Source organism: Musa acuminata, chromosome BXJ1-2 (assembly GCF_036884655.1).
Source record: "Musa acuminata AAA Group cultivar baxijiao chromosome BXJ1-2, Cavendish_Baxijiao_AAA, whole genome shotgun sequence".
Classification (NCBI taxonomy): Eukaryota; Viridiplantae; Streptophyta; class Magnoliopsida; order Zingiberales; family Musaceae; genus Musa; species Musa acuminata.
In genome coordinates, this window is record NC_088328.1 from 20,558,277 (window position 1) to 20,680,000 (window position 121,724).

General features: G+C 39.3%; 15 protein-coding genes and 1 non-coding gene across 32 annotated transcripts; 8 read left to right on the forward strand and 8 right to left on the reverse strand.

The window, feature by feature from the left end:
- Positions 1–6,254: 6,254 nt before the first annotated feature.
- Positions 6,255–7,801, forward strand: LOC103971271 (HMG1/2-like protein). Its single transcript, XM_009385265.3, has 8 exons — positions 6,255–6,408; positions 6,509–6,566; positions 6,682–6,792; positions 6,911–6,968; positions 7,121–7,165; positions 7,257–7,337; positions 7,436–7,534; positions 7,629–7,801. Exons 2-8 carry the CDS (start codon positions 6,517–6,519, stop codon positions 7,647–7,649), a joined length of 465 nt encoding a protein of 154 aa, XP_009383540.2. The 5' UTR covers positions 6,255–6,408; positions 6,509–6,516; the 3' UTR covers positions 7,650–7,801.
- A 694-nt stretch (positions 7,802–8,495) lies between these two features.
- On the forward strand, positions 8,496–8,567 carry TRNAT-CGU (transfer RNA threonine (anticodon CGU)). Its single transcript has one exon. It is a non-coding gene; the product is annotated as a tRNA-Thr (tRNA).
- Positions 8,568–9,151: 584 nt separating this feature from the next.
- LOC103971281 (probable E3 ubiquitin-protein ligase ATL45) lies at positions 9,152–9,900 on the reverse strand. Its single transcript, XM_009385279.3, has one exon. It carries the CDS (start codon positions 9,809–9,811, stop codon positions 9,287–9,289), a length of 525 nt encoding a protein of 174 aa, XP_009383554.2. The 5' UTR covers positions 9,812–9,900; the 3' UTR covers positions 9,152–9,286.
- A 3,421-nt stretch (positions 9,901–13,321) lies between these two features.
- Positions 13,322–24,653, reverse strand: LOC103973739 (MLO-like protein 9). Of its 2 annotated transcripts, none has more exons than XM_009388385.3 (15): positions 24,376–24,653; positions 23,684–23,741; positions 23,273–23,511; positions 22,874–22,990; positions 22,717–22,777; positions 21,479–21,567; positions 21,192–21,266; positions 20,987–21,075; positions 20,547–20,596; positions 20,407–20,447; positions 20,153–20,326; positions 14,444–14,479; positions 14,287–14,354; positions 14,029–14,089; positions 13,322–13,832 (listed from the first exon to the last, which is right to left on the reverse strand). In XM_009388385.3, exons 1-15 carry the CDS (start codon positions 24,505–24,507, stop codon positions 13,431–13,433), a joined length of 1,692 nt encoding a protein of 563 aa, XP_009386660.2. In that variant the 5' UTR covers positions 24,508–24,653; the 3' UTR covers positions 13,322–13,430. The 2 variants fall into 2 exon arrangements, with proteins under 2 accessions (XP_009386660.2, XP_018675691.2); XM_018820146.2 differs by having other exon boundaries at positions 23,273–23,464; positions 24,376–24,455.
- A 4,192-nt stretch (positions 24,654–28,845) lies between these two features.
- LOC135611365 (protein PIN-LIKES 7-like) lies at positions 28,846–30,962 on the forward strand. The gene is made up of 10 exons (XM_065107102.1): positions 28,846–28,980; positions 29,073–29,152; positions 29,258–29,382; positions 29,467–29,588; positions 29,682–29,864; positions 29,989–30,093; positions 30,188–30,288; positions 30,379–30,431; positions 30,503–30,688; positions 30,838–30,962. Exons 1-10 carry the CDS (start codon positions 28,846–28,848, stop codon positions 30,960–30,962), a joined length of 1,215 nt encoding a protein of 404 aa, XP_064963174.1.
- A 1,662-nt stretch (positions 30,963–32,624) lies between these two features.
- On the reverse strand, positions 32,625–50,751 carry LOC135597561 (protein ACCUMULATION AND REPLICATION OF CHLOROPLASTS 3, chloroplastic-like). Its single transcript, XM_065090689.1, has 16 exons — positions 50,383–50,751; positions 47,980–48,038; positions 46,735–46,799; positions 45,739–45,873; positions 45,032–45,080; positions 43,664–43,776; positions 43,510–43,581; positions 43,319–43,429; positions 41,183–41,364; positions 39,567–39,821; positions 39,373–39,461; positions 38,867–39,255; positions 36,727–36,831; positions 36,446–36,583; positions 34,446–34,612; positions 32,625–33,178 (listed from the first exon to the last, which is right to left on the reverse strand). The coding sequence occupies exons 1-16, from the start codon at positions 50,664–50,666 to the stop codon at positions 33,109–33,111; spliced, it is 2,283 nt and encodes a 760-aa protein (XP_064946761.1). The 5' UTR covers positions 50,667–50,751; the 3' UTR covers positions 32,625–33,108.
- Positions 50,752–54,085: 3,334 nt separating this feature from the next.
- LOC135612463 (trihelix transcription factor ASR3-like) lies at positions 54,086–58,208 on the reverse strand. The gene is made up of 4 exons (XM_065108799.1): positions 58,113–58,208; positions 57,245–57,317; positions 55,359–57,159; positions 54,086–54,547 (listed from the first exon to the last, which is right to left on the reverse strand). Exons 3-4 carry the CDS (start codon positions 56,047–56,049, stop codon positions 54,222–54,224), a joined length of 1,017 nt encoding a protein of 338 aa, XP_064964871.1. The 5' UTR covers positions 56,050–57,159; positions 57,245–57,317; positions 58,113–58,208; the 3' UTR covers positions 54,086–54,221.
- Positions 58,209–59,174: 966 nt separating this feature from the next.
- On the forward strand, positions 59,175–60,228 carry LOC135597565 (protein OXIDATIVE STRESS 3-like). Its single transcript, XM_065090695.1, has 2 exons — positions 59,175–59,615; positions 59,758–60,228. Exons 1-2 carry the CDS (start codon positions 59,362–59,364, stop codon positions 60,071–60,073), a joined length of 570 nt encoding a protein of 189 aa, XP_064946767.1. The 5' UTR covers positions 59,175–59,361; the 3' UTR covers positions 60,074–60,228.
- Positions 60,229–60,749: 521 nt separating this feature from the next.
- On the reverse strand, positions 60,750–65,094 carry LOC135597571 (uncharacterized). Of its 2 annotated transcripts, XM_065090709.1 has the most exons (6): positions 64,717–65,094; positions 63,496–63,605; positions 63,049–63,144; positions 62,837–62,930; positions 62,192–62,366; positions 60,750–61,238 (listed from the first exon to the last, which is right to left on the reverse strand). In XM_065090709.1, the coding sequence occupies exons 3-6, from the start codon at positions 63,133–63,135 to the stop codon at positions 61,160–61,162; spliced, it is 435 nt and encodes a 144-aa protein (XP_064946781.1). In that variant the 5' UTR covers positions 63,136–63,144; positions 63,496–63,605; positions 64,717–65,094; the 3' UTR covers positions 60,750–61,159. The 2 variants fall into 2 exon arrangements, with proteins under 2 accessions (XP_064946781.1, XP_064946774.1); XM_065090702.1 differs by lacking the exon at positions 63,496–63,605 and having other exon boundaries at positions 64,717–65,086.
- Positions 65,095–81,051: 15,957 nt separating this feature from the next.
- On the forward strand, positions 81,052–81,450 carry LOC135611371 (mediator of RNA polymerase II transcription subunit 32-like). Its single transcript, XM_065107108.1, has one exon. The coding sequence runs from the start codon at positions 81,052–81,054 to the stop codon at positions 81,448–81,450; it is 399 nt and encodes a 132-aa protein (XP_064963180.1).
- Positions 81,451–82,290: 840 nt separating this feature from the next.
- Positions 82,291–90,441, forward strand: LOC135597576 (tricalbin-3-like). Of its 13 annotated transcripts, none has more exons than XR_010481317.1 (10): positions 82,291–83,496; positions 84,377–84,618; positions 84,923–84,941; positions 85,639–85,844; positions 86,124–86,233; positions 86,316–86,414; positions 87,862–88,306; positions 88,390–88,487; positions 89,485–89,594; positions 89,874–90,441. XR_010481317.1 is itself a non-coding variant. In XM_065090729.1 (9 exons), exons 1-8 carry the CDS (start codon positions 82,745–82,747, stop codon positions 88,476–88,478), a joined length of 1,962 nt encoding a protein of 653 aa, XP_064946801.1. In that variant the 5' UTR covers positions 82,291–82,744; the 3' UTR covers positions 88,479–88,487; positions 89,485–90,441. The 13 variants fall into 13 exon arrangements, 7 of the variants coding, with proteins under 7 accessions (XP_064946801.1, XP_064946810.1, XP_064946821.1 ...); XR_010481319.1 differs by having other exon boundaries at positions 89,485–89,589; XR_010481321.1 differs by having other exon boundaries at positions 89,485–89,589; positions 90,109–90,441.
- A 7,271-nt stretch (positions 90,442–97,712) lies between these two features.
- Positions 97,713–100,466, reverse strand: LOC135597599 (probable metal-nicotianamine transporter YSL12). The gene is made up of 6 exons (XM_065090772.1): positions 99,915–100,466; positions 99,689–99,852; positions 99,519–99,616; positions 99,301–99,435; positions 99,053–99,239; positions 97,713–98,985 (listed from the first exon to the last, which is right to left on the reverse strand). Exons 1-6 carry the CDS (start codon positions 100,351–100,353, stop codon positions 97,882–97,884), a joined length of 2,127 nt encoding a protein of 708 aa, XP_064946844.1. The 5' UTR covers positions 100,354–100,466; the 3' UTR covers positions 97,713–97,881.
- Positions 100,467–102,014: 1,548 nt separating this feature from the next.
- LOC103971378 (endoglucanase 13) lies at positions 102,015–104,985 on the reverse strand. 2 transcript variants are annotated; one of them, XM_065090776.1, is made up of 11 exons: positions 104,758–104,985; positions 104,474–104,686; positions 104,196–104,396; positions 104,031–104,120; positions 103,747–103,911; positions 103,550–103,673; positions 103,265–103,428; positions 102,809–103,142; positions 102,693–102,731; positions 102,562–102,603; positions 102,015–102,475 (listed from the first exon to the last, which is right to left on the reverse strand). In XM_065090776.1, the coding sequence occupies exons 1-11, from the start codon at positions 104,962–104,964 to the stop codon at positions 102,192–102,194; spliced, it is 1,863 nt and encodes a 620-aa protein (XP_064946848.1). In that variant the 5' UTR covers positions 104,965–104,985; the 3' UTR covers positions 102,015–102,191. The 2 variants fall into 2 exon arrangements, with proteins under 2 accessions (XP_064946848.1, XP_009383659.2); XM_009385384.3 differs by having other exon boundaries at positions 102,015–102,481.
- Positions 104,986–109,253: 4,268 nt separating this feature from the next.
- LOC135597604 (E3 ubiquitin-protein ligase RING1-like) lies at positions 109,254–113,546 on the reverse strand. Its single transcript, XM_065090785.1, has 2 exons — positions 112,328–113,546; positions 109,254–109,390 (listed from the first exon to the last, which is right to left on the reverse strand). Exon 1 carries the CDS (start codon positions 113,418–113,420, stop codon positions 112,341–112,343), a length of 1,080 nt encoding a protein of 359 aa, XP_064946857.1. The 5' UTR covers positions 113,421–113,546; the 3' UTR covers positions 109,254–109,390; positions 112,328–112,340.
- A 401-nt stretch (positions 113,547–113,947) lies between these two features.
- LOC135597606 (thioredoxin X, chloroplastic-like) lies at positions 113,948–117,320 on the forward strand. The gene is made up of 2 exons (XM_065090791.1): positions 113,948–114,397; positions 116,850–117,320. Exons 1-2 carry the CDS (start codon positions 114,068–114,070, stop codon positions 117,054–117,056), a joined length of 537 nt encoding a protein of 178 aa, XP_064946863.1. The 5' UTR covers positions 113,948–114,067; the 3' UTR covers positions 117,057–117,320.
- Positions 117,321–118,975: 1,655 nt separating this feature from the next.
- On the forward strand, positions 118,976–120,583 carry LOC103971412 (uncharacterized). Of its 2 annotated transcripts, none has more exons than XR_001976717.2 (2): positions 118,976–120,147; positions 120,346–120,583. XR_001976717.2 is itself a non-coding variant. In XM_009385432.3 (2 exons), the coding sequence occupies exon 1, from the start codon at positions 119,170–119,172 to the stop codon at positions 120,004–120,006; it is 837 nt and encodes a 278-aa protein (XP_009383707.1). In that variant the 5' UTR covers positions 118,976–119,169; the 3' UTR covers positions 120,007–120,025; positions 120,346–120,583. The 2 variants fall into 2 exon arrangements, 1 of the variants encoding a protein (XP_009383707.1); XM_009385432.3 differs by having other exon boundaries at positions 118,976–120,025.
- The last annotated feature ends 1,141 nt before the right edge of the window (positions 120,584–121,724 follow it).

Genomic DNA, 121,724 nt, shown 5'->3' on the forward strand with positions numbered 1-121,724 from the left:
GTGGCTGGGCTCAGTCCCGCTTCGACCAACCACTCCTTGGTCATATCTCCCTGATTGCCTGAAAAGAGGACAAGATGCCTCTCAACCGATTCACGTCTGTTGTTTCTCCGATAGAAAGCAATGGGGGGGTGTTGTTGATGGTTCGAGAAGTCCATCCAGTATTAAAACCCTAACCCCGACTGATTACAACTGACGAAAAAAAAGTAGCTCTTCCAACCTTTGTTGTTGGAAGGAGCTCTACTGATCTTAAAATCGCTGCGGGCGGTTAGGTAATACCCGCCTCGTCCCTTACACAGACAGAAGCAGGCCAGGAAGAGGATCCTGGTCGGCTCGATCCTGGCCCCCTGACACTCCCCAATAAAAGCCACCAAATAGCGCCAAGAGTTCGGTGCCATATAGGATGGCAAAATGCCCCACTTACGGAGACACTCCCCGATTACGGGATGCAGCGGGAATCGTAGTCTCGCCTCGAGGGCCCCCACGGTCAGCCCGAACCCGTTAGGAAACTGGTTATACGATCGCTGACCAGGCTAAGGGGCGTGAATGCTATAGCACTTCGGGATGCAATAGCAATCCTGAAGTACCCTCAAAAAGTCCTCAGTCACCATCGAGTTTACATCATGCCACGACTTGAGAGTTTCAAGCGTAGTAAGGCTCTCTACGGCCTCCAACGATGCGCCACCCAAGGACACACTGACGACTTTAGCTCGTAGGCCCCCAGAAGAAGAAGACGAGGAAGAAGACAAGGGAGAAGAAGATGAAGTTGAAGTCGGAGACATCCCGACCTCAAGGTTGGAAGGAAGAAGCTGGGGTGCAGGACGAAGGACTGAGCAAAAGTGATGGCAATGGCTTTGGTAGAAGCTTATAAAGAGCAGGCTACTCCGCCGCGAGACGATGATTGGGCTCCCCGAGGAGAGAGATGGTCATAGCTTTTAAAACCATCATAACTCCTTGGATTCTCCAGATTTGCCTGTCTCGGAGCCCCCGCTAGAGGCGCCTCGTCACCCGAAATCTCCCGCTAGAAGCCATTCGTAACAAGAAGTTTCCCGACAGGCCCTGCGCCGCTCCACTAGGCACGCCACGTTGCGCGGTGGCACCCGGGCAAACCCCAGCGCATCGCCCAACGACGCCCCCCAGTCTTCATCCTAGTCATGCCAGATCGGTTCCCGACTTGCGACCCACTAGTCTTTATCTGAGTCGCACCAGATCGGTCCTCCGACTTATGAACTTGTCAGTCTAGCCTAAGCCCGGGTGCGGACCCTCGGGCCATGAGCCCAGTCTTCATTCTAGTCATGCCAGATCAATTCTCAACTTGCGACTAGCCAGTCCTTATTCGAGTCAGACTCGCCAATCTAGCCTAAGCTCAGGTGCGGACCCTCGGCCCACGGGCCCAATCTTCATCCGAGTCGTGCCAAATCGGTTCTTGTCTTGCGACTAGCCAGTTCTTATCCGAGTCGCGCCAGATCGGTCCTCTGACTTGCGACTTGCTAGTCTAGCATGAGCCCGGGTGCGGACCCTCGGCCCACGGGCCCAGTCTTTATCCTAGTCGCACCAGATCGGTTCCCGACTTGTGACTAGTCAGTCTCTATCCTAGTCGCGCCAAATTGGTCCTCCGACTTACGACTCGCCAGTCCAGCCTAAGCCCGAGTGCAGACCCTCGGCCCACAGGCCCAGTCTTCATCCTAGTCGCGCCAGATCGGTTCCCGACTTGCGACTAGCTAGTCTTTATCCAAGTCATGCCAGATCGGTCCTCCGACTTGCGATCGCTAGTCCAGCCTGAGCCTAGGTGCGGACCCTCGGCCCATGGGCCTAGTCTTCATCCTAGTCGCACCAGATCGGTTCCCGATTTACGACTAGCTATTCTCTATTCGAGTCGCGCCAGATCGATTCTTTGACTTACAACTCGCAAGTCCAGCCTGAGCCCGAGTGCGACTAGCCAGTCTTTATCCGAGTAGGGCCAAATCGGTCCTCCGACTTGTGACTCGCCAGCCACAAACCTAAGCCCGAGATCAATTACTCAGCCAACAAGTCATCTCCTCCCGGCTCACACAGCTCAGTCTCCTGGCCAGCGACTCGCCAACATCATCCTACATGGGCCTAGCCGCCCGATCGACGGTGCAAATCCTTCCCAAAGCATAGGGCACCGCCCCTAAACTGGGTCCCAGCCACGTCATCACCACATCATCAACCACGTCACCACCGACGCCATGCCACGCTACAGCCAAGTCAGCAAGAGGAGAACCCCCATGCGCCGAGCCAGAATCCGTACTAAGGCGTTGCTCGATACGTCCCGTCCCGGAAAGCTCGGGACGGTGCTGCATAGCGCCGTTTCGCGCACTCCAGGACGGTGGCCACACAAAGGTACCATCTCACCTCTCGAGGATTGGTCACCATGCCAAACCCGCATACGACCGACCCTTGTACAGTAGTATAAAAATCCATGGCCGGCATCTGGCCTAAGGAGGAGGCAAAAGAGAGAGAGAGAGAGAGAGAGAGAGAGAGAGAGAGATCAACCCACCACTGACTTGCTTGTCGGAGGGGCCACGGTCGGAAAACACCCGACGGGAGCCTTATGTGTAAGAAAGCGAATCTCCCCAAGGCGAGACTATCCCGATCGAAAGAGGCGCTTTCAACATTCCGACACCAGCACCCCGTCCGGAGGGTATGACCGACCTTGGCAACTAGCCCACCCGACCGAAGACTCCCGATGCTGACTCATCAGCCATGGCCCATCAGTTCATCAACATAATCGATGTCAAATAATTAGAATTTATGATTTTATCACTATCATTACCAACTATTTTCTAATATAGGGCTTGATGTGATTCTGGTATCCATGCTAATTGGGAAAGATTCCTAAATCATCGACGAATGTGATTAGGAAGAAATGAAACTTTGTTGCTCTTCCCTTGGCGATCTCTCGAGAGACCTTTTACCAGAGAAAGCGAGCACAAGCTATCTATTTGAGGATTTATATGATTCGTGACTATCCAACATTCGTTTGCAATTTTTTCATGGTTGTATACAAAATATTATATTTATCGCAAGAGACAAATTAGATTTAGATTAAACCATCAATCATTCACCTTTTAATCATTCATGCTTATCAACAAAAAAAAAGATATGATTATAAATGCTAATGCTGTGTGGGCCAAATAGAAAAATCATAAAAAAAACTTGTCAAAATTCAAGAAAATTACCTTCAAATAAGCTTTAGTTTCTTTTAGCAAACAAAAAAAGAAAAATCATCTCACGAGACTCGTAGATCTAACTTTTAATATGTGCCATTTAACTTATGTATTTTTATCTATGTGATATGATATATTTTGACAGTCTGAACATGTCATAGCTGACACAGACGGTAAGTCAAAGCCCCACGCCACACGTCCTGTCTCGGGAGCTCGTACCAAGAAGAACATACCACACGTCCCGTCCCGAGAACTTGGGGTGGTGCCGTTTGACGTCGCACTGCATGCCCCAGTGCGGCGGCCAGTCAGAAGGGTCGTCCCATCACTCGGGGACCAGCGACAATGCCAAATCAACACGCCCTCAGCCCTCTCGCCAAGGTATAAAACCCCTAGCCAGCCTCCTACTAGAGGGATGAAGAAAAAAGGAAAAAACAATCCCACTCGTTACTAACTTGCTCGTCGGAGGGACCATGGCCTGGTACCACCCGACGGAGACCATTTTTGCAGGAGGGCGACCACTCATCGACAGTGAAGGACTTAGCACGGAAGTACGATCCTCCCGGTACTAAGGAGTCGACGATCAGCTTCGATCCTGACCAATGCCAACCAGCACCCCTTCCCGAGAGCTCGGGTATCTCATCATCAGAATCACCCTGCAGAAAAAGCTCCCGACATCGATCCGTGGATCAGGCTGTGCTGACTCACCAGCCACAATATATTTGTTCACTAACACTATGCACTACAACAAAATATATTTTTATCTATAGTTCTTTCCTATATATTCCTTGAGTTCCAACCGTTGCAAGATCATCTATTTGGAATCATAAAACTATATGTCATCGTGAATAGATATAACTATGAGTTTTGTGCCCGTACATAAAGGTCTACATGTTATGATAATGCAACCACAGTCATATATTTCTTTTTCTTTAATTATTAATTGATGTATCACTATGGTTATTCAACTATAGCAATAAATACTTTTATCCTTATGAATGAAAACCATAATAGTAGTTCACGTACTGCTATCGTTACTCAAATTTAGTAATATTATTTTTACCTTATAATAACTTACTATAATAAAAAGATTAAAATTAAAATTATGTCCTTTAAAATGATCTTTTTGGTTTTCCGGAGAAAGCATTTTAAGAACTAAGTTATAAATTGAGGTATAAGATCCTGGGTTGAATCTTATCTATGTTACTTATCCTTCCAAAAAATGATTTGATATTCTATTATTTCTATGTATAATTTTTTAATATATTCTCAATTTATAGTTTTTCTTGAAAAAATTATCATCACATACCTTTTCCCATATTTTTTGGAGCACCTAAGAAGATAAAGATCAACAAATGTATGCCTTTGCTTTTTTATCTAAATGTGCTAAACAACTTTAAATATAAGTAATTAGATGACAATGAACAACGCCAAAGCCTCTTTTTCTTTTTATTGGAGTTTTAATTAAATATCACCAACTATATGTAGGTAAAATATTTCCTATATATATATATATATATATATATATATATATATATATATATATACATATACATATACATATGTATATTCCTTGCAGCAGCACAGAACTTGCTAATAGTACCAGACTTTTGGCATCGTTGGCAATGTCCTTTCGAATAGAAAAACTATAGCAATTTGACAAACACCACCACTTTATGTGTATTAAAATTAGGTTTCCGAAAAGAATAAGAGGACAAAAGTTATCACAAAAGTAAATAAAGTTTAGCGGAGGAAGAATATTCTCTTACAATTTTGTTTAGGCTACGCGACAAGAACCTAAAAGTTACCTTTTGAAAGAAATATCATGGAATATGAAAGTGCATGAGAGATGCTGTCATTGTTCTCAGTATACATGGTTATGATGATATGATCCTTTTTTTTTATTTGATTATATGATGTAACTGATTGCTCTTTTCCATGAATTATAAGAAAGAGTTGGGTCGATAAGCATCGATTGTACAACGATAATCTTAAGGTCTCAACTATTTGAGACGAATTGAATATTTTATCGTCATCGAGAATCAAATCGTATGACACTTAAATCCAAATTTATTAATTGTTTATCTTAGATAAATTATCGCTAAGAAGACAACCGAAATAATGGATTGAAGAAGAAGAAGAAAATAATCGAAAATAATAATAATAATAATAATAATTTTTATTTTTATTTTTATTAAAAAATATCTCAAATATAATCTATTATTATTATTCTTATTATTATGGTGGCATCCGTAGGCAATGTGATGATCTTAAAGAATCTTTGATTTAATATATATGCGATATGCTGCGTCAACGGAACAACTTCACGCGAGTCTCCACCATCCACCTCTCGGTTGGTGGTCCCCGCCAGCCGACGATGGGTCGCCCTGAACAACGCCAATTAAAGTCGGGGGATGAAGAGCTTTACTTTCTTACGTGTTTCCCTGGAGCTCGTCTCCGTCACCTGCCTTCCGTTCGGGCTTTTTCACTGGGACCCACAACGATATAGCTAGTTATAAAACGGGTAAGGTACTGTGTATTCTATGCATAGTACAAAAGCACCTTTGGTATGCCGATATCTATCTCTTCTGACTCAGCAATTTCCTTGCACGTGATCAATAATCCTGTGGTCGAAGATGCCCATCTCTCTGTACTAACCGCGTTGATGCGAATCCAACGGTAGGTTCTCTCAGGCGCGTCGGCTGGCCCCCACCAACTCATCCTTCTCAACGCTATTGGTGCGGCTAACAACGGGCACGAAAGCACCCACAGAAAACGAAAAAAAGTAGAAAGACAGCAAACAGAAGAACACACGTGAGCTCGACCAATTTTTAGGCTTTAGCAATTTTTGGGGCCCATATTTTCAAATACTGGCCCCGCTGGTTGTTATCTGTGATTGGGTTGAGTTTGCGGTCCGGAATTCTGTGCGATGTACTCGATCCTCAGGAGAGAGCGAGGTAAAGCATCATGGGAGCCAATGGGAAGCGATCACTCGGATTGCTGACGTGTTGAATAACAAAAGCCGCGCTCCCAGCCTCCCTTCTGCCCTCGTTTCGACGACCATCTCGAGCCGTTGGATTCTAATTTCTCTTCTTCCACGGCTCTTCATACCCCCACCACTCTCCGCCCTTCTTATCCCTCCCCCCTCGCCTTCCTCTTCCTCCCATGACCTGACCGCTTCTCCTCCTTTGCGCTGCCCCCAGCGAAGAAGCCCAATTTCAAGGTAAAATTTTCCCCGTTTCGTTCTATTATTCTGCTTTTTGATCGATTTTTTGGGATTTTTTTGGGCGTTTTCCGCCGGATCTGAACTTTTTTTGCTGCAGATCTCGCCATGAAACGGGGAAAATCGAAGGTCGATGCCCCCAAGAAGGCCGACACCAAGTGAGGATCTGCTCTTATTTTTGGTTTGCTTGGTTGATCGATCGGTATTTTGATAGTTAGGGCTTGGGATCTGATGGTGGTTTATTTTCCCTTTTTTTGGGGGTAATTTTTCAAGGCTGTCGGTGAAGAAGGGACCGGAGAGGGCGAGTAAGAAGCCGAGGAAGACAAAGGCGGACAAGGATCCGAACAAGCCCAAGAGGCCTCCCAGCGCCTTCTTCGTCTTCATGTGAGATCTCTGCTCGGTTGCTTGCTCCTTCTTTCGTGTCCTTATGCTGATTCTAGATCTGTATTTTTTCTTTCCTTGATTTCTCGGCTTATGTAACTTCGCCTGTTTGGATTGACAGGGAAGAATTCAGGAAGTCATTCAAGGAAAAGAATCCAAATAACAAATCGGTCTCTGTGGTAAGATTTTTCATCCTCTCTACTGCGGATCCATCTGCTCTCAATTTTGTCTTTTTTTTTTGTAAAGGATAAAAATCGCAGTTTGTTTGATCGCTCAAAGTTGCATCTTTTTTTGTATAACAAAATAATTGCAGCTAGTTTGATCTAATTAGGTGGGTAAAGCCGGTGGAGACAAGTGGAAATCCTTGTCGGAAGCTGTAAGTATTTGCATCAATTTTCCTTTCCCTAATTGGTTCGATGATCCTGTTGAAAGTTTTGAACTAAACAAAGATACATGCTTGATTCCAGGAGAAGGCTCCTTATGTGGCCAAGGCAGCCAAGTTCAAGACAGAGTACACCAAGAAAATAGCTGCATACAATAAGAATCAGGTATTACTCTCGAACTGTTTCTTTGTTTCTCCATTGCTTTAAACATTTCAGATATCAGTTGTGTAAATTCGCTTCTTTTCTGTTGTCTGATCAAATAGTCTGGGGGAGGAAGTCACGCTGCTGCGGATGAAGATGAGTCCGACAAGTCCAAGTCTGAGGTGAACGATGACGACGAGGAAGAAGAGGGAAGCGAGGAGGTTTGTAGTGATCGGAAAATTAGTTTTTAGATTTCTTAGTTGCCATGGGAGAATTTGCTAATCCTTGTGGTTTTGGTACGGTTTTGAACAACAGGAAGAGGAAGACGATGAATGAGGAAAACTGGAAGCAAGTCTTGCTATGTTATCTTTGTCTTCTTTCCCCATCTTTGTTCTACCTTCTATGTGAATGACAAAGCCATGTCCTGACCTGGCTGTTCGTCACTAACGTGTACTTACTTTCGTCTAATTCAAGCTAATTTAGTGCCACTTGATCTTGTTCTTGCCCATGTTGAGGTTGTTCTCTGTGTTCCCTTATGAGATGCTTCATCTGCGATTCCCGAGCGGTGAATTCGATTGCACGAAATTGGTCGGTGATACTTTCTATTCGGTTTGTGTTTGATGAGCACTGCGTATGGGATTATTACCCAATGTGAGCTGTACAAGAATGATGCTATATGATTCCCACTGATAAGGTCGGCATAGAACAAGCAGGCCTTTTTGCTTGCTTGTTAATGTTGCGGCAAACACTTGTATTATTGCCCAAATAACGCCTCTAAGAAAAGCTTTTCCCCATAATTAGGGTTGCAAGCCTTAGAAGGCCTACCATTCAAAATATGCTAGTTTACATCCTTGTCTTAATTGTACTTGCCATCCGTCTTTATTATTGCCTGGCGAAAACTCCAGGCTTTTCCATGGTGAGTCAATCGGGGAGGGCAAATTTTTAGCAGTTTCTATTTTTAGAAGTAGAGAAGAAAGAAAGAGGATGAGCTTCCAAATTTCCTATAGAACCACTTCCATCAATATGAATTTATCTTCGAGTACCCAAATTATTTCAACTCATTATGCTCTCATGATGATGTTGAACCTGTCTTGTCATAATTGATCAACGGATGTGTCTTGCCGTATGTTTGCAATAAAATATAATTATATATTAATTTATTTTATAAATCTAATGTCAACTGCTTCCGTAGCATAGTGGTAGTGCGTTCGCTTCGTAAGCGAAAGGTCGCGAGTTCGATCCTCGCCGGGAGCTTTACTCGTCCGAGTTTGTTGAAAATTATAAGATTTACATTAACAAAAAAATATATTAATGATCTTTTTAAACATATTATTAATTATGAATCAGATTCTTTTATTTGAATTACATTTGTTTTATTATTGAATAATAAAAAAATAATCTCAATAGTTAAAGAATAAGTTGGTCTTAAAAGTGGTCGTATCAATGCTGATTTTGAAGGCGACGGACAAACCCTTCCTATTAGGTAAGTGAAATATAAGTGGAAAGATACGGCATCAATTTTATAAAAAAGAAATTTAGGTCAATATATGTGAATTTTATTACCATACGCATTGTCAAGGTGTATAAAACCAACTGTAATTTCAAATCCATATATATATATATATATATATATATATAGAGGAAAGGAGAAGAAAAATGGAGTGACACGCGCCATTCAAAGATACATGTGAAAGGACCACCAAAGAAGTCCTTGGCAAAGCAAGTTGCCACCTTTTCCCGAGAAAAGCAAAAGCCAGGAACGGTAGTTCATCGCCAAGCTCCAAGCGACTAAGATTCTTCTCCCATTGCAAGCTATCTGATTCCATTTTGATCTCATCTCATGTGCACCATTTTCTTCCTATTTGCAATTTGTAAGAGAAATATATACATACAGAAACATCAACAACGAATCGAATCTTCTTCCAACCTAAATTCTAAGAAACATTACAACAAACAGTGACTAGGGCTGTGTTCTACGCTAAGAACGTGCTTTCGGCGCCACCATAAGGCGCCTTGTGGGTGGCGCCGCAGCTCTGGCACCGAGACGGCGAAGCGGTGACCACCAGGATTCGGCGGCAGGAGGGGCAGGAGGAATGGGACCGGAGCCACGTGTCGATGCACCAGGTGTGGAACCCGTGGCCGCACTGCGGCAGGACGCGGACCACGTCGCCGTCGGCGAACTCGGCGAGGCAGATGGCGCAGTCGACCAGCTTAACGCCGCCGTTGGCAGCGTCGGGGGAGGCGGCGGTGTTGGATGAGGAGGAGTCGAAGGAGAGCGTCGGCAGGGCTTGGACGGCCTTCCTCTTCAGCCCCTTGTTGGGCGGGGCGGTGGCAGAGCGGCGGTGCCAGGCGCAGCGAGCGACGAGGGCGAGGCCGACGACGGAGATGAGGCCGCAGAGGAGGGCGGCGAGGATGACGACGATGTCGGAGTCGATGAGCAGGGAGCTCGGCGGCTCCGCGTGGTCGGAGGACTGGAGGAACCTCGCTGGAGAACGCATTGCCTCGACAGTCACAACTAAGAGAGTCGGATGGAGAGAGAGATGAAGGAAGCAAAGGGAGTAATAGTTTGGGGAGTTGGAAGTTTGGGTGTGGTAGATCTGCTTTTATAGGGGAGAGGCATTGTAGTTTTATTGTGTTGAGAGGCTAATTAGTACTTAATCATTAGGGTAAATTATCTTTAATTTTAATCATTAGCTCTGCTTTTACACCTTTTCTAAAAAAATCTCAAGTTTTCCGAAAACCTTACAAATAACTTATCAAAGCCTAAATAATAATTTTTCAAATAATTAAGATAAATATATTTTTATTTATATTTTTTAATCCAATTTAAGCTGAATTTATCATAATTTTAGAACAAAAACCACTTGAATATTATTATAAAAGGTTTTATGAGGTTTAATGATATAAAAAAAAAAGGACTTTTGAATGGGTTTACCCCATTCAAAAATAGTATGACCCCATTTAAAAACAGTTAAACTCAGGTCTTAAATTTTTTTTTTGTGATCTTAGAACCTCATAAAATCTTCTATAATAATATTTAGGTGAGGTTTTTTTTTCCCAAAGTTATGGTAAATTTACCTTAAGTTGGGTAAAATAAAAATGTATAATTTTACACTTTCACCTTAAATGACTAAATAAATAATATATAATGATTTAATAATAAAGTAATACATTTAAGCCTTTGTAAGTTATCTGCAAGGCTTTCTGTAAATTTGAGAATTTTTGGAAAAGGTGGGATGTGAGTTACATTGTTTCGAATAAAACTTTAAAAATAATATAATTTTATTAAAAATAATGCAACTGAGGTTTATTATTTAAAAAAATATTAATTTTTTTTCATGAACCAGTGAAAATATGTAATGAAACACAAATTGATTAATTTTTCTTTTTTTAGCTATTAAAATATCTGATTTCATTTAATTAAACTATTAGAATTTAAATTTTTTATTTATTATTTTGGTCTATTTAAGCTGAAGTTATAATGTTATGAATGTGTCATTAATTTTGCATTATTTTTTTTTATAATTTTAATACTAATTTAATATATTTATTTTAATTAATATCAATATATATTATATATATATTTTTGAAAATTGCCTTAATCATGATGACAACCAAATACGAAACGATGGCAGTGACATCTCGGTAATCATAGAATTATCGGACATTAACAATGCTGTCGTCGTTTAGGCAAGCAAGAAGTGTGCTGGAGAGGCTTGGATTGAATACCTACGTGCAGTCCAAAAGGTGGCAGGTAATCTAAGATCATAAAGTGGACGGTAAGGCAAATCGCCTAACCTCACGGATTAATGCGGCGCAGATCTCTCAAACAATTACAATTTTTATCGAACAATGGAATAGAAACCCGATGTCGACGCTGTCACGTCAATCATGTCATGTTCGATGACGTAGCGACTCTTCGTGTCAACATTTATTTGTCTTACTCATGATTTAGGTGAAAGATCTTTTCTAAAAGATATTATGAGATACTATTCATGTAAATATATTGCCATTTATGTGGTATCAACGTTTTAAGTTGCTTCTCCTTGTCGTGGACATCTATTAGCTTAATCGCTTTAGCTAAGATGGTGACACTCCAGATATCAATTTGCTTCATGCCAAAATGATAGATAAAACATCATTAATTAAGACACTGGAAATGGTATATATATGTATATTGGCTTAGGTGGCTTATCATACCTATCTATGATTTGGTGAAGTCCATTATCACCCTTGCGAGATATTTTCAATGAGCTTTTGGACGCGTTTCTTTTAAGGTACATGGATTTGAATGCTGTATATTCTGGGAGTGGCGATAGGTGTGGCCGCTATGAAATGGATACTTCGGATGAGGGAATTGGATTGGCGTGATAGGTAAGGTGCATAGATTCCTCCGAGTTTTCCATGTACCTAACTTGAACCAACTTCTGCGGAAATATCTTGTGAGCTGGTGACATGGAAAGTACGCCAGCCAAACACTACAAGCCCACGATATCGACGTTTGGACGGAGGAGGAGGAGTCGATTGGTCTTCACAGAAGTGGAGTAGCTCATGGGATCACCAAGGATGGCCGAGAAGCTGCCTTATCGCAAGCAACAGTTCAAACGAAGCACTGGGATTCATTGACTCTTTTAAGTCGAACGCATGCCCCAAACTTTGGATAAAAGGGGCCGGAAAAGAGATAGAGACAGAGGAGCAGCTCAAAGTCAGTGTTTGCGTTCACTTTGTGAATGAATGGGAACGAGGGAAGCGAAGGTGATAGCGGTAATGGTTTGTAGGCCCATATGGAGATAGCAGCCGCCTCCCCCGCTTTCCGATCTTTCACATGCCTTTTTTTGCTTTTGTTTCCTTGGCCACAATCGTCTGCAGATATTTTTGATACACGACTGTGGGCTCTATCGACGAAAGGTTTTCAAACATTGTTGCATAAAGGGAATCGTATTCTTCGTTGATTTTTGAGTTGGACTTGAAAAGGTCTAAAATTCCGATTCCATTACCGTCCAAATCTAATCGAACATTCAAATCATATGAAGAAGCCAAGAGATATGAGACATTCTCTTGATAGGATCTTCGTTACATCTTGCTTTTATCTGAATCGATAGTTTTTAATTTTTGTTAGATCTTTCGTTGTTATCTGAATGGGTAATTTTTTATTTTTATTTATTTTTCAGTTAAATATTTTCTATAATCGAGAACAGGAAAGCATTTGTTTTTACCTATAATTTTTTTTTAAAAAAAATACATGATCGATTTCGAGGTTGTACAAACGTATTGTGCCTAATTGCGTCTCGAAGAGACTGGACACTTGTATATGTAATTGTTAGTGAACCTTTACACCGTGGTTGAGGAGTCAACACGGTTCGGTTCTGTCCCGGATGTGCAAGATCGCTCCCGTGGATACTCGAGCAGTGGAAGTCGTCGTCTGGTTAGATCGAGCTCGAATCTTGCTTCCAGAATGCGGGGGCTCCCCCTTGATTAGTCACCTCCTTTCTTATCGTCTAGCTCCTGCACACAGGTTGAGGTCAGGAGGGGGATTTACGGACTCGACCCCTTCGAAAATTTAGTTAGAACTGAGTGAAAACTAGGAAAATCTCCCCTTGGCGCTGGCCCAACGATGGGTTTTTATACCCTGTGCTTGGGGCCAACCATACCTGACACATTTATGACCGCCGACCCTTTAAGCGACGAACTCACTTCTCGTGCGGACATTAGGCGTCCTTTGTGCCTCGACGTCGAACAGCAGTGTCGCACTTGATCGGGGCTGTCCTGATCCGATGGGATGACGTTGTACTCGATCAACGCCATCCCGATCTTTGCGGGACGACATCATACTCGGTCGGCGTCATCCCGATCTTTGCGAGATCGATATCGTACTTGAGGGACGTGGTGCTGACGTGGTCTATCATGTTGACTTTGATGCTCTTGGTTGGCACGGACGTCACTGTGAGCAGTTGTTAGAGGACATGTTACCAAATTGTGCTCTATCAGCGATGATCTAAAACGAGTCATACAGACATAATATGCCTAATTGCGTTTGAAAGAGATCGTACACTTGTACATTCGATCATCTAAAATGAGTTTCTCAGCAAACATAATACGCCTAATTGCAAAGCGACGTCATGGATTCGTAATCCTTACAAATGAGAAGTCTTCGGTGTCGTCTTCCGCCTCATGCAACCGTTGCTCGGTTGATCCTATCAGCAGGTGAGTGGGAGCTGCGCTGGAAGTGCTGCTGTCGGCTGGCGCTGATGGCGGCACTTCAGCATCGGCCTCGTCGGCATCTATATCTGAGAAATGCCGCCTCCGAGAGAAAGTTAGCGATATGCTCCCAGCAGAATTGAACTGATGAATTGGGTCCAGAGTTGAAGGATTTGAGCCTCCCGTCGGACTGGCAGACAGCGACCTGTATGGAGTACCTGTCGAACTGCTCGTGCTCTTTTTCTTCACGGCCTGCCGCCACTTCTTGATAGCTTTGGATGTCTGCCCATCGAAGACCGACTTCTTCATATGCGACCCCATCTGACACGAAAATTATGAAAACAGAACATAAATCTATAATGTCATTAAGAAAATATCACTGTTGTATGAGTATGTTTTTTCTTGAGATTCATATATCATTTTACAGACGCAAGTAGGAAGCTACACTTTATTGCCATCTCTGCTTCATTCACATATTATCTGAAACAAAGGGAAAAGAATAAGCAGAGTGCCTTACTTGAGACACAAGAGCATACAAAGGAAGTGTAATGTAGCTACACAGAAATAGGACTCCGATTCTGCACAAACAACAAGAGATTTATAAGTTGATATTATCCGCAAAACAACCAAACCATCACAGAATTGTCACACTGTGGATAGGCTTTAGCATTGTTGTCATTTGAATATAGAATATCATGATAATCATCAAGTTATAGCGACATGGTCGTACCAGATTTGTCGCAATCTAAGAAAAGGAAGAAGAGAAATAACATACCCAAGGCATACTCTGGCAATAACGAGCTTTAAATTGTCATGGAAGCAAGAATTCAGGCCAAACTCGTACTGTCCAAGGACACATTGCTAGTCATGTCTGAAGAAATATGCTATATAATAATAAAGACAAAGAACTACAAAGGAGAGAAAAGGCTTACCCATATCCAGAGAAAATACATTATTTGGAAAGCATTCTGTGAAGATAGTAAGCAACACTTCAGACTCTAGTCTAGTAAAAAGGTGACAGAAATAAAATGCATAAAGCTAATAGTACAAGAAGGCCAGCTAGCATGAGAAGCTTTTAACTAGAATTAGTTTCATGAGGATTCGCAAAACAAGAAGAGTAAAATTCAAACTTAACAAGAATGTAGGGTTTTAACATGCATACCATCTTACAAGAACAAGAGGTAAACAACAAAACATGCATGTCTCAGATATGCAGAATGGCCTAGCGTCTTACAGAATCAGATGCACATCAATCTCATATGATCAAGTTCATCACATTGTTCTTTAGTCAGAGTTCAAGCTAAGTATGAGTCTGTGCAGATTCAAGAAAAGGATTGATAAATTCTGTATGGACACCTCCAATAATGAAATCCTACATAATTATGTGAAACTTGCACATATTATCGGTAGCATCCTAAAGAGGCATAAAATTGGAATTTTCCAACAGTGAAGTAAATATTACCATTTTAATCTTCCTCATCAACCTCGTAGATTGACACCATACCTTGTAGATCAACCTTTTCTGTCAACTTTTACTTTCTTGTTGTACATGACCACAACCCAGTCTATAATTCTAAACTCTGATGTTTCAATTAGGCTTTGCTGACAGGTTACAGCACTCGAATATCGAAATAAGCAATCCACCTTATGAGTTGGACTATACATGAGCACAGTTCAGTTCATGATGCTTCTTAATATAATTGGTCTACCTTAAGACCAAAATCTCTGAAATTAATCAAACTGGTCTTTTCAAGTTCTATTAATTTGTGACCAATTTATGACAACCTCAATGTTACTGTAGCAGACGAGAAAAATTAAACCCTGGTTTGCAAACCAATTTGGTTCTATACCAGACAGGCACCGAATGAGATGCCTGATTTATATGGTTTGGTAATTTATAATTAATGAAATGGTCAAATTAGACAATGACCACCATGCTGTCACGGACAAACTTCTAAACAGGATGTTGGATGTAATGCTTATGTATGTCCATGTCTTTTGGTATGTTCATGCTTTGCACAACATGTAGAGAGACGACCGAAGGCTTAATAGTCCCATTTTAGTTAGGTTTGGTGGCCGCTTTAGGCTTATAAATAAAGATTATGTCACGTGGACACTTGTGAGAGATTTTCGGTTTATAGTGGACCATTTTGACCCTTTATTGTGCAACTGTTTAGAGCTTGTAAAGTCTGTTTGTAAATTGCATTGTCTATGAAGTGTTTTCGAAAATGTTTGCTTGTGGATCCCGAGTGAGACGTTTTCTCTAACCCATTTTCTCTTTTATGGGTTCTAAGGGACCATGGGAGGCTTCGGGGAAGTTAACCTTTGCGGACGGACACGCAAGGGTGCCGCACGACTTAGGCAAAACCAGCTAAGTCCGTGACAGATGGTATCAAAGCCGGATAAGCACTCATAGAAACACTTGGCATGCAAATGTGGGGGACCTAGCGGGGCTGCGTTGAGGGCAGTCAGCACACGTATGACCGTTTAAGAGAAAACGAGCATGGAGATGGAGGGAAAATGAGTCACTCGGAGGAGCAGACATCTGAGATTGGCATTCAGAGGAATAGCCAACCCTTCGCGTAAGAGGCACCACGAGAACAAGCAAGCTTGGAAGAATGCGGAGCGCACAAAGATTAGAATGGCTGAGTTTGAGATACAGCTCAACGTTGACAACTATACTTAATGGTGCTCAAGACAAGCGAGGCGCTTGATAAAGGATGAGACCATGCAAGGTGTAATGAGTTGCTCATCGACCGAAAGAGTTATGCAAAGCTCACAGAGGTGAGGGGAATTGCTAACTCGAAGAATTCGATACTCATGCATGGGCTTGTATGCGGACGATGGAATGTTCGCGGCCATCTCAAGGTGACCGAAACTCGGCGCCATAGAGCATTGAAACTCTCTCTTCAGCATGTGAAGGATACGTCCGTAGGAGGCAGAATAATGCGTAGTTTGTTCATCAAATCAGAGGAGTCCAAGGGGATGCTAGTCTCCGAAACGAAGAGAGATGTTGCTCCAACGGGATAGATTCTAGGAGGGATAAGTCCCGGCTCTCTAGAGGGAGAATCATGTGTAACAGACCGCACATGTTGAGGAGGAGTACCTCAACAAATAATAACTCCACGAAGCTCAATGGACCGAGCAAGCGACGAGGAGTCGTCGCATGATCTCGCTTGAGAGAATGTGTTAGTGGATGCATTACGAGATCAAGTGGGGGAGCAACTTAAAACAACACAAATGAAGGCATACTTGGAGTTGATATGGAGATCGGACTCAAGGGAGGGCTGACTCGTGGAATGGTGAGCGCGAGGGCCACCATAAACTCAATGCAAAAATGAGGAGCGGAGCAACTTGGGTATAACTTGGCGAAGTACCCAAGCCACATGAAGGGAGCCAACATAGAAGATGGAACATGGAGCGGAGGCACGGTGCTTTCCATGGACAGAGGTTAAGGATATGAACTCTTGCAGAGGCAAGAGCAGGATCATGTTATTCTATGGGTCCTTCATTATGACGGAGCAGACTCATCTTGCATGGTGCCAAAGACGAAAGGAGCTTTTGGGCACATGCACCTTATCTCGGAGAAGCATTTGATGGAGGAACTAAGGCGACTCAACTTGCGGAGGCGAAGTTGGGTTCAGAAGGCCTTGAGACGGGGCAAGAGGACGCGGAGGCAGGTACTCTTGAAGAATATGCCACAGTGTTGCCATTCAAGTTGCCATGAAGGAAGCGGTGCACAGCGAAGATTGTGCTGGTAGGAGCAGAGGCCCAGGATCCATATAATGATGCACCACTTTCAGCGAAGTCAATGGACTTCGGGAGCTACTAGGCGATGGACTGTCCTAGAGCGGTGCTTCATCTAGGTCTGACCCAAGAGCGGGTGGATGAAGGTCGATTGCCAAAGGAGCGAACAAAATCGAAGGTGAAAGAGACCCTGCGATGTATTGGCAGAGGCCACACATGGAGGGATCATAATTCGAGTCCATCCCACAAGGATCAGAATGCAATAGAGATATCACCAGAAGGCGACATGGTGTAGTGGATCGTGATAGAACAATTTGTGACAATGTGATACACACGACTAGTCCTGTGAGGGACTAGATCATACGAAGGTATGATCGGGAGCTACTATAAGCTCCACTTCGGTGAACAACACGACGACAAGAAGGGCTATGGATTCAAGGAGTGAAGGCCATGGTACCGCAGAGGCGGGTCTTCCGTGCGTGCATCGAATTTTGCATCGGATGAAAGCCTTGATCATCAGCATATGGGGGCTATGTTCCACCAAGGGAAAAGTTCGAATGCAAGTACCAATGAGTCCCATGGGAGGGATTTGATCATGCAGAGGTATTATCGAAGCAACTGGAGAGTTGGACTGCTCCAGAGCCCATAATTGCTTAAGGGAGCCCGACAAGTCAGAGGACAAGGTCGAGTAAGCGGATGTTGCTACCAAGGAAGCTAAGGAGAACAGAATCGGTGCAAACCCTATAATGTGATGGTAGAGGCCATGCATGGGAGTTGAAGCAGGAGGTCGAAAGGGGCAAAGAAGCGACGACGAATCCAGAGGGGCTTAGCTACCCAAAATCAAGCATCAGTTAGAATGAAGGTGGACTTAGAGGAGTGCCACAGAGACATATCTACTGATCGTGAAGAAAATAAATGCAGATGCGAGGTAACGAATAGTAGGGCCATGGGCATAGCAGCGCCATGGTACCGCAGAGGTGAGACTTCCGTGAAAGTCATTGATCCCTTGCTCTCATAGAGGGAGAGCGCTTGGTCGTGAAAGAGGCCGAGGAGGTGGAGCATGCAAAGACAAACTCTAAGTAGCGAGACAAGGCTAAAGGGCAGAGGCCAAGGAACTTCGTAAGACCGGTGTCGACGAGCTTCTCATCAAGATAGCTGAAAGTGAAGGACTTTGGGTCATGCAAGAGTGCACGACCAAGGAACGAAGCAGGCAATACACGATGCTGTACCTTTGCTACTTAGTGGAGTAGGCAGCCAGGTTGATAGAGAAGACGGTACAATCCCAAAGGCGACCAAATCTATTAAAGAGTTACTCCAAGTTGGGGTGAAAACTTCTTGCATTCCAGAAGTTCGATAGCATTGAGAAGGTGAATCACAATAGCTAACTCAACGCAAGGAGTACAAACACTTCAAGTGCTACAGAAGTGTGAGCAAAGAGCAGGCGAAGGCCAGTAACCAGCTCGATGCATAGAGTACAACCTCGAGGAGGCGGGCGAAGTCAAGTAACCTTTGCCTTCTCAACTCTTAAGAGAATGGGTGAAACCGAGTACTCCAATTCTCTTATCTATCCAACAGAGGAGCTCTGCATAGGTTCAAAGACCCTTCGAAGATAATAAAAGACAATAGTTGTCAAATCCTCACCAACGGTGATCAGTGCTACTAAGAGTAGATTGTCCGCTTCATTTCCCAACGAAATACCAATCGAAAGCGGAAGTGATGTGAATCTACTTAGAAGTGACAACTAAGAGAAAGAAGAGTCAATGGGCAAATTTTATAGAGGAAGGACCCAAAACTTCAGAAGTTTGTGAGGCGATGCTCGTTAAAGCTTCAACATGCATCCACCCAGTTCAAGCAGTATGAGGCATTTAAGAGACTAGTGCATAGTAAGAATGGTTTTTTTCTTTATCTGGAGGATCCACAGGAACCAACAGAGATCAACACAACTCAACCAACCCCACACTAGAGTCAAAGTCATTGACGAGTTGAAGTAGCATGGTGGATCAAAAGGTTCGACTATTTAAAAACAACAGCGGAGAGCAGCTGGGAGCTAAGAGGCCTATTGCAGTTGGAGCAGAAGATTGAAGACTCAGCAAAGACGAGGAGTTGCAGTGTCGGTAAAGGCTTCGACGAGGACGTCGAAGGAATAAGTGGGGGAGAATATCATGGACAAACTTCTAAATAAGATGTTGGATGTAATGCTTATGTATATCCGTATCTCTTGATATGTTCATGCTTTGCACAGCATGTAGAGGGACGATCGAAGGCTTAATAGTTCCATTTTAGTTGGGTTTAGTGGCCGTTTTAGGCTTGTAAATAAATTTTGTGTCATGTGAACACTTGTGAGAGATATTCGATCTGTAGTGGACAATTTTGACCCTTTGTTGTGCAACTGTTCAGAGCTTGTAAAGTTTGTTTGTAATTTGCATTGTCTATGAAGTGTTTTCAGAAATGTTTGCTTGTGGATCCCGAGTGAGGCGTTTTCTCTAACCCATTTTCTCTTTTGTGGGTCCTAAGGGACTATGAGAGGCTTCTGGGAGGCTGACCTGCGGACGGACACGCAAGGGTGCCGCACGATTTAGGCAAAACCAGCTAAGCCTGTAACAATACTATAAAGTTATAATAATTGCATCTCACCAAGAACTTCATTTGTTCTTTGCCAACCACTTGGATATTAGAAGACCTCATGGCTTTTGAGTGCTAATTAGACTGTCGCTCATGGCTTTTGAGCTACATTGTGAACATATGTGGCATATGCACAAAATATTAGACTACATCCTTTGCAGTTATTCAGATTATCACAAGTGCACTCTCATTTATATTTTCTAAGATAATCCAATTGGAACAGTAACTTTCTTTTAAGGAATAGTTAACACAGAGGAGAAAAGGAATTTTACCTGAAATAATGTAAAATGAATGAGAAGCAAGACAAACTGAGGACGGCCAAACCAAAAGTGATCATTACGTAGCTGCACCAGAGGAATTCCTTGGATCACGGAATGCTTCTCTTTGATCTCAATAGCCATCTGTGTGATGATTGCTTGCAACTTCGTTCCAACAGCCAAGATCACCTGCAAAAATAATCATCTGATATTTGTATTAACAGAACAAGATGGACATACACTGGTCAGAAGATGTATAAAATGCTTACAATAAGGGGAATGATGGATATCCAGAATAATGTCTGCCACCCTGAAAATAAAGTTGATTATTAAGCCAAATCAATATTATACATAGACATCTGAAAACAATAAACTACCAGTATTCTGTGTAAAATTATGAGTCACCCACCCTTAACATTGAGCAGCAAGAAGAGAACTGCAGAAGCCCATAAAACAGGACTGTCCAGCCATAACAAAGAGCATGTTAAAATTGGCAGGGAAGAACCACCCAGGATTATCAGTGGAATACTGCATGTACAGTTTTAATACAGAACAAGGCATGATGGTAAAAGCTATAAGTTTGAACAAATCTTATGGCTGCTTTCTTTATCTTGTGAAGTACCATTCCCATAATTTCAGGTTTTAATGCAATTTTAAATTCACATGTCTAATTTAGTTGTTAGATAGTTTCTTTCAACATTCGTAGCAGAAAAATAGAAAAGAATTAATATAAGAATGCAAGCATAACTACTCTCCATATTCAAAGCACTAAATCAGGGTGTATTAGTTAAAATGAAACTGATAATAATCACACAGCTTCATGAGAACTACAAATATATTTTCCTGTACCTGATTCCTACAACAACCTTGAAATCATCCTCCAATGACCTTTTAATATATTTTTGGAAGTTAAACTTACTACCAGGAGATAGATGAACCTGTAAAAATGTTAGTTACCAACAAAGTAAGCACTAAATAATATTTTTGTTCTGAAACAAACATAATAAGAACTAATATAAAGGTATTCTGCATATTTCTACTGGAAAAAACTCACAGTAATGAAGCCATGTCGCATGGCCCAGTAATCAGTTCTCCTAACAGATCGAAAAAATTGACTGAAAAAACTAACCTGCATAAATTGGACATCAAGTGACAAACATAACTAGGCGTAAAATTGTGAACAGTATAAATGTAGAGGATGTGGTTTTCAATCAAAAGAAAGTCAAAAGAAATCTTCTGCGTTAATTCATTGCATATTAGTAAGCCAGGTCCATAGATAAGCACAAATAGTTATTATGAACAACAAGAATTTCAATACTATGTAAAGCAAGACATTCTTACGATGTAAAGGGAAATTGGTATTCTGTTCCAAAAACTTGTATGTCGTCTCACAAAAGATGTCTCACGTGAAAATCTGAATCTTGAAGGATCTGCATCAGTTGAATGCAGTAAAAATAACCTGATTAAATTCTCATTAACTGTTCGAGAAAAAGAAGCATCAACAGAGATAGAATATCAAAATCTTAATTCCTCCTACTCACGTAACATGAGTTGTGGGATAGCAATAGCAAGCATGCCTCTGCTCAAGAATGTTTCAAGCAAAGTGCAACAGAAGTGACCTTTGAAAAACATGGTAGTGTTCATTCACAGAGCAAAGAGTGAATACTTTCCCGCATGAGTTGAGTACGAGCTAATGTAGCTTGCTCCTTTAAAATGGAAAGAAAGGGCTTGTGCATTCGAGTGGAGCAATAAAAGAATATCTTGAATGCTGTAAATGGAAAACACAGATTCATCCAGGGAAATGATGGCTGATTTACTTTGCTAGGAAAATGTAGAAGCAATATCAGAAATGTCCTAACAAAGTACATCAACACTGTGAGTGATACTTTGTACCAGTCAAGTGGCTTATGCAATTACCATAGGAGGACTACTAGAAGATAAGGACTTTTGTCATATTTCGGCTGATAGTATGTGGAAAGGAATTCATGGCTGATGGGATAAGAAGGATAAAACCTAAGATAGATATAGATGGGTTTAGAAAAGGGAACCACTTTAAAATTCACCATTCATCAAGGTCATCATCAACAAAGGTAAAGTTCAACCCCTCTCATGGAGGATCTCTCAGTTGTCACTTATCACTGTGTATGGTACATTCACACTAAAAAAGTGGTTACCTCCTACAGATCAAAAGACAAAAAAATATGCTTTACTGGGAGATCCATACAGATCAATCAAATCAACCTTATTTCAATTTCAATTCATTTCAGATCAAAAGACAGGCTGTTGGTCAGACAGGGTTGCTCATTTGGCTAGCATTAACAGAAAAATTCAGATTAGGCCAGTTCTAGCTGAGCTAGTAAGAATTTTTCAGAGTGATGAAAATACTATATCATAAGAAGTCTGGGAACAGAATAAGAAGACAACAAGAAAATAATTCCTCGTTTGTTGTCACACTAGTGACTAGGTACTGCAATTGTACTTAGAGACATAGAGAGGCTTCAGAAGACTTCAGGTGATTAGATGGCAACACAATTTCCATCTCAAAAATGTCAAATAGCACGGACTACGAATGTAATTACCGTAGGAAAATTCATAATGTAGAGATGAGGTTTCCTTTTCCCATTCCTTCCACCTTCGGATCTGCATGAAAGAGATTCATAGTATTTTTCTTCAAGATTTGGGCACCTATTGAAATTTATCCAAGATAAAAAGAGTATGATGTTTCCTTATGCTTACCTTTGCCCTTCCCAGAGCCATTATTAGAGCACTATATGTTACATGGAAGACTGCCAAGAAAAAAATGAACACGTGCAACTGATGCAGACCATTTAGCGAGATAAGTGATACCTTGCCCTGATAAGAAATTATAGGTAGTGGCAAGAGTGTTATGCTAAATAACCATGTTGGACAGACAGCAAAAGCAAGACTCAACTCACAGAAGAATTATAAACATAACAAGTTCAACAAGAGAGAAACTAACAATTCAGGAGGACATGAATGCTTAACTCAACATATTTAGTGCATCTATCTAGGAAAGATACATTGTGCACTGTTTAAGATAAGCCAAGTAATATCCTTAATCTCCAAATATCACAATATGCACAAGTCGAGTTTAGAGAAGAGTTACAGACTTACTTCAGAGCATCCAGATACTGGTGAATCCTCCGTTAAAATCCTATGTTTCAAACTCATTTCTCTGTATGCACCCAATAAAAGCCTTCGGTGATGATCTTCATCCTCTTCTGTTTCCACTTCCTCCTGCTTGAGCCGGCATGGCAACATGGTATCTGCAGCTTTCTCGGGTATGCAGATCTTGATAATGTAGTTCTGTCCAAATGTCAGCAGTAAGGAAATGAAACCAAGAATCATCAACTCTGCACAAATCACGAAAATCATAGAGATGGATAACTTCAACCACAAATATAGAGAGGGAAGTATATAAATGGGAATCAGAGAAAAGAAGGATCAAGTACAAGAGTGATGCTTCTCAAAAACAAATCAATTGGGCATTTAAGTTTCATATAGTCGAAAAAAGATTATTCCTACCAGCTTTCACCTTCTCTAGAGCTTCAAACAGAGCCTTCTTGCGCCTCGCAGTGAACCACTGTCAATCAAGACCATGTCAAAAACAAATAATTTCCCAAACTTCACGGCCTCAGAAGCAGACAACATCATCCTTACTCTCCAGGATCAACGTAAAAAAGGCGGACCTACCGAACACAGGTCAGGCACAAAATGTGGAGAACTACTAACAAGAATTCTCGACGCAGTGAGCAAGCCAAGGTGCTAAAAGAACAGAACAAGGAACAAAAAAGGAGGAAGCTGAAATTAAAGATGCAGCATGATTACTCTACTCCCAAAACAACTACTCGGGAAATGCGTATTCATCCACGCGCTTTGTGAACAAAACCCGAGAAAAGAGAAATAACAGTACACTTCGCGTTAAATGGAAATCAAGTTTACGTTATGAAAAGAAACAAAGATTTGATGAAACCAAACAAGAGGGAGAAGAAAAACCAACAAGAGAACATCAAAAAGGAAGAAAAAAGGAAATTTATCTCTTCAAGAACATCAAAAGGGAGAAAAATCGAACCTTTTCTTATGAAGAAATATACAAATCAAAACATATTTCCTTCACTAACGTATCTAAAAGGCGAAAAAGTAAGGGAAAAAAAAATTCAAAGAAAGCAAGAGGCGTTTTACAGAGAAGAGGGTGAACAGCCACGCTAATGGGTCACCTCGCCTAGGCGATGCAGGCCCTTCTCCAGCACAATGGAGATGACAATGATAACAGCACAGACCGAAGCCACCGCCCACGTCGGCGTCTGGTCGAGCGCTCTCGCATTCCCACCACTACTTGCCGCCATCATCGCCACTAGTTTACCCACAAGAGGTGAATCCAGACCTAATCTTTACCGGAACAGGGAACGGAGCAGAGTCGGGAAGTGGAGGAAGGACCAAATGCGGCAGCGGGGGGTCACGATGAAGACCATTTCGGACCGGAGGGGTTTTTTGTAAGGAAACGTTCTTAATGGCTTAAAATTAATAGACCCCAGTGATGCCATTTCCTACCCGTCCCTAACCTCGCCCTTTCCTATCTGGTTTTTAATTGGGTAAAACCGTGGGACCCGATATAGCCCGACCTGTGAGGGGGCGCCAGTGGTATCTGATGACAAAGAAACGCCGAGACGTCGGTGACATGTCATCGATAGCTTTGACGAGTTCGAGAATGATACCCGAGTTGCTTTATCGGAGCGCGTGACGAGTACGTAATGGACCCCAGTCTTTTTTGGGACCGACCTCCCAAAGACTGTCTCGTGTCCATGAGACCTCCCTGGACCCACCGCCTGCGGGGCTGGTCTGTCAGAACCCACGTGAGAGACTCGGTGGTATGAATAACCGGGTCGGATTCGATTACTCTTTGATCCGATTTGCAATGATTTCAAATAAAAAAAACATTGGAGATAGATTTGGATGTGGATTAAAATTCAGTTACTTAAATACGTAATTGGATTCGGATTCGGATTCGGATTATCCTATTTGTTGATATTTTTATTATTATATAACTTTGGATCAAACCTTTTTTTTATCTTCATATATAACTGATTTATTCAAATGTGATTTAAAAATAAATATTGAAGCCGAGTTTAGATAAAGATAAAATTAGTGGGTTATTGAACTCATTAATTTGTTTTACCATGGTGTGTGAGCCAAGAAGCTTCATATTTGTCGGTGAATAAAACATAATAGAAATTTTATTTAAGTTAGCTTGCTATCTTTTTTTTTTTAATGAAATAAGTTATCCGCGAAAGGTCAGACTCCATATTATTTAGTCCTGCATCTAATGTAGAAGATTAATTATGTTTGTTTTTGTGATTAGAATGTATCCATTACCATTAACTTTGGATTAGATTGAACTAAGCAAATTTCCTAAAAATATCATTTTATCCCTTCTTTTGTTAGATTTATCATCGCTCATAGTCCACGTTGCCTCCATTGATCTCGTCGGTCCAATTTGCTACATGTCTAATGTGCGACCCATGCACAAGATAATAACAATAAAGATGCATACCCTTCTCATCTTTCCTTGTTACTAACAATGAGGGCATTGAGGCCATCTCATCTCTTTTCTCGCTTATGATTGACAATGTAAGGGGGCTTGAGAGCGACAATAAAGCTCTTCTCCCTTCTTGTGGTCAACAACTAGTCAACAGTATGCCCCATTTCATCCAAGATGATGAAAGATAATCTCACCCCCCACTCTTTCTTTTAGCAAACGATGAGAATGCCCCCTCCTTCCTCTCCCATGATTGATAGCGTACCCTCTTCCCCCTTTATAATTGATGACAAGATATTATAAGCAAGGGAAGAGAACGAGTTTACAAGCCTAAGACTATAAGTGATGAGCCCTCACACAAAGGATGAGAGTGACTATTCAAAGTGAAGGGGGCACCAACTAGGCGGAGGTATGGCTAAGCGATGGGTGGACGGAAATCATTGATAGCGGTAAAAGGATCATTTGAAAAATGTTAATTTGAAATTTCTTTAGAGTACAAGTGTTTTGCAAGAAATTTTATAAAACTAAAAGATTTTTTCGAGAATTCCTTTTTCAAACATATTATATTGAACGAACCAAAAATTTAAACCAATCTAAAATAAATAATAAAACAGCTCATAAATTAAATAATATTAATATATGTATATTATTAATAAAAATAAAATAAAAATTTAATCTATATTAATATATATATATATATATATATATTGTCCTAATATATATTTTATAAAAAATAATAAAACAATGATAACTTAATGACATAATTATAACCTTATAATTTAACTTAAATTTATAAAAAATAAAAAATTAAGAGTTGAATTAATCGAAAAATAGGTCTTTAATTTCTTAAAAATAAAATTTATTAATCAATTAGGGCTTCACAAGATATTTTCATTTTTCGTAAGAATTTTCATTTTTTTATAATAATAACCGTGAGTTATAATGTTTTTGTATAGGACCAAAATCAACTTATCTCTTATCTTTTTCAAAAATTCTTAATTTTTTTAAAAAATAAAAAATAACTTACAAATTATTAAATGTTCTTTTTTAATTTTTAAGCTATTAAAATACGTATATTTAATTTATTTCAGACCTTTAAAATTATAAAATAATTAACTTATCATTTTATCCAATTTAAGGTGAATTTACCACAACTTGATTATTATTATAAAAGGTTTTATGAGGTTTTAATGGCACAAAAAAAGTTTTTAAAAACTTGAGTTACACTATTTTTTGGTTCTATACAAAAACAGTGTAACTCATATCTCATATTTTTCAAAAATTCTCAATTTTTCTTAAAATCTTGTAAATAACTTACGAATGCCTAAATGACTATTTTTTATTTTTAATCCATTAAATCAGGTATTTATTTATTAATCATTTCAGCCATTTAAAATTTTGAAGTTTATGTATTTCTTATTTTACTCTATTTAAGGTGAATTTATTATAACTTTGGGACAAAAACTACTTGATTAATATTATAGAAGGTTTTATGAGATTTTAATGATACAGAAAGTTTTTGAAGACTCAATTTATATTGTTTTTGAATGGGGCATATTGGTTTTGGTTCTTATACAAAAAACATTATAACTCAATCTAACATATTCCAAAAATTCTTAAATTTTCAGAAAATCTTAGAAACAACTTTTTATTTTTAATCCATTAAAATATATATTCTAAAATTATTTAAGCCTCTTAAAAATGTGAAATTATTACTTACTATTTTTTTAAAATGAAATAAGTTATCAAGATGTTACGTCACACTCCATACTTAGTCCTTCGTGGAAGATCAATCATGTTAGTTGTGATTAGAGCATATCTATTATCATCAACTAATGGTAGTTTAAATTTATCGAATTAATGCGTTAATTATCACATTGGTTGAAGATCCATTCAAAATCTTCCTACATCGGTTTTTCCTTTCCAGGAATTCTAATAATTTTGTAGGGAGTTAATAGCTAATACCATTATACCAATTATTCCGTGAAAACGCAAAGGTGTCTCATAAATACTTGCCATTAGACTCGCAATTCGATTCAAAGTCTACCACTAGGAGATAGGTCAAACACCTTCTTGTTTTAGCTGACATTGAGATTTAGGTTTCAAGGATCCATCTCAAACACTATCTTGTTCGATGTAGCCCTACAATCAGGCATGCCCTGATTGGATGGGTCAGATGCGTGCATGGCGGCCATATCCAGAGTTCGTCATCCGTGAAGAATACGCTTCTGAGGTGTATTGGATTCTAAATCCCGTCAATCTTTCCCAGAATATATACGAGGTTGCGCTGAAATCTCTCTCGTAAACCAACCGTGTTTCTCTCTCTGGTTTTCGTCCTCCTCCCATGCACCGTACCCATATCTTTCTCTCTCTCTATCCACCATCGTTTTCCTTCTCTTTCGTCTCCTTCGCTTCTGCCCCCGGTTTCTTCCAGGTCCGCCCTCTCTCTCTCTCTCTTCTCATATCTGTAATGTCGTCTTTCTGTGTTATAGATAATAGGGTAGTCTCTTTTATTCAAGTCTTCTTGGTTGCTAGAACATTTTCCCTTTGTTTGATCGTCGTAGCGTTTTAGATTCTGAATCGTTCTTGCATGGGCACCATGCATATGATTTGGTTTTCTCGTCTGCAAACTACTTTTATGATCGTTTGTTTGCTGTCGTATTTTGTTTCTTGTGATATGTCATGCATAGGCCTCAATGACAACTAAAACAAGAACGATGTTTCTTCATTTTTTCCTTGGTTTAGGTAGCTTTCCCGTTTGAAGTGTCAAAGCCTTTTGATTCCTCAAGTCTCTGTTTCTTTCCCTTTTTCCTTGCTTTTCTGTTCTGGAGGATGTATATTGTCTCTTCGTAATTAATTGAGTGGCCATCTATATAACTTGTATGGTTAAAAGAAATCCAACATCAATCTCTGTCGAAAGTAGAATATGACGAGATACCAAATTAAGAATCATGCGACTCCGACAGACCATTCACAAAAACGACACGGCTAATTATCCGTACATCAACAGGAGGCAGAGGTGATTTCTCAAAGAAGGGATCTTAGCAGATTTCTGTACGGTTGAGGAGTACTGAGAGAGTGGTGGAGCTGCAACTAAGCACATTATATACATCACCCTCGCATCCGATTGCAGTGACAGTGGTGGAAGAAGATGGGGTTTTGGTCACTGTTCCTGGTGGCATCCGAGCCAAACCTGCAGTTCCTGCTCATCGGCACGCTGGGGGCTTATCTTGCGTCTAGCTACAGCAATGTACTCCTTGCCGGTGCTCGCCGAGACATGAACAAGGTAAACAAACTGACGCACACACGCATCATTCTAATTCGTTTGCATTCATCTTCGTGACGACCTAACCCATCTGTTCCTGTTTCGATAAATAGGTTGTGTTCGCGGTCTTCACCCCATCTCTAATGTTTGCTAGTCTAGCAAAGACCGTCACGTTTGAGCAAATCATATCTTGGTGGGTTGAAGTTGCTTTCCTTTCTGCAAAACCTATGCTTGCAGTAATTTGACCTCATCATATTTTACCAAGCATTTGAGAACATAATTTGTCTGTCTTCTCAAGGTGGTTTATGCCTGTTAATATCGGGATTACGTTCCTCGTCGGTGGAATCCTGGGATGGATAGTAGTGAAGATCTTAAGGCCACCAAAGCATCTTGAGGGCCTTGTGATAGCTTCGACTTCTGCGGGTAATACTCCATATCAAGGATTTGCATATATTCATGTGCATCCTCCTGAGCTGGTCTGACGCATTGTCTCAACTCAAAATGCAGGTAACCTCGGCAATCTGCTGCTGATAATTATCCCGGCGATCTGCGAAGAGAATGGCAACCCCTTCGGAGACAAAAATATTTGCAGCTCTCGTGGACTCTCCTATGTTTCTTTCTCCATGGCGGTAAACACTACAGCAGACTTGAGTTGTGTGAGGACTTCTAGCGATCTATCTGCTTCATTGGAAACTTAGTGTTGCGAGTGTACCTTCATGCAGCTTGGGGGATTCTACATTTGGACAATAGCCTACGGTCTCATGAAGAACGCTGGTAAAGTATATCATGGGAGCCAATTAGGGAGCAATCTTGTCAAGGAAGATGGTGGTGGAGTCTCTACAGGTCAGGAGAGTATGCTTTCAGTATCAGTGCAACCAGTGGAAGAAGTTGGACAAAACCAAATTGTAAGTTCCAATCATAATGTCTGATAAGAAGAAGAGATATCTCACATAAGAAAGCATCTTAATTTTCTTTCTTTTGTTGAGGAAGAAAAGGATGACACAGTAAAGCTAATTTTCTTGTATGCAGGAAGTTCCACTGCTACATGATAAGGGAGTGAAGTTATGGGAGAAACTGAACGGAATTCTCCACAATATTGTCGAGGAGTTGATGGCTCCACCAACTGTTGCAGCCGTATGATCTCATGAACAACATTTTTTGCAACTCCAGTAAAAAAATTGGACTGAAAGAGCAATTCTCACGCATCGTATCTCTTAATTTGTATCAGATTATAGGATTCGCGGTTGGTGCAATTCCATGGCTGAAGTCGCTATTCATAGGAGCAAGTGCACCTCTCAGGGTTGTTCAAGGCTCCATCAAACTATTAGGGTGACTCCTATTTTGTTGCATCCGCTACTGTTCAAATACAAATCCTCTCTATGAACAGAAGTTACTGATACGATGATCTGACTGTTGCAGTGATGGCACAGTACCCTGCATTACTCTCATTCTTGGTGGAAACTTGACGCAGGGTAAAGTTCTACTTAGCTTTTGTGGTGTCTGTATCTTAATCACTTAGCTAAACATTTTGAAACATGTTCAGGATTTCACAAGTCGCGCATCAAGCGTAAGGTGATCTTAGCAATCGTTTGCGTTCGGTACATGATCCTTCCTGCGTTCGGGATCGGCGTGGTGAAAGCAGCATATGAATTAGGGTTCGTGCCATACGATCCACTTTACCGATACGTGCTAATGATACAATTTACTGTTCCACCTGCCATGAATATAGGTAAGTTTTCTTCTCCTTCTCACCTAACTTGATCAAACACAGAGAATTGGAGCCGGGGAGTTCCCTGCTTCGGATCATTTTGAGTTCCTACTGGTAAACAAAGTGTTGTTCTTGAACAAATTTGATGTCTCATTTGGGTTCCGATGCAGCTACCATGGCTCAGTTGTTTGATGTTGGCCAAGACGAGTGCTCTGTCATCTTCCTGTGGACTTATGTGATCGCCACCGTCGCACTCACCGTTTGGTCAACAATCTTCATGTGGATCTTATCTTAGAAATTATCACCAAATTTATCTCACTCCAAGGCAGCGGAGGCAAATTCTATGCTCTCTGTTCCTCAAGAGAAACGAATTCGGGAAAATTCGAAGGTCCCATTCTTTTGCTGCATAGATAATTATAGGTTTCATGAGTTTTAGCCAGAAGGCTTTAGTTAGCAGAGGATGATGTCTACAAAGTGTTTGTTATCACTTTTTCTGTGTTAAAGCTTCATCCCATCATTATAGATTATTAGAGTTTTAGATCTTTTCACAGAATGATCGTTGAACATACGGGAGGCACCACATGATTACTATATGTTCTTTTATGTTTGCTTGTTAGTTCCTGCAAGCAACGCAGATCTTTAAGGTGAAGTGTTCTGTAATCAACCTGAGTTCAAGATGTATTATTATTATTCATGAATTTGGTTACACGGACCGTAAAGAAGTGTGCTACTGTGACACCAAAATCCATTTTCTAAAATGCGTATAATAAATACTATACAAATATAGGTATTTTAAAAAGAGTATATAAGGATTGGGCAGAATATTTAAAAAGAGTAGCCTTAGAAAAGGATGCTTTCGAATACTATCAGGTATTTTACTTAAAAAATCCTTTAGGAATGCTTTCAAATACAATGGGGTATTTTACTTATAAAATCCTTTAGGATTCAACTTTTATCAAAGTTGCTCTCCTAATTTATTTTTACGCTCCCTTTTTATCAACTTTATATGAAAATGCCTCTCTATGTCACCCTCGATCGTCGTCACCTGCCCCTTGTTCCTATCATGAGCGATGCTCTGCCTTCTCCCTTCCCTTCGCCCTTCTCCTCCTCCATCGCCTTTGTACAGCATCACTCGTGGGTGGCAACCTTGGTCGAGGAGACGATTGTCGCTTCGCTGGCACCCTCGACCACTTCTGCTCTAACTAGCGAGAGCACCAATGACAAAGGCAATGGAAAGATGATTACATCCTCCTCGATGAAGAATGTCACTTGCGAGCAACGCTACACAGAGGTGACCAAAGAGGAGAAGACGACGGGAAGAACATAAAAGGAGAACGAAAGAGGTAGGTCACTGCTCTCTGATGGGTGCAAGGGGCAACGATAACAATCATGGATTGAGACAATCATAATCAAGATCGACAACGACGAAGGAGACGATGGCTAATAGTGACTAGACGACGAAAGGATATTTTCATTAAGTTGAAAAAACAACCAATTAGGGAGATAAAAAGGTAAGAAAACAACTCAAAGATAAAAGAAAGAAGGAGAAAAATACCTTATTCATGATCTACCAAGAGCTTGATGAACCAATTACGATGAAAAGGGCTTTTTTCATTAAGTTGACAAAAACCTTGTTCAATTAAAAACCAATTAGGGGGAACCATTTAGTAAAAGTCCAATACCAAGGGCTTTTTATGTTAAATGCCAATACAATCTACAATCAGTTTTGGGTTTTCTTGGACTGCTCAACAATATAAAGGTATTCTTCTACAAAGACTGAACAAAAAAGGACTCGCAATCTAAGCACTTTAACTGCATCGAAACCACTTTGTGCAAGCACTTCAGATTCATTTCAAGTGGTGAAGAAAACACGAAAGGTCATCGCGACTGTGTCAGACGTGATATGTGAATGATCTTTGTACATCTACAGGTTTCCGTGATTACATAAACCATAATATGGAATAAACAAGATGCATATACCCCACAAATGGAAAAACATCATCAATTTTCCTTAACAGTGGAACACACAAACCTAAATAGGACTTTCAAGTTTCAACTTTCTACTAATCCAAAGACCCAATAATGCAGATAACCAACAGCGGACCATCTCACTATCAAGAATATAACTCGTTCACGTACAAGCACCACCAGATCTACCAAATCCTAAAGACAATCTGCTAAATTGTATTGAATGAATGGATCTTCATGCTACTAGAGAAAATCATTCTTATCAAGTCTCACGATGCATGGATTTTTTACACTTTACAGAGCAAGCATTCAAGAAACTGATTGCTTAATCCACCTTTCCATTAAAATTGGCTTGCAACATCGGTCAACACCTTTCGGGCTAGGCGATATCAATAACTGGAGCAACTAGATGAATCTTCAGATATCAAAGTGCGTGTGCCTCCAAACTGATCCATTAAATATATTTAACTCAATTAGCCAGTGATAGCATTGTCCAGCTGAGTCCTGCTAACAAGGATGCCTTCTTCCCATATCTCAGTCCACCTATAAAGGGCAAACATCATAAAAGGTTAGCCCACTAAAAACCGTGAGACTAGGAAAGTGAAGAAGATGACAAAAACAGGGATTCTCAAAATTTTAAGAGAAGCAAATTTTGTAACACGAATTGCTTCTTATAAAATTTTCTGTAGGTAATGTGTCATTGCAGATTCAAGATCCAAAGAGATTCATATGACGTGAGATATTAGAAAAAATTTCCCCATAAATATAGCTCTTTTTATATCATGAAAAACAATGCATAGTTCACTTTGAATGTCCCATCTCTGATATTTCGCCAGACAAATTTTTAGCTTGTTTGGCGAAACTTTGAATACTCAGACCACTTTTACTCAACAGTATGGTTGTGGGATTCAACATTTTCAATCTCTTCCCAAAAACCAGTTATCATTTAGATGTGTTATAAAGAAATACTATTAAAGTAGGATGATGATTTGAAAGAGAAACCACAAAATGATACCATCACATGAAGTATGCTTCAAGTTTAAATGAGATCACGATATTTTTATCTTAAAAAAAAGATATACCATCCCAAAACTACATCTTACCTCTGAGTATGACAATGCAGATTTGTAGCTTAGACTTGCAACAGGTCTAAAGTCAATTGCATCTAGGAGAAAAGACTGTAATTACACATAATATTTTTATCATGAACCAGATAACCAAGTGAAGGGAACAAGTTATGGGTCCATAAGTTTGCATATGCAGTAACACTGCATAGGTCTTGCGTGATGCAGACATATGAACGTGGTCACATAAACTAATTTTTTAAACCATTATACTTCAATCTGGCATAAAATGCCATTCACTAGGAAGGATTAAATCTCAATGCTAAGGTCAAACAAGGATGCATTCCAACTTCAGTTGTACCAATTATTAAATGCCACAAAGATGGAGGCAAAAGAGTTCCACTCTGCCTGAATTTTCTTAACATTGTTTTTCCTCAATATGTCATATGGATAAACTTCAGTCCATGTCCAACATGTTTAAATGTGATAACCACAAAAATCATACAGTTTATATTAAGGAATTATAGTTTTCTGCGTATTGAAGTGAAGATTTCAATAATAGCTCAAGATATAGTTAGATCTGCAGGTTATGTAACATCTGAAAAAATAGCAGGGAAAAAGATATAAAACAAGCACAATTTTTTGACAGAAAATATAGGAATTACGATCAATTATACACACAGAAAAGCTTTCCCATCAGTTTTTATTGACCAATAAAACATAATAAATAAATAGGAGGTATGTACCTTAATCCATCAATATCAATGCACAGGCCTTGGTCATGGCGCCAACCATTTTTAAAATTGCCAAAATATATACTGCCACTCTTAGAATAAAATCTCCCTTCTCCGTTGGCCTTTCCCTTCCAAAAGTTCGCAAACCAACGGTCCCCACTATGAAAATAGAGCCAACCCTGCACGAGTATATAAAATTTTTCATGGAGGAAAACTATAGAGTCAATAATTTTCTATGTACTGAAAAAAAGAAACATTCCATAAAGGTACTATATTAAGACAGCAAAAAGTATCATATACAATTTGACCTGAAGAAGGTAGTTCTCTGATTGAGGTTTCCAACATTTTCATTGGATGTTTACTTAACATCATTTCGCTGTTTAATTTTACTTTCCGTTAACCCCTTAAAACAAAGCCTGTTTTTTTTTCCTTGTTTGATTTGAAAGCTGTAGCTGTCTTTTCCTTTGGTTTTTAATTTCTCTCTCGCACGCTCACACTCAATCTCAAATCAAGAGAAAGTCCCTATCCCATTCGCCTCCATCCACTGCTCACTACCGCTACCACCTACTCCTCTTCCTCCTCTCCTCATCCTCTTTATCTTCACCTCCTCCCTCTCCTTCATGCTTCTTGATATCAACGTATGCCGGCATACCATGTGCCGGTACCACTAGTACCTTACAAACCCATACCAGTGGACATCTGAAATATTAAACCATGCCTAGACGATCACTCTCATCAACCATGTTAGATGGATTCCAAGAATATTAGTCAATATAGAAGCACCCCTTTTCTTGATGTGCTAACAAAGTTTACAAAACCTTGTAAGCCATCACATTTCCTGACAGCAGTTGTGCTTAACAGTTTTATGCTGCAGACCTTTTGTTGCACACGATGTATCTTGAGTACTAGTGTAATAATCTAACTCTGTTTATGCATGTTTCTTTGATTAAATTTTTTATAACCTCTTAAAGCATAGTTGACTTTAATGTATCACAAAAGATAAAGAGTAAAAAAGTAGGCTACTGCATTTGCATGGTAGCTGCATATACATAATGTAGCATGTGAAGATTTTCATTGACCTAAATTGTCAAAGAAAAATGTTATGCAACCAGAACCAAAAACACTCGCGGACACCACTACAGTAAGTTAGATATGATCCCAACATGAGAGCATGCAAGCTCTTGACTCTGAAACACCAAAATTGTATTAAAAAAAACAAACTATAAGTCACTGGTTTAGGAAGGAGGCCACTTATTTGATAACCAATGGCTTGAAGAGCAACAATATGGTAAAGCAGAGAGGGATGAATTGTAAACTTCAGTTGCATCTGCCCTTGATCCAGTTCTTATAAGTTACAGCTATGAACGATAATGTTGTAAGCTCTGATGTTAAAAGTAACTCAAATACTTGATCAGTTAACATAAATGAAAGATAGGTTAATGTGCATGCAGCCTTTTGTTAGAAGAAACAAATACATTATACAACCATAATACATTTACAAGAATTACATACTTACAGTATTCTTCAGTTTCTTTACCATTGAGTCTAGACAAGACTCTTTCTTAGTATTAAATCAGTTTATAAGTTAAAAGCAAGGAACTAGTGGCTTTTTAGCATATGCAGAATATCTGTTAGCAAACATATAGTTTAAGAAGTGTCACAGAGTGGAAGATTCACATTTAATAAAATGGTAATTTGATTACATGGATGCAATGTTCTTAATATTGCATGTGAAAATTAATTGAGCCTAAAGCAGGAGGTACCTAGAACTGAGAGGATAAGTGTATATACATTTTAGCAAGAAAGTGAACTTCTGCTTAAGTCAGTGAAATTATAGGAATCTTCTAGCAAGAAGTGTGATTATGTTCTCTTCGAGTAAGATAATCAAGGCATATATATGTTAAAACAAAACTCACTACATCTACAAGCACTTAGGATAAACTGAGGATTTGGTGGATATTATCTGCAAGACAAATGGAACAAAAGATGAAACCTGTACCAAAATTTCATACCTTTCCATGCATAAGATCATCCCTCCATGATCCTTGGAACACATCTCCATTACTGTAATACAATGTACCTAGACCACACCTCTTTCCATTACGCCACATGCCATCGTAAAAGCTTCCATCTTTGAATGTTAGACGGCCCTAAATTATAAAGTTGACATGATAAATCAAATAATTCTGATTTAACACCACAAGCACAGAAACTCTACTTCACATAACTTGACAGGGCACACTTTAGCTCCTTAAGTTAAGTTACATTTTTCTATTCTTATCTAGAAGTATACCTTTCCTTCAGGAAGACCTCCCTGGCATCTTCCTCTGTAACTTCCTCCTTTAAATTGAATTTCTATGACAGGGGTCCAACTTTTTTCTGATTCTCTTTCTGCTTCCTGCAAAAGTTGCAAGTATAGATGTATTTAACAATAGTCAACACAGCTAAAAGGATCATGCTTTCAGCAAAAAGTCCACGAGCTCATGACAGAATCTCCATAATGTAATTGCTTATCTCAGACCAGAAATACTTATAAGCAGTTTGGTTCAAAAAAAATTATAAAAGTTATTCAATGATAACTTGCCAAACAACTATATTTTATATAAGATACATACTGATCAAGTGGTTAGACTTATCTGATTGAAGACTGTATCTAACAGAATAACCTCTTCAAATAAAATGGTAAAAAAATGATTAATTCCATTCTCTTGGTTATCACGTTGATGGTTAAAATTGAATTCTTTTATTCAGAAACCAAACAGGTTTCTGTTTTCCACTTAATTATGGGTTAACTGCATTTCTTTCCTAGATGCTTGAATTGAATGGCCCCTCAAAGAACTCCTGAACTTCAGATATTTGCTAAAAATAAGGATCCAAAGGTCCATGAAATGTTTTCATATGTAATGTTGGTCATGATACAAACATTGGTTCAGGATCATTATAGAAATTAGCATAACAAAGATCATTATGGAAAAGTAAAACAACATTTACACTACACCAACCTGCAGGTACAAAGCTAAAAGACCAAATAGTAAAACAAACTATCATAAACTTAAAAAACATACCTTAAAGTGGCTGGAGTGAAATTTAGCCATGCACACAATGCAGCTCGGCAAACGAATTATAATGTCTAGCTACTCTAATGATGGAAAGAATGTGACCAACAACCAGAAACCAAGTGATGTGTTAAGACTGTCAGTTTCCCGACCTGATTGCTTCTTAAGAGTTTCATTCTTTCCAAATTTTTCTTAGCATCAAAAGGACTAATCACTTTGCGAAGCCAGGCAATCACCTAAAGCAAAGTTATAGGAAGATGGTGACCCAAATAAAGAATGTTCAGATGAACTGCCGTGATACTCAATCTTGCTCAGATGCATTGCATCTAAATTAGTTTCTAACACTTGTCCCTTTGTTCTAACAAACCAACGGGTTTAAACCAAATTCTCAAGCAAGAATTGGACCAAAAATAGATATTACAATTTTTTTTTAACTAGATATTACAATAACTCATTGTAGTTGGCACAACTCGTTTTCACCGAGGGTGAGGCCTCATGCCCCTAGACACTCATGTAAGGTGTGTTGCAGTGCCTATACTTCCTGTACCCCCAGGAGATGAAATAATGGTGGGTGCATGCCTTAACGGCTTACGCACTATGCATCATGCATGCCTCACTATATTCGCTTCAATGGGCATATTTCCAAACCAAAAACCAATAGCACGCCACCCATAGTCTATAGCTCTTTCTCAACATCTCAGTTCTGTGTCATCCATCACCCTTACATCATGTTCTAAACAAATAGGTGAGCAAAGGTGACAACTCCCACATTGACTGAGAAGACAGGATCCTGGGAAACTGATGACATCAGCCAACTGAAAGCAAGCAAGTGCTTTTTACCTTCTCTATATGGTCATTGTTAAGGTCAACTAGAAACCACATGGCTTGATGTGGCTGGTGGCATGGCATTAGTGTTATCCCATATCAAGGCCAGAATCTGCAGCTACACAGTGTGGCAACCTTGATTATCCTAAAGAGATAACTTAAGACACTCAACTGCCAAATATTGTCAAACTTGTCTTGACGGTCAGATGTCAACCTTCTTTTAACAAATATACTGATGTTCGAACAGATCCATGTGACAAAAATTTTCATTCAATATCACCAAAGCTTGACAACTCGTATTTTTACCTAATTTTCATTGCAGATGTTGAAGAACTACATGCTCCATATTGCAAACGCTTGATGGTAACCATGGACCTACATCACTTACAACTTTCACTGTAGATCTAGAAAGTCTAAATTGTATATATGAAAAAAAATATCCCAGAAATGGAGGATATCAAGCATAGGAATTACATAGGCAATAACTAATTTGGTCGATAATACTATTTTTTATCAGCTTATTCTATGCTATACAAGAAAATTGCATTTTACCAGCATTGATGCAGCACGGGCAGAAAGCAATCCGCCATTACGACAGTCATTTGAATTTCCACCCTTTATCATTGTCACTGCTGAATTATAGATTCCTAGCACAGCCTCCAAACCTGTATCCATCACTGCACCTCTAGAAGCAACAGTTTGGCTATTCAAGGATTCTTTATTGCCGTCACAGTCATCCAAATTGTCTGGGATCCTTGGGTCATTATAATGATCAGGAAAAATCTCAGTTTGTTTTATACCAACAGGAAGACAAAAAGTTTCCATTTCATTTGCCTTGTTAGTTACATGTAAAGCACACTCTTTAGCCCATAGCTGTGCAATGTCGAATCCAGGACCAATATTCTGAATACTAGGATGGTCATTCTGAATACCTGGCTGTTCTGCATAGCACAATAAATCTAGTTCAATATTGTAAGCTTGTTAAAAGTTTAACAAAAAGATTCAACATTAATTGGAGAATTGTCTGAAGGAAAATATCTTTAATGAATCTGACATACCATTTTTAGTTTCATTACTGTTTTCGTGGACAAGTTCATGACTCCACTCTGAAGATTTAGCTTCACTTTCGACTTCAGAACTTGTTATTCTACAATAAGAAGACAACAAAAAAATATATATCTCCTCATTTTCCAGTACAATAGTATGAAAATGAATGAACAAAGAAATTCGATGAATTTGGAGTGTCACATACCCCGTAGATACATCATTTTGTATTTCTTGAGGGCACTGATTAAGATAATCAATAGCACACTTGGCTGAATCCAAATTTGAGATGGTCCCATTATCTGAGGGGCTCGAGGCATCCACCATGGGTTTAGAAGCACAAACTGCTACATCATTTTGTGGCTGGGAAAAGCCCCTCCCAATGAGCGACGAGAGAAACGGAAAATGCAGAGCCAGACTTGTCAAAAGGCCCTTCTTATGAGAAACAACATTCTGACTACTTCTGAGAAGAAAGGAAAAAGTATATATCTTAGAAAGGCATACGCAATGTCATTTTCAAACATGGATGATTTGCATAGAACTAATTGTGATGCCATCAGTAAATGAAACATGCAACAGATATTAAGTGAATCATGTTGATTGAGTACATCCAGAACCATTAACAAGATTCAAAATTTCAAACAAGCTCTTCTCATTTGCTCCTCTTCTGTTTTCTCAGTTTTGTAATAATCTAACAAATAAACTTCTCCGATGACTTGGTTTGGCTTTGAAAAATATCCATTAAATACTACTGATTACTCTAATGATGGTACCTGCTTCATTTTCTATGATTTTCTATAAATACATAAATAGTTGGAATTGCTGAGTGAAGATGTCTAAAATGGGTTTGCATAAACCACGGAGTATACAACTAAAATTAAGTGAACGGGTTTGACAGGGAAACCCAACCTCTGGACTACACTTACATCTTGGTCATGGCAAACTGATGTCCTGCCAACCATATTGAGAAGTTCAAAACATTTCCTAATTACATCTGGAGCTGTGGGCACCCGAAGAAGAAGCCCATCGAGAAGTTCAAACTATTTTCTAGTTACTTCTGGGGCTGTAAGCATCCAAAGATGATGCCCACCCACATTAGAAGTAAAATGACCTCGATGACTACTTTGTCTAACATTAGTAAATACAGCAAATCCTGACACACATACATGACCTTAGTAAATACAGCAAATCCTGACTGACATAGTTTATCAACATTAGAAAGTCCTAATTGTCAAAGGCCTGCCTTAAACACATTATTGCATAAGGTTACTCGAGGCTAAGATTTAGATCCTTGCCCCAGGAGAAGCAATGATTCACTGAGGCACACCTCAGTTTTCCAATAGGTTGATGCCTAAAAACTTGATTTTTCTCAAGATGTAAATTGGAGATAAGATATTCCAGAAGGCCGTAAGCTTAAAATCTCCTAGGATATAAAAAAGAAAGTAACATATGGCAGATCTTGAATTTCCTAGGATATAAAAAAACAAGCATCTCCTCTTGACAAAAACACTTCTGACATAAATCAAAGATGTCGATGTCTACAAGGACTGATTGAAAAGATGCATAAACTTTCAAAACAACATCTATATGGAAATTTGGGAAACAAACGTCGACATTGTCAATTAACTTGAACAGACATGGATGCAGAATCATGTATATCTATATATAAATATTGGTGAATATCTGTATGTATAACTGTACACATATATGTACATCTTTTGGACTAAATAGTACTCTTTAAGTTGTATCAGACAGTTCCACTTCTAAACCTGAGTAAGTCTTTCAAAACAAGTGAAAGAAGTCACAGTTTCCATGATCACTTACCCAACAATCAAAAGCGTAGTAAGGACTAAATTTGATTCCAGATGAGGTTCTTGAACTGTAGAAATTATGATTTCACTTTTGGATTCTGCAATTTGACGGAAGGTAATAATAGCAGAACGTACATCACTTTCATTTACACCAGATGCACTTGCAAAGGTGAATATAATCGGGCCATTAAAATCCTGTCCATCAGCAAAACCTGAAATGTCAATATTTAAGTTTCACCAGAATAGCATGCAGATATATAAGTATCATTACATGTATGGTGAGACAAACTCATGATGCAAACTCAATAAAATTAGAACTGACAACACTCCATTGTTCCTCTCCTTACAGGCTTACAGTTACTTGACAGTACTACATGGTAAGTTTCAAAGGTAGTTTCTATTGTTTGCAGCCAACACACAGGATAACCTATAAAAAAGTATATTTCATTAACTCCATTTTGACAGAATGGTCAACTAAAAAGTTATTATGTCGTATAACTTCTCACATAATACAATTCTTTGGTTCCATGTATATTAAAATAAGTTGCCACAAATTACTAAATCAGTGATCGTATATGTCACTGTCTTCATCTTCGTCAAAGGGAAAATAGTTGCTAAAACATGATGCAACTCTTGAGAGATATGTCGTTTATAATGGCTTGTGCATAGAGCTAGCTTGAACCTGGATAAATTGAAACTGGTTGAACTGCTGTGTCTCTATAAGCATCAAATTTGCCATGGAGGGGAGGGGAGGAGGAGAAGTGACAACACAAGAGAGGAGGGAATGAAACGATGGAGGACGAGGGAAGGAGGAGAGGATATGATGCAGAAGGAGAGGAGGGAAGGAAGCAGCGACACAGGAGAAAAGGGAAGTAGGCAGCAGAGGAGAATGAGGACAAGAAGAAATCCAATGAGGGCTCTCAACGACAGCCACAAGCTGCGAGTGAGAGGCAGAGGATGCGGATGTAAGGAAGAGTGCATGATAGGATAAGTTAGGCTTTTATTTTTATTTTCAAAAGAAAACAAAAACTAGCTGGACCTAGTCACCCGATATGCATAAAGATCAAGGTGCTTAATCAAATTACCATACACAAAAATCAGAGCCTGAGCTATACCTCATGAGAATATATTTAGCCTCACTAGAAATTGGAAAATCCCAATATGCAAGTACCAAAGATAATGAAAACAAAAGGTGCACAACAAGAATGAAAAAGAGAATGATAGAAGCAACAATAGACTATGGACATAGAAACTAACAGAATAAATCCAAAATAAGTTTGATGACAAGTGCTCCATATAAGCAACGATGATTACAATCACAAATGAAAGCATGGTCATTATCCAAATATGATTTTGCTCATGCCAAAAATTCGAAAACAAATTCAAAATATCATTGGTCTTCACAAATTTCAGTTCAGGTTTGTGAGGAATTCTCATAGGATAAGAATGCTTTTGGGAGGGAACTTTGGGTCATAACATTATCCTTTTGTGAGGCCAATGAAGCTTGACAACTCAACCATTGAACTGCCCTGTTCAAAGATCTTATGAATCTACATAATTAAATGATAACAAGCAGAATGATATTTCTATATGGAGAATTAAGGGTCAACCTAAGCTGGACAAGCCTATAACTTCCAATCCCTGCCTTTCCATTTAAAACTTTTAATTGTTTATACACAATTACTACTGTGTTATATGTTTCAAAAAACAATTAAGAATTTGAAAGGAAACTTGTTCCATCTTTACATTTCAAATGACAACAAGGTATACATGATTGTGTTGAAAACAAATTTGATGAGTTATAAAGCTAATACATTTATTGGACCAAGTTGTACCGAAAGTTCTTGAATAGAAAAACTAGGATAAAGTTTATAACATTAGTTAGCCGATCTGACCCAGAGAAAATCGTAGTACCTTATTTACTTTCATGATTCCACTTATAAACTAGAAATAATCTCCTCTGGGTGCATTCAAATTAACTCTGCACAAAGTAGCAGGAAATAGCTTGGATCTTTGCCATCCGGAAGAGGATGTCAACCCCCAAATGAGGACAAATATAAGTGATAAACAGCAAGTTGTAAGGAAAATTATGATTCAAATAAGAATATACAAATAACGAACAGTCGCAACTCACAAGTAAATCTAGTACCTTAATACTGCCACCAAGAAAAGGACAATGGACAATAGCCTGTTTAATTGATGATTTAATGTCATAGCCAGCTCCAAAACCAACTTTAGCTTCTCCATAGCTTTGTAAAATCTGTTAATAAGTGCTAAATAAAAATCATGGTATAAAAGTCATAAATATGAATAGATATGATAGATCACCAGATATCCTACTTTTTCTATTTCCATTGGTCCAAGTTCTTTCATCTGTCCATCTGGTGAATTCTGAAACTTCAGATGAGTCTCCTGGCAATAAAAAATGATAAGTAGTCTGGCGAAAAGATGCTAGAATTTGAGGATATGATTGCATGGAAGACAAAGAACTTACAGATATCATAATAGAAATTGTGCTTAAAGCCAAGAAGACAGCATTATTTGCAGTTTCCAGAGCTTCAGCAAGTGTTTCTACTTCTCTTTTCAGTAAAGAATCTGCTTCAACCACTGTAGTCGAGAAAAACAGAAGATATTACAAGCAACCACGTAGAGAGTAGCAAGGTGCTAGTGGAAATCACACAATCCCAGAACATTTGGTGCTAAAATAAGACAACACTTATTGCAATGTAGATTACATGTAAACTGAACAAAACATTCAATGGATAATAAATCAAGGTAATTTTTAATAAAGTCTTTTAAGTAGTAACCTAGAGAGCAAAAGAAGTTAAATTTACAACACAATGATCCATGCATACTCCATACTCAAAGACCAAATTCTATATATTTAAAATGTTTTGAATTTGATTCATGAATGATCTAATAATGGCACAATGTGGGAATGTCATATCTCCGACATTGTCAGCTGTCTATTTCTCATGCTATTCCGAACAAAGCTATCTTGAATTACGAGAGCATTCCTAGACATAGCATCTTTTAGTTTATGATAACACTGCAACCTACCATTTATCGCAGCAAGTTAGCTTTCAAAAGAGATGCATTATACAATGCAGATCTTGAACAGTATAAACTATAAAGTATAAACCACGTTACATCACCTTATTTGTTGAATGCAAATTGCAAAATGATTATAGAGTGTCAATTTATTTCCTTGTTTCGCTACACATGAAGAACCCAAGCATCACCTGGAATTGATCAGAATCGACAACAATGGTGAGGTCCCTGCTTATTCTTGAGTCCCAGTATAACCTCGACCCAAAAAATCAGGTCCTTTGGAATTGGCCGTCAATCCTCTACCAGCCAATCTAATCTAGATCAGCAATACTTGAAAAGATAATCAAGCCAACATATATTTATCACTATCAAGTTGGCACTTTGCAACTATCAGATAAAAAAAGATCTGAAAGTTTCATCGTGTATGCCAATAGGCAAAATGCTTTTGAATACCTTCCTCATATATAGTATAGTCAGCAAATATTTTAATGACAAACGATAAGCACAATTGGAACATTTTGACACACAGCATTACCGCATATAACATGGCTTTGAAAGCTTAAAGGCCCAACATATTGGGAGTTTAAACAGAACAAGTTGACACCTGTTGATGACTGCCAAATAGGTCTAAATTTGTCTTTCCACTAATTCTGTATATTGGAACAATTAAAAAATGAACCCACTTATGACACAGCTAGCAAAGATATAGTCTACAATCACAAGTTTTAGCCGAAGGAAACAGTTCCATCATCTAAAACATCCAAGAGATCATTGAAGAAATATCTGAAGCCAAGTAAAACAATAACCTTACCAATATGAAAGTGCGAGCAATCTTTAAGTTGGATTTCCAATTTTTTTACCTGCACATCCATCCAGCATTAGGAATTAACAATGAAATGCAACTAGCTCATCAAAATTGCAAGGCTGAAACTGGTATATTATAATTTCACAAGCAAAAACAATAGAAAACTCGAGAATCTGACTATAAAAGTAGCAGCTCACAAGTTCTAAAAAATTTATTAACAAGACAAAAATTTTGATATGCAATAATGCACAGTTCTACACATCTAGAGATGTTTACCACTCTTAGTTTCACTAACAGTGATTCCAAAAAAGAGGTTGACAATGGACTGAACTAAATATAACCAACAACAACATTTAAAATCACTATTACATGATCTTAAGAGATGGTTGGACAATGTTATTCTTCTTGGATGAAATACGAGAATGCTGTAGTCCAACCTTCAAGTATCAGCATAATGCACTTTGAGCTAGTAATGTTGAAGTTCATATACATGATTGGTAATGGTTCTTATGTATGATTGTCATTTAATGGTTCATCATGCATTTTGCATTAATAGATTCACCTTCCAGAATGTTTCTAACAAATCTAGCTCTGTCTTTTTTGCATGTGTGGCAGAAACTAATGCCTGTAGATATTCATTATTTTTCATATTCTTGTTTCAATGTGACAATTTTTTAGAATGTATGGTGATTTTTTTTTTTATATTTCGATACCTCTTCCTGCCGTCTTTGTCCCTCAAAATTAAAGGGCTTCAATAAAATTGCAACAGCCAACCCGCCAGCTGACTTGACAACATTCAGAAGTTCTATAGCTGTAATATGATCCAAGCCATGTCCTGAACTGGCAACCTGCAACAAGAGCAGAGCATGAAATATTACAGGCAATTACTTGCTAATAAAATTCAAGATTAAATCACATCTACAACATCACTATCTAGGTCTCACATGCACTATAATATAGTTTGATCTGGGCTAGACTGGATATTGACGAGGACGTCAAGCTCTTAAGTTGTGAGATTAAAATACCTTGGTTTAGTCTCATATCGGAATGGGCAAAGTTTTGGATTGACTTATATGAGTTTGATGAGTGTACAACCATTGACATGGACTTGAGCATTTTTGGCCAATAGGCTCAAGAAGTTAACGGTTCAATCATCCTATCAGGCCAAATCGTGACAAAACTAAATGTAATTTGTAGTTTCTTCTATGAGTAAGAAGGATAGTACTTGACTGTATAAACTCTTCAATTTTCATTAACTTTGAATGAAACTCTTGTTAATATATTCCTTTTATTGTCTTAGATAGACCAAGTTATAGAATAACTAAATGTATTTACTATTTAGACAAATGAGGTGGAAACTTCTTTGGAACATGCTCTACAATTAGTTGCCAATACATGTCTCAATAGGGGTAGGCCTCTGCTACTGAGTTGTGCAATCATGACTGTACCACCTCACATGCAGACAAATTCATGCCACCTTGTGCCCCTTCTATGTTGTGTGTACAAGTGTACATTTGCCAGCATAAGCCCTTCAATGAAGCATTCTTTCAATTTGGATGAACCAAAATAATTGAAAAAGTAACCAAATCATAGAAATTTCTCTTCATTTGTCACTAATCAAAGTGTCTCAACATCATGATCATATTCTAGAAGTGCTAAAGGAAGATGGAGGATGACAAAAACGGATATAAGGTGAGAAGTGTACAAACAAGAATGACAGCCGGGGGATGTTGATGCAGTGACAATAGAAACTCTACATTTCCTTGAACCATGCCTGAAATAGAATAAATGAATTACTTCATTTTATACTCAAGATGGTAAGAGTAAGACAATTCAAGAATTATAAACATAATGGTGAAGACTACCTGTATGAATTACAAAAAAATACCACACAGAACCATCAGGATGAACATCAAAAGTCAACAGATAGATAAACAACATTTAATGGTTATAGTTATGGTGCATAAAGTAAGCAACAATGAATTTTAAGCTATAATACAAATGCTAATACCAAAAGATATTTTAATATGTTCTACTTGGGCACCAGTCCACATTGATTTTTGATCTAAGTATATGATGATGATGATGATGATGATGATGATGATAATAATAATAATAATAATTTAGCTTGGGTCACATAGCTTCCGTCAGGCCCTCAATCTTCTCTATTCTTTATATTTCTTTAATCTATTTCTCCCAGGTGTGAATGTCATTTTCTTGCTGATTATAGATTTATTTCCCTGACCTCAAGTATGTAACACATAGAGCTAACATAATATGGCATCAGAGGTTGCAAATCCAATTGGCATATCCATGACCAAACATAATATGGCATACCCTCTAGACCAATATCATGGCAATTTATGTCCAAATCCTAGACACATGTATCCAAATGCTTGAATAAGTGTGAATAGCAAGAAGTCATATGACAATTTCTTTTTGTTGATACTACAAGTACAACGACATATGACATCAAAATAATACTTAGATTGACCATTGGTATCATTCATATTAAGGTAGGCTTCACCTTATGTTTGACTACAAGGTTAAGAAAATCAAGATCTGGATGTGACTGAATGGACCTATATTTGGATCAGTCATTCCAGGTGAATCGCACCAAAGATCGATCACCCTTGGCCAATCTCCAAACAGATCCTGGCGTTGATGACTAGTCTATGCATTTTGACATGTAAATCCAAGCAAAGATGAAGTATGCTAACTTTACATAAAGCCATTTTTCTTAGTACATTTTTGTATGAAACACTTATTATCGCAGCTCTATGTACACATTGTATTTACTTACATATCTATGTAATTTAAGAGCATATTGCATGGGAGTAAACTACTCAACATCCTATTAGAAAGGTCCAACAAAGAAGCAGCATTGGGAACTTTATAATTGACAAATTGCATCTAAGTTTGATGCTAGTTACAAAAGCATGAAACTCTGAAACCTGTTCCATGACACCTTTGAAGTAATTGCACCTTAAAAGAATCTCTCATTTGTATAGTCCTACAACAAAATGGCACAAGACTACGTTAGAGAATGATCAAGATAATCTCTTAAACAATAAAGTTATTGTAGGTAAAAGAAAAAAAAGTGTCATTTATTCATAACTATAATAACAACATTAACAACAAAAAGCTGCAATGTCTCAATTATCTAGGGTCAAATACATATATTCTTTTTGCCATTTATCTCTTTATCATTATTCATAAGTTTTGGGCTAGTAATGCTAACATGATCTTTCATTTTTTTTCATTGCATTAAAAATTAATTAGACTATAATCTACAACAGTGTTTCAAATTTTGCCCAGACTTGTACGTACTGGACAACATCTATTGCTTCGAACTTGAACCAACAAGAGACAGGGTTTTCGTTCAGTCTGATAAGCTGGACAACTATAATGTACAATTATTACAATCAACATTTCAAATTTCACCCAGACCAGTATATACCAAGCGACATTTACCAATCCAAACTTGAACCGATACAAATCAAGACTTTTTGTCCAGTCCAGTAAGCTGATTATTGCCCGGTACCAACAAACCAAGTTTACCCCCCAGGTTTTGCCCCAGCGATAACCAGTAGAAACCAGGCTTGCCACCCAGGTTTTGCCAATGACCGACCCTGGCCCACCCCTAGTTTAGGAACTTAAGAGACACCTGTTAGGGCTGAATGCCTTCTCTCCCTTCTCGTCCCACATTCCCTTATGCCATCTCTCAAACCCTCTCAATTCTCACCCAATCCCTCTCAAATATCACCCAATTTCCCTCCAAAACTCACTGAAATCTTCAAGGAGAAGCTCAATTTCTCAAGGGAGAGATGATTTCAACAAGGAATAGGCTCGGTTTTGAGATCCAAACCAGATTTCTCCAAGATTAGGTAAATCCAACACTCTTTTTTCAATGTAATCATTCTATACTGGTTTGCGATTAGTTTTTAGGATTTACAGCATTTAGACGTATTTTTTGAGGTTCCAAACTCGATTTGCTTGATACTAGTGTTTAGGCCTTGGAGCTTGTACACAAAGATCAAGCGATGAACCATGTCAATTAAGGCCCGATCCACGAGTATCAAGTCAATCTAGATTAGAACCTCAAAAAATCATCTAAAATAATATGATGTAGGTCAGATTTTTATGGATATATCAGAGATCCAAAGAATCCAAATGGGTTTAATTAATTAGATTGAGCCACAATGAGGACCCCGACCCACCTCCATGGTGGACCATAGTTTCAGGTATGTTTCAGTTTCTGGTATGTCATCATATTTTCTATCAAATATATCATGCTTATATACATGTATTTTTTAGATATAGTTTGCAATCCATACCCGAAACAAGTTTTGATTCATTCTTTACTATTTTCTAAACAAAAATATTGTATTCAATGATTTTTTACTGTATGTGACTAAAAGTCCAAAAAATTCCCTGATACATGGTCTTCTTTTTCGCTAGTTTGGTATATACCAGACCCATACTGACCTACCTAAGGATTGTAATGTTCCTTTACCAAAATTTTAAACCACAATTATGATGCCATAACATACTTAAAGAATCAGCAACCAGACCACTACTGGAAAAGGCAAATGACACACGAGAATACCTTTGTGTACAATCCATGCTGGTCCATTACCTCACAACATGATGCTTATTGGCATAGTCTTACGATCTCTTACTTTCCATCAATAAAGGCACGGAATTAAGTAAATTTTAATACCACAAATAGCTAGCTCCAGCAGATGTAGAGTCGATCATCAGACAAAAAGCATGTATCTTGGTCTTTCTCCCAATAACCTCTTATATATTAAATATGAAGCTATGCAAGAAATTCACAACAATTACCATCAATGCACTATTAATGTCAAACTACAATCTCAAGGTAGAAAAGATGGAGCCAATTATAAGACAGAAAGTCAGCACAGAGATCCACCAAGGGAACCATACCAGTCCCTCGAGAATGCGCCAACATATGACACATGTTTTCAACAAGCATTAATAAACAAATAACAATAACAATGATAATAATAACAATTTGTACACTAGTAGTTGTACTTTCCAGGTTTCTTGAAGCAAAGTGTTCTTTTTCTTTTCAGTTTTTCCAGGTTTCTTGAAACAAATCATGCTTTTTAGTTCTTTACTGTCTACATAGTGCAAAATTACAAAGAGAATAGATTAACAGACTTAGACGTCAGCCATCATTCTGCAATAAACAACAAAAATTACAAACTCCCAAGATTGCCTCAACCTTGGGCCACACTTTCTAGCTTTGTAGTCATTCAGCATTCCGAATTTTCAACAACCAGACCAAGTAAAGAGTTAAATGAAGGGAGAAATCTTTCCAGGTCGCTTACCAAAATCTGAGGCGAGAGGCGGAAACGGTGGGAGAATTCAAGCAGAAATCGATGACTGCATCCTTCCTACTTCCGATCCCTATCACCTCCACTGGTTCCGAACCCCGACTAGCATCGATACGTCCAACGTCCGACGACGTCGCCGCCGCACGGAGACGAAGGGCACGTTTCCGGCACCGCACACCTGAGAAATCGCGAAGAGCAGGGATCCCCGCACGAGAACCGCGCCGCCAACAGGATGTGCGAAATACCGCTAAGGAGGTCCCTGGAGCGACAGCTTCCATGGGGAGACTCGAGAGAGGGCTCCAAATCTTTGCTTTCCCTCGAGGGTGGGGAAGTGAGCCAGAGGACTGGCGTGGGGTTTCTCGGTCGAGGGCAGTGATAAGAAGACGAAGGCAATTGAGCCGGACCGGTCCAAAGGGTCACATTTGATGGGCTCTCTCAGTGGGCCTCGTTTTAGCTCCACTTTGTTCCATTTTCAATTTTATGTTTATTTATTTATGTTAATAATGTCATATTGATTTTTATAAAAAGAGCGCTGTAGGTTTCTTTCATCATTTTTAAAAATTAATAAATATAAAATAAATTAAAAAATGGATGTCACGTAAAAAAATAATAATAATAAATTCTTTATTACATGAGATCAAAAAAAATTCTAAACTTAGTAGGAAAATTTTTTATCTTAGTCCAACAATACATTAATCTACTCGGCTTTCTTCTTTTTGTTGGTTTAATTAAATTTATGTCGATGAATAATTATCTTCGTTTCGTCTTCTCTCTTTTCTTCTTCATTTATGTTCATCTCTTTATTCTATCATCACTTAGAACCCTATAACCTTTTCCCATTCCTTTTATGTGCCTTTTGTGGAAGGAGTCGGTAGTTGCAGCTGTGTTGGCTGTCCAAGGCAGAGTCTGTGGGAGCAACTGTGACAAATCCTGATTCCTTTTCTGAGGAGTTTCGAGCATATCCTGTTCCTGGTTCTGATACTGTGGGTGACCGCTGGGCGCTGCGCAGTGCGACCACAACGACATTCTCTTTTTGTTATCCAATGAAATCATATTATACCTATTAATCAGCCTCTCTTTCACATCACAATAACCTTTACATGCAGTAGTAAATCGCTGAAGCAGTACTACAGCAGACACAGTAAAATGGTATCACTACTCCTAATGGTGGATGCTCGTGGAAGTCCGTGAATCATACAGTTCCGATGATGACAGGCACGCTCAGGAGCCTTCGTATCGGAACAGATTCAAACACAAAAGTTTCTCGTCCTCACCTGTCTTCCTTTTCCATTTGTTTGACACACTAGGAAACGCCAATATCTGTTCTGAAACTGTGATTTGTTCTTGTGACTCGAAATAAGAGGCTGGTTCATGGTACAACTAAATCAGGTTTGCATATGCCTTGTCTTAATCAAGGATCAGAAAAGGCTTTTCCTGGCGATGGATAAAACAATGAGAGTCTAAAAGAGGCCTACTACAATCGCAGACATCAAGAAGAGTTGATGGTCAACAGAGAATAGTACTTATTTACTCCACAAAGGTAGAAGAGAGGCTCGGGTCAATCTACTTTAGCTCCTTTGGAGTTATGGGAGACATGGGTTAATCAGTTGAGGAGGTGTTTGAGGTGGAGGAGATGATTGGTGTGAGAGGGGGAGATGATTGGCACGAGAGGAGGGGTGGCTTCTGTCACATGGGAATGGGCAGGGAGTGTCTTCAAGGGGGAAGGAGCAGGGAGGTCATTCGCAGCGGGAGGAGAGATGGTGGTGGCTTTTTGTATTTAATAGTTTAGTGGTGTTTGACTGGCATATTTGACCGAGGACACCCATCATTTGTTGTGGTTGCTGCGTTGTGTGTCAGGCCATTGCTGCTGCTTCTGACTTCTGCTCAGACGTAGCAATGCGCCCTCTCTCTCTCTCTCTCTCTCTCTCTCTCCCACTCATCTGTGCTAATCATCCATTCCCACGCAGTGACCGCATACCCATTTGAGAGGCTCGGTTGCTATCTCTTCCTCACTCTATATGTCCCACAGGTAAGCACTCTGTCGCTCTCCCATAATGACCTCAGAGTTACTGCAAGTAACTCGATCGGTACCAAACGCATGCAAGTCTAAATTGCTATCCATTTCCGACAACTCTACTGCACCAAGTTGCCTTGGCTTCACTGCTGGAACTAGAGCTTGCACATGCAACTCATGCAGGATGATGTTGTTGCAGTCATAAACCTCAGCTATAAAACCCTTTAACGCATTAGAAAATGTTACACCATGCTGTAGATAAAGTGTCCGTGGCAGAAACTTTATGCTGTTGGATCCAAACACAGAAAGGAGACTTTGAGTGCAGAATCAATTTCCACTTACGAACTCTTCTCCCCCCGTATACGAAGACTCGCTCACTCCTCGGATCAAAGGATCGATGAAAAGAAAGAAATACTTTTGCTTCCCACTTCTTGAAGAAGATGGCTCTCTGATCAAGGTGTTGTTACCATTTCTGCTAGTCTATAAGCTCCCTGCACTGGATCAAATTTAATGGAAACAAAGAAAGAAAAACGACAATATAAGAAGAAGAAAGCAACGCATGAGATGTTTCCACACCCATCTGTCGTAGTATCTGTAAACCTCAAATGTGATGGATGGGTAGCAATCTTGGGGTTTAACAAGCAGAAAGTTGAATGTAGAAAGAACACGTTGGATCAAGAATAATTCGTTTAATCATCAAAAACAGCATAGTGCTTCCTGTTTAACATGCTTTTTCAACTTTTACTGTGCAAAGGGAACAAAGCGGTAATGATTTATAACAGTCATCGCACTCTCACACCCCCCTTCCCCCGTACACACAACAATTCACGAGCCTGTTTCCTTCTGACTCGCCTTCAATCATTATCGAGAAAGAAGAAAAAGAAGCATAACCCGCCGTTACCGTTTCAATTCCCCGACTCACCCACCCGCCGTTACCGGGAGCGTCACGGCCGTTACCTGCGCTACGTGTCGATACGAAGAAGGGTGTGGGGGGGATGCGACGAGGAGAGAAACGGTCATTTCAAACCTGACAGGGGCATTTCGGGAAGGAAAGGAATCGTGGGCGGGCGATGGGATCTCAGGGAACCGGTCAAACCCGGCCTTTGACCGCGGCACAGCCAATAGTGGCTCAGTGTGTCAGGTCCTTTTGTCCACCTCACCCCATCGGAGCAGACGCCGTCCTGTACCTGACTTCATAGCGCTGTGGGCCATGTGTCGTGGGACGCGGGTACATTAGAGTTAGGTACGATTAATGTACGCAACAGAACAAGGGAGAGCCGCACAACCCAATCAATGATCGGCTTTTCTTATGACGAAAATGCCCACGAGGGGAGAAGCCGACAAAACTAGCCGTCCCTTTCGCCCGTAGACATCTCCAGGTGTCACTGTAATTGACCGTATGCACTAGGGGCAACGTTGTCCTCCGATCGAAAATAAAAAAGCCTGATCCCTCCGGCCCCACTCTCTTTGACCGCAATAGTCGTTCCTCCTCTTTCCCAAATCTCACATAGCAGCCCAAAAATAAATAAATAAAATAATTTAGAATAAGCAGAAATTGGGAGATTTTCTTGTGCACCACAATGTGTGTACGTCGATGGTGGCCCACCATACGTACAAATCATGTCGCGGGTATCGTGCCACATCCCTAGAAACGAGAGAGAACGGAGGACAGGAAGGGTAATCTGTCGAAACAAATCAATAATCGCACCCAAAAAATTGATACCCGCTTGAAGGCCATTTATTTACAACCGAACCACCGACTCCGTGTTGGGCCAGATTGGGAGAGGAGACGGTCCGGTCCGGTCTGGTCTGGTGCGGTTCACCTGTGGTCGCCGTTGCGGTGGTCGGCGACAAGGGCGTGGATCGCGCCGGAGAGGTTGTTGACGGCGGAGATGAGCCCGGCGAAGCCCTGGCGCCGCATCTCCGTCCGCTCCTCCTCCAGCCGCAGACGCCGCTCCTCCAGCTCCACCAGCTCCCGGTGGCGCTGCTCCCGCTTCTCCTCGCACGCGAGCAGGGTCCGCGCCAGCACCGTCGCGCTCCGCACCACGCTCGACCCTAACCGCCGCAGCCGGCGCCGCTTCGCCTCCGGCTCCGCCGCCCCCGCCTCCTCGTTCTCCTCCGACTCCGACGATTCCGACATCTCCACTGCACCAAGAACAACAAGCATAGACTAAAGAAACAGCGACGATCGAAGAAGAAGAATCCGATCTTTGACACGTAAAAGGTGAAAAAGGCGGCAACTTTAGGAAGATTAGTGATGATATTTGATCCACAGAGAGCTCAAAAGGAAGGCTTTTTAAAGTACATCAATGGATATTCTAGCACGTAAAACATATACAAGACTGTAGCTTTAGAACATATTTCATAGTTTTTAACTCCGAAAGATCGAACCGAAAGCTTGTTAATACTTTCCCTTATACTTTTTATAATCGAGATCTTTATGCAAGTGAACACCTTTTGGTTTTCATGATAAAAATACTGCATGGAAGAAAGGTGGGGGAGATGGGTTGTGAGTATCATATGGCACTGTAGTTAAATCTTTATATTAAAATGGAATCAGATCTATTCTGTCATGCCAAGGAAAGCTTATGCGTCAAAATAATATCATCTTTCTGATAGGAGGGTGTGTATTATAATTCAAGGGATATATAAAATATATCATACTATATTATTTCCTAGATATATTAAGATAGAATGAAGCAGCAGGCAAAAGAGCTAGAGACATCCGAAGGGAATGGGATGGGGGCGTATCACAGAAAGATTGCATCTTTACTGTCACAGACCACGAACCTTTTCGTTATGTTGGAAACTAGTCTGATTTTAACTTTTGTAGCTTAGGACAATGATATAAGGCCCCAAAAAATTGTCTTTTTTTTTTTTTGCGTTGATTAAAAGAGTATTGTAGGGAGCAGAAGAGAGAGAAAGATTATTACGGGCATTAAGGATCCAAGCGTACCGGAAACAGACGGCTGTGCTGGCGGTGGTGGGGGTGGCGGAGGAGGAGGAAGAGGAGGGGGAGGCGGAGGGTTGGCAGGCGGCTGCGGCAGCCGGGGGGGCGAGGGGGGTGGAGGGGGTGGACGGGAGGAGACCGGGGTGGCGTTGGCCCGGCGTGCGGCGCGGCGGCTTAGGACGTCGGTCAGGGCCTCAAAAACCTCGCCGGCGAGGTTCGTGGGGAGGTTGCGCTCCTTCCGCTCGTGCCGCTCCATGGCCCAGTAAGACGGTAGCTCCCCGCCGCCGGCTCGGGCCTCGTAGCCGCGCACCTTCTTGTAGTCGCGGAGGAGGTTGTCCCACTTGTCGTTGCACTGGTTCTGGCTCCGCAGACAGCCGTTGCGCCAGCAGTAGTTCTCGACCCACTTCCACCGTTGCTCCGCGGACCTGGGAACGGCCACGGGGCCGCCTCCCGCGGCGGCGGAGGGGGAGCAGTGCGCCAAGGAGGAGGAGGCCCCCGCGCGGCGTTCGTCGTCGAGGCGCTTGGCGGTGATGAGGATGAGGGTCTCGTGGAGCGTCCAGTTGCCCTTGCGGTAGCATCGGACGATGCCGCCGGCCGCGGAAGGGGACGCGGGAGGCTGCGCATGCGGATGTGGCGGCGGTTGGTGGTGGTGGTGGAGGAGGGCTAAGGCGGAGGAGTGTTCGGCGGCTTCGGACATGGCTTTTTGGGCATTGGCTTCTGCTGCGGCTTTTCTTCTCCTCTCTCTTCTCTCTTTCTCTCTCTACGCTTTTCTTTTTTAGATTACAGAGAAAGGAAGAGAGAAGCGAAACGGATAGCGAGGCGGAGCGGGAGGAGGGGACGGAGTTAAGGCTTATAGTGGTCGGAGGACAGGTATAATGTCACCCTTTTTACGTGTAACCCCCTACTCAAACTATATATTCCCAAAAACGCCTTACGAAACCCCCCGTTGAACTTATATTGACAGAAGTACTCGTTATACTTTTTTCGTTTTACCCCCTACTAATTTGTTTATTCCCAAAAAAGCCATAACACCGGCACGGTCCAAATTAGCTATGTAACGTTTTATGTTCGACGTCGGGGGGGTTTTCCATACCGAAGATTATGAAGTGGGTAACGTCGTGGTGAGGTTTATTATCCGGTGGTGGAATTTAGGAGGGGGGGTGTCGATAAGCTTCATGCGTTTTCTATTGTGGGTGTGGAGGGCCAGAAATCATAATCTCGTGACCAAAAATGCAAATGTAATCAGATGGAATTGATGTTGGGAAATAATTTAAACAGCCTAATATTCTGGTCCAAAACTCAGTACACTGATTGAGTTTGGGTCAGAGTCACTATGTGGACCACAGCCTTACGGATTTAGATTTAGGTGCATGTAAGCGACAAATTTCGGATGTCGTCACCAACAAATTTAGTTTTCAGTGGGTTGACTTTCAACTGAAATCTTACATTTTTCGATCAATCCATAAGAGTGCTTTGGGTTGGGTTTATGAAATTTTAGTTTAACACACTTCTAGATCTTATGATAACATATTGAAGAAGCATATTAAGCGTGTTTTCACTTCAAGATCTTATGATCAGAACCATGAAACCTTTCAAGCGCCATCTGATGAGTACAAGCAAAGAAACTAACCTCTGATCTTTTGCATCCGATATCATCTTCTTCATCTGCAACATCACAAAGTTTTGACAGCTTCTTGGTCGGAAAGTTTCTCTATGTCATAAGCAAGCATTCCCACGGCTGCAGCTTTGTGGAGAGTGAGAAGATAGAGCCGCAGGGATAAGACATCTGAGCTGCTAAAACCCAACACTTGGTGTTTGGGCCAAGAAACAGTGTTAAAGCAAAAAACACAATTTATTTTCAGTGCCAACACCAAGATCAGAGATTACAGTACCCTCTCTTCTGGAAGACGAAGCTCATCCAACTCTATCGGGAACAGTAACAATAGCAGCCATCAGTTTGCTACCCTGAGCATGATGAATGGACAAGAGAAAGTAGTGAATATGAAAAGGTCGAAGCCTGAATTTTGATCATTCATATGGTCTCAGCAGCATCTACAGATGAAATAAATGGGGCATTTTTGGACCTTTTTCATTGAAAATAAGTGGCAGATTAAGTAACCTTAAAGGACTGTATTAAGCAGATGAGGAACTTAAATTGTACAAGTATGCTATATACTTGGCTACCAAACTTAAATTGTTTGTTTCTTACAGGCACACATTTCTTTGCAACCAAAATTATTCTTTGACAAAATGGGGAGAGAAGATAAAGAAGTTCACATTAAAAATGGTTTTATGAAACATTTTGGCACCAAGCTAGAAAAAGGATATAAGAAACATGATTCCAACAGAATGACCTGAAGAAGAAGAAGAAGAAGAAAGCATTGCACACATGATCAGATGCTGAGTTCTCTAATGTAAAACAAACAAAACATTCTATTTCTCAAAAGACAAATCAAAGAAGCATTAGAAAAAAAAATGAATGGGCAGCTGAAATTCCTAAAATCCCTTTTCCAGGAGAGATTACAAGTCTTGAATACAAGATATTTAGAAAAGAGAGAGCAGCAGCTACTTAACAAGGAAGAAATCACCATCAGAGTTTAATAGGAAACTTTGTGCATATATACATATATATGCTGCCAAAATGAGAATTCATTGACACTTATATGCTATGTGCTGCCACTAAAATGTTCTGAAAATTATACTACAGTGGATATTAATATGCTTGCCCCCAAGAGGAGGAAAAGAAGAGCATATGCAGACCTGGGTGCTGAAGGCTTGTTCATGCCTCTTCTTCTTCCTTTTCACCATAGGAAGAATAGGAAAAAGCATGGAAACTAAACAGAACATTTACTTTAGCATAGTGCAGGTTGTAAAAGTGTGCTAGTAGACCCCTCTATTATGCCAAAATCTCCCTCATAATTGTGTAACCACATGATACTAAAATTCCAGCAAGCCATTTGTTTATTATTATCTTTTGGCCTTTTTTCTTACAACATAATTATTTTAGTTTCTTAGAAAAGAAAAAAAAGAATAGAAAAACAGTCTGTGTTACTGCAAACAGCCAAAAAGATAAGACATCCAGGTGGCTGTTTGATATCCTTTTCCTTGAAAGAAGATTCAAGGCTTTAATCAATCGAGGCACATCCTACTTCCACCACAAATTGATAAGACTCACATGGTCTTACCGCTTTCAGCCGCAACAGTGCCTTGAGAACACCTCAAAAGACCATTTGCAGATGATCAGCAACTATAAGAGATGGTTGTCGCCATCAAGGTGTCGTAGTTGGAGTGGCGTTACGAAGGTATAGTCACTGGAGACTCATGAGCTACTTGTGAGATAGAAAGACTCCCATCGATGTATTTGATTCCCGCAGTCTATAAATAAAACAACTATTTATATAACATAAATCGACTTTCACAATACCCACATCTTTTACTAAGTAAATTGATACGTTCGAGTCACATCTGTAAAATAAATAAATAAATAAATAAAAAGATTTATTTGCAGTCTTCATTACCCTGTAAATGTTTGATATAGACACTGCACGTAAGTACTCCCTGTATTCTGGAAACCCATGGGCGGTTTGTGGGTGCAGGATGGGGAGGAAGACGATCGGGTACAGACAGACAGAGCGGCGAAGAGCTTATCCGTGTTCCCCTGTCCCGGCAGTACAAAAGAAGGATCACGAAAGCTGGTTTGTGGATAACGCCGAATCTAAAACCCAATAAAGTCTCGTGAAAACCCACCAATGCTTATCCTCAATGCACCTGCTCCCTTTTTATAGCCTGCTCTCGCCCTACAATTAAGACTCAGCTTTCTTCCCGTCTCTGCGCAACGACTGCTGCTGTTGCGGTTCATGTCAGAATCATATGAAGCTGAGGATTATAGGCTTGGAATGAATCGGTGGAAGATCTTAGAGGGTGCTGCTCTTGCAGGGTTAACGCATGGTAGGGTGGAGGGAAGCCTTGAGGTATAAAGCAGGAAAGTCGAGAGGCATCATAGTCGAGAATGGATGCTTCTTTGATCCCGCAAGGCAGCCATGGGACCATGGTTGAGGAGGAGGAGGAGGAGGAGGAGCTAAGGTCTGTGTCTTCGTCGTCGGAGAGTTTCTCGAGCAACTCGAACGCTTCTTCCTCGTCCTCGGACTCCATGGACGACGCCACCTCTTCTGCGTCGCCCTCGTCGCCTGCAACTGAGAAAGACCAACATGATCGCGAGCCGCTGAATGAGATGTCTTCGCTGTTAGCTCATCTTCCGTTGAAGTAAGCATATATCCTCAAGTACACTTCCATGATTCAATCTGTCGAGTGCTTTCGGCCTCATGCTTACGTGCCTTCCATCCATGTTTGGGGATGTACATGTTGTATGAGATTCTCATCTGCTTACATCTTGTTGTATGAACAGGAGAGGGCTGTCGAGGTATTACCAGGGGAGCTCTCAGACGTTCACATCTTTGTCCGATGTGAAGTGCTTGGAGGATCTTGCCAAGCCTGAGAGACCACACAGGAAGAAGATGAAGTCTTGCAGGAGTTATGTTTGGAGATTGGACAATCAGAAACCACTGTTTCCCAAACAGTGTTCCAAGACCATCACAAAGAAGGCTTCCAAGAGTTCATTGTCTTGTATTGGTGGAAGGAGGCACAACTTTGTCAGTGGCAGGCCTGCTGTCCCTCCACACAGATCAAGCAACTTCTCCGGCCAATCCCTTTTGCTTGCCTAATCGAATGGTTGTACAGTTTAATACTGATCAGAAAAATTTTCATCTTTTCCTCAGAAAATTAGAGAAGATGTCTCTCTCTGTCAAATATACATCAAAGAATATCCAACAGATTGATGAGAAATTAACCAAAATAAAGCTAAATTTTCTGGGCAAAACTTCATCTTTCACTTCAGAAGAAATTGGGAAAAAATTTTGTTAGTTGATACATAGGTTGAACACAAGTTTTGCACTGGGCTGCTCATACTCCAAATTAGATTTATATTCTGCTGAATGTTGATGGTAGATTTTGAGTGCTTTTAATCTTGAAGGACAAGTTGTTGGTTCTCTTCCCCTTTTTTTTCCTCTTTTTTTTTTTTGTGTCTGAGACAATAAGGCATTTTACATCATTTAGATCAAACCCAAAATGGAATATTCATTCTTGTCATTTGCAAAAATAAAAATGTGGATAAGTATTTAGTGATAGGATTTCCATCTTACTTCACAAGACAACTATTTCATGACTCTTATTAGCTATTAAAGATATTGATCATGCTTGATAGTATGATCACTCAATTTTTTCTCTAATTGCGACTTCCCCTAAATTACTTCTCCAAATTTGAGCACTCTCTATTTGCAAAAGAGAAAAAAAGTGGGTAATAAATGTCACTTTGGCCTTTGCAACTAATAGAAACAAGAAGAAAGAGAAAGTTGGGAATATCACTCAAAATTGGCAAAGAAAAAATAATGTTGATCATCACACTTTAGCATTAACCAAGCTCAGAAAGCTTTATAGCAAGAACTGCCAAGCACACTCAAAACATAACAACGAGCAGTGCAGCAATGAGTCAGATCTCTGGAGGTACTCGAGGCAGCCCCCTCCAGTCCACTGCATCACAGCACTAACTGTAGCATTTCAGCCATATCTCACACCACCAAATCCAGTACAAAGACTTGCAAACTTGCTTCCACCATGATTGCTCCACTGCACAATGCAGAGATGAGGAATACAGGAAATTGATTGTGTTGATTCTCTTCACATGTGGTATGTTTCTTCAGCTACACACCCTGAGAGTAAAATTTAAGTGAGCTGCACTTTCCCCAGAGAATTTAAAGACTGAGTTGAGATCCATTTCTTTGTCTGATGGCCAGAGTGAAATATATTAGAATCGTCGTCCCCAAGCATGACCTGCCAATTAAGACCAGAGAAAGATACAATCGAGCATTATCGTTTTAGGAGACATCTGAGTGTAACTTAACTACAAGTAAATAAAACAAAGCAAGGAAGCATAGAAATGCAAATGGTGAACTGTCAGGATTCAAATGAGTAAACAGGTACCAAGTGCTGATAGACCTCGAGCAATTGGATCCAATCAATAATTGGATGTTTTCCATGTTTAGCCATTTAAGGCACATCAACCTATAACAGCTTCAATATATTTGCAGGGTCCATTGCCAAGGAATGCTCATTTAATTGGGGAAGGGACCACGGGTACATGACATAGCAGTAATGATTGCCAACCTTATTACGAATTTTTCCTACATTTGAATTTTTGGTAGGTAAAGTAGTTAAGAAGTCCAGGTGACCTTAGTAAAATGAACGATCCAGTTACAAGTAATTGATGCCACAAACCAATTCACAGTAACGTTTGCTTCTGCATTCGTAGAAAATGAAATTGCGTCAGTAAACAATGAAGTATTATTATCACTGAAGACTGAAATGCTTTTTTGCTGTGTTAGAAGTATCCTGATGGAAACTAATCCATAGGACAGGGTTGTGGTCAACCAGGTCAGACTGGACTGTAAAACAAAATTGATGTTTGTGCAGGTTGAAGCATCGTCTAATTGTTTGGCAACAAGTTTGTCACAGGCTAGTACTTAAGGTTTATATGTTAATACTATTACTGAAAATTTTCATTTTACAGAAATTACTTGTCTAACAAACAAGCATAAAGCATCAAATTCGTCTTGTAGATGAATAAGAAAATGGTCATGAGAATCATTATGAAAAGTTGAAGAGGAAAATTCGAAAATATCTGATAACAAATGGAGTTGCACAACTTAGTATGATAACATGAGTTTTATAGAATTCAAATGGTCGGTCATGCTGTTTCCGTAGTAAATGTTTATCAAGGCACTTACATGGTGGCAAAGACAAGAAGAACTCTGTGTGGATGGATGACAGATAGACGATTTAATCTTTTGTGCCCTTCTCCAGAATCCAGAAGCATGGGAGCATTTGCTGCAGATTGCGCTGTTGTGAGAGATTTGTTTGTCAGCAGGGACTGCTTCAGCTGCTCCAGCTGAGAAGGTGCAGCTGCCAAGAAAAAGGCATTCAAGTTAAAAGTCAGGTGGAGTTACTACAATTTGAGAGTCTCATGCCATTATGAGAACATTGGCAGATAGTGAACCTTAATTTTTAACAGCACAAACAAGGTCAAGTTTCATTCTCAATATCCAGTGTGTCGCAACGTGACACACTTATTGTAGAAAGTTCATTTTCTACGATGTACACACAATTATAAGTTACAGAGTTAACAATGTACAACACAATGTTATGCGCCTTTTATTGAGGAAATTAGTTGTCATAGAAAGTTCATTTTCAAAAATAGGTTGATACTGCTACCTGGTACTGGCTGATGCACAAGTCAGTTTTGTGTAGTTAACATAGGAAGCTTTTGAGATGGAATATTAAACCAAACCAGTTTTTAGTGTTAATTACATATGCTACATACTTTCCAAAAATTCAAGAGGGTCATGGAAAACAGGATTATGTACAGCACATACCTTTGGCCACAAGCCTTTTGGTTTCATCATCTGCTTCTTGCTCATCACTAGTCCGTTTCTCCATGCGGTTTGATCCCTTACGAGAAAGTGCCTTCTGTAAATCATCGAAGATTTATAAAGCTAACAAATCTAGCAATTATTTTGTATATACATATTCCATGATATTTATATATACAGCAAAGAAGGACAAAGTTGAAAATTGTAGGACACACAGTCATCTTTGGACTCCCAGCGTAGCATTTCTCAGGTGGCTGTGTAAGATTGTCAATGTCCAAAACCACATATCCCCCTTTATCCATGGCGGTGACCTGGCATTGCAGAGAAGTGGATGGAAATCATAAGGTGCTAAAAAATGAGACAAACAATATCACATGAAGGCACCAAAGGAACTTCAAGAACACCAAAACAAGGTGGCGGATCACGTTCCATTAAACAGATGTTAACTAATTAAAATCTTGATTTAAACCATGTAACCAAACTCACTTTTACTACTGCAACAAATATCACCATATACAAGCTTTGTAAGAGTTTCCTAGTTCTGCTGTTTACTTTTTTCCAACAAGTATTCCAATCTAACAGTAATAATCTTCCATTTCCACTTTCTTTCTTTTTTTACATTCAAGCTGACTGCATCAGTGTGAGAGTGGTGGTGTCATTACCAGACAATTGCAATCACTAATTTGCTATTACATTCTCCTCTTTATGACTTCCGATCTGTTTATATTTCTCTTGACCTTATTCTTGATCAGTAAACTTATTCTGCCATCCCCTGCATTGTAGCAGGTAATAGTTAGTGTCATTCCCACTTGCAGTCTTAATGTTTGAGAAGTCATCAGCATCAAAGAAACAAAAATGTTATACTAATAATGTTCAGTAACTTGTGTTAAAGACTTAAAGTCACTTCCATCTTGAGAAATCACTTCAAGTAGCTTCTAATTCCAAGTCGGCTGCTACCAAAGGGCCTCTCACTGCTGTACAATTTTAGATAACAGAGAGCTTGGCAATGCACATAGTGACCTCAACTGCATCATCACAACGCTCCAAACAGTGATATTCTAATAGGTCAGACCTAGCAAATTATTTATTAGGACATGCAAAAAGATGTATCCCTTTGAAACGGAATCTAACAATATCTTTTTGGTCCCACAGAAAATGGAGCTTATCAAAGAACAAAGTAGACCTATAATTAATTGCATGTGGATCTGAATCGTATATAGCCCACCCCCATTTTTTTTGCCATAAAATAACATATCTGTATGCAAGCATTTTCACAGGAGCAACATGATATAAATGTGGAAAAGACCAAACGGAAATTTTCATTCGAATCCAATATCTGTAGATGTTGAATGCTGGTGATAGAAAATGATGAGGCAAAAAAAAGCAAAGAAATATTTTTTTGAACAAAAATTCAAAAAGCCAAAATTTCAAGAAGCAATGAAGAACGAAGAGGAACCACCGCTCTTGCTAATATACTCATCTGAGGTTTCTGTCTCTCAATTAGCACTATGGTGTTCCTGAAGAAGCATCTAAACCTATAAAATTGCCCCTTTTTGACATCTCTTACGTTTGATCCTCAACTGAAAACAAATGGAGTCAATGAAGGGAAGAGAAGCCGCCCTTTTACATACAAATTGCATATTTTGATGCGTTCAAGGACAGAAAAATGAAGAAAAAGAAGAGAGATGAAGACTACAAATGTATGAAGAGCTAGAAAAGGAACATGGTCACAGAATAATGCAAGAACTAGATGTCTACTAAACCAATGTACTACTACATAGAAGCAGAAGCCTCAGAACGAAACGCACATGGAGTAAGATTTTCTCTTCGTTTCCTTATCATACTCGAATAGTAGAGCTATCCAATGTGGATGAGAACTGTACCTCTTTTCTCAACAGGAAACTGGAAGCGAAGCAAAAGCAGAGAAGGCACAATGGAGAGGAAACAGCTGTTGGAAACGAATACGATGGCTTCTTTTTTCCTTCTTCCCTTTTGCAAATGTCGATCCTACCATCGATTTGTGGGCATAACTACTCTCGAGATGGGGTAAGAGGGCAAGAGCACCAGGCTTTAACAGCCACCTTGGCCTCAGAAAAAGAGAAAAGTGCAGCAGCTGCTGCTGCAACACCACCACCACCACCACAGGAGAGAGGGTCTCTCGGAACCGAGGAGGCACTGCAGGAAAATGTCTCCCATTTTATAAGGTCCTGCCACAAATGGCTCCCATGCCATGTCCATCTCTCCCTTTGTCAGCAAAAAAATGCCATTTTTAACTGCGTGACAGCCAGCAAAAGAATGCCTGTGAGTTACGGAGAGAAAGGTGTGCGCAAGCATTAGTTTAACCTGGATCCCACCTACACTTACTGGATCTCACCACGTGTGCTGTTCTTCTACTTGCTGGGGAGTTCAACCTCCGCAAAGCCCGGGTTGTAATGATCGCCCTGATGAATTCGGATCATACTCTACTCCCGACGATCCTGTTAAGTAGGTGGATCGAATCTCTCCTGTATCTCGTTGTCTCTTCTGGCCACCGAGATCCCATCACTCTTGCGAGTTTGCAGAATGATTCAGCCAATCTAAATTATACGGTTCATTCTTGCACGAAGAGTTGATGTTAGTATCCAACACTTGCATGAAAACGCAGCTGGTGATCACCACAGAAAGCGTTATGCGACTCTCCATTCTCGTGTTCGAAAGTTCAAGCTATTAAGTGTCAGATGCATCAAACGCATGCTCACAAGAACCTGCACAGCTGCGCGGGAAATTGCACAAAGAACAGAAGAAACATGGAGTGATGTCATGTCCATGGAAGGCTCCCAAGAATAGTACATCAATGATTCGTTGCCCGCTCACGGGACTCGAAATCGTACCCCAAGCAGTCTCCCATGAATACAAAATGGCGTGGAAGCCATGTCGGTCAGGATTATAAGTGCAATTTAATGCGTCTTTTCAGCGTCTGCCAGCAAACGCAATCCACTTCCCTACCCGCTACTCTCATCAGCTTAGACTCAAGCTCGTACCAACCAGATTTGTTTACTTTCTTTGGTCGCTTCCTCACGTATGCATCTCTCGATGAACAGAGCAGCAGATGAAACCGGAAGGTTCAGAGAATGAAGAAGCAGAACTTGGGATGTCTCCGACTTTAATTATCGACTGGCGGTCGAACTCTCTCTCGGCATCACAATCACACGATTAAGATAGACTCTTCCGAGTTCTCTCTGCCCTCCATCTTCGTCTCAATTTCCCTGCGGGAGTCAAGCGGTGATCTCGAATGTAAATTTCCTCCCATGGCCATCACGGACTCACGCTGTGGTGAACTGTTTCAGGAAGATTTGAATCGACCTTGGTGGTTCCAAGCTCATCAAACGCTCGACTCTCTCCACAATCAACGCCATGGGTCAGGCACATGCGCGTTTTGACGTATCTCGATGATGTGAGGATGGAGTGGGCAGAATTGGGTAATGAATCTTCGGACTTCTGGCACGCATAGTAGTTGGTGGTGGTTAGTGGACCTCAGGGGTTTATTAATAAATATAATCTTTAAAATCTAATTTAAAAGTGGATTAGAAAAGATTCGATGATTAGATAATCATTGCCTACAGCATTATATTTTGGGATGTTTGACAAGTTTGGTGAGTAAAATTCTAATTCGATTAGAACCCTGAAATCATTGATCGATTTTCATTCTGATTCTGATTTTAATCGATTAAATTTTTGATTCAAATTGAATATATGAATCCTCCAACATTAATATTCTGAAAGTATATTAAAATATGATAATAACCTTTATGTCATCATTGAAATCAAATTCTTATATCTAATTTAACGATGTATACATTTTAATGTCATATATTTCTGTTTGATCCGCAAGACATCGTATTTGATCCAAGATCACCGTCAATAAAGAGGAACTAGATCATTTTTACTCTCTTTCTTGTATCAAAGTTATCTCCTATGAAATCGTATTTTAAGTGAACTAAAATATTTTTATAAAATTCAATTAGTTATATTATATATCTTATCGAAAGGTCATAAAAATCTAACATATTCTTCATACGTAAAAGGTAAGATAGAACACTCAACATCTGAGCGACAGGAATATCGAATTACACACATATGATACTCCACGGTCTCCCAATTAAGTGTATGCTCACTGTCCCCCCACAAAATCTGTACATTTCTCTTTCTTGTTCGAAACCACCGAGACGATGGATGATATCCTGCACAGAGTTTGCATTCCTTCTTTACTGGCTACGCTACTCCTGAAACCTCCCAATGCGGCGAATGCACGCAGGATGAGATGAGCGTATTGGAGAGACTGGTACGGTACTGCTTCCCCGTCCCTTGGCAGTGGGTTCGAGTAGGAAAAGGATGATGCGGACGAAAACCTCGTGCAATCCTCGTTCGGAGGATAGGTACGGAACTCTGTTCACCGACGTCGCCCTGCAACATCCGACGGAGGAAGGACCGCAAGTTCTAAGCCTTACGTGTTCCTATCGCTTAGTATTTTGGACCAATGATGGCTGCAACCCCGAGATCAGTTCTCTTAGGTGTTTCCCTCCCAGTTCGAATCCAATGAAATGGCTGAAATGCACCGCGTCCAAACAACGAAGAACTGACAGATAAATGTATCGATCATACCAGCAGGGATACGAGTGTCGCGGAAAGTTGTCGCAGAGAACTTGGGGTGCCCTACGGAGCAATTCAACGAGAACTGCAGCAACGGCACAAGCTTCATCCGGATGAATCATTGTTCTCGACGGGGACCTTCGGCCTGATGCCTGACGCCTGACGCCGACACCGACTTCCTCACCCTCCTCCACCAGGATCAGGTTGGGGGCCTATCGCTGAAGAAGGACTCCAAGTGGATCGCTGTCGAGCCTATCCCAGATTAACTTAACAGTCAACATTGGAGATCTCTTTCAGGTATCTTCCACTAGCATCAATGTTGAAGCCATTTCACTCCCTGTCGAAACAACACTTTAGGATCATCTCAGATGATTCGCAACCATGAGATGACATTTACCAGATGGTGCGGAACATCGCGGCTACCCGTGAAATCACTTCGAACACTTGTTTTGTATCTTGATTTCAACTCGTTGTGGTAGGCATGGAGCAACCATGTCAACAAGAGTGTCGAGCACAAGGTGATGACCAACGGAGCAATGGAGAGGTATTCGGTGGCAAATAATCAATCCCGTAACCATCTTAATTAGTCTCACGTGAATTCAAATTAACTAACTTAAAATGAATGTATTATTATTAATTTTAATTTAGTCATTTTGATTAACAATTTAGGCTCAATAAAATTACTAAAATAATTATCTCATCAAAGTGATCAATGTAGGAATCCACTTGCCCCGTGCACCATGCCAGCTTTGGTCCGATTTATCTTGTTCTTTTTCTCTCCTTCATATTTTGTTTTATTATTATTCTATTTAATTAGATAAGGTATATTATAGATTTAATTATATTCTAATTATAGTTATCAATTAATTGAAAGAAAATTTACTTATGATAAGATTCGAGATGAGTGTGATGAAATGAACTTTTCTAATTATCATCTTAGACCTTTTATTTTTAATTATAAAAAGATGACTTCTTACGGATGAATCATCAGAATTTGAAATTATAAATATATTTTTAATTTTCTTTAGTCGATATTTTATTATAGTGATAGAAAGAGAGGAGAAAACGATATAATTCTCCTTGTAGATCAATATCATTACTTCATTCAAATTGGATGACGGAGTATTTGCATATTAGAATAAAAGCATTCTGAATGACATCGAAAAGAATACATTCTTAATATTTTATTTATAAATATTTTTATTTTAATTTTTGATATTAAAATTTTTTATATAATAGTATAATTATAGTTTTAATGATAACAATTGGTATAAGAAAATTTTTTGAAATCAAAATACATTAGATCATAAAAGTATATCTAATTTATTTTATTTTTAGATCTGTTTCTTAATGTTCTTGGCTGATCGACAGGCTGTTGAGGGCAGCTGACTGGTGAGACGGTTGCTGCGTACAGTAGCCGAGCAGCTGAAGTGCTACGACAATGCCATTTCATGCGGCTGTTGCCACCGTCGGTGGTAGCTACTTTACTGGCGTCGCTCCTACCTACAACGGTAAGATTTGGTCGCAGGCGGCGCTACACATCGTCGGGTGCGCTGGCACGAAGAAATAGCGGACGACAGGAGGGCAGCGGCTGTGTAGGTAGTTGCCGGCCGTAGAGAGGATCCTACCTTCGGTGAGGGTGAAGCAGGTTGCAACATGGTGATGGCCATTTTCCAAGGTAGGGTGGAGGCCGCCAGTGAGCGATCACGTGGTCATAGATGGTGGCCTGCTGCAGAGGGATTGCGACGGCGACTCACAGTGGAGGCATCGCATTGGCGGGGCTGTATCATAACACGCCCCGGACGGTGACGCACTGTAGGATGGTTCCGCGGACGACAGCATAGGCGGCGACGGGCGTCAATGTATGGCGACCACGTGACGGAGGTTCCGCGGTGAGGAAGGCCATGGGGTGTCCACGGCAAGGTGTCGCCTGCCGATCCAATGAAAAGTGGCCGCCGTGAGGTTACCACACGGTGTTTGCTGACCGAGGCCGGCCCCGCGCAAGCACTGAAGGAGCTACACGCAGGTTGCGCCGGAGGAGCCGCGCAGGTTGGTGGAGGCGTCGCGTGGTGCTGTAGTGGATGCAGATTGTCGGTGGGTCATTAGCTGCCAAGGATCGTGCGCGGTGGAGAAGCCGCAGATCGCGGAGGTGCCATGCACGGGCAAGATTTAGTGCTGATTTAGTCAAAAATCAATTTTTAACCAAAATTGTCCGAGCCTTATGATTTAGGCTTTTAGATTCTTGACCTATGAATTTTGACCTGATCAATCCTGATTTTGACTTAATTCGGGGAAGTCCAAGTTTTAACCTCGATTTATGGTCTAATCTGAATTCAAATTTGATCCATTTTTACCTTGATCAATCTTAAACTTTGACCAGACTTGAATTTTGATTATAGCTTAGCTGATTTTGATCGTAGCTTGATTTAGACTTAATTTGATTAGAATTTAATTTTTGATCAATTTTGTTCTCGATCAATTTTTATTTTTATCGTATCCTAATTTTGACTGAATATGACTTTAGTCAACTCTAATTTTGAATGACCTAATTAGAGTGATGTTATGCTCAAATCCATAAACCCAATTCGGATAGTCCAATTCAAGACTTGCCTATTTAAATAGGGTTGATTGGTTTAATTTAGGGTTCATATGAAGTTTTTTAAGAAACATATAAATTATGATTTTTTTATAATTTTCTCATATGAAATATTGGTAATTTTTATTTACTTATGGTGATTAAATTTTAATTATTACTTTTAGATATTTATGTGATTATTCATATGTATATTAAAAAAATAAATAAAATATTATTTAGTTTTACATAAAGGAATGATTTATGTTTTATAATAATTATAATCATCATATAAGTTTTTTTTTCATGCTGATGAATATTCAAGAATTATTATGGTTATTATTTTATTATTATTAAATTATTTTATATGTATTATATTAAAAAAAATTAAATATTATTTATAATTTATTTCTTATGTTTTATTTGACTTGTAACTATCAAAGTAGCCTAAGATGATAGATTTATAGAATATGAATTAAATAAATATTTTTTATTTTTATATAATATTTAAAATATATTATATATTTTTGTATTAATCTTGTGGCTACCAATGTAACCTAGATTTGTTATATATATATATATATATATATATATAAACTTGAGCATATATAATTTACACTGTTAAAACTATTAAAAATTCTATGAAATAATTGAAAAAAGTCTATTTATGCTTATCTTTATGACAATTACTAATAATATTTAGATTTAATTATATAATATAATTTATATACTAAAATTTGTTAATAAGTCATTGATTAACACCTTAATGAAAAAATTGATCATACCTTAATATTACAATATTCAAAAAATTCTTGAATATATCTTTATTATAATTGACAAAACTATAAAACTCAAGAATATTACACATAGCGATCCCTTCTCGTGTAATTCATTTTTAGTTTTCTTTCTTCTTAGTTTGTCTCATTTAAAAGTTATTATAATATAAATAAAGAATAACTATAATTTAAATGAGCTAACTAGCATATGAAAAAAAGTCTCATTATATTTTGATTACTACTTGAAGAATATATAATAATAATAAAAATTGAAGCATAATTTACCAAGTAAATTAATTGAGTTTATAAAGACTATACAAACTCATTAAAAAAAGTCTTTCCAGTAAAATACTACTTTTGTCGTAAGAAAGGCAATATGAAAAAGGATTATAAGATTTGTTGTAAAAGGAAATGATATAAGTTGACGTTTATATGTTTTGAGTTAAATATTATAGAAGTCTCTTTGAATATTCGATAGATTATACTTGGTGATTTTGACTCATGTTACTAATAATGGAAAGAATTTTGTTTTAACCTTAAAATGTCAAATAAATATTAAAGATTCATCATTACATAAAATCATTTTAAGTGATAGTTATAGTTGCTTATTACCAACATTAAAAGATGATTCATCTGATAAATTTTGAGAATTCATACTATGCTCCTATAATTCTAGAAATTTAGTTTATTTATTAAGAATTATTATGATATTATCTTTCTTTTATTGATGATAAACTCAGTATAGTTTATGATTTAATAAAAGTTGATTATGAAATTTTGTATATTTTATGATTATGAAATCTTAAGTTTACAATGATCATAAAGTCAAATATTTAGATATATATACTTAGATATATGGATCATTCTATTTTTTTCAATTATATATAAAAAAATTAATCATCTTTATAGATGACTTGTTAAAATATGACTATATATATCCAATTTAATATCTTAGGCTGTTGACACATCTTAGGTATATATAAATAAAGTCGAGAGATAATTAGATAGAAATATTAAAATTTATTAGATTTAATAAGGATAGTAAATTTGTGGATGAGGATCATAATTTTGATCTCTTTGCTATATACATATATAATAGTGAATTAATAGGAGCAATAATCTTGAAACATAATATTTGGGGAGATACCTTTTATCATTTTCTATTCAAGAGATTATTGTTTCTTATATCTCTATGAATTGATGAGGATGAATAATAAACTAATATTGATAAACTCCTATATGATGTTGATGTGATTGTTAATAATAATCTTTAAAATGACCTCAATCAATGGCTTTAAGAAGATCTCAAAGAGAAAAAAGATATTATTTTTTATAATTATGTGGTATATCCATAAAAATCAGATTATAACAAAGGAATTAAAAGAGACATTTTATAGTTTTCACATGTAATGGAAAGTAATGATTGTGAAAGGTAATACAATATAATAAAAGAAAGAGTTAATATTAATGAACCATAGTGGTATTTGAAAAGTCATCAAATTATTTAATAATTATAAAAAGTAATAGCGAATGATATAAAGTCAGATTTATGATCAAAGATTTTACTCATAAGGAAGGCATCGATCATAATGAGATTTTTTTTAATTTTTAAATGAACTCATTAAGAATTATCATAGCATTGGTAGCTACTTATAATCTTAAGTTGTATCATATAAATATAAAAAATTAATTTTTTAATGAGGATATAAATAAAAAAATTTACATAGAATAACCAAAAGGATTCACAGAGAAGAAAAGGAAAATTTGACTTGTAAGCTTAGAAAATCTACTTATGACCTTAAATAAGTTTTTGGACGATGGTATATAAAGTTTCATAATACTATTACTTCCTATGAATTTAGATAAAATACTATTAATTAGTGTTTATATTTGAAAGTCAATGGGTGTAAGCTTCTTATATTGGTATAAGGATGATATTTTTTGCTTACCACTAGTGATCTTAGTTTATGGACGAAACAAATATATTTCTCACCAATATTTTAAAAATGATTGATATAAATAAGAAAGCTTATATTATTAGCATTGAAATATTTATGGATTAATATCACAGATTACCAGAATTATCATAGAAATAACATGTTTATATAGTCTAGCAGAGATTTAATATGCGACTTTGTTCAACTAATATACACCTATTGTCATAGGTGAAAATTTTAGTCAAAACCAATGTAGAATAACTTAGAAAAAAAATTAAATAAAAATACTTTTTATAAATGTAAAATCTATTATAGGCTTAAGCCTATGCTAAATCATATATCAGTTTTACAATAAGGAATGATGATTAGATATTAAAGTAACCCATAAATAAAACATTAGAAGGTTACAAATAAAATGATAAGATGCTAGTCACAAGTGCCCTGTAAACCAATCACGTGAGTGATGACACGTGTGACTTGACAAATAGTCTTTTTACTTATTATTATTATTAAATAATATTTTATCACTTTATATTGCCTGTTGCATGGATATATTGTGATGTCCATAGATTTGTGCAATGAGAATTAGATCGTGATGAAAGTAATAAGACTGATTCATCTTTAAACACAGATCCTAAATAATCACGGTCATAAATTACTCAAGAGGGACATCGAGATAGCCAGACAGACTAGTGTATTATATACCTGTCCATATGATGGATGCAACTGGTCTTATAGCTGCTCGTGTGGGGACACTCAAAATATAGTGCAGGTACTCATTGGAGAATGAGTTCACTGATTGATCCGCTCACGGAATGCTGGATGGTTGATGATGTCTTATTGTCAAACAATGATTCAGTCATCCTAGTGGTGTATTTGATTCTTAGACTTGAGACACAAAGAATATCCTGTATAAGTACTACAATCTTTGATACTAAACTTATAAGTTTAGAGGTTCCAGATCTAACACAACTGGTCATCGGGAGTGGTAGCTAATCTTCCGACGATTATTGAGTATCGATAAAGGATCATCTGCCCTCAATATCATGAGAGGAATATCCATGTATTCTTGCTGAGATAAATCCCTAGCCAGAGTCATTCGGATTGAGAGAGAAAGAATTCTCCGAGAGAATCCAATTAGAGTAAGACTCGAGTAAAAACTATATGGGTCTGACAATACCATGTCCGGTATACGGTCTTTGGAGTATTAGATGAATGAGAGACTATAGATAAATGGTAACCAAAGGATAGATAGGTCCAAAAGATTGGATTCCTCTGTATCGTTTAGGGATTGCGACGTAGTGGACTAGTATGTCCGCAATTGATGAGTCGAGTGAATTATTATAGAGATAATAATTCATTGAGCCAGAAGGAGTTCTGACATGTATGACTCACGCCAACTCAATATTGAGCCTAGCGGGTCATACATATATAGTAAGTGTTGCGACGAGTAGAGGTTCGAATATGAGATATCCGTCGGACCCCCTATCTTATTGGATATCCAATAAGTCATTGAATTATTGGATCTTATAGATGAGATCCAATAAATTGACAAGGGACCTTTATAAATAGAAGGGAACCAAATACTCATATGCTAGAGGATTTCTTGGTTATCACCTCATATCTCCTCCTCAGATAACAGGCCTGGAGATTTGAGGAGCGTCATTGCAGCCCTGGTGTGTAGATCACTGTTGGAGAGGAGGATGCTTGACCTCTTTCATCCTCTCTTACAGATCTATAAGGATTCAGAGATATACGATCTCCTTATATAATACAACTATCTCATGCGTGGTTTTTAGCTTTGTGGATTTTGTGCACAAATCTTCGCACGATGACGAACACATTTTCGAAAAATTTGGGGATTTTATTTTTCTGTTCTTCTACTGCACATGTGATATCGCCCATAGATTTTCCTACAATGGTATCAGAGCCAGGTTATTCATGTAATATATTGATTTTGAATTGGGTGTGTTGTGTTTTAGAGAAGCTTTTGATGTCAAAATCATTGACGCAATAGAGAGAAAGGGCAGGAATTATTGTTGCCCTTGCTGTCATTTGCGAGCGTGTAGTCTCCTGCAACGACAGCTGCAAGGGCGGTTGCCATAGGCAGGCTACACAATGCTGGTGCAAGCACAACAACTGTTACTCAACACAGGTGCTACGCTTGTAGCAGCAAGCCGACGACCTGCTTGTAGTAGGCTTGTAACCGACAGGGGCTGGCAGCCCACAGGCGCAACCTACGAGCGGCCCGCCCGCAAGGGCAATACAACGCCCGTAAGTGAGACGATGCTAACGGGCACTACACCCATAGGGGCAGCACCTGCCGGCAAGGGCTACCACCGGTATGGTGGCAATGACTACAACAAGCAAAGGCAGGGGAGGGAATTAGGTTTTTGGACAAAAGATAGTTTTGCCCCTTGAAATTTTAGAAATTTCGAGTTCTATCCTTTTTTTATCTAAATTATGAAAATACCTCTCTTAATTCAAAAAACTTCCTACATATCCCTAATTTTATAAAATATTAATTAATTAAAAAGTTTAATTAATTATTATTAATATTATCTATTAGTCTTACATAATGATATTTACATGTGATCTATGATGTGGACGGATGATCATGAACCGTGTGATATGTGTGTTCTTGTGATTATTATTATTGGGACTTGTGAGCCTCCATTTTATTTCTCATTTATTATTGAGCTCGCGTGCCTATGATTAAGTTGTAATCACACGAGGAGGCGCAGTGGAAGTGTGAAAGCGATAGTAGAACCCACGAGGCTGAGACGAACGATCGCGATACATGGAGATGCATCGCGATACATAGATTTTGATGTGAGTGATTAGGCCCACTAGCTCGGGCCTGATCACATTATGTTGTGGTCCATGATCATCTGGTGTGATTACTCATGTGATGTGTGATTGCTTATATACATACTAGATATGTATATATATTTGTATGTGATATAGATATATATTAAATATGTATGTGTGTGATATGTCATACTATGAGACCAAATCAAAATCCTCTCTCTCGATAATATTAAGTCGGTAAATGTAAGGCAATTAGGTTGACCCACATGACATTCCATCGTTATAGGTAAGGACCGATTCTCGATGTAGGTTGAGTTGGTCGAGTCCCTTGAGGCTCACCTATATCGTGATTCTCTATCTTGCCTACGACATAGAGATGTCATCAGTGACTTAAGAACATGATATGTTTGGTCGAGTCCCTCGAAGGTACATCATCGAATCAGACTCATCTTGCAACGATGGTGTTGACTTAACCAAACATCATAGTTGGTGGTTCAGAGGTCGAACAGGATGAGAATCACAAAGAGTTGTGATCAGCAAGAGTTGCCTACCTTTTGGGCTTAGTGTGATTGGTCGAGTCACTCAAGGTTACACTAAGACGCTGATTGGATCTCGATCCCCGCTAAAAGTCTGCCGGAGACTTCCGTTTCACGTGCCGAGGGTGTTACGTAACTCGCTAAAAAAATAGTGAGAGTAGATTAAAATAGAAGTTCATATCTTATTTATTTATTTTTCTACAAAATATACATGATATTTATTTCTACTGCATCTTTATTTTCAGAAAATATCGCTTTCAAATCTCTTACATGATATACTTGATGTCAACCACCTCATTAGTCTGAATTATACGGATTGGCTCTGTAACTTCAGAATTATTCTCATGGTAGAGAAAATCATGTACGTCATTGATACAGTGATGCCTACGCCTGAGGAAGGGGCAAGCGATGATCATATCACTCGCTACATGAAGTGTATAGATGACTCCACTCTTGCTCGTTGTTACATATTATGCTCCATGACTCTTGAGTTATAGAGATAGCATAAAAAGATAGATGCTAGATCCATTTTTTCATATGTCCGTAAATTGTTTGAGGAATAGAGAAGGACTCAATGATATGAAATATCCAAGTGCCTCTTCCGCACTAGGATGACTGAGGGGACACCGATTCAGAACTATGTTCTAAAGATGATTAAGTAGATAGGAAAACTCATAGGTCTAAGATTGGTCCTAGAGGATAACCTATGTGTAGATCTTGTGCTTCAGTCCCTACCAGATTCTTTTTCACAGTTCATAATGAATTTTAATATAAATAAGCTTGAGGTGACTCTCCCTGAGCTTCTCAATATGTTGAGAGAGACAGAGAGCACTATCAAGAAAGAGAAGTCAATTCTCTATATTAGTGAGACCGGAAAGAAAATGAAGATAGAAAAGTCCCTTAAGAAGGGCAAGGGTAAGGGCAAGGGCAAGGGCAAGGGCAGACCATATATAACAAAGCTTGCTACGAAAGACCCGACAAAGGACAAATACCAGTGTTTCCACTGTGGCAAAGATGAGCATTGGAATTAGATACCTAACAGAGAGGACGAAATAGAAGCTTAGAGAAGCTTTAGGTACATCCATAATCAGTCTTCATTTGTCATATTCTTATGATAACACATAGGTATTGGATACCGGTAGTATAATTTGAGGTCATTAATCAAGCTTTATGATTATAATATTTAAAGAATATGTTCTCATGGACTCATGAGCAACCCATAAATAATATGGTGATGCATATTTGAGTAAATATTATAATTAAATTTTTTTATTTACGTAATTAATATTATTCGTTTATGCTATTCTATTTATATTTATATATGTATTTATTATGAATGATTATGATAATAGAATTATCTTAAAAAGATAAATTATATAGATCACTATAAGCTGTATTATGAAAGATTAACAGTGTTATGGTACATAGAAGGAAGTATGACATTGATGATATACTATAATTATGATTTATATTAGTAGTCATACTTAATATAATATTATTATATTTATTAAACTTGTTTACCTATTTTAAAATTTTTGGCCATGTGTAAAATACTTTTAAAAACTTTTAGAATATAATTAAGTAAAATTATTTTTAAATAAAATTTTATTTTTATTTATTTTTATTGTTTTTTATATCTTATTATTTAATCAAGTGACCCTATTTAATTAAGTAGTATATATTATAAATTTGATTAAATTCTGATTACGATTATCGATTAATTGAAATAAAATCTATTTATTATAAGATTACTTATGAGATGATGTTGATAAAAGTAAAATTTTAATTATAATCTTATATCTTCTGCTCTCGCTCGTACAAGGATAGAACGATCGTATATTTATAGATATAAAAAGTAGAGAAAACAAGCCTAATTCTTTTTATAGATCAATATAGTAGATTTCCTTATATCAAACGATAATAAGTTTGTAGATTAGAAGAAAAATATCTTGAATGACATCGAGAGATGCATAATCATAATCTTTCATAAATGATTATTTGATTTTATTTTTTTAATATTAATTTTTTATATAATAATGTAATTATAATTTTATATTACCAATGATTAGTAATTTAAGCTTAATAAAATAAACATGATAATTATCTCATCAAATCGATCAGCGCATGAACCCACTTCTGTGATTGAAGATGAAAAGTGGGCATTATTAGCCTTTAGGGTGGAGAGTCCCTGTGCACCGTGCGGGATTTGGTCTGACCTATCCTGCTATTTGTTCTCTGGTCTCCTGCTGCTTTTGTTCTCTTCTTCCTCTTTTAACTTTCTTGTAGTTCCTAGGAGCCGTGTCGGTGTTTGCTTTCTTGTTGTTCCTGGGAGCCGTGTGGGTGTTTGCTGCGGCGGAGCTGGAGATCAAGAAATCCATGTTTTAGCTCGGGGTGCTTATACCTCGAAACAACTGTGGATCCCTGAAAAGAATGAACCAGACTTAGCTTTTACGCCCATGCTAGTGACGCTTCATCACAATCTAATAACTCAGCCATGGACGCTACCAGCACACCAGACACAGAAAAGCCCACGCTGCCTTTTGCCGTGGCGCAACACTGCCTCTCTCTCTCTCTCTCTCTCTCTCCCCCTCATCCCCTGGGAACAAAAGTGAAAGCGTGCTGCTCTGCCAGTCTACACCTTCAGTCTCAATCACTGTTCTAGCACTCATTGGCCGGCGGTTGATCTCACAAGCAAACAAAAAGATCACCAGAAGTGTTGATCAAAGGCGTGGTTTGGAAGCTGTCTGTGTGTAATCCTGCAAAGAGACAACAGATTAGGGGATGCAATAGGCAGCACTATTAAACAACAGTTCTTAATTTAATTCTTCTGGGATTAAAAATAAGAGAAAAGATTAAACATTGCATTGAATAGAGATTTTTCATGAGAAGGTACATGAACTTCCGAGTAGGTGCATGACGTTTATAGATAGGATTCATGATCTCGAGAGTCCGAAGAAAACTTGTCTTTGTAAAAGCACTTCGTTTGTAGAAAGGTTAGGTGAATCAATGTGGAGCCAATAGCGAGTTGACAGAGTCAGATGAATCAGTGAAAGGTCAAGTTTAAGTATTAGATTTATTATATTATTATTGTTACATAAAATAATTAGTCACTCTATCAAATATATATATCATATAATTTTTAAATAATTTTCTTGAAGAAGTATTTATAGAATTGTTTTTGGAATATATTAAAAATGAGAATGAAGAAATTTTTTATATGGCCTAAATCAAATACCTAAATAGTGGAATTTTAAAATAGATATTTATTTTAAGTAAAATTATTGTATTTAATGCTCTTATGAGAGTATAAAGAAAAGAAGATATATTACTTATTTCTGTGTAGGTAGATTTCCAGTAAATCGTGTGATAATCGACATTAGACTCGTGTCTTATTTTCTTCGTATTCAAATAAAATATTAAAGATATCTTTCTTCTAAAAAAGTACATATAAATGAAATTATAAAAATTAAGATGGGAGTTTGTAGTACCATTAAAACACCCATAGGATGTGGTATGTATGACAAGATTATGTGATAAGGCAATTGATCGTATATACTTCAATAAAAAAAATTAGATATTTGACATATAAGTTGATTTAAGAAAGAACTTTTAAGTCATTAATACCGTAACTCGTGAATTTCTATATTCGTATTCCAATAGTATGTTGTTAGCTATTGAAACAGTGAAGTATAGAAATTTAGAAAATCCAAAAATTCAATTGGCTTTACCTATTTCTTGATAGATAGATAGTATCTTCAACCTGTATTTGAAAAAAATAATATATTGCGACATACATGTAAGGTGGAATATATGACAATATCTTTATATCCATATTATGTTATATGGTTTCGAAAGCTCAATCAAGAAATTATATAATAAAATAATAAAAGTTTATAATGATAATAAAAAATAATAATATTAGCTAAAAAATTAATTTGTTATCATAAAAACAAATACATTGACGTTTATTTTCATTTTTTATAGGTAAAACATGACAATGATATATAGGTAATCACTATATGATAATATGTGGTCGATATATTGATCGTCAAATAGCGTTGGTTGCTCGTGCGCAACTCATGATGATCAAATTAGAATACTCATAATCACTATGTGGTGATAAGTGATCGACTAGTTAATCATCTGAACCTTATTGATATAGTCAATTAGTGTGAGCATTGGGTGTGGCGATCGTTATGCCATAACTCAGCTCGAAACACCACACGTCTCTCTCCAACCTTGTAAAATTCCCCTAAGGATACTTTAAAACACAATTCATTTTTAGCATTAATCGATTAGTTCAACCAATTTGAACCCCTAAATTAATATGATCGTTAAATTGGTATTTGTCGAAAACACTCCCGACTTAGTTTTCACATATTCGACATTGTACGAATCATGATTTCAACTGAGATTAACTTGAAATATATATTAATTAGATCTGAATCATCATTCTAATTTAGACAATCAGAACCTTTACTAATAGTTTTATTAAGGATCATATCAAATATCAAATTATAGATATATTCAATAAGTCCCTCAAGTCAAAATTATTTTTAAATTAAATAATTTGCTTGGGGTGTAGGATGAGAATAAATTAAATTTAATAGATGTTAAGTAATAACATTAATTTAATTCCTCTTAATTCAAAGTATGTTTGATAATACGAAAAGGTGTATAAAAATCAAACAACCGTATTAAGTAGGCATTTTCAGAAAGAGTTACATGAACCTTTGGACAGATGCATGACGTTCAATGTGACATTTCATTAGATGCTCTCGATCCGTATTAATATAAATAGATAGGGATTAATGGCATTGAGAGTCCGAGAAAAATTTGTCTTGAGAGAGAAAATACATAAGAGATTCGTTTGTCTCCACCAAAGTTTCCCGCTCTCTTCCTCTCACTCTCTTTTCTCTCTCAACAGTTTTGTTTCATGGAGCGCAGCGTCGACGAAATGAGCAATGAGTTCGACGAGGTGTTGGCGGCAGCCGCGGACGTGATACAGGCGAGGGAAGCATCGTTCGGCCTGCGGACGGCGGCGACGGATGCGGCGCTCGAGAAGTTTAGGCAGCGGTGGGGACTCTTCAAGTTGTCATGCGACCGGGCGGAGGACGTGGTCGACTCGGCGAGGAGGAGTATCATGGCAGAGCGTCTGATGGACGCGGCCTCCGGGATGGCACCGGGGCAACCGGAAACAGCGGGGTTGCAGCATCTCAACGTGCCCCGCTTTGAGCGGGCGCTCCACAAGGTCAACTCCGTCGCCGCGGACCTCGGACGTGGATCGGCTGCCATGGCCGCCGCCTCCTCATCCGGCCCCTCCGCTGCGACACCTTCCGTAGACAAGGCGGATTGAGGTATATCTGCTCTGCTTGAGATGACGCTGTGACGAGTTCGGAACGCTGCCTATGAGCTGTGCAATTACCTTATGTACAGTGAAAACAAGTAATTCGATACCCAGTGCTACCTTCTCCTTTCTATTCACATTTCTAGCGACATATATCATCACCTACAGATGAGCTGATTCAATTTCATAGTGTAATGCAACATGATTTAGTTTGAGCAGGTGATCTTACGATTCAAACAGACGAGAGTAACCAACCAAGTCTCTATCCTTTGATCCCTGTTCACTCGACATGAAACTCGATGCTTTTACATAATCATTACTTCTCCGTCTCACAGGTTCGTCGATAAGAGAAGCGACGGTACATGACAAAGCATCACTCTCGGTGGTTGCTCAATCCATTTTTAAGCTTCAATTTCATTTCTCCCTTCCCATCAGATTCCGCCGAAGAAGACAAGATGATGTATATATATATTAGACACGTGATGGTGGAAGCGAAGCTGAAAGCAATTTATTAGACACGTGTTGTTGATCATATAGGTGACCAAAATTTATTTTTGTGCCATTCATAAAACGTTATAATTTAAGAATTTTATCGCAATGGCCCAATTCAATATATGTTCTATTTTTTAATTTGAATTAATTGGAATTCTAGAACGGCTCAAAATAATATAATTTTAAAATATCATATCTATTAATACTATTAAAAATACAGAAATTTTAAAAAATTAAAAGATTGGCTTCAAACAAGTGATACAAAATTATAAGATAACAAAATAAAATAACTATATATTAAAGTGATTTAAAATAATATCTAACGATCATGACAAAACATTTGCGTTCGATCGGAGTCCGAGACCTTTGCAGCCTTGGTACCGATGTAACGCTGGCGAAGCTGTTGACCAGCGGGATGCGGTGGTGGTTGTAGTTGCCCTTGAACTCGACGTAGGTACCAGTTCTCTTCCCCTCGCATTGCGCAGCTCCAGCCGCCCATTCTCTTCCTTCCACACCACCCACTTCTTCCTCTCCCCCGCCCCAAGTCGCCCCTCAAAATATCTCCTCCTCCTCTCGTCCTACTATTCCCTCGCTCGCTCGCTCCTTGCTCGCGATGGCGATTCCCTCGTTGACTGATCGGAATCCCACGGGCCTTGTGGCTTGAATCCCGTCAAGTTTCCCAGTTCGAATGGTCGATGGTCGAGTCCTGGCTGCGGTTCTTGCCTGGAATCGATGTTCCATGTCGACCCCGATGTGAATCGCGCTGCCCGTCATTGGATCGGGTTCAGCGCGGCGTGCCCTCTTTCTTGGCATGTCGGTGCCGCAGGATTCCTTCGGAGTAGCGACTCAGATAGGAGATGCTAGCGGAGGCAGAAATCGGCATCTGCTTGGTCGTAGAATTGGTAAAAGATTGCGTTTTGGGATTCTCTCGAATGAGCTTCGATTTAGGTGCGCGGCATCTACGCCACCGGGGAAGAGTGGTAACCCCAACTTGCCCGTTGATTTGGTTAGCTCTGCTAGGGGAACTGTCATCAAACAGATTTCGGGCAAGCTGGACAACAAGGATCCGAAACACTTGGCGTCCAGCTTTACGAACTACAGGGACGATCCTTTGGTGGATAAGCAAAGGACGCAGCTTGGCGTGATTCGTTCCATCCCTTCTCCGCCCATAAATAGGAATATCGCAGGCTTCTTCGTGCTCTTTTTCCTCGTTGGAGTGGCTTTCGACAAGGTTTGGAATTTAAGGAAGAGGGAGAAGTCGGCCCGGGACGTCGACAATGGCACGTGGCCACAGGCACCAACGAGCCTCTCTATATTTCTTGAGAAGGACCTTCGGAGGAAAGAGTCGGTCGAATGGGTAAACATGGTCTTGGGGAAGCTTTGGAAGGTCTATAGGTCCAGAATCGAGGATTGGGTTATTGGGTTGCTCCAGCCGGTAATAGATAACCTCAAAAAGCCTGATTATGTGCAGAGAGTTGAGATTAAGCAGTTTTCCATTGGGGATGAGCCACTATCTGTCAGGAGCGTTGAAAGGAGAACTTCTCGTGGTGTTAATGACTTGCAGTAAGTTCTTCCTATCTCAATTCGAAGTAAAGCTTGTTGCTCGTTATGGGCTTGTGGTTTTAACTTATTGTATGATTGGTTTTTTGTTGCCTTGTATCTATGGTGAGATTGCTTCTTTATGGTATCCACTTTTAGGGGTAAAACTGCATATATTCATTCTTCTCAGATTCCACATTTGCAGCCTTAAAAAAGTTTGATGTTCTGTAACGTTTTTTTTAGCATCAGTAAACCTTCTAAATGGAACTTTATGCTTACTAGCCTTACACTAATCTGATTGATAAGCTAAATGTTCAGTGTTAATTTTTTTTTTCTATTACATCCTGTAAACGCCTCATCTTTTGCTTTGGAAATCACTAAGGAACTGATGTCTGAAAGAGATCGATTGGATTTTAAATTTTTGGTTTCTAGCTAGATTTATCAGCGACTGATTTTACATGGTGATGGCCACTTTGGTTGGACATGTTGGGTTTCTATATTACCATCTTTATATTTTAGTTTTATGATTTTGAAGTTGCATGTTCTGAGTCAAAACAAAAAACAAAAAAACAAGGATTTAAGCTTCAAAGCAACATAAGAAAGTAACATATGGCATATATCATGGAGTTTCTCTACTCTCTAACCTGTCTTGCCTTTTTTATGCTTTTCTAGAGTGAGTTAGTCAGGATCATATGTTCTCATTCATTGGCTCATGCTTCTTTTGCCATGTTCTAAATTCTGATATATGAACTAGATTATGAAACATAAACTTTTGGAAGGTTCAACTTCCAATTTGGTTCATTCCATAGTCATATCAGCATAGCACATCATAGAATACCATATTTCATTTCATACATATGGAACAAAATATTAGCATCTTTTGATACATTTTTTTTAACATCAGGTATCAGATTGGCATTCGTTACACTGGTGGTGCTCAGATGTTGCTGTCCCTATCATTAAATTTTGGCATTATTCCCATTGTTGTACCTGTTGGGATCCGTGATTTTGATATAGATGGAGAGCTTTGGGTAAAGTTACGGTTAATACCCACTGGACCATGGATAGGGGCTGTGTCATGGGCTTTTGTGTCTCTTCCAAAAATTAAGTTTGAGCTCTCACCATTCAGTCTGTTCAATCTAATGGGTAGGTTCTTTATTCATATATCATAAACCCTAGGTCTCAACTCTCAATTTGTGATCTTCTATTTTGTTGTGTGTCTTTTTTATAAAGGATACACCTCAATAGTCCAATTCACATCATAAAAGTGTGAAATGTAATATGCAAAGTTTTGGTGGCGTGTTCTTATCTCAATGAGCATTTTAGGCATCAAGTTGCTTACACCACCTAGTTTTGTACACATCAGCTATTTGTCTATATAACAACTTATTTGACTTCTACTGACATTTACTTAAATGTCTTGTGCATGTGACGATTAATCTGGAGTCAGCAATTCCTGTTCTCTCAATGTAAGGATATCCTTCATTTGTAACTTTTTAAAATTTTCAATTCTGTCCACTGTTTATTTGCTGTTTCTTTCTTTTCTGATTCTAAGTCTTCTTATTGTACGTGTTGATGTACTTGTCAACATGATTCGACAATCCACATCATTGTCCTGTTTTGCTGAAACTTTGCCTGTGTAAAGTTGGCTAATTGTTTTTTTTCACTTACAGTTTGAGTTGCATTGCATTCTCATTTTATGCAAACCAATATCGTCCACGATCTACTGCTACGCCATCTTGTTCTTTTCAGTATTACTTAGCAAGAGAATTTTCTTAGACATCGACTTCACATCATTTTTCCAAATATAGTGGTCAGAATTGATGTCAAGCAGTCAAAAGTTTCAGATTTATAGTTCATCTTAGACTGGATGATTTATGGTAACTAAATGTACTTGATACAAGATTCTATTTTTCTTCATATTGTATGTTTGTTTTAATTTTTCTAACAAGCAAAAACTTGTTTAGATAGTACTTTATGAAGGTGTATGACTAATTTTGTAGCTTTGTGCATGTTGTTTCTTTTATATGTAAATGTGATTGGTTTCCAAATTTAGTAAATCTTGTAAGAATGCCTGTTTTTAACCTTTAGATTAAGTGTCACCAATACATATGCATATCATGGTTTTATGAATTTTCCTGAAATGGAGTCACCACTTCTTTTTAGGTTTCTTACAAGGCTTCTAACAGAAGATTTGCCTCGACTCTTTGTGCTTCCAAAAAAGATCCTTCTTGATTTCCAGAAGGGGAAAGCACTTGGTCCTGTTTCACATGATTTTAAAGTTGAAGCAGTGCAGGAGAGAAGTAAAGATTTTGTTGGAGAACTGTCAGTCACTCTTGTGGATGCTCGAAAACTTGCTTATCCCAAAATTGGTATCAATTTTTGCCTTTACAGTTTCTTTATATATGTATCTTGGCAATACCTAGGATACCTTGGCCTTCTATGAACATCTCCATTTGGCTGGATACTAGAATTGGAACTTGGTTAAGCTGCATTGTCTTCTTTGAAGTTGACCTGTTGCTTGTTCCCAATTCTTGTTGTTGCCCCATATTTATTTGTTTACTTCAAATAAAGTTTTTGCTGTGCCTTTTATGCTTACAATTACTTATATCAATTTGTTTTAAGCCTGAAGAGATGGTATGCCTGGGCAGGGAAGACAGATCCATATGTTGTTTTAACTCTTGGTGATCAAGTATTTCAGAGTAAGAAAAATAGCCAGACAACAGTCACTGGACCTCCTGGAGAACCAATTTGGAACCAAGTGAGATCTTCTACTGTAGTTTTTGTTTTGCTTGTCACGTGGTCTCTATCTACTTATTCAGTAGTATATATTCTGTAAACAGGATTTTGATCTGTTTGTTGTAAATCCTGGAAAGCAGAAGCTGTACATCCAAGTAAAAGACTCCTTTGGTTTCGCAGATTTCACAGTTGGCACAGCAGAGGTAGATTAATATTGCTGGTCTATTTAACTTTCATGAGTTCTTGTACCCTGACATGCTATTTGTACAATGCACTAGAAAGATTCTGCTAGTTCATAAACCTGCTGCTGGATCTTGATAGGTGTGGAAGTTGACTTGTGATTTGTCCTATAAACTTGGGACCATTCCCTTCTAAGTCAAAGGGCTAGTTTTAGAAGTTCTGAACGGGTTCTCTTCCTTCTGCTTTAGCATGCTTAGTATATAATATGAGCGAGTTGGATTGAACTTTTAGTTTGTATGTTCTTGGTTACCTAATCAGATCATGGAGATTGAAAATGTCATGTAATGATCTCTTACATTCTATAAATGCTATATTTATTGCTATATATGATCAAGTAGATTTTGTTGATGTATAATTTTGTTCAATAATTCATGTGTAGTTATAATTTGGTATGCTAAATGCCAAAACCATGGTGATTGAGCTTCAACATAAACCTTGTAAATTTATGGCCTTGGTCATTTGTGTGCAATCTCGTTGTATATACATACATATATATAAATATATATATATATATATATATATATATATATATACACACACACACACATATATATATATATATATATATATATATATATATATATATATATATATATATATATATATATATATATATATATGTATATGTATATAACGTTTCCAAAAGAAGAATGGTGAGACATGTTGTAATACCCTATTTTAGTCCCAGAAGTTGATAAAGATTTGAATTGATTTATAAGGGCTGTCAATGGTTCGAATTCAATAAGTTAATTGAGTTAATTATTCCATTGGATGTTTTGAGAAGAAAGTCACCATTGGACTAGGCATCGCATGCATTATTTAATGGGAGAGATTGTAACACCCAATTTAGTCTCACGTCATGACATTTGTAGAAAAGGATTAATATTGGGATAGAAATCTATGTGATTGTATTGGTATGCCAAGTGTAGAAAAGGATTAATATTGAGATAGAAATCTATGTGGTTGTATTGGTATGCCAAGTTCTTGTACAAACATTTCTTTCCTGCACTTACAATGTTTTGTTCACGAAGTCAGTAAATGATCTAGTAATGCAGCAAAATATGGAGGTATTCCCAGGAGTATAAGAAATCTTGTATTTGGTGATCCGAAGCCAGCATAGCTTGAGGATAATAAATGACAAAAGAGTAGCATATAAAAAGGGTGATCCAGTGCATGAGGCTCCTAGCATTATGGAGTCTGGTCAATGTACTTATCTCATAGTTTCAAACATTGGTTTGTTCGGAAGCACAGAAGTAGACATCCTATAGTTTTATTTGTTATTGTAATTTATTTGGATTATTCACCCCTGAAAGTGACTTCACTATGAAGTTCTGCCACCATGGGACAAATCAGTAAGACTAGGTTTTGTTTGCTTCCCCTGAAAGTGACTTTTCTATCGTTTTTAACTAGGTCGAGCTAGAGTCCCTACAAGATACAGTGCCTGCAGACAGAGTAGTTGCTTTACGTGGTGGATGGAGTCTATTCAGAAATAAATCATCTGGAGAAGTATTACTTCGACTCACATATAAAGCTTATGTTGAGGATGAAGAAGATGATCTGTTGGAAGCAGAGTTTGTGGATGATCATGCACCTGATGATATCTCAGACTATGACCAACCAAATGGAACATTTGAGCAAAGTGGTTATCCTAGTGGAAAAGAAAGAGAAGCCTTTATGGATGTCCTGGCGGCTTTGATTGTGAGTGAGGAATTCCAAGGAATAGTGACATCTGAAACAGAAAATTCAGAAGTTACTGGTGAATCTAGAAATGTGACATCCCCAGTATCAACAACAATAGGTCTTACTGATGAGACGTCTACTATTGATTCAAACAGAAGTTCCAGTAGTTCTGATGGTATGCAACTTCTTTCATCTTTTTGTCTAGATAAATTCTAATATTTTTGTTCTTGTCAGTTTCCTGAATTTGGGATTTTGCAGATTTAGAACTAGTATGGCTTGCTGTGGTAACGGTTACAGTGGTTCTGATTGCTCGTACCATGGGTGATTCAAGCTTGTTCAATCCATAGCATTTGCAGGTATATGTGGATGTCCTTAGTGTATTTGAAATAAGCAGCTCTTAGTAATTTTACATGATATGCTTGCATATTTGATGTCTAAATTATCTGTTCATTTTTTATGGTTTATATATGAAACAAACGTCTCTATGATCAATCCAAAAGTTGTCTTTAACTCACACAAACTTACACTCTTTTGTGGCACATAGAACTTTGTACTTGCTGAAAGAGTTTACCAGAAATATCTAGTTGGTTGTTGAACTTCTGGTGATCCTTTCCTAGCTAGGGAAAAAAGAGAACCAAACCAATTATTAAATCTGATAAAAGGGTGAACCCGGTGCACATAAGGCTCACGCCAATGTAGAATCTGGGTAAGGGTTAATTGATAAAAGTATTTTACCATGGGCTTAATATTTAACAAAGAATAAGGAGAATTTTCAGGTCCCAGGTTTCTCTGGTCATAATTATGCGAATGGATAATTAGAACCTGAAGCCTGGACAAAAGCTTAACAGAGAAAATAAATTTACCGGCCATTGTAAAACATGTTTCCCACAAAATGAAAATCCACATATTGGAGCTCAAAAAAGTCCCAATTACAGCTTGTCCCTTGATGTCTAGTATGATTTGCTAAGCAGTTAACATGGTCAGATTCAGAACCAGGGAGATTTTACAGAAGCATTCAGGCATTCAGAGATCCAAACAATGTTTCCAAACTCCTAATCCAAGACCAAGAACTTTTTTAGTGTAAGACATGGGATGAGAATACTATCCCATATTAGTGAGGCATTCATATTGGAACTAAATGATTCCTGATCTTCCAACATCCATTGTTTTGGATGGTAGAGTGTCATTCTCTTTTAGACAGCAGTTTAGGGTCTAATCTCCATCTTACACAAGCTGTTACCTGCCTTCATGATGGATGACACCTGTGTCGGTTGTGGGGCCGAATAGAATTAATGAATCATGTGCCTATTTGTGGTCTATGATGCCTTGCTTCCCTTGTGACTTATGCTACAGGATGCAGTCTCCCTTCTGAAAAAAGAAGAGGGTAGTCGGTTTAGAGATTCTAAGCCTAGCGATACAGAAACCAGTCAGATTGTTGTATTTCAAATTCTTCCACCGGTAAGGTACGTATGTACTTGCATCTTGTTTCTACCTTTTATTTTGCATCCTATTTCCACCTATTATTTAATAACAAGTTAAACAGTAATGCTTGTCCATTTCAAATTGCACTGGAGTTGTCAGATTGATGATGCCCATCATCTGCTTCTCTTTACAATTTCTTTCCATCCTCATAGATGAACATGCAATTTGCTTGATATTTTGCACCCTCACCCTCCTGTGTGATGGTCCAAATTTTGTTTAAACATGCATGATCTGATGACAAGCTCTGTTGTTATCTGCAGGCTCCATTCTGTACATGCTCCAGGGCAGAGTGGAATCAACTAAATGATTATTGTTCAAAATTCTTCTTCTCATGTAAAATTAGCTCACTACAGTAAAAATGCTTTTGCAACCATTTCTGGGGTTCAATTCACATCTCTAATTCTCACATCTTTCCTCCATTGTCCACTTAACTTAGGAATGTTCCGTTTATGTCCGTCCATTAGGGATGGTAATCTCAGTGGGCTGTATCTACAGGAACAATGCTCTGTCAAAGACCTCCAAACCGTATGAAATCTGAAGGAAAAATGAAGACCACAAAGACTCTTTGAGGCGGAACTTGGTCTTGAGACATGGCTTGGTTTCGTGATGAACATGCAAGTTGTTGTCATATATGCCACTAAGCAGGGGGAAGTCGTTGACCCAATGTACAGTTGCAGTCGTTGGTATTGGTGGGTTAGAGATGCTTCAGTGGGATTTGTGCAAAAGCTACAATACTTCCCTGCTTTTGTTTTGTTAATATCAGTGCGAATCATATTGTTGGCTATCATCACTTAAACAAGTTGGCTAATATGTTGTTGTGAATCTTCATGCACTGGTGTAACGCCCTCAGCACTATAGATTTTCATATAAAAGTATATATAAGGTCAAAACTAGAACAAAATACTTTTTATAGTATAATTATTGTATAGATTAATTCATAATAATCAACCCACAAGACATTAATAACGTGATTCGATCCATCCATATGATATTCATTAAATTCAACAACTTCTTAAGAGTCATAATATTTCTATCCAAATAATATATATATACACAGTCATCTCAATGCATAGTGATCTTAATAGAATAATTATATAATTCAATCATTAATAGATTCTATCATGCTTTTACTATGCATTCTAAAAAATTTTATCAGCTTTTCAAACTCGATTTGATATTCTTAATCTAAGAAATCTATCTTTCATTTGCTTTTGAACACTCCTAGAAAAATACTTTCGAAATATATATATAAATATCAACTAGTTAGTTCATGCTTATAAAATTTACAAAACATAGTTTCATATCCATTTCAAATCACAACTTAACTTGCTAATAATACCTTTTAGATGTAAAATATATTTAAATACCTTTATGCTGAAATCATAAACATTATAGTCCAAAGATTATCATTAATTTTTTATTAATAAATATAAAATATAGCTAAGGTGAACATGTTTGAATACAAGTCAGTGGTATGTATTAATGGCTCGTTATATCATCTCAATGACAAGGTCCAGAATCATTCTTAATTCCTATGGTATAGATAATATATATATCTTCTTATGTCAAGAACAAATTAGTTTCTAAACAAATACCTATCCCTTATTGGTAAAGTCTTGATCATAACCAACGAAGCAAGTGTCATGTCACCTAAAATATGTTAGAATCTCGGATTTTGTTGGTGAAATCAATTGATAGGTTAATTGATTTAATCAATATTATTGAAGTTAAGTGTGCAGGATTAACTATGATAGCCTGAAAACATAAAGCAAGGATACCAGAGTTAAGTTCGATGGACGTTTGAGAGTCCGAAGATGCTGCCGGAACCAACCAAGAAGAAATCGGAGACTTGTCGGAACTTTCGGAAGTCTGCCGAAGAGATCGTCAGAGGTTCGCGGAGATCACCGAGAAGGCTCAGCTACTCGTTGAATTCGTCACAAGATCGGGAGCCTCCTGGGAGTCCGCCGGAAGAAATCCGAGGGCGTATTGGAAGTCCGCCTGAAGATCGCCGGAAAGCTCGTCGGAACAAGACTCGACATTTGCCGGTTAAAAACTTGCTTAGGATTATGCTTTTAGTTACGTAGTATGTAATTAGGGTTAGGATTAAAGGATAATCCTATATTTTAGTTAGGGGCCAATTGGGCCCGAATGTGATCTGGTTTGGGCCGAACTTGAAGCCCAACCAGTGATCCGTAAGGACGGGCGGTAGAACCGTCGGATTGGGCGGTGGCACCGCCCAGCACTCGAGATCAAGCGGTGGCACAGTCACCGCCTTCGGGCTCTGGGCGGTGCCACCACCCAGCACCCGAGATCAGGCGGTGGCACAGTCACCGCCTTCAGGCTCTGGGCGGTGCCACCGCCTAGCACCCGAGATTAGGCGGTGGCACAGCCACCGACAGGCAGTGACACCGCCAGTACACTGTCAGTGTCAGACACTGATAGGCGGTGGCACCGCCAGCCTTGGAAACCCAAGATAATTCAAAATTTGGAGCCCAAATTTAAATCCTTTTGTGACCTATAAATACCCCTCAATTCTCAGCAGAGAAAACAACTTTTGCAAAACAATAGATTGAGATAAGAGCCTTAGCAAAGTTTTAGCAAGTCATGTTTTCAAATTGCTTGAGTGTTCACCTCCTTTCTTCTTGTTGAAAAAATTATAAGAGTGTGAACCACTTGTAAAGGTTGTAAGAGGGGTATTAGTCCTTTCCCTTCAAAGTAATTTGCTAGTGGAAGTTTTGAGCCTCATTGAAGAAGGCTTCGTAAGTGGATGTAGGTCATTTGACCGAACCACTTTAAATTGACGTGTTCATTGAATCTGTAAGTACTTACCTTTTTACAATCGTTATCTACATAGCAGTGAGTTTCCGGTTCTTACTTTACTCAAGTTACTATCAAAGCTAAATCTCTCTGTATTTTACGGAATCATTTTCGAACTTACAAGTTTTAATCCACTGCACTAATTCACCCTCCCCTCTTAGTGTCGTTCCGATCCTAACAAAATAATATATCAATTACTTTTTACAAAACTGAAGGTATAAAGAAATCCTTTTTGCATGCCTTTTCAAAACAAATATAATCATATATTATTTTTTCTAATTCTTTCAAATATAATAAATATTAAACAAAAATGTTTATATAAATTTTGATAGGATAACTTAAAAATACTTATAAAACAATAACAATAGTTCAAATCATATGTTTTTTCAAACTATCAATATTTACATTTTTATAATATTTTTTAATAATAAATTAATTTCTAAATTATGTAAATCATATGTATTTACAAATATCAAACGCATTATTAGTATTTCTGAAAATAGATTAGACGGAGTCATACTTACCCTGATTGTATATCTTTGATATAACATATTTTGTTCTTTTTTCTTTATTCTTTCAATATCATCATTTTTCTCTTTTTTATTTCTTTTATATACTATATCTAAAATCATTACGATACATCAATTAATAATCCAAAACATAAATCTAATTAATGTGAATATAAAAAATTTTAAATCATACATAATATAATTTTTGAACTTATCAAAATCAATTTGATATCAAAACCAAACAACCTACATAATTTTTCTTTTATTTTCTTCGTTTTCTCTTTCTTTCTTTCTTTTTTTCATTCATGAAGCCCTCTCCTCTCCTCTCCTCTCGTTTCTTTTCTTTTTTTTCTTTCCTTTATTCCTTTCTCTCCTTCCTGGAGATCACTCTCTCTCTCCTCTCCCTTTTCCGTCTTTTTCTCTCCTTCTCTTCCTTTTCCTCCTCCCATCTTCTTTTACCTCTCTCTCTCTCTTTCTTATTTTCATTATCGAAGTCAAAATGATTTGATACAGCAACAATAATTATCTGAAATGTAAACAGTTACAAGTTTTACATTCATGAATAGCTCCGGAATAAAAAAAAAAGTTGATTATAATTACTAATTCATACAAAAAATATTTATGGGAGGATTAGGTCACATCAACATTAGTTGAAACCAGCATTTCCAAAAATATTTTGAGAACGTTGCGGCAAGGAATATTTCGCTTGTAATATAGAATACTTTTCATGGTTAATTCACTATAAAAATGATATATTTTGGGCATGATAAATAATTATTATTCATTAAAATTACTTTACTCTGATTGGTTATTGACTTCAGCATGCATCCAAGAGATCACATCGCATAACTCATTCAATCTTGATCTTTATGCAAGTAAGTTGATCGTGGAGCACTCACCTGAGTCCACATCTGACTCACTCTCGAGCGAGCATTCGAGTCACCCCATCAATCATGCTAGACTTTTTATGTATACAAATTGAAATCAAATAGAGCTAATCCAAGTATCATTGATATTGTCCATATTACTAATATAGCTCGAAGCATAGTTTACTATTATATGTGATTTATTTTTTAAATATATCTAATTATGTATTATTTTATTTTTTTATATGATTTTATCATATAAGTTATATATATTTTTGTATCTGTGGTTTGTCTATGGCATATTATAAAGATTATGTTATAAGATTTTATTTTTGATTTTTTTTTCGAATATATAGATGTACATTTCAGTCAAATGTTGACTCCAAATAAGCTCACATTGTTGCACATAAAACTCATGTCATGCTTATTTTGCCGGCGGTTCAGACGTGCGTCCAATCCAAACCAGTCCTCAATGAAACTTGGCAGCCCAATCATTGTTCGGCACGCGATGCCTGGATGACACGTGTCTCATCGTCCACGTGTCTCAAAGCGGCCCCTCGTGCTTGCGCACACCCGCTTATCACAGCCGTCGGATCTGCGAGTAACCAATCTCGACCGCCCGATTTGTCAGCTCAGCCGGGTCCCGCGCCCACCTGTTTTCCTTTCCTATAATTACTACCACCTTCTCCTTCTCTTCCACTCCGAGATGGTTTGTAGAGTCTATCAGGAGAGAAGTATTTCGCAGAAGAAAGATAGAAGAGAGAGAGAGAGAGAGAGAGAGAGAGAATAAAAGAGAAATCGAAAAAAAAATTATTAGTTGAAGGCTTACCATAACAGAGAGAGAGAGAAAAAATATATGGTGAGCCTTCAACTAATATATATTTTTTCGATTTCTCTTTTAATCTCACTAATAATTTTTTTTCGATTTCACTTTAAATTTTTATGGTAAGTCTTCAACTAAAAAAAATTTATCTCACTCTCGTATTTGACATCCGCGTTTCATCTTTCGATTATAATATATGGTGTGATGGAAGAGCAATCTATTTTTATAGACCTAAACCACAAAATTATAACTAAGCTCTTATTTCAACTCAAAATTTTAATTTAATTTTAATTAAATTTAAATTATAATATTTAACATTTTTTATTTAATTTTTTTAAAACTAAAGGTAATCTTCACATGGATAGTTTTCAAAGATTTTATAAAAAATACTGTAACTTAATCTTCACTTTTATAATATTTCATTTCGATCATTTTGTTCTTCACTTGATGTCTTACTTACTCATGGCTCTCAGACAAAGTTGATAATTAAAATATTCATAAAAATTAAGATTTGAAAAGAAAAAAGATTTAAAAAACTCTATTACTCGGAAGTCTTATAGACTTTAACAGCACCTCACCCTCTCTCTTAGCTTGGTGTGTGATGAATAGGGCACAATCTTCTATTTATAGACCTAAACCACAGTCATAACCCTATTGAAATAAACACTCATCCTTCGATTCTAACTTCTAACTTAATTCCAATCAAATGTAAATTATAATCTCTTTAGGCATTAATTTTATGTTTTATTTTCATTTGTCTTTCAAATCGTCTGTCTCTCTTCTTTCACTGATGGGGTTATGATAGGTTGTTCCGTTTCTTATTTAATTTTATATTTTAATCTATGATATAATCGATTATTTGACTCGATAATATTTTGATCTTTCAATTTATGAACTTTATAATTAGGATTGAGATGGATTGTGTTGCTTAATTAGACTAATGTTGACAAGAGGGTTTATTGTAGGATATCATGTCGACAAAGGTTGATCAATTCTTTTTATTTTTTGAGTTTTGAATAATATTTTATTAAGTTTATCTAATTCAATAAGAATCGGATAAAGATTTATTTGAGATTTATTTATTTATTAGGAGTCCAAGTCTTAATGGACTCAAGGGTGGAACTCTATAAATATGGATCTCGATCCTATCAAAGTGATCATCTTTTTTCTTTCTTCTATTCTATGATAAAATCCTAGAATCTTATCATGTCGCTAATAGACGATGCGGCCTTACGATTTATCATGCCTTATCGATCCCTACAGTTTTGTTTGAAAATGATATCGTAGCTATAGCCCATTGCGAATCACTCAGTAATCCTTTCTCTTTACGCTTATTTAATAATATATGATTTGGGAAGGATGGATGGATGGATGGTGCATCGAGTTTCGTGCTTATGATTGATCCAGTTAATTAAGGTCGTCTCATTCATTCTCGTCTTTTATGTTTTCATTGTTATCTCGAGAACAAGTTCTATGACAAAGCTTATAATTAAAAGAGATGTGAAGTTCTAACATTATACCATGAAGCTCTTGGAAATCGTACATCTTTTTTGTTGAATTCCATTCGGATGGTATGATCGACAGAAGGGAAATTGCCGGAAAAGTTACTCGAGAACATGCCGCGGATTAGGGCTCAAAAGCCGTCCCAATTTCGTGCTTACTTCCTGCCATGTTCTTGACAGGAAGATGGGTTAAATGATTTATATCGTCCTTCCGCCTTCTTCGGGTCAGCCAAAGCTTACACAGCCAGCCGGCCTGCCGGAGAAGGTGGAGAGGACTACTTGGTAAGCAATCCCCAAGACGCGATCCGCGCCGTCCATCACGGGATCGATGGCCCAGATTTACGTTAAACAGCCGCGATTTCGTCGCCGCATACGTCTATTTAAACCGGGGAATTCCCGAACATCCATGCGAACTTCGTCTTCCATTAGTTCCATGCGTACATCGGAGGAAACGTTGCGGGATTCTGGACGTGCTTTCCACAGGCTTTCTTGAACCGTGAACTCGTGCAGGCTTCACTGGTCTCCCTCCTCTTCTCAGTCTTCGGTGCAAGCCCGAGGAAGAAGGTTGTTGATGGTTCAAGAAAGTCTTTGGAAAACACGACATATCTTACAGACGATCGTTTCGGTGGCTTTTTCGAGCGGTCTATATTCGTTGGAAGATCAAGTCTGCATGCAACAATCTCTTCAGGCTCTCGTGATCCTGCGAAGTAGAACTGCTCTTTTCCGCACCTTCAAATTGGATGAAAAGCTGTGGAAGAAACGAGTGGGAGTTGTTGATGGATCGATGTGCCGTGGTTGATAAAGTCAGCATGGCCTAGTCCACTGGGTAATGTCAGGAGTTTTTGGTCGGTTGAGTCGGGTTTCGAGACTGATCGAACACCACTTTGAGTGTTGGCAGTGGGGATTTGGTCAGCGCCTTCTAGCCTGCGATGATAGCTTTCCTGTAAAAAAGATCGTCGTCGGATGTTTCCCGATTTTGATCCCTCCGACGATCAAGTCAGTGGTGGGTTGGAGTTTTTTTATTCTCCCTGGCCGGGTCCTTTTATGTACGCAGGCGTAACAGTCGATCCTCAGGAGGTGAGGTGGCACCTTCGTGCGGCTGTCGCTCCGAGACACACGGAACTCTTTCCGGGACGGGACGTGTCGATCCATGCCTTGATATGGTCCCTGGCTTGATGCGTAGGGGTGCCCCTCTTGCTTACTTGGTTACAATGCTATGTGGCATTGCTCGTGATGCTGGACCAAAAATATACCTTATCAAGAGTATCAAACATGAAAGATCTTGGCGGCTTTGTTGGGTAGTTTATGCATTGTAGGAGTTCTTATTGGAAAAAGGGGTTACATAGCAAGATTCTGGACATGCTTTCTTGAATTGTTGACATTTCAATCTCTTTCTTGCTCTGGTCAAGAACCATAAAACATCTATTTGTCCTACCTTTTCATTTCATCAGATTCAAGTGATGCCTGAACTGTTGATTAGGCTTCATGGAAGCAATCAGTAGAGCTTAAGAAGCAGCCTCAATGTAACTCCAAATAAGATGGTAGAAAATGTTATTTAGCTACATGGAGATGACTCCAGCACTGTATATTGTAGTATATATATGAGAAGCATGTTCTATACAATAACAGAGCACAACTAAAATTTGGAGGATTCTTATCCTTTGCCTCCTATAGATCACCATCTTCTGTTTAATCTCGTCTGCAATTGTTCTTTATTGTCAGATACTCAGATATTTACTGGATCAAATCTGCTACGGAGACAGGGATTCGATGAATGAATCCACCTTCAGGTTGATGCTCCTCGACAAAAACTTCATGCATATGGGTGGCTTCACTTTAGCAAGAGCAAGAAAAGACTGCGGAAGAGACCATATTCCGTCACCGCAGATCAAACCCGAAGCCACGGCTGGCGCGAATGCGTCTGCCTTGGCCTTGTTGATCCTTTCCCAGACGAACAAGATCAAGCTGCCCACGCACATATCTATGGCGAAGTAAGATCCCAAGTAGAACGGTATCGCCATGGCCATGGGGAGCGGTATCCACCTGCCCACCTTCTTCCCGGTCACGTCCCTCAGCAGGTTGATGAGAATAGCAGCAGCAAAGAAGACATAACAGAGGGTGAGGCAGTTCTTCGGCAACGATGAGAAGCCTTCCACCCCAAGTATGGCCATGTTACGATAAACAAGGGCATTAGGTGCTGGGTACTCCGATCCGGGGATGCCGATGTCGTCGAACGCCTTCAGGAACAACCAGAAGACGGATGGGGCGATGACGCAGCCCATGGCAGTGCCGATTACTTGGCTGATGAACATGGACCTCGGTGAGGCCAGAGTCAGATACCCTGTCTTAAAGTCCTGCATCAGGTCCGAGGCCGTGGAGACGATGTTCATCATGACGCCACAAGCAGCGAGGCCGGCAAGAACGCCGCCGTGGGCGGCGCCAGCCCACCCGCCGATGGCGAAGATTGCAAGCTTCCCATAGGTCGACGCAAGGGACCAGTCGGTGAGGCCAGCGCCGTAGGCGTTGCAGAACGCCAGCGCCGGTGCGAACACGTAGGCCACCAACACATAGTACCACCGCAGCTGGGGAAAGATGCGGGGCAGCGTTGCGGTCGAGACAGCAGCGAGGAGGAGATAGCCTCCGTAGGCGATTGGTTTTGGGATTTGGTCTTGAAGGAAGAGCTCGGTGCGGCGCTTGTCGTCGAAGGAGACGGCCGATGTGTCAATGGCGAAGGTGTGCGTTCTTGCAGATCTTCTGCTTCTGATCTGTGACGCGAAGGCGGCTGTGCTCTTGCCCATGACCTTGACGAAGTTGTAGAGGCCATCTCCAAGGATCAAGGCGATTGCTATGAACACCTGCAACATGCTTATGCTTACTCAAAAAGATCAAAGTCGATCAATGAGCGGGGAAGATGCTTATTACCCTGTAACCTTGGAGCCCATCAAGACTGCCCAACGCGTCTGCCGGGTACCAATCGCCTTTCTTGTTGCCTATCAGAGGCCACATGATTCCCCATGAGAGAATGCCTCCCAAGAGCACAGATATGTTCACGATGTATGGGCAAATCATCCCGACCCCAACGTAAGTAGCCGAAAAATCAAAGTAGAACCTGCAATCCTTTACGTATCAGATAAATGTCATACAAGTTTTGAAGGTTTTGAGATGCATACATGTTGTCGTAAGCCTTGAGGCCTAACGAAGGGAAGTTGATGAAGCCACAGTCCTTTCCACCTGTGTAAAACCACTGGAAGAAACCCCAAAGGAAACTGCATACCGAGAGCTTGCCCAGCGTTCTCACCTGCTTCCTGCAAGAAACATTAACGAGTTCCCTGACCGAGTCAGTCGCCGGAGAAAACAAGGGCAACCGTTCATGGTTGTTTCGAGTTACTTCGCTAGGTTGGCTCCCTGAGGGGTGTGGAAGCTGTTGATTAGGTTCGCCGTCGCGGTGCCACTCGGATAGGTCAGCTTGTAGTCGATGATCATTATCTGAACACATCAATTTAGCATGCAATTTTACTGTGGAGATCAGATGAGGCTGCATCGAAGCAGACAACTGACCTTTCTCAAGGGCACGAGGGAGAACAGTCCCAGGAAACTAACAACAAAGAGGAAGCCGATCATCCATCCTAGTCTTGGATTCTTTATGTTCTGTGAATCGTTGGCTACTGTGGATTGCTTGGCGATGGTTTCACTCATGGCAAAGAGGTAACTTCCGAAGCCCCCTGCATCGCGTAGAATAAGCAGCAAGGAAGATACGAGGGGGAGGTGATGGTGGCGGTGATACCGCTGTAGGCGATGCCGGAGGCGGCGACGACGCATGTCTGGATGACGGTGTTCTCCTGGCGGGTGAAGGGGCGGCGGAGGAGGCCAGCCCTCCCGAGCGCTGCCGTCCACGTCCGGACGAAGAAGAAGCCGAGCAGGCCGGCGGAGACGTTGAGGGAGGGGACGATGCCGGTGGTGAGCACGAACTTCATCACGATCACGTTGAACACCACCGCGAGCACGAGGCTCACCGCGAAGGCCCTCGCCGTCAGCTGCTCCCGCCACGTCGGAACCCGCTTCCCGTCGAACTCCCTCTCTATCGACGCCGCCGCCACCAATTCTCTCTCTTCCTCCTCCAAATCGTCCTCTTTCCTCCTCCTCCTGGCTCCGGCCTCGCCGTTCTCTGCCTCTGCGGCCGTGTCCTCCTCCATCGCTTTCGCCTCCTGCTGTTCTGCTGCCATCTCCTCCTCTAGCTGATTTCTATGGTCGAGGATTGGGATCGACAAGCGGCAGCATTAATAGATTGCGCTTAGATTCAACCTTTTGACACCGAAATCTTTCTCTCCTTCGATTTGGCTTCAGGGGAATCGTTGGAATCTGGGTGGAGTTTCCGAATCATCCAAATCGAATCAAACCAAAGGAATCATTCGAAAGCTCAGCCAAAATAATCAAATCGATTATTTTAGTGCTTACCAAGAAAGCACAAAAACTTCACCCAACATCTCACCTACCTAAATGTACAGAGGAAGAGTCTCGGTTTTGCCGTCCGTATCGGCTTTCCCTCTCTCCCAACTAAATCATTTGTCTTGTGACGCTGACAAAAACCATCTATCTGCATTCGCTGCTGCAATCTCGCTACTCCATGCAAGCTGTTCTTTTATAGTGGTCGAGACTGCTTTGTGTACTTTAGATTAACACGATACTTCGAAATCGAATCGGATCCGAGACCGTTCCACTTCTCTTTTTTATATGTCGTTTTATAATTTTTATTTTTAATAGAATAATTTAAATTAGTATAAAAATTTATAATTTGATTTTAAGATTTCGATCAAAGTTTCATTTTGAAAAGTTGATGTATTTCCATAGATATAATAATAACATGCAAGCGAATGAATTGGTGTGAAAAAGAATAAGAATTTTAGGAGATATTTTGGGATTTTTTTTCCTTTCCAAAATGCCTCTAAACTAACTGTTACTTGGTTATTGAAAAAAGCGAACGCCGCCAACAGTCGCCCTCACACCGCTCAGCGACCTGAAGCGCACCGCCCCCATCTACGGCGACTGCCCCTCCGTCGTCTACAACCTGGTCCCTGACCCACCGCCGCTGCCTCCGTCCTCTCCTCCCTCGGCATCTCCCGCGCCGACGTGGTACTCTTTCGCCCGAACCTTGCGTGTCCCAATTTCTTCCTTTACATTTCCCCTAAAAATTCATACATCTTATCTTCTTCACGCTTTTTTACTTTTACAATCTGATCTTGATGGGCATTTTCTGGTGTAAAAATCCCATCTTTTTAGGTGACGGTGCTCGCCCCCCAACACTCCGGCCATGTACGACATGCACTTCGTCGTGCCGATGAGCGGCGCCGTTCTCAACACAATGAACACCTGCCTCGATGCCCGTACTGTCTCCGTCCTCCTCCACCATAGCGGCTTCAAGCTCGTCTTCGTCGACGTCATCTCTCGCCCCCTCCTCGACGGCACCCTCCGCCTCTTTCCCGATTCCCTCGAACCGCTCCGAGTTATCCTCATCGAGGACCTCGACGAGGCCCCGCCTGCCCAAAACTCCACCCTCACATGTGAGAAGCTCATCGAAACTGGGGCCCCAGAATTCCGGTGGGTCCGCCCCCTGACTGAGTGGGACCCAGTGTTCCTTAACCATGCTCCAGAACCACGTCCGCTCCACTGCCACCGCGGCCTCTTCTCAACTCCATCAGCTCCCTCGTCTATTGGTCCGTCCCGAAGCGGCCCATCTACCTGTGGACCCCTTCTCGTGTTCCACTCCGACGGGTGGAGCATCGCCGTCGCAAGCAATTTTGATTTATTCTTAATCTTGGATGACCTTTATTTGCTCATTGCTGTGCTTCCACCCATATAATAAACAAACTTTAAAAGAAATGAGAAATTATTGGCAAAATATGCTTTATTTTCTTCTGAATTTTAGAAGGTAAGACAGAGAAGAGCTAAAACAAAACCAAATTTACTCCCAATCAAGTAGCTCTCGCAGATACCTAAACAGTATCAAAACACTGTCAAATCCTTGTGTCTTACGGAGTTCAACATTTGCACCAATCACAGAGTCTCAGCGATAGGCAACAACTGAGACTGCAGCTTGAGGTCCACCTTGAATGTAGACAAAGACGAACCCTGCGCCAGGCTCCAACACCTGCAACCATGGTGGAAGCTCGTACATCTTCTTCTCCTGCGTCTGCGAGAGGCCCCAGAGAGTCCCTGTGAGGTTCTCGATCTTCAACTTGAGGTACGTGATCCGCTCGCCGCATGTGTTCTTGACGGCCACCTGGTGCCGGTAGTAGTCCTCTCCTTGGTACTTCCATGTATTGGTTATGGTGTGCACGAACTCAACGGCTGCTTCTGCAAACAAGAATCGACTTGAGAGCTTGAACAAGTCATGGAGTGCTCAATCACATCCCTTGAGCAGCAACACTACTCACCATTTGGCTTTGGATTTGGCCCTGCTGATTTTTGTTTAGAACCTGCAATTGTATCATAGCGCACACATTTAGTTACCATTCTGAATTACCCATTCAGCATTTCAACCTGTCATCGAGACATCTCCCTTTACCTGGAGATGAATCTGGTGTTGAGTACTTGGGAGAATGACCTGCAAAGCTCACATCGTTGAGTTCTCTTTCTCGGGCTCTAGTTTATAGCGACGAGATCAGTCATGCAATGGATTACCTTTGTCACCTTCTAAGCCGTCCAACGCCGCAAATAGGCCGACCAGGGGAGCGTTTCCGGCGATGGAAGGCTCGGTCTGCTCGTATTTGCACCGGTCATCGTAGAATTCATCTTTCAGATCAGGGCCTCCGACCAGAGCTCCTTCGATGACGTTGGGGTTGCCGTCCTTGTTGACGTACCAGTAATCGAACCCGTCGATGCATCCCACAGCAGAAGGCAGCTCGAATATTGATGGAACCGAAGCTCCCCTGTGGTGCACATGAGTGGGATAGTTCCATCCGTAGCCAACCAAGTAGCTCATGGACTTTGGATTCTTCCCCAGAATGTAGTCGGCCTGATGAATTGCAGCAATGCAGAAGTTGTCTTTTATGAGGACTTCTCGTGCTAAGGAAGCAAAACTTTCTGCTACTAATTCGGAATACTACTAAGCCAGAGATATACTATGAAGTAGAATACCTGAGACTCTGCAAATTTTAGTAGCATCTCAGGACTGATTTGGCCATCAGGGCAGACGAGGTTAGCATTTGCCATTCTCAAATAATTGGAGTAGACTGCCGACAGAAACGCTGCCGAGGAAACATATTGCAGGTTTTGCCAGTCATGGAAGTACAATAAACCCCCTGTTCACGACATCATAATCATGCAGCTTAATATGATACAATGACGTGAAAGGATGCTGGCTATGTTAGAAATGGAAGTAGATGAGCATGTCAAGAAACAATCTCGTTGTCGATGGAAAACCTGGAGTCATTTCGACGTTGTCGCCGTTGTTCTTCTGGAGGCACGCGCATAGGAAGAACTCAGCCTTTGCCTTGTATTGATTGAGTGTGGCATTGCAGGTTTCACCACCACCCCTGACCAACACCTGCAAGAACAGAGGTTCTCGTACAGACGTCGCATGTGAAGCCATGATTTCCTGATAAATCTGTGTTGTGTACCTTTGACAGAAGGACCTGCAAACCAGCATACTTGTTGTCCCATGAGAATTCAGTAACAGCCCATCCAGTTCCTCCGAGGACGACAGCATTCTGAGCTACATAGTTCAGGTAGGACTTGTCATCCGTTGCTTCAAAAAGCCAAGCAGCAGCCCACAGCAACTCATCCTACACCATTAACAAGTGCATCAAAGCTTCGGCCATCGACACGGTCGCACTCTAACAAGGAATTCGATCACATCAAACGGCAGATGACATAGTGGGGAAAGAAGTGAAATCGTTCTTACGGAGTAACCGGTGGAAGAAGGATAGTACTTGCGAACAGAGTGAACCGAATCGTCGTATCGACCACGGTACGTGTCAGCGAAGGAAAACAGCTGCAGCAACATCAGATATTGATCACTCAAGCTCATAGTAAGAGATGGTGGTTATTACCATTGATGATATCTTACCTGCCGTGCATGCAAGAGGAGGAGATCGGAGTACTTGGAATCGTATGGTCTGAAAACTATGGAAGCTGCAGCCATCGCAGCAGCAGTCTCGGCTGCCACTTCAGAGCCTGGGTGCTCGCAGTCGACCTTGTATGCGGTCCTCGGCGTCGTCATGTCCTCCGCCCTCTCCCAGCAGATATGGTCGGAATCTCCATCGCCGACCTTTTCAAGGCTCACCACAGGTTATCGAAGTAAGAAGAATGCTTTCCAAGCTTTCATGTTGGTTGCAGAGTCATTACCTGCACCCAGAGGAGATCGGGTTGTCTGTGTGCTTTGACGAAGTAATCGGTTCCCCAGCGAATGGCATCGAGAGCGAACTCTAATTGCCCCGCGTCGACTATCTCTTTCTCGAACTCGATCACGCTCCATGACAGCATCGTCACAGCGTATGCCATCGGCAATCCAAATTTCACATGATCACCGGCGTCATAGTAGCCTCCTACCAAGTCCACCTGACAAGGAACCTCGATTAGGTTGATCGAAGCAACCATGATGGAATGCAACGATGAACTAAGAGACTGACCCCTTGGCTGTAGCCATCCTTTAAAGCAGAATCACCACGCCATTTCACCCTCTGATCCGCCGGCAACTTGCCCGACCTCTGCGCCTCGAAGAACAGCAGACTCTTGGTCAAAGCTTCCCTGTAGCTGAATCCATCTTCTGCGGCAGAGCTCAGCGAACACCCAAGCAGCAACGCTGCCAAGGCGAACGACAGTATCGGCCTCGCCATTGTGCGCTTCGGTGGGGAACACAATCGAACACAAATGTTGCCGAAACCTGTTTTGGTTCGAGTCTTATATAAGAGACTTCAAGGAAGAAAGAAGGTCGGATGCATGTCGGAGAATATGTGTTGCACGTCCACATAGCGGATATTACAGCCATCCACGTATGGAAGCTGCTTGTCAAACGCAGATATTTTAAGCGCATGAAGTGCCACAGAGGAGGCATTGGTTGGGACTCTTAGAGATTTCATTCTAAAACGTAATCTCAAAATTTTGTTTTTATTAATTTATTTGCTTTTCTGTTAATATTCGTATATTTATATGACGTTCTAATTGGAGTCGTTGTTTATGATTACACATATTAATTATTACCCCTAACATCTGTTTGATTTTACACTGAAAAAAAATCTTGTTCTCCTTCTTTCTAAGATTCTCTTTTCTGAGAAAATCAATTTTAAGATTTTTTTTTCACAAAATCTATTTTCATTTTTATGTTTGCTTGTGATATTCTATCAAGAGAATGAATTCAACTATAAACCTACACAAAAGATTGGTAAATTTATTCGGAATGATTTCTAAATCTTATTGTTTTATTCTTATCAATCAAATCAAATTAAATTTTATTATTGAGCTTTTACCCCATGAAAATATTATGACACTTGAAATTGGTAGTAAAACTACCCTATCCAATATCATGAGTTTTATGTTAATCTCTTTGTGTTATTTTTTTAAATTATGGGGACTTTAATTCATATTAATGATAATATATATATGTTATTAAATATCGTTTGAAATAATTATAAAAAAGGGTTAATGATAAATTTGTATCTGCAATATCATGTGCAAATTATTAATTTCTTCATGCTAAATTTTGTTAGAAATATGAAGCTTTACATCTCTTACTTATAAATATGAATTTATTTATATTTTTATTGGCATAATTATTACCAACATTTAACTATACATTATGTATGAAATAAATTACATGTTTATTTATATCATCATGATTTTAATATTAAAAATAATATAACTATATAATATGTCATGATAGTCTTAGTATAGATAAAAAGATTATTATCCTAATATCATCCAGGGAGGGAGATATGCTAGGTTATAATAGGTCTTTTGATCGATGAGAACTTAATCTTTGTAAAAAGTGATCCGTTGAAAAAGGTTTAATACGATAATAATAAGTTTATTAGTCGACTCATAAGCATATTAAAAAATAAGAAATAAAAAAACGTATTGAAAGCTTCTTAATTATGCTAGATATATGGTTGAATTTGTAAAATCTTGATCGATATCTTTTTAGGTTAAATTGAGTTATGGGTCGAAATCATGCCAACTTGTCAAGAAACCCATTGGACTTAAACCATGATCAAATTGGCCATATTAGAAGGTTAAATCGATGACCTAAAGTAGGCCGGGGTAGTGGTACCATCAAGTCCAAGCAGTAGTACCGCTTGAGTCAATCGAAAAGCAATATTTGTGTAGTTTCGATGATAGTACCACTCATGCTAGCGATAATACTATCCAAGACAATAGTTGTACCATTTAGGCTAGTGGTAGTATCTTTAGAGTCTTGATTCATGGCCTCATTATGACGTTAGTACCATTCGATGCCAATGGTAGTATCACTACTACCTCGAAATTTTAAGGATTTAAATTTTTAGCACCATTTATGAAGTATTTTAGGTCTATAAATACCTCACTCATGCTTGCTTGATGGAGCACTAATTCTTGAGTACAAAGGTATTATAAACTCTCTCTTTGAGTATTGTTTAAGTTTCTACCACATTCTTGAGTTTAAAAGTGATTCTAAGTCATACAATGTGAGATCTCTTGTAAAAGCTAGAGTGTGGAGGTTCTCCCCTAATAAAAGGAGAAGAGTTATAATAAGGGTAGTTGATCTTTACTCATTGGAAAGAAGATTGATAGTGAAAGTCGGTGGTCTCGAACAAAGAAAAATCAGGAATGGACGTAGGTCGGGACGACCGAACTACTGTAAATCGATTTGTATTTCTTCTCTTGCCTTGATTTGCTATTGCATACTGATTTACTTACTAGTAATTTTTACTCACACTTTTTAATCGTATTTTGGATATATATTTGTTGATCAAACTTTTAAAATAAAAAAAATTTGCTATAAGATTAATTTACCCTATCTTAGTGTCCATATGATCCTAATAGTTACATATATCAATATTATGTATGGTGGTTGAAGTTTGAATAAATGGAAGTTAGACTTGATTAATTTAGTTTTGACAAAAACGGTCACACTAAGTAAAGTTTAAATCTCTAAGATATTTTACCCATAGTATAAATATCAAATAAATTATTTGAGTAAATATTTTATGTTTTAATTTTTTTTAATAAACAACATTATGATGGATCGGTAGAGATTTTATTCTAAAACGAAAATCTCATAATTTTTATTTTATTTAATATTTTAATTAATTTTATTGTCTATGATTACAAATAATCAATATTTATTGCCCCTATTAGTTATATATCAACTCTTCAATAAAAAAAAAATATCTATTGCTTGATTTTATACTGTTTAAAATCATAGATATCTTCCTTGATTTTTTTGGTCTTCTTGTGTTTGTAATATTAAACCTGTACCAAATTCTTCCTTAAGATAGCTTATAACGATTTCAAATAATTTTTATATTTTATTATTTTATTTTAATCAATAGAATCATATTTAATTTTATTGCTGAGTTTTTACCATGCACATGACATCGTAGTACATCCTAATTAATCCTTAATATTATAAAGGACTGCTATATATATATATATATATATATATATATATATATAGCATCTAGAAACGCCTTTGGATGTGAGACATGATGTGTGATTTGACATTTTCACACCCGCTCACATGCGTGGATAACAAATTGACTTACTTCTTCACCACATGGAATTTAAAATTAATCGAAGATATAAATATCTATTAATCTTCTCTATCATCTTAAATTGTTTATTAATATTATTGCATCTAAGTCAGATAAGACAAGGTCAATGATTTTATATTTTGACATAAACTAATTTGTCATTCTTGACTTGAGACATTAAGAGAGCCATGATTGAAAGCCAAGTAATTCTCGAATCAATTGACCCAAACCCATCTAGATAGAGAGACGTAACCAAATCACAAAGCAACACGTGGCTGTTCAGACACGGCCTCATCAGGAAACCCCCCCTCCTTTCCTAGAAACTTCCCCTGCACGCGTATTAATCATCAAGTGGTCATGGGCGGCTGCAGCATGTCCTATGCGTCCTCCACAGACACCAGAGGAGGAAGAAGACAAAGGGAGAACAGACGTGTGCCCCTAATGGCCATATTTTTCCTACGCAGCGTAAGCGAAAGCACACACGAAAGGTCTACTCTCACACAAAATCTAGAAGGTATATGACTTGTGAAGAACGTTTCTCTTTTAGTCTATAAATACTCTGTTATGACCTGCTGGGATCAACGAAGAAGACTGGAGCATTCCGAGAGTGCCTTCTTTGTGCTTCTACCTACTCCTCCATCCCTAGGCATGATAGTTCACAGGATGGCGAAAGGCTACTACGGCTCTAAGTTTGCGACGGAGGTGGCGCCGCCAGAGCTGGTCTCGGTCGTGAAGCGCAAGGCAGCGAAGGTATTAGACACGATCGAGGAGGAGGAAGAGGAGTTGGAGTTGATGGAAGATCTTTCCGGGACTTGGGAGATCACTCCTGCTGGAATCGACAGAGAAGGATTGTGAGTCGATGAACGTTGTCCTGTAAACTCCTTTGAGTTCTTCTTTCCAGCCCTGTACAAATTACACCTGTGCTGATACTGAAATTTTTGTGGCTTTTCTTAGATTAGATGCCGCTTTGTGTTTGGTGTTTCGTGCTCAAATCTTGCTTCCAGATGTAATTGTGCTTTTACTGTACGGTGATTGGCAAAGAAGCTCCTGTAGAAATTGCCTGATTCAATCGATAGGTTCCCCTGTTCTTACTTGGTATGAGAATTAGTTCCGAGTATTTCTACCACTGTAGATCAGATTTATCTGCAGTACAATAACATAATACTTCTCACCCAAAAATTCAAAATGAGTGTTTTGCAGAACGAAGTTAAACAAATAAAAAATAAAAGAAATATTTTGCCAATAATTTAAATAAATATTACAAATGGTATCACATAAACATATCCAATATTGTACCCAAACATTATGCCACTGAATGATCCCTGTTAGTGGCTTCCGGAATCACTTGCTCAAGGTATTAGAATTAAGCCTCAGACCATCGTACCAGAACAGAAGTATATAACAAATATATATATATATATATCTTTTTTCCCGATAGATAAAAACAGATCAAAATATGGAGATACTTGAATTCTGGATGTATCGCTGCAAAATGCTGTAATATATACCTCGGAGAGCGTCCCTGAGTTCCATCCTGAAAGGGAAAATAGCCAGATTAAAAAAAATATATAGCAGGAAAATATTTTGCAGCCATCATCAGAAAAGTAGAGAAATTTTGTAGATTAAAATATCAAACATTCTTTCCAAGACTTGGAGTGAGGATAACAATTGTTGAGGTGAATGTAAAGTCAAACAAGAATGGGAAGGCTGCTAGAAATTTGGAAACTCAACATGACACCTCCAGGCATTTTTCCTTTTTTGCCAATGGCTGCAAGGGTTCTGGATTTACTTAGCAAGTGAGAAGTTTTCTCAACAACAGTAAAGTAGAAAAAAGAAAAGACCACAAGTAGAATAACTAATGATTCAGAAAGATATAGGTAGATGCTTGCTGCCATAAACATCAACTTTACAGCGAAAAATCTCGAATCAATTGTGTGATTGTTTGCAGCTTCTACATTGAATAAAACAGCCAGAATTTCAACAAAACCAGGGAACAACCACCAAACGTAGAATCATAAAATGGAACAGTGCATCACAACCCCAACTAGGCTAATGAATAATCAATCATGGGCAGAGTACAGAGTGAGGTGTTATTCTGTGAACCAATGTAGCTTCTACATTGAGAAAAAGCCAACGTTTCAACAAAACAAGAGCATACCCACCAAAGAAAGAATCATAAATATGTAATAATGCATCACAACCCCGACTATGCAATGAATTATCGATCATGGGCAGAATTCAGAGGATTGTTATTGTACTAGTCTGTCCACACACGTGTATGACACATGTTGATGGGCTTGGCTCATGTCCTTCGCTGCCAGCTGGTAAGCGGAATGCATGACACTGATCCTCTTTCATATAGTGACCACATCCAGCTAAAACTTAGAAGCTATACAAGGACCACAACCGAAGAAATAAAGATGATACAGGAAAGACCATTGTGTCTGCTAATATTCCTGCCAGTACTAAATTTATAAGTCCCTCTTATGCCAAAGTTCTGCTTCAACCAGGAATTTTCTACCTGCAATTAGACAGTTATGGAGACAACCGTTACTCGGATTTTCTACAAAACCACAAACAAGGCTCCTTTATCAGTAACATAGCAGGATGGTAGTTTTCTCCTATCTGGAGCTCCTCAAATGATACATATCCAGACCTGATTTTGGAGATGCCAATAACTTATCCAAAGACTAAACCTTCTTGAATCATCAAGATGGCATTCAACTTGCACAGCTGCTACATGTACAGACTGCTTTGCAATTTTCCGTTTAGCCTAGAGCTTGAAACATTACCAATCCAAGGTTCTGTGTGAAGATTGAACCACATCTGCTGCATCGACCAATTTCTCTCATTTTTCTTGTGCCAGTTGAAGGTTATATATTGTGTATCACAAATATGAAAGTATTTGTGCCCCAATTATCTGTGTGCTGGAAGGTTGGTTTTAAGGTTCATTATGGTTTCTAGTACTTTCCGAATCTTTTAAACCAAAACTTGAGTGGCCATTGTAAGGTCATGAATGAGGTCATTTTAGTTGTTGTCATTGACTATTATCACTAGCCATAACCAGGTTACATAACACATCTGGAGAACCCAGTTTCCGGCAGTTTAGGTGGTTTAAGAATGATAAATGAGGATGCCATGGTGGAAATTTTGGAAGGTTTACGGAGGAGAATGTATTAGCCCTCAGTAATTTTGACTGCCACTTCCATATGCATGTACATTCCGCTGATGCAACCACACTGGCTTTATGTGTCCTAGACCAGCACAATTAGATGCAGCTCTTGCAGGAGGCACTAAGGCACATGTCTTTGCACCAAGATAGATAGAGGACAACTAACCAAGCCAACAAGTGCCATACACATTGTACATCAATTCATATCTGATGTTCCGTAATTTTATACATTCATATGTTTTACTATTTCTACTAATAATAATTTATGCACAGTGTCTATAACAAGTTCATTTACAGACAGCACTGTTACAAATTTTAAAAAGGTAGTTTGGTCCTGCATATGCACTTCAATAGATGAAAATTTGCTACCAATATGCATGCATCTACATTTAATTATGTGAAATCTATCTTCAAATATAACTCTATATTTACTAAGCAACACCTAGGAGAAAGTTGTTTAAATAAATCAGAATTGAAATAAAATATTATTTTATTTCAAGGGACATCCATCTAAAACCACTCAAATCTAGCATTATCTACATCAACCATCAAAATAGAGAAAATTGACATCATCATATCCATTTGAAGTTATGTGGTCTAAGATGCCATAATAGTCTCATGTGTATCTATAATAACTTTGAGTCCCAATTTAGCATATTCATCGAATGGCAAAAAAGGAAGGTTAACCATGCCACTAGTTCATTTGAACTAATGGCTGTTTACCATATCACTTCCTCTCTAAGCTTCTTACATGTCATATATTCTAAATGCTAAAATTCTTAGGTAGCATGTGGGGATAATCATCACAAGAAAACACATTTGTTGACTACACCATTGAAATCTACAAGAAGAAAGTCAGAAACGCTTGCACTCTTTGTTCCAACTTGGTCAACATATAAAAATTACAGCAAGAAATTGATCAATTTCAAGATATTTTATAATCTGCATAGTTCCAAGAACTAAATAGTGCAGTCTGAAATAATAGAAATAAAGAAGTGTGCAATAAAATCTAGTTAGAAGTATATTAATTCGGTCATATCAAAAAGAGCAAGGAAACCTACAACTCAATAATCTGCCATTAAAACCTACAGTTGGGTCAGAAATAAGCACATAAGACAATAAAATAGCATTAAGAAATTCATATGGAGAAACATGTCTGAGTAGTTATGAATGACAATAATATATCTCCTACTAGAAACATCATAATATAACAAACACCATGAATCAAAATGACAAAACATTCAATGGCTTTCATTATCAGAAATGAAAGAATCTCAAGAGTAATGTCAGAGACTGTACCTCTCAACTCTTCTCAATCCAGATCTTCCTGCTCAGCCTCTGACTGCCTGTACCCTTGCTGTCCAGAATTTGCGTCATTGCTATTACCACGGGCGTTGCCATTACCCCCATCACCAACTCCAACAACATGCCCATCCAGACCTTGAGTTGCAAAAGGCATAAATGGCCAGGGCAGAGAGATACTAAAACTCCTCTGCAACATCCCCGATCCTGGAGAATTCCCCTCTATAGAAGCCCCAGCTGTGGACCCACCAGAATTCCCCACCCCAGACAATGTCCTCGCTGCAGGGGCCCCTCTGCGCTGCTCGTAGTCCGTATCGTCAGTAGGCAGCTCATACCGGCACACCGGACAGGAATTATGCAACCCAAGCCACGGCAAGATGCAGTCTTTATGGTAGATATGCTTGCAAGGCATCAACTTTGCCTCATCCCCCATCTCGAATGCGTCCTTGCACACGGCACACTGGGCCTCGTCGGAGGCAAGCGACTCGGCCGAGATCCTGATGTCCGGCAGGGATTCAACAGCGGATTTGGCAGCCGGAGGCGTGCCATAACGATTGGGATCGTTCTCCGCGAGCTGCTGGATGAGCCTCTCGAGGCCAGGGCCAATAAAATAGTCCCCGAGGTTGCCGGCGCCGACGACGGGACCACCCTCGAGAACGACCTGGATGTTGGCGCCACCGGAGAGCAACTGCCGCATGTAATCCTGGAGGAAGAGCATCGGATTGAAAGGAGCGGGTCCAGGGGTGGGGGAGGGTTCGGAGGAGCGGACGGGGCCGAGGAGGTCGGCGAGGTCCCTAGGGCTGCGAAGCTCGAAGTTGCTGGTTGGAGACAAGAGAAATGGGAGGGGGGATGGGGAGAGGAGGAAGGAGTCGTAGCTGCCACGGGGAATGGAGAGGGGGAAGATGGCGTTACGGATGGGGAAAGGGGCGGGATCGGGGCTGGGAGGCGTAGGGTCGACCTCCTCGAGGAATCCACCATGGCAGATAGGGCAGGTGATGTCGAGGGTAGAGGAGGGGAAGATGGCGACGTTGCGTTGGCATTGGTGGCAGAAGTACTCCTGGAAGTCGGAGCCGGGGCCGGCGGAGGACATGGTGACGGGGTCGGGAGAGGGAGAGGGAGAGGCAGAGGGAACTTTCGGTGGCGAGAACGCAGGGCAAAAGGGAAGGTTTTGAAACGACCGGGGGCGCTGAAAGAAACGCACGAGACTCGTGTCAGCGACAGCACGATATCTACCAAAAGTAGCAACCTTCCCAAGAGCTGAAGACATTGAATTCCAAATTATATATATATATATATATATATATATATATATTCACAATAAAACATAAATTTTTTGTTCGTCGCTATTAAAAATAGTATAATGATCTGTAAATTTAAGAATGAAAAATGGTAAAATATCATTACTGGGATTCATTTTTCATAATTTAGAAAAAAAAATTGTTGGCGAAAGGCAAAAGAGAGGCCACTAAATCTTGTGCTGAAGAATTACTAATAAATCTACATGATAATTAAGGTTATTTTTCCATATTTTAGCATGCAGAAGAGAGGACGCTAAATTTATAGCTCAATAAATAAATAAATAAAAATGTCGATAAACCTGGTTCGAATGTGAGGCATGTACTCGACACTCTCTATGTCGCGATTCGACTCTCGCCATTCCCAAACGAGTGGACTCGGATTACCACGAGCCGCACGAAGAGCCACACAGCTTGAGAAGCGCCCGCGCCCTCTCCGTCCATGGCGACGACGAGCTTCTCCCCCTCCGCGGCCGTTCGAGCCCCCTCCGCCTCCTCGTTCGGTCCGCATCTCGACCTCAGCCGCCGCATCCGCCTCCCGCTGACACGCCCCCCTGCTCCCGCAGCTCGGTGGGGGGCGCGGCGGCACGTCGCCCCTTTTCGCCTCGCCGCCAGGAGGCTCTCCGTCCGCTGCGGCGCGCTCGTCCAGATCGACCAGAGCGAGTTCCCGGCTGAGGTGCTGGGGTCTGATATCCCGGTCCTGGTGGAGTTCGTCGCCGATTGGTGCGGGCCCTGCCGTTTGATCTCATCCGTCGTCGAGTGGGCTTCCCAGGTCTCTTCTTGTGCCAAACCATTGCAAGATTTCTCCTTTCTGTTAATTGTCGCGTTATATCAGTATAAAAATCGATTTTTTGGGGGTTGTGTTTAATGAAAGATTGAATTCAAAGGGACATGAGCATTTTAATTCCTTTTTGTCAGAAAATGATGCTTTTAGGCTAAAATAATATGCATTGAATGTAAGATGCACGTCCAGGATTGTTGCAAAACCACTTTTAGTAGATTCTCAATTAGGAAGGTGCATAGAACATCGAGATATTGCGTGACAAAATATTTGTTGTTTTGTTTTATTAAAGCCTTATATTGGTAGATGACAGCATTTTAACCTGTACTGGGTTGAAATGATTCTTGTATCTAGAAGGAAGCCTCCTTTGTGGAGGAGCCAAATCACTGGGGTGATCGATGGAAATTGGCTACTGTGAGACCTCCCATCCCACAAACAACCACATCATTCGATTCTGTGCCTTTGGACAACTGTGATTGCGTTTTTCCTGTCCTTAATCTCTAGTCGCCGCCATCCCAAGTCCATCTTTCCCTCTTCTGCTTATAAAGAGGAAGTAGGTGTCCATGTTCTGCCGCTAGCAGCTTATGCCTTACAATGCTTCCACTACCATGCCGCTCCCTGCTACCATCAACTCAAGTACTCTCCTTCCAACTTCTTTGCATCTTCCCATGGAAGCTAATCCCTCCTATATTCCCACAGTTCAGGTCATCCATCTTCCTGACACGAATGAGCACTTCACCTACTTCTCCTCCCATGTTGTTGTCAGGTTGGGGAGCCAACAAGGCATAGTGGATATGTATCAATTTCTCTGTAATTTTAGCTATTAGGCCCATAATTATTGAAGTTCTTATTTCCATCACGATCATGCTTAGAATCAATGCTAGGTAAATTAATTTTGATATTCCACGTTAGCCTTACACCAAGATCTTTGACATGTTGTTACTGGTGTTGCCACAGTATCTCAATTTGATATCTCATTGTGTATGACATGCAAAAATTCATTTCATATGCTAGAATAATGACTAAGATTATGAGAATGATTCTCAATTGTGTTCTTATTGCTCCAGAATTGATGAGTGTGTATGATGGTGCAGGGTTATATATTGCCAAACACTGGTGCATTATCTATTCAAAGAAGTGTCATAAGTCTATATCGCAAAGTTACATATTAGGATTCTAACCTGTGAGATAATTATATGGAGAAACTATGACTGTTGTTACTTTTGAGATTTAGATAGAAAATGATATGCAGTAGTTCCATGGCAGAACTTTAAGGAGTGTCGCAATAATTGCTGCTCTTAAGCTATGATGTCGAAGAGCTAATTAGCAGACATAACTGAACTTTTTTGTTATGTTATTAGTACCATGTAATCAATCTTAAATTAATGCTATTTAAGTTTTAGTTTCCTGAAAATATAAGAGTAAAATATGTGGAAACATGTTATAGATCTGTTCCATTCAATTAGAACTAATGTTGATATTTGAAAATATATATACGTACATGAAGAATCAGACAATTATTCATCAAGGATAAGTAACTGCAAAATGCTAAATTTACTGAATGAGTTCATTGGATGATAGTCTTGTATCAGACAAAAAGGACCAACATAAGTTGTCCTTACAATCATTCTCTTTTTTGTTTTTGATGTGGAGTCTCTTATTGGTTAGAGGTTTGAAATGATGTATAACATGCATGAGTGCTGTAATAGGGTTAAATTGAGCTGGATATGTAGTAAGTTTGTATGTTAATCTATTAAATTCCTCGCTGAATTCCTAGATCTAGAACAAAAATTATAGTATGTAGATATCATAGTTTCTCCATTGGATCATGCAAGGTTTAGCCAATCCGGTGAAGTGAACCAGATTTGCAAGTACATGTTTATCTGATTCACATTGTTAGCTAGAGATGCATATTGACCCACTTTTTTCCCAAACATGCATAACTAAGAACAGATACTTCAGGTTCCACTAGTTCCTTGAAAATTTAACACTTTATAATGGAAGGCAATATGCAAAGTATAATCATTGCCTATGAATAGAAAAAGTTTTAGAATATTTCTTCTCTATTCATGTCTAGCTATATGATCGAATGATCATAAAACAGTTGTTGTTGGACAGTTCCCTAGGAGTGAGTACATACCTGAACCTAATCTAAATGCACTGACTGGTCACTGATTTAAGACCAATTGAACTTGTTTTTTAGTGATATTACCTTCAATAGCTTCAATCGCAGGAAAAAATCCATGTAGCCAACCCAATAGTTGAGATGATTGCGTAACGTTCATGTTATACCAGCAAAACTACAGCTCTAAAGGTTTGCTTGATATCTGCTTACAATTTTATCACATGTTTCAGGCACCTACATGTTTCGTGTATTGGGCATCATAGTTTTACTAAATGATGTAACGTTTAAATTCTCTGACTGGAAATTTGAAGCTTTCAGGAATACAAGGGCAGAGTAAAGGTTGTGAAGATCGATCATGATGCAAATCCTAAGTTGATCACAGAGTACAAGGTTTATGGCCTGCCAACATTGATCCTCTTCAAGAATGGGCAAGAAGTTCCAGAAAGTAGAAGGGAAGGTGCAATCACCAAAGTCAAGCTGAAAGAATACTTGGACAATTTTTTGGAGCCCACATCTGTAGTCTAATCTCTTTCAAGCTCAAGTACACTGTTGAATCTAGATGACCCAGACATCTGTAGTTCCTCTTATAACTTCATGTAAGCTGCAGCCTATTGCTTGAGGCTTCAAATGAGTCCAGGAAAAAGTTCCCTTCCTCTTGGAAATGCAAGCTGGCCTCTTGTAAGACCAAAATATTTTTCTGTACACACCTAATAAGATTTGTACTGTAATCTGCAGTTGTCTTTTGATGGCAATATGTGGATTAGTTGTATTAAATATGAGCTTTGACAATGTTGAGCGTAGTTCAGAGCTGGCACTTTTCCTACTTTAAGAACAGAGTTCATTTTGTGATGTATGGGAATTACCTCAAAGGTATGCGTTGTAAAGCCTGTTTCTCCTTGTTCACATCTCATGAATACATTTGAGGCAATGCCCCTTTCTCAAAGAACTGCGGACAAAAGAACAGAATAGATGAATCTATCCATATGGAATTTAAAAGGAATTATGACATAAATTGCTGATCAAATGATTGCTCTGCAGCCATCAACTCACTTCAGATAGGGATTCAAGTCAAAATTGCAAATTTTAATTTTCCATAAATATTAATTAAATGTGGATTTTTGAGGGATTTTTTTGAGTGAGATTTTCAGGAATGTTCGACTAAAATTTCCTCATTTTTATGGAAAAAATCCTCTTAAAAATTCCTCCAATATCTTGTCATAGATTGTGCAAAATGCTTTGTTTATATGGGCTTTTGGATGTACATACTCTTCAATTAAGCTTCTCAAATTTCATAGGAAACTCCTCGTGGGAGCAATCTATGAATCACATGGTACTGCGGCCTCAACTCCATCAAAATCCAAGACTGTCGAATCTGTCAATCACTTTCTTGTGGATACTCGACATCGTTTGTCTCCCGACACAGTCGAAGTCTCCTTTTTTTCTTTTTTTCCTGTACTTGAGAAGTAGGATCTGCTCATCAACTTGCTAATTCACAGTTCCAATGGCTTCTGGGCATCAACGAAAGCCTTCGAGATGGCGAGGATTGCACTGTAACAACTGTGGTTGTGATATCTCATGCTTTCTTTTATCCTCGGAATCAAACGATGCCTAAAACCATCCCTTTCTTCGGTTAGATAAAAAGAAAGGATGATCGAGGGCCTGAGAAAGATCGATATGCATATGTACGAATGACTATTTGGGTGTGGTTAGTGTTTCTGCTATTTGTTAATCCATTGTTAGATAGGGAACAAAGACAAAGCTGTGATGATTGTTTTAGTTCCAAGCGTCTTCACTGATGCTGCTGGAGGAAAGGCTTGAGATGGCGGCTTTCACTGTCATTGGGCTTCGAGGACGACGATGTAAAGATGAAGTGGTGATCATTAGTGTGTGTTGCTTTAGATTCAAGTGTGCCTTCGAACTTTGAGGCTATGAATGAGACTCATCCAATTGCCAAATGTTCTTTCAGGGAAGGAGGAGAAAAGATATGTTTGTCGATGTGTGTGTGTGTGTGTGTGTGGTTTACATGCAGCCAAAACTCATGAAGAGGGACAGTTTGGCTGAGTCGATCCTGTCCATCCACTTCGTGTATATTTTACTTGAACGTTGCTTTAAGATTAACAAATGTTTGGTAATTGCACGACCGTTGACTTGACTTCTTTCTTCGTGGGAAATACCATTCCATGCGATTGTGTATGATGAGATGATGAACGGTCGTTATCTTGTTTCGTAAATACTCATCAAATAATTCGTTATCTTTAAATTATTGAGTAATGTTTTAACCCTAATTTATATTCCATGGAATATTAAATATACACATGTATTCCTCTCACCAATTAAAGGTATTTGGTGAAAATGTAAGTCATTTTTGTCCTTTTTCTTGCACAGTAATTAAAATAAGTCATGTGATAAATAGCCCACTTCATCTCTAACCACCTCTATTTCTCTCTCGCTATCTCTCACACACACACAAACGCAAAGAAAGGTTCGAGATTTGCCGGCAATGGTGTCTTGCCTCGGATCTCCGATGCCAGTGGCGCTCTCCTGCTTCTGGATTTAGCGTCTTGTTCGAGCTTTATTATTTGTTGTTTTCGTTTGGTTTGAGATTTTCCTCGTTCTTTTCGTAAGATTGCTCATAGAGATGGCGAATCCGCGATGGAATTCTCAGACAAATGGATATGACACTGCGATTTGGGCCGCCAAGATCGCTTTTTGCTTCCTCGGCATCCTCTCCTTCGGCGCAGCAGCCAGGGCCGCCATCCCTGCTGCTGCCGGGGCGCTGGCCTCCGCGGTCCCTGGCTTCTGGGAGTTCCTTCGCTCTTGGCTCGCGCCTCCGTACCTGTTCATCGCCGTCCATTTGATCATCCTTGTCATCTGGAAGCTCTCCGATCAGAAGCAGGAGCATCACCAACACCGCGAGCAATGGGCGGCGGCTGAGCGCGTGGCGGAGCCTGAGAATCCTGCAAAGGTCAAATCTTTCGAGCCTTTGCATATTTCTCCCGTGCCCATTCTCCGGAAACCCTCGCCGGAGATGTGGCGCGACGAGATCTCGCCGTCTCTGACAACACCGGCTGTCCGGGCGCCGGATCCCGGTGAATTCTCGACGTCCGACGCGTCGTGCCTGACGACGGAGTCCGGAGAGATTTCCACCGCTTCGTCAGCGTCTGCGGTCAAGAAGAGCGTCGAACCGGAGTCCATGAGCAGCCTTACGGTGAAGAAAGATGAGGACGAGGCAGCGGCGGCGGCCACTGCGGCTGGGACAGCGAATGACTCGATGGAGGCAACATGGAAGGCGATCATGGAGAAGTCGCCTCGGGCAGCGGAGGTACCGCCACCGACGGCGTCGTCCGGGCGGGGCTCGAGGCAACCGGAGGCCCCTCCCTCATCTACGGGTCAGGACGAGTTGAACAGGCGATGCGACGATTTCATCAAGAAGAATTACGAGCAGATCCGATTCCTCAGCGGCCGGCGGCTGTAGTTGGAGATGCAAATTACTCGTTACGCTAGTCTTCATCTCTTCTCTTTCTCAACTTAATCTTCTTTATAGCTCGTTAAGCCCTTGTAATGAAAGCTTTTAGTGTAGGGAGACTGCTGTGCTGCTAAAAATCCTATTTTTAAGGTAACTACTGTATGATGCATTAGCCAAAACTAGTTTACGTCTGTCCTCTGCTTCAACATTTTTAGCCTTTCATACGAAGAGCAATCCAATTTTGGATTCATTTCCTCTTTCGTTTGTAGATCTTTCTTTCTGCAAATGTTCTGCTGTATTATTCTGAGGGATGACAGGTTTGTGTTTCATTGCCTTGTGGGATTGCAGGTACTTCTGATATGCTGAACTTATTCTTGACTTGGTGCTGCTGATTGGACTGGCTGGTGACTTGTGCTGATAGATGGGATGTTTGGTGGTCTTCAGTCTCACCTTTTGGTCTTCTGTTTGGTACTCTATTTAACTCACTGTTCAATACATGTTTGTTAAGTGATGGTACAGGAGTATATCCTGACAATGATCTGGAGTTCATATAAGCTTTTTACTTGCCATGTGGGTTTGCTGAATGTTTATTAAAGTGACCATATTTACTCTTTGATGATGGCCATTTTCCTTTTTTGGTGATGGCCACAGATCTTCATGGCTTGTCTTTTGGTCTTCCCTGCTGCTTACATTACATTGTACACTATGTTATACTTTGGTACTAGCAGTTCACTTGATAAGTATTTGAATCATATTGAAGTGTGATCTGAAAGGTAGGAGGAGACCTTTGGAATCAGTCTTGCTGGTAATTCTCCTTTCACGTGAATTGGTGTAAAACTATCTAACTTGCTACCTCACGATTAATTTGTTTTGAGGAAAGCATTAGTATGTCAACATGTTCGATACTCTTAAAAGAAGATATTTAGAACTGTCAAGTTCTCATGAACATTATGCACTGATCACTCAAACCAGTTGTATTTGATGTGCATGATCAACATGAAAGATGAAAATGATTGATGGGTATCAATTAAGTACAGACATGACTACTGCAAAGGTACAATTTACTTTGAATGCAGGTAAATTCATGTTAGAGATTCTCCTAAAATATGTATGGTTTGGGATGTTAGGATGAAATAAAATGGGAGTGTGATCTGAGCTTGGCTTTATAATCTGGTCTTATCCACAATGGCTGACTTTGAGACACACTGCCTCATGAATGTCAATATCTGTCACTCATTGTCTCTGATATCTTCCAGAATGACCCTAGTCTTGTGGTGAGTAAGAAGCATAACTTCTTTAGCATTGACTGCTGATCATTGGCAACTGCAGCAGATAAAGGGAACATATCTTCTTCCTTAAGACACCAAAAGTGGTTACAGAATTTATTGGATTAGGTTGATTGGTTTGGTTTGTTCATGTACACTTATTTGAAGACAATTCTTACTTATCAAATTGTCCTTGATCTATATTGCTGAACTTCAACTAGTTTTCGGTGGTACAACCTCACATACTTGACTCTCTTTGAGGCCCTTGGATACCTTTTACAATGTTCTCTCTTTAATGTGTGATTTTACACTCATTTCTCTTTGAAGAAAACTGACTCAAATTTATTACTTACACCTCTTGAGGAGATCTTTTTGGGTAGTTCTGCAGCAGTATCTGAGTTGATAGCATCTGGCTAAAAACTAGTTTGTTTTTTTGGTAGACATTATACAATGGAATGTAAT

Bases quoted from the DNA above. Each gene is read 5' to 3' on its own strand.
- LOC103971378 (XM_009385384.3), bottom strand. From the start codon at position 104,964: ATGGCGAGGCCGATACTGTCGTTCGCCTTGGCAGCGTTGCTGCTTGGG. The intron at 104,121-104,195 runs GTAAGATATCAT...ATGTTGCTGCAG, and splicing joins TCCTCTTGCATGCACGGCAG to CTGTTTTCCTTCGCTGACAC. The intron at 103,143-103,264 runs GTATTCTACTTC...GCAATTCATCAG, and splicing joins TAAAATTTGCAGAGTCTCAG to GCCGACTACATTCTGGGGAA.
- LOC135597561 (XM_065090689.1), bottom strand. From the start codon at position 50,666: ATGGAAGCTGTCGCTCCAGGGACCTCCTTAGCGGTATTTCGCACATCC. The intron at 36,832-38,866 runs GTAAAATGCAAT...CAACTTTTGCAG, and splicing joins CCCGTGCTGCATCAATGCTG to GAAGCAGAAAGAGAATCAGA. The intron at 34,613-36,445 runs GTATGAAATTTT...ATACTCGTGCAG, and splicing joins ATGATCTTATGCATGGAAAG to GGTTGGCTCTATTTTCATAG.
- LOC135611371 (XM_065107108.1), top strand. From the start codon at position 81,052: ATGAGCAATGAGTTCGACGAGGTGTTGGCGGCAGCCGCGGACGTGATA.
- LOC103971271 (XM_009385265.3), top strand. From the start codon at position 6,517: ATGAAACGGGGAAAATCGAAGGTCGATGCCCCCAAGAAGGCCGACACC. The intron at 6,969-7,120 runs GTAAGATTTTTC...TGATCTAATTAG, and splicing joins ATAACAAATCGGTCTCTGTG to GTGGGTAAAGCCGGTGGAGA. The intron at 7,166-7,256 runs GTAAGTATTTGC...GCTTGATTCCAG, and splicing joins GGAAATCCTTGTCGGAAGCT to GAGAAGGCTCCTTATGTGGC.
- LOC103971412 (XM_009385432.3), top strand. From the start codon at position 119,170: ATGGCGAATCCGCGATGGAATTCTCAGACAAATGGATATGACACTGCG.
- LOC135597571 (XM_065090709.1), bottom strand. From the start codon at position 63,135: ATGGATAAAGGGGGATATGTGGTTTTGGACATTGACAATCTTACACAG. The intron at 62,931-63,048 runs GTGTGTCCTACA...GATGATTTACAG, and splicing joins CTGGGAGTCCAAAGATGACT to AAGGCACTTTCTCGTAAGGG. The intron at 62,367-62,836 runs GTATGTGCTGTA...TTTTCTTGGCAG, and splicing joins CAAAAGGCTTGTGGCCAAAG to CTGCACCTTCTCAGCTGGAG.
- LOC135597565 (XM_065090695.1), top strand. From the start codon at position 59,362: ATGGATGCTTCTTTGATCCCGCAAGGCAGCCATGGGACCATGGTTGAG. The intron at 59,616-59,757 runs GTAAGCATATAT...TTGTATGAACAG, and splicing joins TTAGCTCATCTTCCGTTGAA to GAGAGGGCTGTCGAGGTATT.
- LOC135597599 (XM_065090772.1), bottom strand. From the start codon at position 100,353: ATGGCAGCAGAACAGCAGGAGGCGAAAGCGATGGAGGAGGACACGGCC. The intron at 99,853-99,914 runs GTATCACCGCCA...TACGCGATGCAG, and splicing joins CTCCGGCATCGCCTACAGCG to GGGGCTTCGGAAGTTACCTC. The intron at 99,436-99,518 runs GTAACTCGAAAC...TGTTTCTTGCAG, and splicing joins CAGGGAGCCAACCTAGCGAA to GAAGCAGGTGAGAACGCTGG.
- LOC135612463 (XM_065108799.1), bottom strand. From the start codon at position 56,049: ATGTCCGAAGCCGCCGAACACTCCTCCGCCTTAGCCCTCCTCCACCAC. The intron at 54,548-55,358 runs GTACGCTTGGAT...TTCTTGGTGCAG, and splicing joins AGCACAGCCGTCTGTTTCCG to TGGAGATGTCGGAATCGTCG.
- LOC135597606 (XM_065090791.1), top strand. From the start codon at position 114,068: ATGGCGACGACGAGCTTCTCCCCCTCCGCGGCCGTTCGAGCCCCCTCC. The intron at 114,398-116,849 runs GTCTCTTCTTGT...TGAAGCTTTCAG, and splicing joins TCGTCGAGTGGGCTTCCCAG to GAATACAAGGGCAGAGTAAA.
- LOC103973739 (XM_009388385.3), bottom strand. From the start codon at position 24,507: ATGATGGCGGCAAGTAGTGGTGGGAATGCGAGAGCGCTCGACCAGACG. The intron at 14,480-20,152 runs GTAAAATTCCTT...CTATCTTCACAG, and splicing joins TTCATTTTACATTATTTCAG to AATGCTTTCCAAATAATGTA. The intron at 14,355-14,443 runs GTAAGCCTTTTC...GTCCTTGGACAG, and splicing joins TGTATTTTCTCTGGATATGG to TACGAGTTTGGCCTGAATTC.
- LOC135611365 (XM_065107102.1), top strand. From the start codon at position 28,846: ATGGGGTTTTGGTCACTGTTCCTGGTGGCATCCGAGCCAAACCTGCAG. The intron at 30,289-30,378 runs GTGACTCCTATT...TGACTGTTGCAG, and splicing joins GGCTCCATCAAACTATTAGG to TGATGGCACAGTACCCTGCA. The intron at 30,689-30,837 runs GTAAGTTTTCTT...GTTCCGATGCAG, and splicing joins TCCACCTGCCATGAATATAG to CTACCATGGCTCAGTTGTTT.
- LOC103971281 (XM_009385279.3), bottom strand. From the start codon at position 9,811: ATGCGTTCTCCAGCGAGGTTCCTCCAGTCCTCCGACCACGCGGAGCCG.
- LOC135597576 (XM_065090715.1), top strand. From the start codon at position 82,745: ATGTCGGTGCCGCAGGATTCCTTCGGAGTAGCGACTCAGATAGGAGAT. The intron at 83,497-84,376 runs GTAAGTTCTTCC...TTTTAACATCAG, and splicing joins CGTGGTGTTAATGACTTGCA to GTATCAGATTGGCATTCGTT. The intron at 86,234-86,315 runs GTGAGATCTTCT...TTCTGTAAACAG, and splicing joins GAGAACCAATTTGGAACCAA to GATTTTGATCTGTTTGTTGT.
- LOC135597604 (XM_065090785.1), bottom strand. From the start codon at position 113,420: ATGTCCTCCGCCGGCCCCGGCTCCGACTTCCAGGAGTACTTCTGCCAC.